Source organism: Lampris incognitus, chromosome 16, assembly GCF_029633865.1.
Source record: "Lampris incognitus isolate fLamInc1 chromosome 16, fLamInc1.hap2, whole genome shotgun sequence".
NCBI classification, from domain to species: Eukaryota; Metazoa; Chordata; class Actinopteri; order Lampriformes; family Lampridae; genus Lampris; species Lampris incognitus.
This window is the reverse complement of record NC_079226.1, coordinates 6,214,792-6,358,449: the sequence shown is the minus strand read 5'-3', so window position 1 is coordinate 6,358,449 and position 143,658 is coordinate 6,214,792. Positions and strand designations below refer to the sequence as shown.

At 46.3% G+C, this 143,658-nt stretch overlaps 5 protein-coding genes and 1 non-coding gene across 9 annotated transcripts; 3 read left to right on the top strand and 3 right to left on the bottom strand.

Annotated features, from left to right (window-relative positions):
- Window positions 1-10,368: 10,368 nt before the first annotated feature.
- Window positions 10,369-40,853, bottom strand: LOC130126249 (mitogen-activated protein kinase kinase kinase 7-like). Of its 2 annotated transcripts, XM_056295674.1 has the most exons (14): window positions 40,370-40,852; window positions 40,079-40,189; window positions 37,920-37,985; window positions 37,513-37,558; window positions 36,961-37,099; window positions 36,119-36,243; window positions 34,237-34,365; window positions 25,523-25,653; window positions 23,852-23,936; window positions 23,161-23,291; window positions 20,421-20,547; window positions 19,184-19,245; window positions 16,666-16,781; window positions 10,369-13,556 (listed from the first exon to the last, which is right to left on the bottom strand). In XM_056295674.1, exons 1-14 carry the CDS (start codon window positions 40,433-40,435, stop codon window positions 13,385-13,387), a joined length of 1,506 nt encoding a protein of 501 aa, XP_056151649.1. In that variant the 5' UTR covers window positions 40,436-40,852; the 3' UTR covers window positions 10,369-13,384. The 2 variants fall into 2 exon arrangements, with proteins under 2 accessions (XP_056151649.1, XP_056151650.1); XM_056295675.1 differs by lacking the exons at window positions 23,161-23,291; window positions 23,852-23,936 and having other exon boundaries at window positions 40,370-40,853.
- A 9,032-nt stretch (window positions 40,854-49,885) lies between these two features.
- On the top strand, window positions 49,886-52,091 carry LOC130126668 (immunoglobulin kappa light chain-like). 2 transcript variants are annotated; one of them, XM_056296278.1, is made up of 4 exons: window positions 49,886-49,988; window positions 50,073-50,374; window positions 50,646-50,682; window positions 51,552-52,091. In XM_056296278.1, the coding sequence occupies exons 1-4, from the start codon at window positions 49,940-49,942 to the stop codon at window positions 51,878-51,880; spliced, it is 717 nt and encodes a 238-aa protein (XP_056152253.1). In that variant the 5' UTR covers window positions 49,886-49,939; the 3' UTR covers window positions 51,881-52,091. The 2 variants fall into 2 exon arrangements, with proteins under 2 accessions (XP_056152253.1, XP_056152254.1); XM_056296279.1 differs by having other exon boundaries at window positions 50,073-50,377; window positions 50,649-50,682.
- A 7,716-nt stretch (window positions 52,092-59,807) lies between these two features.
- On the bottom strand, window positions 59,808-59,890 carry trnal-cag (transfer RNA leucine (anticodon CAG)). Its single transcript has one exon. It is a non-coding gene; the product is annotated as a tRNA-Leu (tRNA).
- A 437-nt stretch (window positions 59,891-60,327) lies between these two features.
- Window positions 60,328-68,268, top strand: LOC130126680 (dual specificity protein phosphatase 23-like). 2 transcript variants are annotated; one of them, XM_056296294.1, is made up of 3 exons: window positions 60,328-60,367; window positions 64,875-65,160; window positions 67,625-68,268. In XM_056296294.1, exons 2-3 carry the CDS (start codon window positions 64,891-64,893, stop codon window positions 67,808-67,810), a joined length of 456 nt encoding a protein of 151 aa, XP_056152269.1. In that variant the 5' UTR covers window positions 60,328-60,367; window positions 64,875-64,890; the 3' UTR covers window positions 67,811-68,268. The 2 variants fall into 2 exon arrangements, with proteins under 2 accessions (XP_056152269.1, XP_056152270.1); XM_056296295.1 differs by lacking the exon at window positions 60,328-60,367 and adding an exon at window positions 60,926-60,991.
- A 2,394-nt stretch (window positions 68,269-70,662) lies between these two features.
- Window positions 70,663-93,162, bottom strand: LOC130126696 (afadin-like). The gene is made up of 21 exons (XM_056296310.1): window positions 93,067-93,162; window positions 90,995-91,187; window positions 88,270-88,376; window positions 87,935-88,065; window positions 87,711-87,826; window positions 86,782-86,862; window positions 86,453-86,658; window positions 81,906-82,051; window positions 81,520-81,614; window positions 81,050-81,321; window positions 80,118-80,261; window positions 78,352-78,544; window positions 77,936-77,997; window positions 75,606-75,692; window positions 74,663-74,728; window positions 74,494-74,567; window positions 73,721-73,867; window positions 72,796-72,851; window positions 72,515-72,679; window positions 72,285-72,376; window positions 70,663-71,655 (listed from the first exon to the last, which is right to left on the bottom strand). The coding sequence occupies exons 1-21, from the start codon at window positions 93,160-93,162 to the stop codon at window positions 70,663-70,665; spliced, it is 3,522 nt and encodes a 1,173-aa protein (XP_056152285.1).
- A 12,581-nt stretch (window positions 93,163-105,743) lies between these two features.
- LOC130126818 (oocyte zinc finger protein XlCOF7.1-like) lies at window positions 105,744-111,517 on the top strand. The gene is made up of 2 exons (XM_056296459.1): window positions 105,744-105,855; window positions 109,880-111,517. The coding sequence occupies exons 1-2, from the start codon at window positions 105,789-105,791 to the stop codon at window positions 110,830-110,832; spliced, it is 1,020 nt and encodes a 339-aa protein (XP_056152434.1). The 5' UTR covers window positions 105,744-105,788; the 3' UTR covers window positions 110,833-111,517.
- The last annotated feature ends 32,141 nt before the right edge of the window (window positions 111,518-143,658 follow it).

The following is a 143,658-nucleotide window of genomic DNA, read 5'->3' as shown; positions in this document are numbered from 1 at the left end:
CAGTCACCGTCTGGCAAAGAAGCCCTTTGTTGGACCAAGTACGGCACGATGACAAGGCCAGTATTGGTTTTACCCGTGTGTGTCCATCCTTTAGGCCACTGCAGGGCATCAGTTCCCTGAGCTGGTGTCGAGGTGGTCCTCGTCTCCCCTCAACATGCATGTCTGCACCATGCTGGGAATAACATCACCGAACACACGGAGAGGACACGCCGTTGCCGGCTCTCTGGCTGCACGACGACACCCTGACCGCTGGGACTTCCACACCGGAAGATGGCGGCGCGAATTCACCTTTGTGGCGGCCTCCTCACCCAGTACCGTCCATGCAGGGTCTTTGTCCACGTCTGCGTCTGAGTTTGTCTTCGTCTGATGGCTGGGAGAGCTGGTGCTGGATCAGCTGGGGGAGCTTGGTCTGCTTTGTCCGGTGGGCCCGGAGACCACGGCCCTGCCTGGAGCTCCCACCACAGAGGAAACGTCGAGGGCGATCTGACAGGACACGGAAGCGGGGCAGGCTAAGCTAACTGCTAGCCCATGCAGACCGGTGGTTCCGACAGTCATCCTGGCTGGTGTTTGTTCCCTTGGACAGTGATATTTCGTTTAGTTTGGGTATGTGTGGTAGTTTGGGGGTGTGTGGTAGTTTGGGTGTGTGTGGTAGTTTGGATGTGTGTGGTAGTTTGGGTATGTGTGGTAGTTTGGATGTGTGTGGTAGTTTGGGTATGTGTGGTAGTTTGAATATGTGTGGTAGTTTGGATATGTGTGGTAGTTTGGGTGTGTGTGGTAGTTTGGATATGCGTGGTAGTTTGGGTGTGAGTGGTAGTTTGGATATGTGTGGTAGTTTGGGTGTGTGTGGTAGTTTGGATATGTGTGGTAGTTTGGGTATGTGTGGTAGTTTGGGTGTGTGTGGTAGTTTGGGTATGTGTGGTAGTTTGAATATGTGTGGTAGTTTGGATATGTGTGGTAGTTTGGGGGTGTGTGGTAGTTTGGGTATGTATGGTAGTTTGGGTGTGTGTGGTAGTGTGGGTGTGTGTGGTAGTTTGGGTGTGCGTTGTATTTTGGATATGTGTGGTAGTTTGGGGGTGAGTGGTAGTTTGGGTATGTGTGGTAGTTTGGGGGTGTGTGGTAGTTTGGGTATGTGTGGTAGTTTGGGTGTGTGTGGTAGTTTGGATATGCGTGGTAGTTTGGGTATGTGTGGTAGTTTGGGTGTGTGTGGTAGTTTGGGTGTGTGTGGTAGTTTGGGTATGTGTGGTAGTTTGAATATGTGTGGTAGTTTGGGTATGTGTGGTAGTTTGGGTGTGTGTGGTAGTTTGGGTGTGTGTGGTAGTTTGGGTATGTGTGGTAGTTTGGGTATGCGTGTGGTAGTTTGGGGGTGTGTGGTAGTTTGGGTATGTGTGGTGGTTTGGATGTGCATGGTAGTTTGGGTGTGTGTGGTAGTTTGGGTGTGTGTGGTAGTTTGGGTATGTGTGGTAGTTTGGATGTGTGTGGTAGTTTGGGTATGTGTGGTAGTTTGGATGTGTGTGGCAGTTTGGGTATGTGTGGTAGTTTGGATGTGTGTGGCAGTTTGGGTGTGCGTTGTAGTTTGGATATGTGTGGTAGTTTGGGTATGTGTGGTAGTTTGGGTATGTGTGGTAGTTTGGGTATGTGTGGTAGTTTGGGTATGTGTGGTAGTTTGGGTATGTGTGGTAGTTTGGATGTGTGTGGCAGTTTGGGTGTGCGTTGTAGTTTGGGTATGTGTGGTGGTTTGGATGTGCGTGGTAGTTTGGGTGTGTGTGGTAGTTTGGGTGTGTGTGGTAGTTTGGGTATGTGTGGTAGTTTGGATGTGTGTGGTAGTTTGGGTGTGCATTGTAGTTTGGATATGTGTGGTAGTTTGGGTGTGTGTGGTAGTTTGGGGGGTGTGTGTGGTAGTTTGGATATGTGTGGTAGTTTGGGTATGTGTGTGGTAGTTTGGGGGTGTGTGGTAGTTTGGGTGTGTGTGGTAGTTTGGGTATGTGTGGTAGTTTGAATATGTGTGGTAGTTTGGATATGTGTGGTAGTTTGCGTGTGTGTGGCAGTTTGGGTATGTGTGGTAGTTTGGGTGTGTGTGGTAGTTTGGGTATGTGTGGTAGTTTGGGTATGTGTGTGGTAGTTTGGGGGTGTGTGGTAGTTTGGGTATGTGCGTGGTAGTTTGGGTATGTGTGGTAGTTTGGATGTGCGTGGTAGTTTGGGTGTGTGTGGTAGTTTGGGTATGTGTGTGTACTTGTAGTTGTTGGGTGTGTTGTTGTCTTTGTGTTGCGCTGCTGTGGGCTGGGGGAAACGGCATTTTGTGTGGTAGTTTGGGTGTGTGTGGTAGTTTGGGTGTGTGTGTGTGGTAGTTTGGGTGTGTGTGGTAGTTTGGGTATGTGCGTGGTAGTTTGGGTATGTGTGGTAGTTTGGATGTGCGTGGTAGTTTGGGTGTGTGTGGTAGTTTGGGTATGTGTGTGGTAGTTTGGGTATGTGTGGTAGTTTGGATGTGCGTTGTAGTTTGGGTGTGTGTGGTAGTTTGGGTGTGTGTGGTAGTTTGGGTATGTGTGGTAGTTTGGATGTGTGTGGTAGTTTGGGTATGTGTGGTAGTTTGGATGTGTGTGGCAGTTTGGGTATGTGTGGTGGTTTGGATGTGTGTGGCAGTTTGGGTGTGTGTGGTAGTTTGGGTGTGTGTGGTAGTTTGGGTATGTGTGGTAGTTTGGGTATGTGTGGTAGTTTGGATGTGTGTGGCAGTTTGGGTGTGCGTTGTAGTTTGGGTATGTGTGGTGGTTTGGATGTGCGTGGTAGTTTGGGTGTGTGTGGTAGTTTGGGTGTGTGTGGTAGTTTGGGTATGTGTGGTAGTTTGGATGTGTGTGGTAGTTTGGGTGTGCGTTGTAGTTTGGATATGTGTGGTAGTTTGGGTGTGTGTGGTAGTTTGGGGGGTGTGTGTGGTAGTTTGGATATGTGTGGTAGTTTGGGTATGTGTGTGGTAGTTTGGGGGTGTGTGGTAGTTTGGGTGTGTGTGGTAGTTTGGGTATGTGTGGTAGTTTGAATATGTGTGGTAGTTTGGATATGTGTGGTAGTTTGCGTGTGTGTGGCAGTTTGGGTATGTGTGGTAGTTTGGGTGTGTGTGGTAGTTTGGGTATGTGTGGTAGTTTGGGTATGTGTGTGGTAGTTTGGGGGTGTGTGGTAGTTTGGGTATGTGCGTGGTAGTTTGGGTATGTGTGGTAGTTTGGATGTGCGTGGTAGTTTGGGTGTGTGTGGTAGTTTGGGTATGTGTGTGTACTTGTAGTTGTTGGGTGTGTTGTTGTCTTTGTGTTGCGCTGCTGTGGGCTGGGGGAAACGGCATTTTGTGTGGTAGTTTGGGTGTGTGTGGTAGTTTGGGTGTGTGTGTGTGGTAGTTTGGGTGTGTGTGGTAGTTTGGGTATGTGCGTGGTAGTTTGGGTATGTGTGGTAGTTTGGATGTGCGTGGTAGTTTGGGTGTGTGTGGTAGTTTGGGTATGTGTGTGGTAGTTTGGGTATGTGTGGTAGTTTGGATGTGCGTTGTAGTTTGGGTGTGTGTGGTAGTTTGGGTGTGTGTGGTAGTTTGGGTATGTGTGGTAGTTTGGATGTGTGTGGTAGTTTGGGTATGTGTGGTAGTTTGGATGTGTGTGGCAGTTTGGGTATGTGTGGTGGTTTGGATGTGTGTGGCAGTTTGGGTGTGTGTGGTAGTTTGGGTGTGTGTGGTAGTTTGGGTATGTGTGGTGGTTTGGATGTGCGTGGTAGTTTGGGTATGTGTGGTGGTTTGGATGTGCGTGGTAGTTTGGGTGTGTGTGGTAGTTTGGGTGTGTGTGGTAGTTTGGGTGTGTGTGGTAGTTTGGGTATGTGTGGTAGTTTGGATGTGTGTGGCAGTTTGGGTGTGTGTGGTAGTTTGGGTGTGTGTGGTAGTTTGGGTATGTGTGGTAGTTTGGATGTGTGTGGCAGTTTGGGTGTGCGTTGTAGTTTGGATATGTGTGGTAGTTTGGGTATGTGTGGTGGTTTGGATGTGCGTGGTAGTTTGGGTGTGTGTGGTAGTTTGGGTGTGTGTGGTAGTTTGGGTATGTGTGGTGGTTTGGATGTGCGTGGTAGTTTGGGTGTGTGTGGTAGTTTGGGTGTGTGTGGTAGTTTGGGTGTGCGTGGTAGTTTGGATGTGCGTGGTAGTTTGGATGTGCGTGGTAGTTTGGATGTGCGTGGTAGTTTGGATGTGCGTGGTAGTTTGGATGTGCGTGGTAGTTTGGGTGTGTGTGGTAGTTTGGGTGTGTGTGGTAGTTTGGGTGTGCGTGGTAGTTTGGATGTGCGTGGTAGTTTGGATGTGCGTGGTAGTTTGGGTGTGCGTGGTAGTTTGGATGTGCGTGGTAGTTTGGATGTGCGTGGTAGTTTGGGTGTGTGTGGTAGTTTGGGTGTGCGTGGTAGTTTGGGTATGTGTGGTGGTTTGGATGTGCGTGGTAGTTTGGGTGTGTGTGGTAGTTTGGGTGTGTGTGGTAGTTTGGGTATGTGTGGTAGTTTGGATGTGTGTGGCAGTTTGGGTGTGCGTTGTAGTTTGGATATGTGTGGTAGTTTGGGTATGTGTGTGTGTGTGGTAGTTTGGGTGTGTGTGTGTGGTAGTTTGGGTGTGTGTGTGTGTGGTAGTTTGGGTGTGTGTGTGTGTGGTAGTTTGGGTGTGTGTGTGTGGTAGTTTGGGTGTGTGTGTGTGGTAGTTTGGGTGTGTGTGTGTGTGGTAGTTTGGGTGTGTGTGTGTGGTAGTTTGGGCATGTGTGTGTGTGGTAGTTTGGGTGTGTGTGGTAGTTTGGGCGTGTGTGTGTGGTAGTTTGGGTGTGTGTGTGGTAGTTTGGGTGTGTGTGGTAGTTTGGGTATGTGTGGTAGTTTGGATGTGTGTGGTAGTTTGGGTATGTGTGGTAGTTTGGATGTGTGTGGCAGTTTGGGTATGTGTGGTGGTTTGGATGTGTGTGGCAGTTTGGGTGTGTGTGGTAGTTTGGGTGTGTGTGGTAGTTTGGGTATGTGTGGTGGTTTGTATGTGCGTGGTAGTTTGGGTATGTGTGGTGGTTTGGATGTGCGTGGTAGTTTGGGTGTGTGTGGTAGTTTGGGTGTGTGTGGTAGTTTGGGTGTGTGTGGTAGTTTGGGTGTGTGTGGTAGTTTGGGTATGTGTGGTAGTTTGGATGTGTGTGGCAGTTTGGGTGTGTGTGGTAGTTTGGGTGTGTGTGGTAGTTTGGGTATGTGTGGTAGTTTGGATGTGTGTGGCAGTTTGGGTGTGCGTTGTAGTTTGGATATGTGTGGTAGTTTGGGTATGTGTGGTGGTTTGGATGTGCGTGGTAGTTTGGGTGTGTGTGGTAGTTTGGGTGTGTGTGGTAGTTTGGGTATGTGTGGTAGTTTGGATGTGTGTGGCAGTTTGGGTGTGCGTTGTAGTTTGGATATGTGTGGTAGTTTGGGTATGTGTGTGTGTGTGGTAGTTTGGGTGTGTGTGTGTGGTAGTTTGGGTGTGTGTGTGTGTGGTAGTTTGGGTGTGTGTGTGTGTGGTAGTTTGGGTGTGTGTGTGTGGTAGTTTGGGTGTGTGTGTGTGGTAGTTTGGGTGTGTGTGTGTGTGGTAGTTTGGGTGTGTGTGTGTGGTAGTTTGGGCGTGTGTGTGTGTGGTAGTTTGGGTGTGTGTGGTAGTTTGGGCGTGTGTGTGGTAGTTTGGGTGTGTGTGGTAGTTTGGGTGTGTGTGTGGTAGTTTGGGTGTGTGTGTGTGTGTGTTGTTGTAGTGGTTGGGTGTGTTGTTGTCGTCTTTGTGTTGCGCTGCTGTGGGCCGGGGGAAACGGCGTTTAGTCTCATTTCGTGGAGGCAGGAGGAGGATGAAGTGAGGTGGCGAAGTGCTCCTGGTCGCCGGTCGGAGAGCAGACGTCACACAACAAAGAAAGCTAGTTCGTCTCTTCGACACCGATAGCGCCAAGACGGGAGATACACAACTCGGGGGTGCAACAAACAAACAAACAAACAAACAAACAAAGAAAGAAAGAAACCCCCCCAGCAGAAACAACCTGCAGACCGACGTGTTGACAAAGGAGGAGGCGTCTGTTGACTCAGAAAAGGCAGGCAAGGTGTCCGGCTCGGCGAGATGGGAGGGTGGGACGGGATCTGCCAAACAACACAACCCCTGCCATCGACCCCTTTCACTTCCACTCCTGCCCCCCCCCTCCTCCTCCTCCTCCTTCTTCTTCTTCTTCTTCTTCTTCTTCTTCTTCTTCTCTTCCTTCTTTACAATGGGCGCTTAAGGCAGACGTGGCGCTGAGTGACAGATGTGTGGTGATGTGTCTCATGTTGTGTGGAGTCCTGCATGGGCGGATGTGGGTTCAAATCCAGTCCAACTGCATCACCTCAGAGCTCTCTGGGTGTGTGTGTGTGTGTGTGTGTGTGTGTGTGTGTGTGTGTGTGTGTGTGTGTGTGTGTGTGTGTGTGTGTGTGTTTGCGTAAAATCAGTTACCACAGAGCGCAGCAGACTGTGGTGAATAAAGGCAGTCACATTGTTTGGATTGCATAAAAAATAACAGCGTCGCTATGGAAACCACCGTGACATTCAAGTGAGTCAAGTCCCCGGGACAAATGTTGGCACAAGATATGAAGAGCCGGATAACTGACGGAGGGTAATACCACCTCCGTCAGGACACTTTCAGCTTATGCAACAAAAACAAAACAAGAACAGTTTCGATCACAGGTCCCGAGCTGCCAATAAGGCAGAATAACTGCCCCCATTCTCGTCTTGACTGGGGGTGGGGGGGGGGTTAACCCACAATTAACTTGTTTCCATACATGAGACTGAGCATGAAATTAGAAAAATACCTTTCTGTTAAAGTTCTCATTTGGCCTAATTTGCAATTAAGTGTGGCATATAAACACCACCATGCTCTGTGTTGGCCTTTTTTTGGGGGGGGGGGGGCTACACCTACATTTTCTTTCTTTCTCTGTTTTTACATAATCATCTTTAGTTGGATACTTTTACAAAGTGATCCATCTGTTTTCTGCATTTTACAGAACACAAGAATAGAAGATGTTACATGTCTTTTCCCATTTGAGGCAAAAGGAATAAAAGGAAAGAAAAAGTACAAAAACCGTACTTGCATAAACACAGTCAAACAAAAGAAGGACGCTGTGGGGAAATGCACAATTTCCACTTCTCAAAATTTACTCAAATTTGGTTTCCTCGAGCCTCGTGGAGAAGGTGATTCTTTCCATCACAAACATGCCATAAGGGACATCATACCAGTCCTCTATAGATGACATCATACCGGTTCTCTGTAGATGACATCATACCAGTCCTCTGTAGATGACATCATACCGGTCCTCTATAGATGATATCATACCAGTCCTCTGTAGATGACATCATACCAGTCCTCTATAGATGACATCATACCAGTCCTCTATAGATGATATCATACCGGTCCTCTGTAGATGACATCATACCAGTCCTCTGTAGATGACATCATACCAGTCCTCTGTAGATGACATCATACCAGTCCTCTGTAGATGACATCATACCGGTCCTCTGTAGATGACATCACAACAAACCTCTATAGATGACATCATACCAGTCCTCTATAGATGACATCATACCAGTCCTCTGTAGATGACATCACAACAAACCTCTGTAGATGACATCATACCAGTCCTCTGTAGATGACATCATACCAGTCCTCTGTAGATGACATCATACCAGTCCTCTATAGATGACATCATACCGGTCCTCTGTAGATGACATCATACCAGTCCTCTGTAGATGACATCATACCAGTCCTCTGTAGATGACATCATACCGGTCCTCTGTAGATGACATCAAAACAAACCTCTATAGATGACATCATACCGGTCCTCTGTAGATGACATCGTATCGGTCCTCTATAGATGACATCATACCGGTCCTCTATAGATGATATCATACCAGTCCTCTATAGATGATATCATACCAGTCCTCTATAGATGATATCATACCGGTCCTCTGTAGATGATATCATACCGGTCCTCTATAGATGATATCATACCAGTCCTCTATAGATGATATCATACCAGTCCTCTATAGATGATATCATACCGGTCCTCTATAGATGATATCATACCGGTCCTCTGTAGATGATATCATACCGGTCCTCTGTAGATGATATCATACCGGTCCTCTATAGATGATATCATACCGGTCCTCTGTAGATGATATCATACCGGTCCTCTATAGATGATATCATACCAGTCCTCTATAGATGATATCATACCGGTCCTCTGTAGATGATATCATACCGGTCCTCTATAGATGATATCATACCAGTCCTCTATAGATGACATCATACCAGTCCTCTATAGATGATATCATACCGGTCCTCTGTAGATGATATCATACCGGTCCTCTGTAGATGATATCATACCGGTCCTCTATAGATGATATCATACCGGTCCTCTGTAGATGATATCATACCGGTCCTCTATAGATGATATCATACCGGTCCTCTGTAGATGATATCATACCGGTCCTCTATAGATGATATCATACCAGTCCTCTATAGATGATATCATACCGGTCCTCTGTAGATGATATCATACCGGTCCTCTATAGATGATATCATACTAGTCCTCTATAGATGATATCATACCAGTCCTCTATAGATGACATCATACCGGTCCTCTATAGATGACATCGTACCAGTCCTCTGTAGATGATATCATACCGGTCCTCTATAGATGACATCATACCGGTCCTCTATAGATGACATCATACCTGTCCTCTATAGATGACATCATACCGGTCCTCTATAGATGACATCATACTGGTCCTCTATAGATGATATCATACCGGTCCTCTATAGATGACATCGTACCAGTCCTCTGTAGATGATATCATACCGGTCCTCTATAGATGACATCATACCGGTCCTCTATAGATGACATCATACCTGTCCTCTATAGATGACATCATACCGGTCCTCTATAGATGACATCATACTGGTCCTCTGTAGATGATATCATACCGGTCCTCTGTAGATGATAGCATACCGGTCCTCCGTAGACGACATCATACCGGTCCTCTATAGATGATAGCATACCGGTCCGCCGTAGACGACATCATACCAGTCCTCTATAGATGATATCATACCGGTCCTCTGTAGATGATAGCATACCGGTCCTCCGTAGACGACATCATACCAGTCCTCTGTAGATGATATCATACCGGTTCTCATTTGGCCTAATTTGCAATTAAGTGTGGCATATAAACACCACCATGCTCTGTGTTGGCTTTTTTTGGGGGGGGGGGGGGGCTCGCTACACCTACATTTTCTTGACATCATACCAGTCCTCTGCAGACGGGCTGTCTGGCTTAAGCCATGTCTTTGTAACTGATTTTCTGGCAGCTACACTCAGTATTCCACATAACTAACTTGTATTAATGTTTATGGGTGTCGCATGTAAGAGACCAAAGAGGAGTTCATCCCAATTATAAGTAATTTTTGTCCCAAATACAGTCACTAATTCTGTATAACTCTTATGCCAAGAGCTATTTCGTGCTTGTGATGTTTAGGTCTGTGAAGTAATTCTTGTTTTTAATGCACCTTTTGCTTTTAATATTTATTGTGCGTGTCATTTGTTTTTATGTGGCACTGAGGTCTTTGTGAAACGTAATTTCGTTCCCTTGTATATATGAGACATGCGTATAAGGCAATGGCAAATAAAAGCAGTCTAAGTCAAGGCTGCTCTGGTGGCGGAGCGGATTAAACCGCCGTTCTTGCAGTCCGCTCGTCATGTGGCCGGGAGGTTCGTATCCCAGACTCGCCGTAACCGGTCCCAGCCAGAGCGTCCACGGGGTCAGGCCTTCATTAGGCCACCCTTACCCGAGGGAGAGTGGGTGTAGATCGGTGTAGTGTTCGGGGACTCGTCGTTCTCCAGCGACCCCTCTGGCCCATCCGGGCGCCTGCAGCCAAGCAACTGAAAGCATTCTCCCTACGCCTCCTTCGCGGCCTGAAGGTGATGCAATCCATGCGAGGAGGCTTCAGCGTGTAAAATAGCGAGAGCAGCCAACATGAGTTTGAAGGAAGCTGGTGTTACGACTATCTCCTTCCTTTGGAGACGTGAGCCAGGGGAGTTATTCCACAAGAGTTCCGGCCATATGCCATCGGGTTAATCGGGTGGGATAAGGGGAGAAACTAGAAATACATTTATATAAAAAGCAGTCTAAGTCTAAGTCTACTTTCGGGCAGGCCCAAACTAAGTGGTAGAGATTGGCTTCCTGGGAGCTGCAATTTCTCCGGCAGCTGGAGGAGCCTGAGTGGTGAGATGCTTGAACAGCAGGGGATGCAAGAAAACATCGATACACTCGAGTATGGCGATATTACCTTTTGTGATACTGCATCGACTCTCAAAACCACTACATCGATTTTTAATTGTTTACACGTAAAGGTTCGTGACAAACATTATGTGTTGTGTGTGTAACCCCACGACCGCTAGATGACAGTGTTGTACTCTATCTTCAGCCATGTGACTCTTCCACTCCAACCCAACAACGTAAACCGAGACAGGAAGTAGCATAAGCACAAAGAACACAGGCGTACGAAACCGCAATATATCGCCTTTCTTACAGTATCGCGATATACTGAGCCATAACCCTGTATCGTGATACGTATCGTACCGCCAGATTCTCACCAACACACAGCCCTGCTGAACAGGTGTGATAAAATATCTACCAAGACTCACACCTACACTTTCTCCAGCAAAACCCATGCACTTAATCCTGAGATCTGGTCGAGCAAGACCCCTTCAGCTGCTTAAAATGCCAGGAATGACGGCGAGCTCAGCAGATGCGGCCCGCACAAGCTGCTCATACGAGTCGGCGGGGGTGATTTAGCTGTCATCTGCGGTGCCGCGCAAACCAAGCTCTTCCTCTCGGCGGGGGGAGGGGGGGGGGGTTGAGAGGTCATGATGACTTCCAGAGTTGTGTCATCGCCGGTTTGGGGCGCCGTTCAAACAGGCCAAACCGGCAACTGTACACGCAACAACAAGTGACGCCTGCCATCCAAAGAAAAGGCTGAGTAAACCTGCCCCGAGACGTTACTTCAGCTGTGCACACAACGTGCTGTTGTGTGGGAGGAAGTGCAGTGATGAAATCGCCCTCTTTTCTGCCAGGTTGTGTTTGGGTTATTCATTTTAAACATTCTTCTCATTGTTTAGCCTTATCTTATTTGCCCCCCCCCCCCACAAAAAAATAAAACCAACAAAACAGCCTATCTTGTTCGGACATGACCTTATAGGTCTCCGTAACCACGCGGCGTAATAAAAGCACATGTGAACACACACAGTCCATTGTCTGCTACATGCTGGTTTAAAAAGCTTTGATTGCTTTATTCAGTGGATCCGATGCTTAACATGTGTGTAGACTCAGTAGTTTGACAGTAGTGGCAAACACCAAAAACAGACCAAGTGCCCGCGGTCTCTGACAGCCGCACCAACCCAAGACGCTCTGTTGAGAAATATGAATCATGGCTGGAGCGACCCAATACCGAGGCTTCGGGACAGAACGCACTTTTTTTCCTCCTCAATTGTGCTTGGCCAATCACCTCACTCTTCCGAGCCGTCCCGGTCACTGCTCCACCCCCTCTGCCACTCCGGGGAGGGCTGCAGACTACCACATGCCTCCTCTGATACATGTGGAGTCGCCAGCCGCTTCTTTTCACCTGACAGTGAGGAGTTTCGCCAGGGGGACGTGGCACATAGGAGGATCACGCTACCCCCCCCCTTCTCCCTCCCCCCTGAACAAACGCCCCGATCGACCGGAGGAGGCGCTAGTGCAGCGAACAGGACACATACCCACATCAGCTTTCCCACCTGCAGACACAGCCAATTGTGTCTGTAGGGATGCCTGACCAAGCCAGAGGTAACACAGGGATTCGAACCGGCGATCCCCGTGTTGGTAAGCAACGGAATAGACCGCCGTGCCATCCGCACGCCCCCCCCTCACCCCAGAACGCAAAATCGTTTGTTAAACAAGATCAACAGAAATGACTGAGGCGGCAACACTGACTTTTCGCAAAGATGAGACAGCAGTGCCACTTTTTAATCCTAATTCCAACACAACCGGTCGTCTTCACAATGTGCTCAGTTTGAAGGTGCACCTAAGAACTGCAAAACCATGTCGGGTTCTGAAAAGCAACTTAAACTTATACAGTGCCTTTCAAGGGACCCAAGGACGCTTTACACAGAGTGGAGCAGACTACACAAATAATACAAGAAGAGAAAAATAAGCGTAGCAAAGATTGCCGGGGATGACAGACGTGACGAGAGACCACAGGCCCTGGCGAACAGGCGAGTAAGCAGAACTGAACTCGTTTTAATGCACATTTTAATGCATAGTTCGAGTCCTAAGGCAACCTGTGAACAAATCCAGAGAACCGCCGATGCTTAAAACCAAACAGCACCCCCTGGTGGAAAGTCCAGCTGCATCCGCCAAGCTGAACTAAAACCATCGTCTTCCTCACTGGAGAGCATTTAAAAAAAATGAAACAACGATATACCCCCGGATGTGACCTCAACCCGAGGTACCGACACCAAAGGGCCGTGTGTGTGGTCTCAACACATGATGTCATCACACCGTTAAGGCCAAGCTGTTAGAAACACATTTGCTAAATCAAACAGAGATTAAAAAAAGTCCATCAGTTATTGAACCATTTTCAATAAATGCTTTTCTTTTGTACCGAGGAAGTTGTGTCCCCAGAGGACGACGCCCTTCAGAAAACCTCATCGTCACAGTAATTTACATGATTTGTTGTTAAAACCAAGAGCACCTGCACATACTGTCAGCATCCTCCCTCTTGGCTGAACGGTGATAAAGAAAATACTGTGCACACATAGAAAAAGGGAGAGCATAAAAATAAAGAAACTGCAGCGGCCTTTTCCGCCATTTTGAGCAACAAAAAAAAAAGTTCCACCCCAACTGAAGGCCGGGGGAAAAAAAAAAAAGAAAAAAAGGAAAGTATGTCATGTGAAAGAGATTACAGGCTAGGTGACTCCTCATCCTCGAAACCCTGCAGGCGGCTGGTGATGACATCCACAACGCCCATGGCGAGCCGCGACCGCTGACTCAGACCCAGCGGTCCGAGAGGTTGCGGCGTTATTTGTTTTGTGAAATGCGTTGTCGCTTTGCACTGCTGCAGGGAACCAGTCCAACGGAGACACTTTCCCACTTCCGTCTGACGTGCCGTCAGTCCAGCAGATGAGCCAGACCTGTTGTTGAACCGGGGCTGATCTAGTTGAAAAGAGGTCAGGTTGGCCCGTCTGCCTCTTCGGCTTCACTCCCCAAGAAAGCTGAAATCTCTCAAAAAACCCGAACCCAGGACCGAGTTCTCCTCGCAGCAGGTTGGTCCGTCCGCGGTCGAGACCGGTTCAGGCCTTCCTAGCTGTGCTCCTTCTGCTGACTCAGGATCAGGGCCAGCTTGCTCTTGAGGTCCTGGAAGTAGGCGGACAGGCTTCTGTTCTCCTCCAGCAGCTTGCTGTGCTCCTGCACCAGGCGCGATGTGTTCTGTTGCTCCTTTTTGTCCTGCTCCTTTTCAGAGACCAGCTCCTTCCTGAAGAACAACAAAAAAGAAGAGGAGAAGCTGTTGATTACTTTCAGAAAAACTCCAAATCCCAACTTTCAGTGGCAGTGACAGAAATGTGTCAAAAGTCATCATGTCTTTGAGACGGAATTAAGATTTAAAATCTTAAAGGACTGAGTTTTGTTTTAGGTTTTTTTTTACTTTGTTTTACCAGTAAATTGTCATATTCACTAATTCGAAGTAATATTAGGGGGAAAACAACCTGTAGAATGGGACAGTAAAATCATTTCACTGCTAGCCATCACGTTTGGTTCAATGTGGTAACGTTAAACTAAAGGGTGTGTTACGGTGTTCTGCAATAACGCAAAATGAACAAAAAGTAAAAACACACACAGAGAAAATGAACCAACATGCTTGCTGGTTGTTAAAGAAATTGTGTGATTTACACCCAAATTATTTGGGGTTAAATAAATTTGGGCAGCACCATGGCGCAGTGGTTAGCGCGGTCGCCTCACAGCAAGAAGGTTCTGGGTTCGAGCCCCGGGGTAGTCCAACCTGGGGGTCGTCCTCTGTGTGGAGTTTGCATGTTCTCCCCGTGGCTGCGTGGGTTTCCTCTGGGTGCTCCGGTTTCCTCCCACAGTTCCAAAGACATGTAGGTCAGGTGAATCGGCTGTACTAAACTGTCCCTAGGTGTGTGTGTGTGTGTGTGTATACATGTTTAGCTATCCTAATGTGGACCAAATGTCCTCATTAAGATAGAAAAACCAGAAACCACCTACCTTGTGTAGACATTTTAGAGGTCCTCCCAAGTAAAAGGGTCTATTTTAGGGTTAGGACTTGGTTTTAGGGTTAAGGTTAAGGTTAGGGTTAGGGTTAGGCATGTAGTTTGCGTGGTTAAGGGCTAGGAAATCAATGTAGTCAATGAGGGGTCCTCATAAGGATAGTGAAACAAGTGTGTGTGTGTGGGTGGGCCCTGTGATGGCCTGGCGGCCTGTCCAGGGTGTCTCCCCACCTGCCGCCCAATGGCTGCTGGGATAGGCTCCAGCATCCCCACGACCCTGAGAGCAGGGTAAGTGGTTTGGATAACGGATGGAAACCCAGATAAACAATTCAACTGAAACAGTGTTGGCTGGTATGAAGGTGTATACCACGGGAAGGTAGAAATTTGTCCCCCAGTAGAGAGTTGCCCATACTGTTTCCACGGCGGTAGCCTTTTCCTTTGGTATGCCTTGTCCTATATGTTGTACATCAGTGGGTAGGGCTACGTTACAGTAATACTGGCTTTATGGGATATGAGCAGAACTGCTTGATGTGATCACTATGTGAGAGCAACACGGAGCGGAGCCAAGCTGTGAATGCAGAACAGGACGCATCCAGAACAACACAATATGATGGAGAAGAACTTTTTACTAAACTTGCGTCGTGTGTGGACATGATTCAGATTTTAAAATCCAACAATGGGGCGTCCAAGTGGCCTATTACATTGCCAGCCAGTGGCGCCCCCAAGGGGTGGCCACGGCCACCCTGATACTATCCCTGCCCCCCCCCCACCCCCGCTGGCCCCCCCAGCCACGAGTCGCATATGCAGAATATGCTTCTGATTATGCATAATAAGCTTCTATCTGATATTTTACATTAGGTGCTGTTCATTTAAATCAATAATGTATATTTTTCTTAACTCTCATATTGACAGTTTTCCACTAGCCTATACAGTATACTACTACAGCAGCATAGAATTCCCGAAATTTAGTCATGGCTTTTGGTTTTGGTGTGCCACCCCAAGGTTTTCAGTGGCCCCATTTGGCCCCCCTATGAAAAATTTCTGGGGGCGCCACTGTTGCCAGCCAAATGGGGGTTGCTGGTTCAAATCCCCGTGTAGCCTCCGGCGTCTACAGACACCGTGTCTGTGGGTGGCAAGCCGGATGTCAGGTCAAGTCAAGTCAGTTTTATTTGTATAGCCCAATATCAAAAATTACAAATTAGCCTCAAGGGGCCTTACGGTAACACAACATCCTGCCCTTAGACCCTCACATCGGATCAGGAACAACTTCCTAAAAAAAACCTTTAACAGGGAGAAAAATAGGATGTGGATATGTGTCCTCGCCGCTGCACTAGCGCCTCCTCTGGTCAGTCAGTGTGCCTGTTCGGGGGGAGGGGGAACTGGGGGGAATAGCGTGATCCTCCCATGCGCTACATCCCCCTGGTGAAACTCCTCACTGTCAGGTGAAAAGAAGCAGCTGGTGACTCCACATGTATGGGAGGAGGCATGTGGTAGTCTGCAGCCCTCCTCGGATCGGCAGAGGGGGTGGAGCAGCGACCGGCCCAGTTCGGAAGAGTGGGGTAATTGGCCAAGTACAATTGGAGGATAAAAAGGGGGAACCCCCCCCCCAAGAAAAAAAACCCCAACAAGGAACAGAAAAATATACACTGCAAACAGTGACGCACCAGGGCTGTTGGTGGTGGATAGATGAGCAACCTCTTTCAACACCCAAAGATGGATCAGTAAACCATTTCCAAACTGAATTTTTAGAAAGAATATGTATTGTGCTACATGCCCCTACACTGATACAAAATTACTCATACTGTGATCAATTTTGGCCATATTGCCCAAGCCTAAATTAAAATAACACCTTACACCGCTTCCGGTGTGGGAAGATGGCGGCGCTACTTCACATTTGCGGCAGCCTCACCCAGTACCGTCCATACAATGTCTTTGTCCATGTCTGCGTCTAAGTTTTGTCTTTATTTGATGGCTGGGAGAGCTGGTGCTGGATCGGCTGGGAGAGCGGGGCAGGCTAAGCTAACTGCTAGCCCATGCGGACCAGCAGTTCCTACATTCACCCTGGCTGGCTTTCGTTCCCTTGGACAGTGATTTTTTTTGTTGTTTCGTTTTGATATGTGTGTTAGTTTGGATATGTGTGTTCTTGTGGTTTTTGGATGTGTTGTTGTCTTTTGTGTTGTGCTGCTCTGGGCTGGGCTGGGGGAACGGAATTTCGTTTCATTTCATGTACGCAAGTGCATGAAGTGACATGACAAATAAAGTGTTCCTGATTCCCGACTCCTAAACCAGCTACTCTCAATGGTCCCGGTGCAGGTGTGTACATGTACCTCACTGGGCAGGGGAGTGGAGTTGACTTACTTCCTCTGAACAAGAAGCGCGATCTCTGTCTGGACTTTCAGGTATTCCTGAGCCATTCTGCAATGCTGCTCAAACACGGCCATGGATTCTTTGGAGTTCGGACACGGGACCAGCGGCTACAGACATGTGCAAAGACAGTGGACATGGATTAAATGTTCCCTGAAAAGGTCAAAACATGATGTAGTTTGCATTCACATTCTGGATCTGACAAACAAACAAGTTTCATTATGATTTGCAGCATAAAAGCAAAGACAACTGTAGGAAATGTATTTGTTATTAGTTGTAATTTCAAGTCTTCTACATACGATACGGCAATAATTAAAAAAAGGCCAAGTTCCATTTTGAAATACCAAACAACTAATATTCATAACTGTTGCTTTTCTCAATGTTGTGTGTAACATTTTGTGGTTTGTGAAATTTTTTATGTGCAATTGAATCTATTAAGTGCTTTGAATTGACTGATTAGAACTTACTAATTAGCTCTAAGCTTATATATGATTTTATAGATTCAATTTTTTCCATGCATGGGTTTTTACCCCCCCCCCCCACCAAAATACCAAATAATGCTGAGACGTTTACTGATAATGGACACAAACACAGTGTACTACTGCTACTACTACTACTACTACTAGTACTACTATTACTACTACTACTACTTTTGGCTGCTCCCGTTAGGGGTCGCCACAGCGGATCATCCGTTTCCATCTCTTCCTGTCCTCTGCATCTTCCTCTGTCACACCAGCCACCTGCATGTCCTCCCTCACCACATCCATAAACCTCCTCTTTGGCCTTCCTCTTCTCCTCTTCCCTGGCAGCTCCATATTCAGCATCCTTCTCCCAATATACCCAGCATCTCTCCTCCACACATGTCCAAACCATCTCAATCTTGCCTCTCCTGCTTTGTCTCCAAACCGTCCAACCTGAGCTGTCCGTCTAATATACTCGTTCCTAATCCTGTCCTTCTTCATCACTCCCAATGAAAATCTTATCATCTTCACCTCTGCCACCTCCAGCTGCACCTCCTGTCTTTTCCTCAGTGCCACTGTCTCCAAACCATATAACATAGCTGGTCTCACAACCATCTTGTAAACTACCATCTTTTAAATTGTTTGAAAAATAGTATTAAAAGTTGTTAAAATTTTAATTTTGGTGTTGGTTAGTTTCTTAGCAGACATACTAACATATGTAATGCATTAATATCTCAATTGGGTATTTATCTTGACGGATAGAGTTTAAAAACCATGGCGCTCAAAATGACAAGAAACATGTTAAGAAACGGGTTATGTATTTTAACACAACATCAAACTATATCTATATAAACAGTATTGTTTATCTTCAGACTTCATCTGGGATTTATGTGATTTATGATGTTTGTTTTTCTTTTCCTTTTCTATCTGTCCAAGTCGGAGAGTACTGCTGACGTCTTGTGTGGCTGCCGCTTCTCCCTCTCGTAGCCCCCCTTCCCATCCACCCCTGTATGTCTGTGTCGGGTTTATCTGTTGTCTTGTTTCACCCCGTTTACTGCAAAGCCACTCTGAGTATTAGAAAAGCACTATATAAGTTTAATTTATTATTATTATTAAACCTTCCCTTTAACTCCTGCTTTTACCCTTCTGTCAATCACTCCTGACACTCTTCTCCACCCACTCCACCCTGCCTGCACTCTCTTCTTCACCTCTCTCCTGCACTCCCCGTTACTTTGGACGGTTGACCCCAAGTATTTAAACTCATATGCCTTCGTCTCCTCTACTCCTTGCATCCTCACCATTCCACTGTCCTCCCTCTCATTCACACATAGGTATTCCATCTTGCTCCTACTGACTTTCATTCCTCTTCTCTCCAGTGCATACCTCCACCTCTCCAGGCTCTCCTCCACCTGCACCCTACTCTCACTACAGATCACAATGTCATCCGCGAACATCGTCGTCCACGGAGACTCCTGCCTGATCTCGTCCATCAACCTGTCCACCACCACTGCAAACAAGAAAGGGCTCAGAGCCGATCCTTGGTGTAATCCCACCTCCACCTTGAACCCATCTGTCATTCCTACCACACACCTCACCACTGTCACACTGCCCTCATACATATCCTGCACCACTCCTACATACTGCTCTGCCACTCCCGACTTCCTCATACAATACCACACCTCCTCTCTCGGCACCCTGTCGTATGCTTTCTCTAAATCCACAAAGACACAATGTAACTCCTTCTGGCCTTCTCTACACTTCTCAATCAACATTCTCAAAGCAAACATCACATCTGTGGTGCTCTTTCATAGCATGAAACCATACTGCTGCTCGCTGATCATCACCTCTCCTCTTAACCTAGCTTCTATTACTCTTTCCCATATCTTCATGCTGTGGCTGATCAACTTTATACCTCTGTAGTTGCTACAGTTCTGCACATCGCCCTTGTTTCTGACAAAAACACAGTAAGACATGTAAAAAATGTGAAGACTGTAATTCATTAATTCAGAATTAATGATTACACCCAACCAAAGGATCTAGTTTCTACTTACCTGCAGTTGATGATCCAGTGTCAGATAGGCCATGGGAATGGAGCTGTCCAAACCATTGACCGCTACACACACACACACACACACACACACATACACACACAACCTTAAAATTTGCTTTCCAGAAGTGACAACAGAATAGGTCACAAATATACAATAATAAATATATACTAAATATACAAAAATGCTACATCATGTATTTGGAGTTGTGTCACCAGGACATTTGAAACCACGACCTCACAGTGTATGAAGAAATGGGTTTGTACGAATAAAAGTATTTACTCATGTAATCCATCTGCATCACATTCTTTTGTTGAAGCACAGCCCAGTAAAAAACAAACCATCCGCCCGCATAGGGGTAAACAACAGTTTAATGTGATGCAGCGCCTCTTAGTGGTGAACTACACACTGTGCAAAAGGAAAACAGCTCTTTTTTTTTTAAACCACGCCGGTTCTTTCCGAAAGTGGTTTGAACCACGTATGAGGAGCTAGGAAGGTAAACTAAATAAAGACAGGTGCAACTTGTCCTTGGTGCTATTTAAATGAACTGCTGGGTAAAGGTTCGCCAGGTGAGACCTGCCACTCACATTACAAGTCATGAGTTACCCCCTTTTTCTCCCCAATTGTACTTGGCCAATTGCCCCACTCTTCCGAGCCGTCCCGGTCGCTGCTCCACCCCCTCCGCCGATCCGGGGGGGGCTGCAGACTACCACATGCCTCCTCCCATACATGTGGAGTCGCCAGCCTCTTCTTTTCACCTGACAGTGAGGAGTTTCACCAGGGGGATGTAGCGTTTGGGAGGATCACGCTATTCCCCCCAGTTCCTCCTCCGCCCCGAACAGGCGCCCTGACCGACCAGAGGAGGCGCTAGTTCAGCAACCAGGACACATACCCATATCCGGCTTCCCACCCCGCAGACACGGCCAACTCTGTCTGTAGGGACGCCCGACCGAGCCAGAGGTAACACGGGGATTTGAACTGGCGATCCACGTGCTGGTAGGCAATGAAATAGACTGGCACACTAGCCGGATGCTCAGCAGCTCACTTTTGTATGTTGTGTACTTTTCCTTAACAATGCAACTGTTCACCAACGTTAAAAAAAAACACAAAAAAAACCTTTTCTGGCTGCAAGACCCATGTGGCCCAGATGTCAGAAGCTCATAAGCATCTGCTGCAAGGCATGGTGTGTAAAAACATGACTTATCATCATCATCATCATCATCTTGAGAAGAGGACGTACCTGTGGGACTCAGCGGTGTCCTCTGCTCTGATTGGCTGGTGTTGGGAGCAGGACTGTGCGGGCGTGCCGATTGGTTCTCAACAGTTGCTACTCTGGGCAAAGGCAGACCGGCTCGTAGCGTGGACGTCTGTTGAAATACAGACAATGGCAGTGGAAATGACTCTGAATTTTTACCAGGTTACCCAGTCTTTTAGGAAATTATTTTCCGGGACTTTTAAAAGGCCATTTTTCATGACATTTTACTGTTTGCCTGGGTATACGTGACAGCCGATGCTCATAGAAGGTCATATAATACAGTATGAACTATCAGTGGAAGCCACAACAAACCTCTAAAGTGGACTGTGTAACTTTTAGCTGGGTGACTATCGGTGCTTTCATAAAATATTTACACGCCAGAAAATGTTGATAAATTATACATAGATTATTTTATTAGCCATACAACCAAGGCCGGTGGAATTTGTTTTTGGTACGCTTTACACTCTGCAGCACAATACATACATAGACAACAAGAGACATTCAAATATTATCACGAACAATACAGTTACACCATAACAGAAATAAACATATCAGGCATAACAGGTGAATGGTGGTGTTTATGCCAATGTCGTGTGAGGAGGGGACTACAGGGAGGAATTCAGAATCCTGATGGCTAGGGGAAAAAACTGTTTGCAAAGCATTTAGTTTTAGTTGACAGTGACCTGTAGCGCCTCCAGAGGGAAGGAGCTGGAAGCTGGTAATGTGGATATGATGACCAAAAAGGCAGACATGTTCATTTCACTGCTAAAACTTATTGTTTAGCCTCGGCTGCAAGTGGGTGGCGGGGCGGTCACAGGAAAGCAGACGTGATAACGAGGTTTTTTTGATGATCAGCCTCAAGTGTGTCAAACAACCAACCTGTCCTTTATATTCTGCAGTGAGGTTGGGTCCTGGACTGACACTGACTGACACATGGGAACACAGGCACACACGGAAACAGGAGCGAGAGGAGCCGACATCGCTCTCAGGTACAGGGAGAGAGCGACACAGGGGGGTTCCAGCACCAGGGCGTACCGGCTGTACGGAGCGTGCAAGAGAATATGTATCAAATAAGACCTGTGTTCTGCTTAAACTGTGTCCGTCCTCCATTCTGAACCCCATTCAGTGGCAGTAACCTTGCCACAGTGGTGGTCCGTATGGTTGCACAGACACTCCGCTGGGGCGACTCCTCCACCGAATTGCCAGCCTCCAGGAGAGCCAGGCATATATGCAGCAACAACAAACCCAAGCCCTGCGGGAGCTGGCTGCTCAGCAGGAAGAAGACCGGGCTCTCCTGAGGGAGCTGTGCGCTACCCTTCGGCTGCCCGTGGAGGTGATCTGGCCACTTCCCCGAGTCATCGGCTCCAGATCACTGTCCTCAGGATGACACCCACTGACGACCTAGAAGCTTTCCTTGACATCTTCGGAGGCATGGTGTTGGCGTGCAGGTGGCCGGATGAGGAGTGGGCTGTGCACGTACTCCCCCTGCTCACTGGTGAAGCCCAAGCTGCTGCGCATAGCCTACCGACGTCCTCCCAGGGGGACTACCGTGCCATCCCGTGAGCTGTTCTGGACCAGATGGAGCTCACACCAGAAGGACATCAGCATCGGTTCAGGACGCTCTGCCTGGAGGACGCTGGCTGCCCCTTCATCTTGGCGAGACAGTGGTTACGACAAGGTCTGTAGGACACCCACAACATCACCCACCAAGTAGCACTGGAGCAGTTCTTCACTTGCCTGCCCGGTGCGATGGCAGATTGGATCCAGCGCCACCGTCCTAAGGACTTGGACAAGGCTGTAGCACGGGCGGAGGACCACCTTACTCTTCCTTCCCGGGACCGACGTAGCGAGTCAGCAGTTCGTCACATCCTGTTTCCGAGGAAGCGACTACACACACATGCACCCACACTAGGGTTGGCCGATCATTTCTACTTTCATATTATCCAGTTGTGGCAACTTAAGATCGCTGATAAGCGATTCAATCACCAGGGGGTGGCAGGAGTAGGAGGAGGTGGGGGGGGTTACGTCACAGCACGCCAGTGAAATGTCAGCATGGATGACAGACACAATAACAGACACAATTGGCTGTGTCTGCAGGTGGGTGGGAAACCGGATGTGGGTATGTGTCCTGCTCGCTGCACTAGCGCCTCCTCTGGTTGGTCGGGGCGCCTGTTTGGGGGGGGGGGGGGACGACGACGACAGTGTGATCCTACCACGTGCTAGGTCCCCCTGGTAAAACTCCTCACTGTCAGGTGAAAAGAAGCAGCTGGCGACTCCACATGTATTGGAGGAGGCATGTGGTAGTCTGCAGCCCTCCCCGGAGCAGTGACCAGGACGGCTTGGAAGAGTGGGGTGATTGGTTGGATACAATTGGGGAGAAAAAGGAGAAAACTGAAAAAAACAAAACGGTGTCCGTCCTCCATTCTGAGCCCGACCAGTGGCAGTAACCTTGCCACACACCATATTACCAGAACCACAATCATGGACAATATCTGGTCTGATATCATCATATATATCGAGATATTGCCCAGCTTTACTATAGAGTGCATATTTTGTCCAGCAAATGGACTTTCTTGTTTCAAAATACCTCATCAAATTAATGAAGTTGCATAAACACAATAATGTTATCATTCTACTGCTACCTAGTATTTCTTTACCCTCCATCATGGCCCGTTGGTACTCTGGACATCCCCGGTATTGGGAGAACCTTTTATAATACTATTACCTTGGAGGGTTTGAACTGCAGTGGAAATTTGGCCTCGATGCTTTTCAGGGTTTCCTCTCTGTCCTGCGAGTTCCTGTTTTCGGCGCTGCTCTCGCTCCTGTTACTGCTGATGGTGTAGTCAGCGTACGACCCTGTGAGAGGCGAACAAGCAGCCACTTTATCTACAAAAAGGCTGAAAACAATTCTGCCGCTTCCATGTGCGTACACAATATGCTACCATACAAGTGAAACAGTAATTAGTCGTCTCTTTCCATCTACAGACGGCAAGAGAAAGGATCTTGAAACGTTTGCTCTTGGAGAACAATATGTAATGTCACACCAGAATCTCAGAAAGACATGAACTCTGTACTCTCTGTTGCCTGATAAGCAAAAGTGTTCTGCTTTTTTTAAATCATCACTTACTATACAGAACACTTTTATGTTAAGAATCTGTTGATTTACTAAGCAATTTATTTTCATTCCATCTTAATTTATTTCTGCTTCATTTTCACTACTATCTACTGTGTACTTTGGGCAAGATGTGCACATGTACTTCATGCCGACTTCAAGCCAATAAATCCTATCGAGTTGACAGACGGACAGAAATCTTTACACTGGTCAGATACACTTGTCATGCTTTGTAAAGTTTTGTAAACTTAACAGTTTACAAACTGTAAAGTTCGTAGCTATAGATTACATGAAATATGGTCACCTGTACTCGTGGCAGACGAGGAGCCGCTTCTGTCAGCTGAACTCTGGTGAGGGAGTTGGAGCGGCTCATCTGAACCTGGGAAATACTGTGGAAAAGTCCAACGTGACGGTGACCGGACTGCAGTGCAAACCACAACAAGCCCCAACGATAAGCAGCTTCAGCCGAGCGTAGCACGACTTTATTCGTGAAGGCTTGCTTATAGGACATGTTCAACATCTTTTTTTTTTTTTACAACTGTTCAAGTGGTTAGCCGTAATTTGTTTTCCTGGTAGAAATGCCATAATTGATACCTTTTCCCACTGGCGCTTTTGGAGCAACAACCATTCGATGTAGTGGCATTCTATAACTGCTTAATTACATGTTTTCTATAAGGCATTTTTCATTGGTTATGGCAGCAATAACCAAAGTATTCAAATGTAATGGCGGGCACACAAGAAACGTGTCACGTCTGCCACAAAAGGAAGAGATGAAGAAGGAACTTGCATTCTGACTGCAGAGGCGCAAGCAATAGGCACTAAAATGCAAAGCCACATGTTTTCTGAGGTCAAATTAGATGAAATTAAAGGTCTGATATGGTTCGCCATATTGCTCGATATGACAGCGCTGATCAGTCTTCTGGCTCAAAAATACACACGCTACCACAGATTTATCGTTTTTTTTGGGGGGGGGGGTTTCCCCCCCTTTTTCTCCCCAATTGTACTTGGCCAATCACCCCAATCTTCTGAGCCGTCCCGGTTGTTGCTCCACCCCCCCTCTGCTGATCTGGGGAGGGCTGCAGACTACCACATGCCTCCTCCCATACATGTGGAGTCGCCAGTCGCTTCTTTTCACCTGACAGTGAGGAATTTCGCCAGGGGGACGTAGCTCATGGGAGGATCACGCTATTCCCCCCAGTTCACCCTCCTCCCTGAACAGGCACCCTGACCGACCAGAGGAGATGCTAGTGCAGCGACCAGGACACTCACCCACATCCAGCTTCCCACCCGCAGACACGGCCAATTGTGTCTGTAGGGACGCCCGACCAAGCCGGTGATAACATGTGGATTCGAACCGGCGATCCCCATGTTGGTAGGCAATGGAATAGACCGCTACGCTACCCGGACGCCCCCACCACAGGTTTCTCTTGCCAGTGTTACACCAAAATGTGCGACCGTCAAACACAAACGCTTTCTGCATGTTCAGGATCACGTTCACTTCAAATGCAACTCTATTATTTGTGGTGTGGAAACGAACTCTTGTGCGCACCGGATGAAGGCAAATCCACCAAAACTGAAGAATTGATGGATAACCACTTTTAAGTTATAATCCTGAAGATTTATGTGCAAACAACAGTTTTTTTTGTTTTTTTTTTACTCTTTCTTTAGCTGATTTGTTTCAGACAACAGCTAATCTGTGAATTTCCAAATCATGACTGCTTTAAGACTTGTTTGTTAAATGGTTAATGTCAGGTAAGAATTTCCAGGGAGAATAATACGCCGCGTAGCATCTGGCAGTGGCGGAAGGTGCTGATGTAATAGCACTAAAAGTTGCTTGCGATATTTCAATCAATATTCAGCAACCACTACTGATATTTACTCTTCATGTCATACTTCAGAAAAGTCCAAGTAATGCATGTAGGACCTTTAATTCTTGGATATTCTGGTTGGATATATGACATATAGGATGGTTTACCTTCATCAGATGGCTCATGATGTTCTGCACCTCCTCCATGGACGGCCTCTGGCTCGGATCTTTGTCCCAGCATCGGGTCATCAGACTCTCGATGGGTTCTGGGAGGTCTTTGATTAACGGGGGCCGAGTGCCTGTAACATGCAACCCCGTCAGCAGTGTGCACATGTACTATAAATGTCCCATCATGGAAAAAGGCTTCACAGGTGACAAGTATATCACATTCAAAGCTCAATCCTGAAGATCAGCATGGAAACAAATGTCCTTTTAGATACCCTCCTGTCTGTCACTGCCATGTTTAACATAATAGCTAATACACAAATACCTAAATCAAAAACACTTTTGTAGTTGCTCATTTTAATGGTACTGTAGAGTTATGGTGTGGTCACTTTAAATTACAGGCATGTACTTATGACGTACACAAGTGGCGACCTCAGTTGTAGCAGCACAGAAGGGTGATTAAAGCATTTCGAGTGTGTAAGACTTAACCGGTCTACTGTGGAGTTTATAGGCACGTTACAGGCTGTCAGAAGTCGGATAATGGCTCAAGGCCTTCATCGCATCGACCCCTTAATTTCTGATGACAATATTGCTGATAACTGGCGGAAATTTGACAAGGAATGGAGAATTCATTGCAACGCAGGGCTGTCGGATAAATCAAAGAAAGTGCAAACCTACACGCTCCTAAACCTCACCGGTCTTGAGGCTGTTGAAAAATCGGAATCATTCGTTTACGAAGACGGAGAAAGTCACGAAGACCCAGAGGTTCTACTGGAAAGGTTTGCTGAATTGTGCTTGCCTGCAAAAAACATCATTATGGACAGGCATGCTTTCAACACCGCTAGTCAAATGCCTGGTGAGTCAGTTCGAGCTTACATCTTCACTTTGCAAACACTGGCTAAGAAATAGGATTTTGGCGCGCTGCGCGACGAATTGATAAGGGATTGCATTGTGTGTGGTATAAACTGCAGGACAAAAAAGCCCGGCAGCAGTTCTTAGGCATGACAAACTATCTGTCAAAGTTTATCCCTCAATACAGTGAGGTTACTGGTCCCCTGAGACAACTGATACACCAAGATGTGGAGTGGACTTGGCATGAAGCCCATGATGTGGCATTCAACAAGCTGAAACAAACAGTGACAAACCCACCAGTTCTACAGTTCTTTTGACACATCGAAGCCAGTGGTCATATCGGCTGATGCATCACAGCATGGTCTGGGTGCGGTGTGTCTCCAGCTAGGGAGGCCTGTAGCATTCACATCACGTGCCCTCATACCCACTGAGTCAAGCTACGCACAGATTGAAAAAGAAATGTTGGCTCTTGCCTTTGCAACCAAGAAGTTCCATGATTTCATTTATGGACGTCCTGTCACAGTTGAAACTGACCACCAGCCTTTAATAACAAGTCTGAGGAAACCGCTTCACACAGCGTCACCTTGCCTGCAGGGCATGATGTTGAAATTACATCGCTACAACCTGGATGTGATTTATAAATGCGGTAACGAACTTTTTGTTGCTGATGCTTTATCATGTGCACACCTACCGATGACTGAGCCTGCACTTACTGATGACCTGCTGGACGTCATGACAGTCCAAGTGCTTTCCTCACGTCATACAGATGAACTGAGAAATGTCGTGGAAAGGGATGTAATGTGTCAACAGCTCTCTGACATTATCCTGCATGGCTGGCCTAACACCTCAAGAGAATTACCCCACGCTCTGCGTCCCTTCTTTTCAATGAAGGAAGAGTTGACTGTCGAAGATAGAGTTCTGCTCCGTGGACAAAGACTAATAATACCCCCTGCACTGCAAAAGTTCTATGTTGGCGAGCTGCACCAAGGCCCTCCCGGTATCAACCCCACCAAACGCAGAGCTCGGGGGACCATGTACTGGCTCTCAATATACACAGACATTGAGAGGGAGGTGTCTCGCTGTGCGGCCTGCAATGCTCTCACACCTCACCACACAAAGGAACCACTGCACCTTCATGAAATCCGAGACCTACCATGGTCATTCACTGCAGCAGATATATTTGAATGGCATGCCATAATGCATTTCGTGGTTGTGGACTCTTACTCGGGGTGGTTGGAGCTGGACTACCTCCCTGATATGAAAAGCACCATAGCCTTCATAAAGCTGAAGCGACACTTCGCAACACATGGTATTCCTCATAATCTCATGACTGAGGAATCCAATTCACTGGTAAGGACTTCTCAGACTTTTCACACACGTGGGACTTCAGACACATGCGGAGCAGTCCTCATTTCCCGCAATCAAATGGCCTTGCTGAGCGTGCTGTATGATCCGCTAAGCACCCCCTGGAAAAGTGTTACCGTGATCATAAGTCCATTATAATTCTGTTATCCTCTTTCAATGTTGTATAGTGTAAATTGCGTAAACACAACATCTATTGCACGCTGTCCATCTTGGGAGAGAGGTCCCTCCTCTGTTGCTCTCCCTGAGGTTTCTTCCTATTTTTTCTCCCTGTTAAAGTTGTTCCTTATCCGATGAGAGGGTCTAAGGACAGGATGTTGTGTTGCTGTTAAGCCCACTGAGGCAAATTTGTAATCTGTGATATTGGGCTATACAAATTAAGAACAATAAAAAAAAAAGAATGGCACAGACATCCAAGCTGCTCTCCTCCACGCTTGCAACATTCCCTGTGATGGACTCCCCTCTCCCGCTCAGCGCCTTCTGTCCAGGTGGACCAGAACATTCATACCAGTGATCAAGCTATGCTCCAGCCAGCCGTCCACACTAATGTGAAAGCCACTATCACAAAAAAGAGGATGAGGGGGAAAGCATATCATGACCGCAATGCCCGGTGCCTCCCTGCATTAAGTCCAGGTCAAACCGTCAGGGTGCAGACTGCACGTGGTTTTGACAGGTTAGCAAGAGTAGAGGGCACAGCCCCTCAGCCTAACAGCTACATGATAACATCCCAAGGAACCAACTACATCAGGAATCAGCGACACCTTCTCCGAGTTGATGAACCTCCACCGGCCATCTCTGAGGACGACCTGCCACAAATTCCCGCTTCAGCAGCACCTGATACAGAAGCTTTGCACGCTGACACCACACCACTCACACCGCCCATTGCCACACCAGAAATCACCTCAAGTGATTGAGGTGGTAGACAACCTGTGGTGACTTGCTCAGGAAGAGTCAGCCACCTCAACCAGTGTTATCGGAATGACATCACCACTTAGCCCCACGACTGATAAAACTAATGTGTGCACGTTGAGAAATATTGTTCTTCCAGAGATTGATTATGGACTTTCCTTGTTGGTTATTATGTACCTTATTAGTTACACATGCCATCTCATCTTTTTCTGGTGTGTGAGTTTGTCAGGTTCCTGTTATGTGCTGTACCCCACTCATGTTGTTGTGTTCAGGGGTCTGTGCCAATTAAGCTATGCAACATAGCTGTTGTTTGCGTTGCTGTAATGTATTTTGCGTTACATTTAGTAGAGGGGGAATGTAGAGTTATGGTGTGGTCACTTTAAATTACAGGCGAGTACTTATGACGTACACAAGTGGCAACCTCAGTTATAACTTAGCACGGAAGGGTGATTAAAGCAGTTCGAATGTGTAAAACTTAACCGGTCTACAGTTACTGTGAGCGTGTCAGCAAAAATGCTAAGATACATAGTGCTTTACTTCTTCACCACAGCAGTGAAATGAGGGAGTAGAAAGTAGGTGGTCTTGAGTTTGAAGAAGTGAAGTTGTTGTGTCTAAGATAAAGATAAATTACAGAATAAGCTGGTAGAGAGAAGATAGCACAACATCAATAACTAAAACTCAACCACATTCTATTGTTCAGAGACGGGAAAGATTTTGACAGCAGCTCTGGCGAATGTTTCATGTAAAATGGCTCTCTGGAATTTCGTCAAACACAACTGCAATAAACACTGATCACTTTAGTGTCAAGTGAGTTCAAGGAAAGCTTAACATCTCCGGGATTGTAACTTAAAATCACCCAAGTCTGCAAACACTAAAACAGGTGATTGCACATTACAGACTGCAGTGTGGGTTGGGTTAGACCACAACTACCAGAATATTAAAAAAAAGGTTCCTGAAAGGTTCCTCTTATCACTGAGGAGCAAAGAATTTAAAGTCGAGATTTGAAAGTGCATTTTCTAGAAAAACCCGATTTGCACCATTTGTAACCACATCTCTGATTACAGTATGTTTGTGTATGTAATACACAAACAAAATATCAAGGCTGTTAAAACTGATCTAACTCAAGAGTTATCTCATCCCTCTTCACTTTCTGCACTTTCATTAGTGGGGATGTGTTGGAGTTCTAACCCTCATCTTCTTCATTTGCTATTGAAAAGCCCTTTGTATAACCAGTCCAAAAAAAAAATTATATACACTATATGTACAAAAGTATCGGGACACACCTTTTAATCATTGAATTCAGGTGTTTCATTCAGACCCATTGCCACAGGTGTATAAAATCCAGCAACTAGCCATGCAGTCTGCATTTACAAACATTTGTGAAACAATGGGTCGTTCTGAAGAGCTCAGTGAATTCAAGTTTGGTACTGTCATAGGATGCCACCTTTGCAATAAGTCAGTTGGTGAAATTTCTTCCCTGCTGGATGTTCCACGGTCAACTGTAAGTGGTATTATTGAAAAGTGGAAGCATTTAGGAACAACAGCAACTCAGCCACGAAGTGGCAGACCACATAAAGTCACACAGCGGGGTCAACAAGTGCTGAGGCGCATAGTGCGTAAAAGTCGCCAACGCTCTGTTGACTCAATAACTGCTGAGTTCCAAACTTCCTCTGGCATTAACATCGGCACAAAAACTGTGCGCTGGGAGCTTCATGGAATGGGTTTCCATGGCCGAGCAGCTGCATGCAAGCCTTACATCAACAAGCACAATGCCAAGTGATGGATGGAGTGGTGTAAAGCACGCTGCCACTGGACTCTGGAGCAGTGGAAATGTGTTCTGTGAAGTGACGAATCACGCTTCTCTGTCTGGCAGTCTGATGGACGAGTCTGGGTTTGGCGGATGCCAGGAGAACGTTACCTGCCTGACTGCATTGTGCCAACTGTAAAGTTTGGTGGAGGAGGGGTAATGGTATGGGGTTGTTTTTCAGGGGTTGGGCTAGGCCCCTTAGTTCCAGTGAAGGGAAATCTTAATGCTTCAGCATACCAAGACATTTTGGACAAATCTATGCTTCCAACTTTGTGGGAACAGTTTGGGGAGGGCCCTTTTCTGTCCCAGCATGACTGTGCCCCAGTGCACCAAAGCAAGGTCCATTAAGACATGGTTGGGTAAGTTTGGTGTGGAAGAACTTGACTGGCCCACACAGAGTCCTGACCTCACCCCCATCGAACACCTTTGGGATGTACTACAACGGGGACTGCAAGCCAGGTTTTCTCGTCCAACATCAGTGCCAGACCTCACAAATTCTCTTCTGGATGAATGGGCAAAAATTCCCACAGACACACTCCAAAATCTTGTGGAAAGCCTTCCCAGAAGAGTGGAAGGAAGTGATGAAAGACAGGTCCAGCCTGAAAAAGAAGTATGGTCCATAAGTGAGGCCCTGGAGAATGAAAAACAAAGACTTATAGAGCTCTGCGTGCTAGGCTAAAGAGATATACCACATAAGCAGAGGCCAAGAGAATAAATGGCCTGTTTTCCAAAGAACCATCTCCAGCTGCAGAGGAACAACAGCAAACCCACCCAGAGCTGAGACTGAAAAGGATATATGGGAGAAGGATGCGTCACACAACACCATGCCCAGTGGCTGGTGGACCTAAGAGCAGACCACAGTAACCTCCCAGAGCAAGACACAGTCATCGTCACAACATAACAGCAGACATCCAACAGCAAGTCTCAAGCATGAAGAGCTGGACAGCATCGGGACTGGACATGATCCACGCCTACTGGCTGAAGAACCTAACAGCATTCCATGAACGCCTGTCAGCACAAATGAACCGGCTGCTAACATCAGTCTCATCCAGACTGGCTAACACAGGGCAGGACAATACTGATCATGGAAGATCCTCACTAGGGTACAACAGCTTCAGACTACTGGCCAATAACCTGCCTCTCCACAACATAGAAGCTCCTCTCAGGGATCATAGTGGCGAAGTTGAATAGGCACATGAGTCAGTACATGAGCAAAACTCAGAAGGGCATTGGAAACAACACTAGACGGTCAAAGCGCCAGCTACTGTTTGAGCAGTCACCCAAGACTCTAACACCAGACAGACCAACCTGAGCACTGCCTGGACTGACTATAAGAAGGCCTACGATGCAATGCCCCATACGTAAATACTGGAGTGCTTAGCACTATACAAGGCCAACAGGAAACTGATAACCTTCCTCCAGAACTCAATGTGACTGTGGAAAACAAACCTAGAGGCCAACTCCAAGGCCACTGCACAAGTGACAATTAAGTATGGCATATACCAAGGTGATACGCTGTCCCCAGTGCTGTTCTACATAGGCCTGAATCCCCTCAGTCAGATCATCGCAAAGAGTGGCTATGGATACAAGTTCAGAAGCAGGGTGACCATCAGTCACCTCCTCTACATGGATGACATCAACCCGAGACATCGATTCACAGACCCACCTCACCAGAATATACAGCGACGATATCGGGATGTTATTCGGACTGAAGAAGTGTGGCCGAATGGTCACAAAGAGAGGGGAGGTGATCAGGACTGAAGGGATGGAGCTACCAGAAGCCAGAATTGCAGACATACATGACAGTTACAAGTACCTGGGTATTCCACAGGCCAATGGGAGCCATGAGAAAGCAAGGAGGTCAGCCACAGCCAAATACCTCCAGATAGTAAGGCAGGTGCTAAGAAGCCAGCTCAATGGTAGGAATAAGATCCAAGCCATCAACATGTACACCCTACCAGTCATCAGATACCCAGCTGGGATAACAAGCTGGCCACAGGAGGAAATAGAGGCCACCGATGTCAAGACACAAAAACTCCCCACTTGAAGTCCAGCACCGAGACTGTACAAGCATGTGAAAAGAGGGGGTGTGAGGATTAGAGGATGTCAGAGCCACAATGGAGCAGCGTCCGAGTGATGTCACAGCATCGCTGCTGCTATGGACATGTCACAGGAAGAAGTCAAGACGTGCGGAGCATGTTGAGACAGCACAGCATGGCTGTGTTTACAACACCAAGTCATGTATATGCTGCCATAAATCCGATAACATTAACCTCAAATATTAACCCCGAAAATTACAACAAACCGCTTACTTCTAATGTAGTCTAGTGCATCCGATGTCTGACTTCCGTTTGCTGCGACGCTTCCGCTCGGGAAGGGCTAAAAATAGCTCATGGACGCTGCCCCATTCAGGATGAAACAAGGAGCATCCAAGTGTACATTAGGAAGATGGCACCCCAGGACAAACTGCTCAGTGAGCACCTCAGGCAGCAGAGGACAGAGGGTGATGAGAAAGAAGAAGAGGAGACATCGTGGAAGACGAAGCCCTTCCATGGGATGTACCATTGGAGTATCAATTACCATTGATAGAGGGAGTGCCAGACATCATGAAATCCTACCAGTGGCTAGAAAAGGCTGGTCTGAAGGACAGCACAGAGGCTCTGATCATGGCAGCACAAGAGCAGGCACTCAACACCAGATCCATAGCGGTAGGGGTCTACCACAGCTGACAGGATCGAGGGTGCAGGCTGTGCAAAGATGCCCCTGAGACAGTCCAGTACATAGTAGCAGAGTGCAAGATGCAGGCTGGGACAGCATACATGGAGGCATAACCAAGTGGCCAGGATAGTGTACAGGAACATATGTGCCCAATACAGACTGGAGTTCCCCAAGTCCAGATGGGAAACATCACCAAATGTGGTTGAGAACAGCAGAGCTAAGGTCCTGTGGGACTTCAATTTCCAGATGGACAAGCAGGTGCTGGCCAACCAATCAGATGTAACAGTGAGTGACAAGGAGCAGAAGAGAAGAGTAGTGATAGAAGTGGCAATCCCGGCTGACAGCAACATCAGAAAGAAGGAGCATGAAAAGATTTAGAAGTACCTTAAGGACGAATTGGAACAGACGTGGAAGTTCATGTCTAAAGTGGTCCCCCGTGGTAATAGGAGCACTAAAGGCTGTGACCCCCAAACTGAGAGAGTGGCTCCAGCAGGTTCCAGAAGCAACATCTGAAGTCTCTGTCCAGAAGAGTACAGTCCTAGGAACAGCTAAAATACTGCACAGAACCCTCAAACTCCCAGGGTTTAGGGTTTACCTTTACACCTGAGATTTGCCCGCCTCTTGAATTAAGATCACCTGGTTACAACTCACCTGGCATTAATATGCAGCTCCTGTGTCCACATTGAGATCTGAATGCACTTTCCCCAAATTACTGATAACAGTGTACATTACTTCCTTGCACAGTGTTTAACATTTTAAAAGAAATACTGCCTCCTCCAAGTATGCTATGCTCACTATGGTAAACATACTATTTTTTTAACATTTTCAAAATGGAAGTTGTCTTTGACAACTGGGGTTCTGTAGAAAGAAAAGGCATGGTTATGGAGCATCTATTATCTCTGTTCTTAATGCTGCCACATTGTAAAGGGGTTTTTTGTGTTTGGCATATTTTTCTTCCCTGGTCTTTCCTGGTTTCTGTTGAAAGGGATATTTTTGAACTGTATGGGACAGGTAGTCATACTAAGCAAGAGAAATTTCAGTAAGGATGGTGACATGATGAAGAGCAGACCTCTGTGGACAGCCCACATGATGCAGAAAGCCGAGCCGCCGATCTCATCGAAGGGCTTCCTTCGAGTGATTACCTCCCACAGAATAATGCCCCAGCTGAACACGTCACACTTCTCGCTGTAGTTACTTCCTGTACAGGACACACAGAAAGACTGTATTACTAAACACACACACACATACACACACACACACACACACACATCTAACAAAAAATTAACATTTTGACTTGTCAAAATATTAAGTGGATCAGCTGCAGACAAACCAGTGGAAATGAGAGTGTTACGTCCACCGCTTTGTGAAGGTTAAATCTCAAAATCCAGATGCTTCTCTCACCACTTTCTTAGCACTGTCCTAGTGCTTAGACTATAAAATTCACTACAAATAAAATGTTTTTTCCCTATGCATCAATTATCAACAATGACATGTTTAATAGTTGTTGCCATGAGGCAGCAATAAGGTGGAAGTGCACTGGAAATAGTGATCTGTATAAACACTTGAGTGAGTACAAAACTTTTTTTTCTAACACACATTGATTACTAGCTGCAATACAGTTTCATGCCTTCTACACCAGTTTGACGAGGTCATTTCCTGGTTGTATGCAGAAGGCACAGCTTGAATACAGGTGGGAGAAAGTGGCCATTATTTATTTAGTTATTTTTATTTTGAGATACTTTATTGATCCCCATGGGGAAATTCCTCTCTGCATTTAACCCATCCTAGCTGTGTAGCTAGGAGCAGTGGGTAGCCGCTGTGCAGCACCTGGGGACCAACTCCAGTTGGTCTTGCCATGCCTCGGTCAGGAGCACAGACAGGAGTATAAACCCTAACATGCATGTCTTTTTGATTGGTGGGGGAAACCAGAGCACCCGGAGAAAACCCACCACAGACACAGGGAGAACATGCAAACTCCACACAGGGGATGACCTGGGATGACCCCCAAGGCTGGACAACCCCAGGGTTCGAACCCAGGACCTTCTTGCTGTGAGGCAACAGTGCTAACCACTGCGCCACTGTGCCGCCTTGGTTTAAAAGTCACAAGATCAAAAACTGATCAACAACTTTTTTCCCCACTTCTCTTCTAGGCTTTTCAGACCTGTACAGTAACCCTGGTGTGAGTGACTGAGGGAAAGTTAAAAATCAAACAACATAATAATGCATCGATTTTATATATCAACAGGGCCTCAAGAATAACATCATATGGAGCTTAAACATGAAAACTGGTTACTATTTTATCTTTTAGGATCAACTTTAACACAATGTCAGAATAAATGAATTGGGGGAAAAAAATGTTGTTTTTTTTCCCAACCATACCTTTTTTCAGTTCAAGGAACATTCTGTGCCTACCGTTATCTTGTCCCTGGGCTGCATGTTGTACAGACGACATCCGCTGTGATATAATTCCCACATACCATGGCCTGTTGTGATGAAATACCAAGCTTTTTGGCCTTGGGACAGTGCTCAAACTCTGCCTTTCCTCTTGTGTTGACAAAACTGCTCTTTCTCATTTCTGGTCGAGCATTTAAGAAACACTGAACAATAAACCTACGATGCGTTTTTGTTTTCCAGAGATAAAGTACAGCGTTTTGGAAAATAACACTTCAATTTAGTCTTGGGAGGTCTGTGTCGTGGTAGCCCAGCTCACCAAAAACACTTTTATACTCCTGCTAAGAGAAAAGCCATTCGCTGACAATGTATAAGTGATCCTGAATTGCCGTTTCAGCCATCATCCGTCTTCAACTGATGACGGTAATCAAATATGTACGTAGTATGTAGTATGTAAGCAAACACCAACCCGCACATCGATATCGAGGTGGTGCACACACTCATAAATGTGCAGGCACCTTAAGCCTAAACCAGACAAAAGCATGGTGGGGGAAGCTCACCTTCAAACACCTCTGGTGCCATCCATGCCGCGCTGCCTTTGTTGTTGGTCATGTGAGTCTGGATGTCACAAGCTGTTCCAAAGTCACAGATTTTCAGCACCGTACCGCCCGCCACAAGCAACAGGCTGAAAGGTTACATGTGATGATGTTCAGAGGTCAACAATCAATGTTGATCTGACAAATGCAAGCGATAACTTTCAAGAGCAACCCCCCCCCCCTTTTCTAAATGTCATTGGTTTCAGGAGGTTTTGCACCGCCTTGTTATTTCAGACTACATGGATTTAGTAGCTTACTGAATAGAGTTCTTATTGGATGTCTCCATGGATGACTTCACTACAATGCTGCAACCCCATAGTAGACAACTACCAACAAAAGAGGGGTTTTATATCTCCATCCATTTTCTGAACCGCTTATCCTGCTGAGAGCATATATATATATATATATATATATATACACACACACACACACACACACACACACACACATATATATATACATATATATACATATATACTGTAAATAACTTCCACTTATTAATACCCAATTTACACTTGGTATTAACATGCAATCTGTTGCTGGTTCAAGCCCCGGCTCCTCCATAAAGCGTGTTTAAGTGTCCTTGAGCAAGACACTGAACCCCTAACTGCTCCTGATGAGCAGGTTGGCCCCTTAAATGGTAGCCTCTGCTGTCAGTGTATGAATGTGTGTGTGAATGGGTGAACGAGGCATACATTGTAAAGCGCTTTGAGTGGTCGGTAGACTAGAAAAGCGCTGTATAAATGCAGTCCATTTACCATTTAAATGGAGTCCAAATATCAGCTTTGACAAAAAAAGGACCTTACTTGGGTGGTTTGAGGTCACGGTGTATAAGAGCCTTGGGTTTCATAGCATGCAGATAGGCAACACCCTGGGCACACTGCAGACACCAGCTCATAGCATGAGATGCTGTGTAGTGGGGAAGGGGCTCCGCACCATGTAGAACTGAGAGAGAGAGAGAGAGAGAGAGAGAGAGAGAGAGAGAGAGAGAGAGAGAGAGAAGAGAGAGAGAGAGAGAGAGAGAGAGAGAGAGAGAGGAGAGAGAGAGAAGAGAGGAGAGGAGAGAGAGAGAGAGAGAGAGAGAGAGAGAGAGAGAGAGAGAGAGAGAGAGAGAGAGAGAGAGAGAGAGAGAGATCATTGTAAGAGCACAGAAGCCAGCACTCGGCACATTAACAGCCACAGACATGATATTGATACGGTGATATAACACAGAGATATAAAATCCCTATTAAAAAGATACCAGACATAACCGTATTCTAAATGTTTCCAACAAAAGAGCAAGACATGATTATGCTCGAGTTTCTCCACAGAGTCAATAGAGGGTTGTTACATGCATATAACAGAATATCCTGTCTCACCGTTATATAGAGAGCCACCTTCTGCAAACTCCATGACGAGATAAACCTGAAAATACAAACCATGTTCCCATGAAACCACCCATTGACAAATTCACTTTGCCTAACTCAGTAGTTCTCTACAAGGTCCTCAGATACCACCAGTACTGCTACTTTTTGATTCAGCCAGGGAGTTCATGCGTTCACCTGCCGTTCCAGTTATTCCAGCCTCCATCAAGGACTTTCTGTACGTGGAAAAACTGGTGAACGTCATCAACTACCTGGCAGAATTAGAAAAACCAATAGTACTGGTGGTATCCGAGGACCTGACTGAGAACCACTGGCAACTGATTAAAGTGTGGTGCTGTTTTTGGAGACCGTGTGACGTAACTTCTGGCAAAAAAAATGACTCAGTTCTTTGATGCCCTTACTGGGTTGTCACAGGAGCCGTAGAGCTTCACAATGTTGGGATGGTGGACCCGGGACAGCTGACGAAGCTGTAGGAGAGACAAAAAAAAACAAGGTGGATGAGGAAGAGTTTGCTCACGTACAAACAAACCGCGGTAGATACGTTTAAAGGGTCTACCTTTTGAGGCTGTTAAATCTGCATCTTAAGACCAGGAGAGGTCTGCACCCATGTAGAACCTGATAATGTAATAAATCCCCAATAATGTAATAACCCCGATAATGTAATAAAAATCTGCTCTTGAGTCCATTGAAAATGCAATAAAACCTGATAATGTAATAACTTCCTGATAATGTAATAAATGCATGTCCCAATAATGCAGGGGTCCCCAATTACTTTTCATAGCGGGCCACTTTTAGGGCCACTTTTAAAACCACGGGCCACTCAACCTCCAGCAGCATGTTGTTCATTAGTTTGTTTTGGTGTCGATATGTTGCAGGTATTATAATTTAAACAGAGATTTTTCATCTATTTTTCGATATATTACTAGTCTTACTTTTACTAAGAAATTAAAAAAAAAATTTTGGTAGGGAAATAAAAAAAATTCTTCCTTCTGGCATTTCTCCAAAAATTCTCGCAGACCATAAATCAACCCGTCACGGGCCGGACGTGGCCCGCGGGCCGCCTATTGGGGACCCCTGCAATAGTGAAATAAACGTTTTACCAACACTGTAATAACGTGTTACGTTAACGGGACGTTATTAGGGTTAGGGTTAGCTATGATATATAGTTTATTACAGTGGTTCTCAACCTTTTTGGGGTCCTGGACCCCCTGCGTATTTTTGATCTACCCTGAGGACCCCTCCACCTGATCTTGGGGGAGGGGGATTGCAATTTGATAGAAACAGTAGAAACTGCATTTTAAATTGCATTATAGCATTTATTCACTCTTTGGGGCAAAAATAAGAGCTTTCAGTTGTAACTTAGATATAGTTAACAAAACAGAATTCTTATGCAGTAACTTTCAGATATATGTAAGAAAACAGAATATGTATTCAGTAACTTCCAGATATATGTAACAAAACAGAATATGTATTCAGTAAATTCCAGATATATGTAACAAAACAGAATATGTATTCAGTAACTTTCAGATATATGTAACAAAACAGAATATGTATTCAGTAACTTTCAGATATATGTAACAAAACAGAATATGTATTCAGTAACTTTCAGATATATGTAACAAAACAGAATATGTATTCAGTAACTTCCAGATATATGTAACAAAACAGAATATGTATGCAGTAACTTCCAGATATATGTAACAAAACAGAATATGTATGCAGTAACTTTCAGATATATGTAACAAAACAGAATATGTATTCAGTAACTTCCAGATATATGTAACAAAACAGAATATGTATGCAGTAACTTTCAGATATATGTAACAACAGAATTGTTATGCAGTAACTTTTAACAATGCAAACGGGAGCGAGATCTCTTATTGAAATACAATAAATTACACCTGTGAAACAGACGTAATTAGAGAAAAAAGTTCTGTTACCCTTTATAGTTTAGGTAGATAAAGGTCTCAGTCACATTTGAGTAAAATAATCCTATTTCTATAAATGTCATAGGATCTCTTCTTTAAAGATAATTTTATTTTCACGGACCCCTTGCAATTACATCACGGACCACTAGGGGTCCGCGGACCCCCGGTTGAGAAACACTGGTTTATTACATTATCGGGAAATGCACTTTATTACATTATCAGGAAGTTATTTACATTATCGGGTGTTATTGCATTTTCAATGAGCTCAAGAGCAAATTTTTATTACATTATCAGGGGGGTTATTACATTATCAGGGGTTATTACATTATCAGGGTTATTACGTTATCGGGGGATTTATTACATTATCAGGTTCTACAACCCAGACTGCTCCTATAGGCGGTTAGCCCGGACGGGCCAAACGCAGAGGACGCATTTGCTCGCGGAGATTAATGAAGCGTGACTCAACGCGCTATAATGTAACCGGTTGTGTTCTCTTGCCCGGTGCGGGATTCGATACGGGGCGCACCGCACCACAAGGCGACGTCGCTGACCGCTCGGCCAAAGGGTCAGACCCCATTAGTAGTGTACAGTGCCGTCCCCCCCCCCTCTACGAAAAGAAAAAGGTGACGCACCTCAACCAGAAACGCTTTCCTCTCGTTCTCGCTCTCGATAGTCTTGATGGCCACATCTTTTCCTTTCCACCTCGCCTTGAAGACGACGCCGAACGTCCCTCTGCCAACAACCTGGAGGGGGGGGGGGGGGAGACACGACCTCAAAACAGTTAGCCGGGTCCGCCCAACAACGAAAAGGTGGTGGTGAGGTGGTGGTGGGGGTGTGTGTGTGTGTGGGGGGGGGGGGTTCGATTCTTTCAGCCCGGGCTCGGCACCGAGGCGAACGGACTTTGGGGGTTTGGGAAACGTCACCTCCTCAACTTCGATGTCCTCATCTCGGATGTCTTCGAAAGGGTAGCCAGGTGGCGTCTCCAGCATCGCGGCGCCAAGCGGACGACCCCCCCACCTCCTAAACAATAAAACCACTCCGGGGGGGGCGGCGGCGGCGGGGGCGGGGGGCGAACTAGTCCGCGTTTCCTTCGGAGGTGAACACGGCCGGGGCGCTTGCTCCGTCTAGTCCTTCCAGAACCTCCGGCCGGCCGTTCGCAATCGTTTCCATTCGCCAGCGGATGCAGGAAGTAGCGCGCGCTCGGCTCCCCTTCTTCGCAAACCGCGCGACCACACGCGCAACCGTGACGCACGACACGGTTGCGCGTTCCCGTCGGGATCGGAGCGCGTTGTTGGAAGGAGACGCCGCCAGGGACGCCGCCGACGCGAGCTTTTGAGCTCGGCGGCGTGAAACCCTCGCCGACTTGGTGGAAGCGCGTTTTCGGGGGCCCCCTCCCCTCCCCTCCTCCTCCCCCCCGGCTGCCCTTTGTCCGCGGCGGAACTGCGAGGTTCTTGAACACGACTTTGGTGTTGCGACCGAATCCGCGACCTTCGAAAATTGGGACCGCGCTAAGACAACGCATACTCTGGGGGGGCGCAGTCCGAAAGAGTTCGGCGGCGGTCCCAACTCCTCCTACCTCCTGGTTAAGTTTAGGTTCGGGTTTGGTGTAGGTGAGGCGAGGGTAACGATATTGGGGTGGGGGGTGGGGGTCGTCCACGTAGTGACGAAGAGGAGCCGCTGCTTTCTGTGTGTTCAGGCCAACGGTGCGGTCACAATTTTCGACGAGCACATATTTTGGTCAAACAGCGTCGTTGTTTTTCTGCATTTGGCCGCTAGATGGAGACAAACACACCCCCGCTAGACCCCGCTGTAGTTAAGTGACACACACACACACACCTCGGATGTTAGCAGGTCACATTTTGACCCACGTTTGAAGGCCTCACAAGCACTCAAAAGTCTATTAACATTCAGTACAATGTTTAATTAAATAACCATCCATAACTATAACATCTCATTTTGCTTTTGTGCTACACCGTCAAAATGAGAGCCACATTCACATCTACTCCTGTATTTTCACAATTTGTGTGTGGTGTGTGTCTGTGTGAGAGTCTATAAACGGCCAAACTAAAGCACGTGGGGCCTTGATTCTTTTTGGAGGTTATTGGGGATGATCAGGGGCACCTATACAAAAATAGCAGAAAATTAAAATTATGCATAATTATGCAAAATATGCATTTTTCTAAAAATGGCTAAAAAACACTTTTCTCAGCATTTCAGATGATTCTGAGCATCTTTGATTTTTTCACCTATATAAATTTGTTTTCTGGGACTTAGAAATGTTTTGGCATTATGCAAAATAAATGCATTTTTGCAAAAATGCACTTATGATCCTCATTTTTTTTGGAGGTGGTAGGTATTGTTCCAGAGAGGACCAGAAAAATAGCAGAAAATTAAAATAATTATGCATAATTATGCAAAATATGCATTTTCTAAAAATGGCTAAAAACCACTTTTCTCGGCATTTCAGATGATTCTGAGCATTTGGGGGAGGGAGTTGAAGTGGGGGGGGGTTTAGGGGCAGGGGGAAGACGGTTAGCTGGCAGGATGAAGAGGGGGGAGATTTAGACGGGTGGAGAACCGAACCGCTACATTGTAGCGGGGTTCTTCTAGTGGCTGTTCATATTTTCAAGATTCAGCCATGAATCGCAGTGGTTTGTGTCTTTTGTAAAACAGACATTGAGAACTTTTCTTTTCTCGTGCTCACTCTCAGTTGTGGAAATAAATTGTTCAAAGGAAATAAATAACTGTCATATCTGAGTTTTATGCAGACGTCACGGATGGCATGCTGCTGAGAAGGAAAAAGGAACATTTAACGCAAAACACAATTCTTATTATAGGAAAGCTAAAGACTTGTGTGTGTATATACAGCATTTCCTTATGTTTATATACTGTCATGTGAAGACCTCATGTTACAATTACATTTTGGTTATCTGACATTTTGCTTATTTCACTTTATATATTGCTTATGGTGTACCTACTCAGCAACCGGAGGCAAGTGCCTCGTATAAACTGTAATTGCATGGAAGATAAATTGTCATGTTAAAAACAACCAAAATTAAATACATGCAAATGCACAAAGTTGACCTGGCTTGGTTACTGCCATGTAAATTTATAGCCAAGTTGGCAATATGCATGCATTCACCAAAAAACAAGTACAAAAAGTACGCACATGCTATTCGTAGACACAACAAGAGGAAGTGTCCCTGAAAAATACACTGCCCTCCACTAACACTTACACCTTTCAGTAATATTAGCAAAAATGGCTGTTCTTCCTCTTGATCTTTCACTCAGAATATTAATTAAAATCTAACCTGTAATTTACGTAAAATGATTGAGAAAAAATGTTTTTACTATAAACCAAATATTTTTCTCAAACACGTGTGCCACAATTATTGGCACCCCGAGAAATTCTTATGAGTAAAACCTGATTGAAATATATTCCCTTTCATATTTTACTTTAAGTTCACCTGAGTGATTGGGAGCACTTAAGCGGTCATCCATGACTTCCTGTTTCACCGGGGTATAAATATGAGGCGACACACAGGTCAGATTCCCACAGACATCCATCACTGTGCACGCACAGTGAGGAGGACGGTCTGAGTGGCCAAAGAATCTCCAAGGGTCACAGTTGGAGAACTGAAGACGTTAGTTGTATCTTTTGGTCAAAAAGTTTCCAAAACTACGATCAGAACCACAAAATGTTTGGGAGGGTTGCCAGATAAATAATAATAATAATAAATAATCATTATTATTATTATCCGCATATTTGAGGGAAGGAAGCTATGTGTGGGGGAAGCTATGAAGAGGATGAAGAGTGGAAAGGCAGTTGGTCCTGATGACATACCTGTGGAGGCATGGAGGTGTTTAGGAGAGATGGCAGTGGGGTTTTTAACTAGATTATTTAACACAATCTTGGAAAGTGAGAGGATGCCTGAGGAGTGGAAGCATACTGGTACCGATTTTCTTTTTTTTTAATAAATTTATTTCTGATTTTTCCCTTTTTTCTCCCAATTTAGTGGCCAATTGATCCCTATTTTAATTCAAACACCCACCCTCGTATTGCATGCGTTCGCCAACTGCATCTCTCCGGCCGGCAGTCTCGAAGGAAAGCGCCTCCCCACTTTCGTGACAAGGCGAATCCAAGCCGAACCACTGTTTTTCCGACACACACAGAGACGCATTCACATGACGAACACAAGCCGACTCCGCCCCCCTCCCGAAGACAGCGTTGCCAATGATTGCTGCTTCACCGAGTCCGGCCATAGTCGGACCGATTTTCAAGAACAAGGGTGATGTGCAGAACTGTAACAACTACAGAGGTATAAAGTTGATCAGCCACAGCATGAAGATATGGGAAAGAGTAATAGAAGCTAGGTTAAGAGGAGAGTTGATGATCAGCAGCAGCAGTATGGTTTCATGCCATGAAAGAGCACCCCAGATGTGATGTTTGCTTTGAGAGTGTTGATGGAGAAGTATAGAGGAGGCCAGAAGGAGTTACATTGTGTCTTTGTGGATTTAGAGAAAGCATACGACAGGGTGCCGAGAGAGGAGGTGTGGTATTGTATGAGGAAGTCAGGAGTTTCAGAGAAGTATGTAGGAGTGGTGCAGGATATGTATGAGGGAAGTGTGACAGTGGTGAGGTGTGTGGTAGGAATGACAGATGGGTTCAAGGTGGAGGTGGGATTACACCAAGGATCAGCTCTGAGCCCTTTCTCGTTTGCAATGGTGATGGACAGGTTGACGGACGAGATCAGGCAGGAGTCTCCGTGGGCGATGATGTTTGCAGATGACATTGTGATCTGTAGTGAGAGTAGAGTGCAGGTGGAGGAGAGCCTGGAGAGGTGGAGGTATGCACTGGAGAGAAGAGGAATGAAAGTCAGTAGGAGCAAGACGGAATACATATGCATGAATAAGAGGGAGGACAGTGGAATGGTGAGGATGCAAGGAGTAGAGATGACAAAGGTACATGACTTTAAATTCTTGGCGTCAACTGTCCAAAGTAACGGGGAGTGCAGAAGAGAGGTGAAGAAGAGAGTGCAGGCAGGGTGGAGTGGGTGGAGAAGAGTGTCAGGAGTGATGTGTGACAGAAGGGTACCAGCAAGAGTAAAAGGGAAGGTTTACAAGATGGTTGTGAGACCAGCTATGTTGTATGGTTTGGAGACAGTGGTACTGACGAAAAGACAGAAGGAGGAGCTGGAGGTGGCAGAGATGAAGATGATAAGATTTTCCTTGGGAGTGATGAAGAAGGACAGGATTAGGAACGAGTATATTAGAGGGACAGCTCAGGTTGGACGGTTTGGAGACAAAGCAAGAGAGACAAGATTGAGATGGCTTGGACATGTGTGGAGGAGAGATGCTGGGTATACTGGGAGAAGGATGCTGAATATGGAGCTGCCAGGGAAGAGGAGAAGAGGAAGGCCAAAGAGGAGGTTTATGGATGTGGTGAGGGAGGACATGCAGGTGGCTGGTGTGACAGAGATGCAGAGGACAGGAAGAGATGGAAACGGATGATCTGCTGTGGCGCTCCCGTTAGCCAAAAGTAGTAGTAGTAGTAGATTATTTGGGGAATGAAGACCGAAACAACACCAGTGGTCATCGGAGCTGTAGGACTCATGAAGAAGGGAGTGGAAAAGTTAACCAACTGTATCCCAGGCAACATCAACATCTGTGCAGTCCAGACGATCGCCCTACTCGGAACAGCCCACATATTACGACGAGGACTGTCAATCAAGTGACATCTACCCTATAGTGCCTCAGGTCCATAGTTTGGACCCGGCTCTACGGGATGTAAAACAGGAAACATGAAAGAAATAATAAAATAATAGTAAAATAATAATAATAATAATAATAATAATAATAATAATAAGGCGGCACTGTGGCGCAGTGGTTAGTGCGGTCGCCTCACAGCGAGAAGGTCCTGGTTTCGAGTCCCGGGGTAGTCCAACCTTGGGGGGGGTCATCCCAGGTCGTCCTCTATGTGGAGTTTGCATGTTCTCCCCGTGTCTGCGTGGGTTTCCCCCCACAGTCCAAAGACATCTAAGTTAGGTGAATTGGCCGTACTAAATTGTCCCTAGGTATGAATGTGTGTGTGTGTGCGTGTGTGTGTGTGTGTGTGTGTGTGTGTGTGTGTGCCCGCCCTGGCGGTCTGTCCAGGGTGTCTCCCCGCCTGCCGCCCACTGACTGCTGGAATAGGCTCCAGCATCCCTGAGAGCAGGATAAGTGGTTCAGATAATGGATGGATGGATGGATGGATAATAAAAATAATAACAATAATAATAATTTTATTTATATAGCACTTTTCTAAAACAATGTTACAAAGTGCTTCACAAAAAAAAAGATAAAACCAGACAAGGCAAAAATAAGAGTAAGATCAAATAAGAGTAAAAATAAAAACAGCATAAATAAAAACAAATATCAAACATTTGTAAAAGCTTTCATAAAAAGAAAAGTTTTGAGACGAAATTTAAAAGAATCTAAGGACTTTGTTCGTCTTAGCTCAACAGGAAGAGCATTCCATGGTGTGGGGGCTCTAACAGCAAAAGCCCGATCACCCTTTGTAACTAACCGAGACCTGGGAATAACCAGCAGGGCTCCATGTGCAGACCTTAATGGTCAAGGGGGACATACCAAGTCAATAAATCACCAATGTATGAAGGAGCAAGACCATTTAAAGCCTTAAAAGTGAGCAGTAACATTTTAAAATCAATTCAAAATATAACAGGGAGCAAGTGCAGGGAGGCAAACACAGGAGTGATATGGTCATGCCTGCTTGTCTCGGTAATGAGCCTAGCAGCGGCATTTTTTACCAGCTGCAGACGGTGGAGGGAGCCCTTGCTGATACCAGAATAAACTGCATTACAGTAGTCGAGCCGAGAAAATGGCATAACCTTGGAGATTAGCCTGAGCTGTAAAAAGCATGAGTGAACAACATGTTTAATTTGATTTTCAAAACTGAGTTTAGCATCAAATATTACCCCAAGATTCCTGGCAGCCTGCTTAAGACTACCTGACAGACCACCAAGATTAGTAGCAAACGGGCTAATGGAATTTTTGGGCCGAACAGAATGACCTCAGACTTATCATCATTAAATTTAAGAAAAAAATTTGGACATCCAGGATTTACAGTCAGTAAGGCAAGCTGTGAGATTTAATAGGGCGCTGGGATCTGTGGGTTTTAGGTGCATGTATAACTGAGTGTCGTCAGCACAAAATGGTAGAGCACATCGTGATTTTGAATGACCTGGTCAAGGGGCAGCATGTATATAGAAAAGAGAAGGGGTTCAAGAACTGAGCCTTGAGGGACACCACAACTCAACTGAGCCACCGAGGAGGTAGAGTTACCCAGAACAACAGAAAAAGTTCTGTTGGTGAGGTAAGAGCGTAATAAGTTAAGAGCCGAGCCCTTGATGCCAACCCAAGTCTCTAAGCGATGTAAGAGGATGTTGTCATCAACTGTGTCAAAGGCAGCACTTAAGTCTAAAAGAACTAAAATCGAGCAGTCACCTCTGTCTGCATTCAGCAGTAGATCATTAGTGACCTTAACTAGAGCTGCCTCAGTACTATAAAGTGCTCTAAAACCAGCCTGGAAACTATTAAAACAGTATTAGTGTTCATAAAAGAAATCAACTGAGAGGAAATTACTCTCTCCAGAACCATAGATAAAAAAGACAATTTGGAGATTGGCCTGTAGTTATTTAGGGACAGGGGGTCTACATTAGGTTTCTTCAGCAATGGGTGAACGATGTCATGCTTAAAACTGTCTGAAAAAGAACCAGAGGCCAGAGAATTATTAAGAATTTTCAGAATAACGGGGCTGACAGTAGAAAATACCTCATTGAGTAGCTTACTGGGAATGATGTCTAGGATGCAGGAGGAGGAGCTCATATTTGACACTGTAGTCTCCAACACTGAAATTGTAATTGGTTGAAATTGGGTGAAAGAGGCAGAGTTAACACGGGGAATGGAACAAAAAGAGCCTGGCTGGATTTGGGACCTAATATTATCCACCCTGCTTACAAAATGAGTGAGAAATGTTTCGGACAACTCAACATCATGTTCAAAAAGAAGAGGAGGGACCATTAATAACAGAATCAAATACCCTAAAGAGAACTTTAGGATTGTGGTTATTTCTCAATATTAGTTCAGAGAAGTACGCTGATCTCGTATCCTTAACTGCCTTCTGGTAAATTAACATCTGGTTTTTAAGGGTGTTAAGTGCAAATTCAGACTTGTTGAACTTCCATTGTCGTTCTGTTTTTCTACAAAGTCTTCTAAGGGCACGGGTGTGATCATTCAGCCAGGGGAGGTATTTAATTTTTGTTTCCTAGTTTTAAATGGTGCAATTTGTTCGAGGATGCAAAGGCACTGATCATTGAATGAATTTAATAGTGCATCTGGATTGAGAGGGGATAAAGAGGGATTAAAGGATGATGAATTAAAAGCATCAAAGAATTTAAATGCAGAGCCAGCACTGAGAATGCGAGAGTGTGTTTTAGGATAATGACTAGGAGTAGCGAGCTGTAGTGTGACAGCTTTATGGTCAAATACAAGGCATAGCCACCAAATTGAGACATTCGAGAGAGAAACCAGATGAGAGTACAGGGTCTAAAATGTGGCCTTTGGAGTGTGTGGCCCCTTTAACAGATTGAATGAGGTTAAAAGAATCTACAAGATCCAAAAAATGTGAGGTGAGGGAATTGAAAGGACAGCACACATGAATATTAAAATTGCCAAGAATAAGCACCCCGTCATATTTTGGCATGACAATAGATAAAAGGTCAGAAAACTCGGAGATAAAACTAACTGAATTAGGGGGCCAACAAATTAAAATGCAGAGAAAAGGGGAAGGGCCAGTAATTAAAAAACATAAAACCTCAAATGAGATGAAATTACCAAAAGTAACAGGATGGCACTTAAGACCAAAACATTTCTAAGTCCCAGAATTTTTTTTTTATATAGGTGAAAAAATCAAAGATGCTCAGAATCATCTGAAATGCTGAGAAAAATGGTTTTTAGCCATTTTTAGGAAATGCACATTTTGCATAATTATGCACAATTTTAATTTTCTGGGATTTTTCCCTTACTCTCTGAGACAATACCTACCGCCTCCAAAAAGAAGTAGGATCATAAGTGCTTTAGTTTTCGTTCCCGCTATCCACACTAACTAACACACACACACACACACTAACACCACACACACACACATTATGAAAATATATGAGTAGATACGGACACAGCTCTCACTTTGGTTATACGGGGACTGGATGGCTTGTAGCAACTGCCCCAGTACCCCATAGTCCTGCAGTACACCGCACAGAGTCCCCTGGGGTACACGGTTGTAAGCCTTCTCCAAGTCCACAAAATACACGTAGACTGGCTGGTCAAACTCCCACGCCTCCCTCAGCACTTCCACAAGGGTAAAGAGTTGGTCCGTTGGTCCACGGCCAGGACGGAATCCGCATTGTTCCTCCTGGATCTGAGGTTCGACAATTGGTCGGAGTCTCCTTTCCACCACCCTAGAGTGGACTTTCCCAGGGAGGCTGAGCAGTGTGATGCCCCGATAATTGGAGCACACCCTCCGGTCCCCCTTTTTTAAATATGGGAACCACCACCACAGTCTTTCACTCCATAGGTACTTTCTCCGACCTCAACCTGACACTGAGGAGGCGTGTCAGCCAAGCCAGCCCAACAATGTCCAGAGCCTTCAGGACATGGGGACATGAAGTCTGAGTGGGCCATGTTCAGAGCATTTATTGCATATGTGGCAGGTAAGAGCTGTGGTCATAAGGTCATTGGTGCCTGTTGATGTGGCAACCTATGGACCCGCTGGTGGACACTGGCAGCGAGGGAAGCCATCAGGCTGAAGAAGGAGGCCTTTTGGTCTTGGTTGGCCCAGGGATCTCCTGAAGCAGCAGACAGGTACCGCGAGGCCAGAAGGGCTGCGGCAAATTGCAAGTTTTTGAGAGTCACGCGGGAGCAGGTGTAAAGATGGATGTGTGGGCTCTGAGCTGCCCCACACATCGAAACCGAGACAACATCTGTACTCACATAAAGTCACGAAAGAGGAACCGAAATAGGCTCTGTGTACATGCAAACACACATACAGGTTTTCATGCAGAGGAGACAGGCTTCCACTATGGTTTAATAACAAAATCATATTGAAGAAAATAAACCAAAGATGGTTATCCACATTTCGTACCCGTACAACCACTAGTTTGTTCAAACCAAAGCTCATTTTGTGTGATTCTACAAACGTGTGGAAGATTTAAATTTAGTGCATGCTCTTCATGCAAATTGCAGAGGAAGAGTGCGTTTACGGTCGGATGGTTGAAGAGTATGGGTGACTGGTCACAGTCATACAGAGAAAAGGTGGGGCTGTTTCGGTCCGTAAGGCTCCTCTTTAAAGGACGCTCTAATCTGTGGATGACACAGGCCGAGTGTTGGGAAGACGACGTAACTTTCTTTCTTCGGCTGCTGAAATATCAGAAGGGGAAATGACCTTTTCTGCTGCCTGTCTCACTGCCCTGCTGCTGACCTTGCCTGGTAGGAAACAACCACCAAGTGAAACCCTTTTATTTGTATTATTTTCTAATAGAGTAAATGATGGTAATTTTTTTTTTTTGACAGGTTTGGAGGCAGCTCTTGTTCTCACCCAGGAAAAATCCTTTTCTGTGAATGTGGGAGGCAATGTGAGAATCCCCTGCACTGAAAGTGGCTCCAGCAGCACCTATACATTGTCCTGGTACCAACAAAAACCCGGTGGTGTCCCAACGTTTTTACTTGTGACGGGCAGCACCAGAGCAAATGGACTACCGAGCAGGTTCACTTCCTCCGGTACATCATCAGACAAAACTGAGTATCTTCTCATCAATGGAGTCCAAGCTGAAGATGAAGCGACATACTACTGTTCATGTGGTGGCTGTGGCGCAGACCACAGTGGTGCAGCTCAACGGGGAGCCCATACAAAAACCCAGCAGACTAATATGGATGGACTACAGACAATGCAAGTCTAACCACAGTCATTGAGTTTGATCAGGTTAACTGTCTATTGGACAGATATTAGCCAACAGTTTGGATTTGGACCATTATTGACCTTTTCGGTGGGTTTCCACCTCTCCGTCCTGTAAGTGAAGGACGAGGAGAGGAGTCCAGCAGCAGCCAACAGCACGGAGGTTTTTGTACGAAGACAAATCACGGTGAAACAGCGGCTTTGGTGGGGGGACTGAAGTCATTATCGGTAAGTTTGACCCTTCCACAAATCTTTTAGCGGAGTATTTACAGTATGAGTGGTACGAGTTTGCTCCAATATAGTTTGTTTTCCAGTCTCACAATGTTTTTTTTTTTCTTTTATGGAAAGCTGAAATCATTGAATGTGAGCTGGAAACTGCTACCACAAAAACAGACATTTGAGATTTCAGTGAATTTCTTCTGTAATTTCATTTACCACTTCAAAACAGATGTCATTGATTTTACTGATTTTTTTTTTTTTTACGTGGACGTCTCAGTGGAGTATTCATGGTGATGATGAACAGTGTCGAGCTGAGAAAAACAGATTTTACATCCTCCTCGGCTCTTCAGACTTATACTTCGGTGTTGACCTTACATGTCAGATTTGACTGAGTTGTTGTTTAAAACTTGTTTTTTGGGGAAAACAGCAAGAATCGTAATGTGGCCATCTCAAAGAGCGATGTCCTCAACATGAACACTAAAATAGCCTGAATGCTGTATAGCACTCACAAATGCAAATTTGAGATCTTCCATCACAGTTGTTCTTCATCTTGTTCTTTCTTGTTCATCGTCAAAAAAAGGCAAATCAATGCACTAAATGTTTTTCACAGTAAAGGACCCAGCTTTTCAAAATTCATACAACGCCAGTCCTTAATACACATGTAGAGTGCCTTTTACTTTGCAATGTTTTACTCACATCACTTTATCATTCTGGTTTATTCTCTAAGATGTTGTGTTAGTTTAAAAGTTACGTTGAACGACACACCAAGTCAAATTCCTCATTTGTCATTAAATTTGACTCTGATTCTGAACATTTTTAGTTTTTCTTGTAGGTATTTTGCGTTGGTTTTTTTTGTTTAACCTTTCCTTTGCTTGCAGCTCAACCTCCATCTCCCCCCAGTCTGGTCCTAATGGGTCCGACCCAGTCTTCTCTCCCGGGGGCCAGTGTTTCCCTGGTGTGTCTGGCCAGCGGCTATCGGCCAAGTGATGCCACACTGACCTGGTATGAGGATGGAGGTTCTGTGACGGGCAGTGAGGTCCAGACGAGTCCGTCCCAGCGCCAGCCTGATGGCACCTACACCATCAGCAGCTTCCTGACCTTGGCCTCCACACGCTGGAACTCGGGGCACAGCTTCACCTGTCAAGTGAGCCACTCGGCTCTCAGCAGCCCACTGATGAAGAGCATCAGCAACCAGTGTTCCCCCTGAGAGAACAAGACCACATGAGGAAGATCAGTCCATAAACATGGAAGAGATGATACATGAGAAAAACAAAGAGAAAAAAAACAAGTAGAATAGTATGTTATACCTGTCTAACATTTTTAAGGGAATGGGTCCTCTGGTCATGAGAATGTCTTGTTTATGGCCTGTCTGTGTTAAATAAAATATTATGATCATGATCTCCCTCCATCATGTTTCTCTGCTTCGCAATGGAGTTTTTCTTATTTAGATTCTGCTTTTCACCACCTGTTGAGGATCTAAGGTGCAGTTACACTAAATACACCTGATATGACGTGCACTCTTGGCTATATGATTACTACTCAGAAAGGGTACCAGAAATACCTTCTATTGCTTTCACATTAAACGTTATAATTAAGATTACTGCTGTCACCATTTCATGCATGAGGGCTCAAGGGACCGTTGAGATTTAAAAAAGAAATTGTAAAACTCCCCTAGACACAGGAACTGAGACAACATCTGCAGTCAGCCACTGTAATGTACGAGGAACTGAAATGAGCTCAGAATACTTGCTGGATATGTGTGAGTGTGTACATACACACCTGTAGGGATAAGACACGTGTTCAATGTGCTAATTAATGCATGCATAGAAACTGGGTCAGTAAAGGTCAGTTTGGGGGGTCTTTTTTCAGCTTTTCTTCTTCTTTTTTTTTTTACAACTTTCTCCCTCCACCTTTCCTGCGTACTCTCATCCATTCACCTCCAATCACGGGAAGAGACGGGATTTTCAAAGTTCTTCTGCATTAAAACTTATCTTGCACTCAGCTTCTACTTACACTTGTTAGGGCTCGGTCTGTTGACCAACCTGGCAACCAGCAATGAGAGCGGGGGAAGGGCGCGTCTGAAACACCTGCAGCCTACCTACTCGTTAACCACTCTAGTATAAGTTTGTTTGCTTTCCAGAGCTCGTCGCGAGTTCGTCCTGAACAGTCCCGTGAGTAAATTCTTCGTCTCGGGTTTTGTGACATTTCTGTGTCTCCCGGTGGAGTACAGATTGTAGTATTCTCCGTGTTTTTGCTTGTTTGATTATTCCCTTGTGTCAGTTCTCCTTGAGAGCTTGTTCGGAGAAGAACTCTCTTTGTGTTTTCCCCATTGGATTTTCCCATCGTGATTTTCTAGTTGAGATCAAGTTTTTGATATTCTAATTTCTCCTCTCTCACTGTGGATCTTATTACTCGGTTGGACTTCTACCTTAAAGGAGCAGTTTGTGTTTTTTTCCCCTTTCGGACTTTAAAGGAGCAGTTTGTGTTTTTTTCCCTTTCGGACTTTAAAGGAGCAGTTTGTGTTTTTTTCCCTTTCGGACTTTAAAGGAGCAGTTTACGTTTTTTCCCTTTCGGACTTTAAAGGAGCAGTTTACGTTTTTTCCCTTTCGGACTTTAAGGGAGCAGTTTACGTTTTTTCCTTTTCGGATTAAGGGGGCAGTTTACGTTTTCCCATTTTTAAGAAGCTATTCTCAAGTTCCGCCTGAAGCGCCTCCCCCTTCTGTCCAGGCCCGGCCGGCTCTCCTCTACGAGTCCTGCCAGGTTGGTGCTTTACTTTGTCTTGTGTTGTCGCTATTGGGTTCGTTCTACAAACCTTAACAGTACGAACTCGCCCTCACTATGAACCCAGACAACCTAGACGCCAATCCTGTCCAGGCTGCTCTCTATAAGCAGATTCAGCTTACAGCCTCCCACGGCCAGCAACTACAAGAGGCCGCTGTTGCCATGCAGGGCCTCTGGGCTCAGGTGCAACCCCTCCAGGCTTCGGTGGATTCTCTTTCGGCCCAGCAAGCGGCGCTCGCGAGCCAACAAGAGGAGGTTCTTAAGCAGTTGCAAACTCTCACAGCGGCTATCACCATCCAGCCAGCTGTCCCACCAGTTCCGGCCGCCCCTCCTCCAGCAGTGCCCGCAGCCGTTGCCTTAGACAATCCTACCGTTTATGTTTCGGATTTCCGGGAGCCCAGTATCTCCAATCCCAAGCCTTTTGATGGCAACTTTGAGACCTGTGCCACGTTCATCATGCAGTGTGAGCTTGTCTTCGCCCACCATTCCAGGGGGTTCACCACAGATGCTGCAAGAGTTGCTTACGTGACTAACCTGCTGACTGGCCGCGCTGCTCAGTGGGCCACTGCTTCCTGGTCCATGGGGGCCAGTTTCTGCTCTTCCTACGATGACTTTGTGGCTGAGCTTCGGAAGGTATTCCATCATCCAGTGTACGGTCAGGATCCGGGTGTCCGATTGAGCAGGATCCAGCAGGGCAGTGGCAGTGTCACTGACTACTCAGTCGAGTTCAGGCTGGCTGCGGCTGAGAGTGGCTGGAACGACCAGTCACTTCGGGTAACCTTCCGTAGGGGCCTCAGCGATGCCGTCAAGGATCAGCTAGCCACCCGGGAGGATCCTACCTCTCTCGACGACCTTATCAGCCTTGCCATCCGCATCGATGGACGTCTCCGCGAGAGAAGGCGCGAGCGAGGTCTACGGGGAACCGTTTCTACCTCTCAGCCATCCAGAGCTTCCGAAGGGGGCTCTTCTTCGTCGCACTCCACTTCCCCTGTGGCAAGCCTCTCCTCCTCCCAGACAGTGACAGAGGAGGAACCTATGCAGCTTGGGCGTACACGACTGACTCCCGCTGAACGTGAGGCCCGGTTCAAGGCAGGTCTCTGTCTTTACTGCGGTCTTAAGGGACACCGGATCAGCGAGTGTCCTACGCGGCCAAAAGATTAGGCTCACTGGGACCCCGGGAGATCCTAGTGAGCCGTCTTTCCTGTTCCCGCCATCCTGCTCCGGCTAACCATCTTGTGAGCGTTACCCTGGCTTGGGCAGACCAGCGGCTCACTGTAGGCGCACTCATCGATTCGGGAGCTGATGGGTGTTTCTTGGACTCTACGTTTGCTGCTCAAGCTAACATTCCATGTGAGGAATTGGAGAGGCCAATAGAGGCCTTTGCTCTGGATGAGCGCCGCCTGGCCAGTGTTACCCGACAGTCCTGTCCCGTGTCTCTCACTATTGCTGGAAACCATGTGGAGAGCCTTCAGTTCTTCGTCATCCAGTCTCCCTTAGTTCCTGTGATCTTGGGGCGTCCCTGGTTGGCTCAGCATGAGCCACACATTGCTTGGTCGTCTGGTAACATTTTGGAGTGGAGCTCCTCCTGTCACGCCCGGTGTCTTCAGGCCGCACCTGGTCCAGCAGTCCAGACTGTTCCGATTGCCCCTCCTCCCGATCTTTCCTCTGTTCCTCCCGAGTATCATGATCTCGGGGAGGTCTTCAGCAAGACGCGGGCTCAGTCTCTCCCTCCGCATCGGCCATATGATTGTGCTATCAACCTCCGTCCTGGGGCCTCTCTCCCTAGCAGTCGTCTTTACAGCCTTTCCATTCCCGAGAAGGCTGCTATGGACGATTACATTTCAGAATCGTTGGCGGCAGGGCTCATCCGACCCTCATCCTCCCAGGTGGCAGCTGGTTTCTTTTTCGTTAAGAAGAAGGATGGTGGTCTCCGACCCTGCATTGATTATCGCCAACTCAACGACATCACCATCAAGAATAAATACCCCCTGCCTCTGATGAGCTCCACCCTCGAACCCCTGACCCAGGCGACTGTCTTCACTAAGCTGGATCTCCGGAACGCCTACCATCTCGTTCGGATCCGGAAAGGGGACGAGTGGAAGACAGCCTTTAAGACTCCCCGTGGTCATTATGAGTACCTGGTAATGCCGTTCGGCCTCACCAACGCCCCGGCGGTGTTCCAGGCACTCATGAATGACATCCTTCGCGACATGCTCGACCAATTCGTTGTCGTCTACCTTGATGACATCCTCATCTTCTCCAGGTCCCTCGAGGAGCATGTCCAGCACGTGCGGCAGGTTCTCGAACGCCTCCTTCGTAACCGGCTGTTCGTCAAGGCTGAGAAATGCCTGTTCCATTCTGAGTCAGTGGACTACTTAGGTTTTATCGTGGAGGGAGGCAAGACTCGAGCGGATCCTCGCAAGATCAAAGCGGTGGTGGAATGGCCGGATCCTAAGTCACGTAAGGAACTGCAGAGCTTCCTCGGGTTCGCGAACTTTTACAGGAGGTTCGTCCGAAACTACAGCTCTGTAGCAGAACCCCTCACCCGTCTAACCTCCCCCTCTCAGCCATTCGTCTGGTCCCCAGCTGCTCGCTCTGCATTTCTGTCGCTCAAGGAGAGGTTCACCAGTGCCCCCGTCCTACTCCATCCCGATCCCAAGAGGCAGTTCATAGTTGAGGTGGACGCTTCGGACACCGGATTGGGGGCTGTGCTCTCCCAACGATCAGAGGCCGACCAGAAGGTTCATCCTTGCGCGTTCTTCTCCCGCCGGTTCCTTCCCGCCGAGGAGAACTACGATGTTGGTAATCGGGAGCTTCTCGCTGTAGTGGCTGCACTTGAGGAATGGCGCCATTGGCTGGAGGGGGCAGAGCATCCATTTACCATCTGGACTGATCATAAGAACCTGACGTTCATCCGGGCAACCAAACGTCTCAATGGTCGGCAGGCACGGTGGGCCAGTTTCCTCAGTCGGTTCGACTTCACACTGACTTATCGTCCTGGCTCCCGCAACACCAAGGCAGATGCTCTGTCTCGTCAACACCTTAAGGAACCTGTAACGGTGGAGCCAAGTCCCGTCCTCCCTGAGACCAAGGTCGTTGGCGTGGTGACCTGGGGCCTTGAAACGGTGGTCAAGCGCGCCTTGCGCTCCAGTCCAGCCCCGAGCAACGTGCCGCCTCGCCGACTGTTTGTTCCGGACTCAGTGAGGTCTCGGGTCCTCAAATGGGGCCACACCAGTCAGCTCGCTTGCCACCCTGGAGTCCACCGCACTTTCACTTTCATAGCTCGACGGTTCTGGTGGCCCACTATGAGGAGGGACGTCAAGGAGTTCGTCATGGCCTGCACCATCTGTGCCCGCAGCAAGGCCTCTCACCAGGCACCGGCTGGTCTGCTGCAGCCCCTTCCTATTCCCAGTCGGCCCTGGTCCCATGTGGCGTTGGATTTTGTCTCTGGACTTCCTCCGTCTCAAAGCAACACAGTGATCCTGACGGTGGTGGATCGCTTCAGCAAGGGTGTTCACCTGGTGGCTTTGCCTAAGCTTCCTTCTGCTTCAGAAACCGCTGACCTCCTGATGAGCCACGTCTTCCGTTTGCATGGACTTCCCAAGGACATTGTGTCAGACAGAGGGCCCCAGTTTGTTTCCCGTGTGTGGCGTGCTTTCTGCAAGGGGTTGGGCGCCTCGGTCAGCCTTTCGTCGGGATATCATCCGCAGACTAACGGACAGACTGAGAGGATGAACCAGAGTGTGGAATCTGCTCTCCGTTGCGTCGCTGCCAAGAAGCCAACCTCCTGGAGTCAGTTTCTCCCCTGGGTCGAGTATGCGGTCAACTCCCTGGTCAGCTCCGCCACCGGCCTCTCGCCCTTTGAGGCATCCCTGGGTTACCAGCCGCCCGTCTTCTCTGCACAGGAGTCCGAAGTGGAGGTTCCCTCCGTGCAGACTCATCTGGACCGCTGTCGTCGTGTCTGGGAGATCACCAGGGCTGCGCTGCTCCGTGCTACGGAACGTGCCAGACGAGGAGCTAACCGTCGCCGATCCACAGCACCAGCTTACCAACCCGGACAGAGAGTCTGGCTGTCCACCAAGGATCTCCCCCTTCAGTCCTCTGCCAAGAAGCTGAATCCCCAGTTCGTTGGACCCTTCGAGATCCAGGAAGTACCCAGTCCTGCAGTTGTGCGTCTTAAGCTCCCGGCCCCCATGAAGATCCATCCGGTTTTTCATGTGTCCCGAGTAAAGCCTGTCTCCGAGAGCCCCCTTATGCCTCCGACCCCAGCTCCGCCTCCCCCTGAGATTGTGGATGGGCATCCACAGTGGAAGGTCCGTCGGCTGATGGACGTCCGACGCAGGGGACGGGGGTTCCAGTATTTGGTTGACTGGGAGGGCTATGGGGTGGAGGAACGAAGCTGGGTATCCCGCCAGCTCATCATGGACCCTGGTCTGCTCGCTGAGTTCTATCGCCGTCACCCTGACAAGCCTGGCAGGTCGCCTGGTGGCTCCCGTAGAGGGGGGGGTACTGTTAGGGCTCGGTCTGTTGACCAACCTGGCAACCAGCAATGAGAGCGGGGGAAGGGCGCGTCTGAAACACCTGCAGCCTACCTACTCGTTAACCACTCTAGTATAAGTTTGTTTGCTTTCCAGAGCTCGTCGCGAGTTCGTCCTGAACAGTCCCGTGAGTAAATTCTTCGTCTCGGGTTTTGTGACATTTCTGTGTCTCCCGGTGGAGTACAGATTGTAGTATTCTCCGTGTTTTTGCTTGTTTGATTATTCCCTTGTGTCAGTTCTCCTTGAGAGCTTGTTCGGAGAAGAACTCTCTTTGTGTTTTCCCCATTGGATTTTCCCATCGTGATTTTCTAGTTGAGATCAAGTTTTTGATATTCTAATTTCTCCTCTCTCACTGTGGATCTTATTACTCGGTTGGACTTCTACCTTAAAGGAGCAGTTTGTGTTTTTTTCCCCTTTCGGACTTTAAAGGAGCAGTTTGTGTTTTTTTCCCTTTCGGACTTTAAAGGAGCAGTTTGTGTTTTTTTCCCTTTCGGACTTTAAAGGAGCAGTTTACGTTTTTTCCCTTTCGGACTTTAAAGGAGCAGTTTACGTTTTTTCCCTTTCGGACTTTAAGGGAGCAGTTTACGTTTTTTCCTTTTCGGATTAAGGGGGCAGTTTACGTTTTCCCATTTTTAAGAAGCTATTCTCAAGTTCCGCCTGAAGCGCCTCCCCCTTCTGTCCAGGCCCGGCCGGCTCTCCTCTACGAGTCCTGCCAGGTTGGTGCTTTACTTTGTCTTGTGTTGTCGCTATTGGGTTCGTTCTACAAACCTTAACAACACTGCTGCCTGCTGTGTATATGAACAACAAAAATGCAAATATTTCACACAATACATGGTTCACAGTTGAATGTGTGTCTATTTCTACCACAAATGTGTAAACGTGTATATGAACATGTCGTCCTGTGCATGTTTATAAAATTTTTGCAAGAGCTCAGAGTTCCTCACATACATATTGAAAGTACTTGTTCTGATTGCATGCTTGAGTTGTGCAAACACACACCTCAGTCAGGTCAGTGTTTTAGCATGCAGTTATACAGCCCATTCGAAGAATCTTAACTTGGAAACAATTTATTCAGAATGATGAATTAGTGTGCACGTTGATCTGTCTTCTGTCATGTAAATGAATAAAAATTGATTAGCTCATCGGCTTCGATCATTTTCACGAGTACATTGCTGTGAAGGTTCCGGGGTGAAATGAGATCATTAAAGAGATCAGTTAGGATGAGTGAGCTCTTGACGTTTTGGGCGTTACGTCACACTGGACTCACAATGTCAGTGATGTACAGCATCCATTCAAATCCATAGTGTGAACACATTTATCTTAAAGTTATTCAGTAATATTTTATGGACCCCTTCACCCATACAGACCATCCTACTTCCCGTCATGAACTCACTGACTCCCATTCTACTAACCAGTCAGTTGAAAAGCTATGGACTCTCTCTTTATACTTTGTTACTGCACTAATCCCCTGTACATATCTGGGTGATTCTTCAATTTGGGGCACTTTCAGCTTTTGAAATTTTGAAAAAATAAAAAACAAATTTCTTTAAAATCTGTGTTTTTCTTCTTTTTCAAAAGCTCTATTAAGTGGTCTGGAACAAATATCTTAGCAAAGCCTTGATCCATCCAACCATCCATTATCCAGACCACTTATCCTGCTGTCAGGGACGCTGGACGCCTATCCCAGCAGTCACTGACCGAAATTTGCACGAAACTGACAGTGCGAGGTGCCGGGTTTTATTGAACACGTACGTGTAGTTTGATCAAGAACAATAAAGTTTAACACAAATATTAACCTTGAAAACAAAAGGTTGTTGTCAGAAGTGGGATTCGAACCCACGCCTCCAGGGGAGACTGCGACCTGAACGCAGCGCCTTAGACCGCTCGGCCATCCTGACAGTTACAGCTGATAGGCAAAAGTACATATTTGTTCCTTCAAGTCCAATGTTCTTCCAGCCCTGTTTTGTCGAATTTATTTAAACGTAACCTAACTTCACCTGACTATGTATGTATGTATTTATGTGTTTCTTATTTAATACCGATAAAAATAGCATTCCACAAACCTCAACCTAACGTGAACCGATAGCTAAACTATTTGATGGCTAACCCACAGGGCTGAGGGACCATAGGGCTGACCCCGAACCAGCGAGGACATTAGAGGCAGCACTATTCCACACGCTACGTTATTGCTCCACCTAGCTTACAGCATTTTTTTTGGGGGGGGGGGGTATAGCGTAAATAATAGACGTTGTTATTCACACTCCATACCAGCTGGTGGCGGTAATGCGCCAATTCGTTGTTTGCCAACCGCCAATAAAGGCCAAGGAGAAGAACAGCCGCACTGCACGGCCGACTTCAGAGAGACGACTCGGGGGGTAGGCTCCAGCACTTCACCTACTGAAGCGGTTTACCCGCTGGTTAGCGTCAACTACGTTAGCGACGTTTAGCTGCCTGCTACCGTAACGTTCATTCCACAATGGGGGCAAGTCTAAGCGTAAAGATTTCCTGCTTGGGACATATTTTGCCGTCGTATGTGATCAAGTTGGCATTGCGGTGAATGGTTCCAGTCCACAGCTGAGCCGCTGTGCTGCGTCACTGGTGACGTAGCGGGTCGTCACAGAACGTCCAATCAGCGCGTCTGGTTGGCTGCGTCCAGACGCGCTGGTTCAATGTTAGGCGATTTCCTTACCCGGGTTATTATTGAACGTGCATAAAGACGATTGGCGGGTTAACATGCTAACGCCGCTTCCTACGTCCGGTATGGAAGTGGAACCTATTTTTCTGGACTTACCCTGTTAGTGATTTTAAGTTCCTGTTATCTGCTGTTGCCGCAGTATGTGCCCTGAGCTCTTATTTTGAAGGCTGAAGGGGGAGAGCGGAAGTGCTGTACGCAGTGTTGTTGCTGTGGAGTTCTGTTGGGGGGGGGGAAGAATCCAAATAAAGTGGTCCTCGTGTGAAAGTGGAACCTCCGGTAACGGGTCTGACCCTTTAGCCGAGCGGTTAGTGACGTCGCCTCGTGGTGCAGTACACACCGTATCGAATCCCGCACCGGGCAAGAAAATAACCGGTTACAATAATAAGAACATTAGGCTTAAAAATATAAGTACACAACTTAAAAATGTAGCAATGTTTTCGTCCAAATATATCTCAAAATATCAGCGAACTAGTAAAATGTCGCCGAAGGGGAAAATGTTGAATTACTACGAGTTTCTTTCAACTGGTGTTTTCAAAAACACAAACTTATTTACAATGGAGTTATTTTATTGTTATTCTGCTTAATGGGTTTATTTCTGGTAATGTTTTATTCAGCTTGATTGGTTTATTTTATGCCTTTGCTTGGCATGGTTTGTGTACGTGTTTTACAGCTCTTGGTGTGTGGTCATTGTTTTCCAGAGGATGGAAAGTTTCCAATTGTAAAAAAAAAAAGAGAAAAAGAAACCGCAACCAGCCACGTCAACTAGTCTGATGACGCGACCATTGTCTATGTCAGTGTTTCTCAACCGGGGGTCCGCGGACCCCTAGTGGTCCGTGGTGTAATTGCAAGGGGTCCGTGAAAATAAAATATCTTTAAAAAAAGATCCTGACATTTATAGAAATAGGATTATTTTGCTCAAATATGACTGAGACCTTTATCTACCTAAACTATAAAGGGTAACAGGACTTTTTTCTCTAATTACATCTGTTTCACAGGTGTAATTTGTTGTATTTTAATAAGAGATCTCGCTCCCGTTTGCATTGTTAAAAGTTACTGCATAAAAATTCTGTTGTTACATATATCTGAAAGTTACTGAATACATATTCTGTTTTGTTACATATATCTGAAAGTTACTGAATACATATTCTGTTTTGTTACATATATCTGAAAGTTACTGCATAAGAATTCTGTTTTGTTAACTATATCTAAGTTACAACTGAAAGCTCTTATTTTTGCCCCAAAGAGTGAATAAATGCTATAATGCAATTTAAAATGCAGTTTCTACTGTTTCTATCAAATTGCAACCCCCCTCCCCCAAGATCAGGTGGAGGGGTCCTCAGGGTAGATCAAAAATACGCAGGGGGTCCAGGACCCCAAAAAGGTTGAGAACCACTGGTCTACGTCATCATTCTCTTGAAAAATCATCAGACTTTTATCACACGTCCTCTTTTCCAGAGCCTCAAATATTTTCTGCGACATTTATTAGGTCAGACACGTTAGCCCCCTAGCTAACGGGTCTGACCCTTTAGCCGAGCGGTTAGTGACGTCGCCTTGTGGTGCAGTACACCTCGTATCGAATCCCGCACCGTGCAAGAAAATAACCGGTTACAGTAATGAATTGTTTACTTACCGAAAATGCAGAGCTTTGGATATGCCTGTGTTACCGGCTCCAGACCTAGGGGATATCCAGAGCGTCAGCAAATGACACACAGGCTAAATAGCACTGCTGTGGCTCTGTGAATCAAAAACAGAGGCACGAGGAAAATACTTTGTCACTCAAGTTCGCGCCAGTTTATTTCCGGTCTCAACCGTTAAATAAATTCTCCACATTGTACCATATTCATCAAAAGTAAAATAAGTGGTTAAATCAATTTGGTTTTTCTCATCACTCAAACATCAACGTAGGCTACTGTCAAAATAGCAATTTCACAAAGACAGAAATAACCAGCCTATTACTGCATCCGAACCATTTATCTATATCCACCTGCACACCTCTTTTAGCCCATACACAGGCTTTAACACGCGATGCGTGGTCTCACGCATGCGCACACTTCCTAAGACGCAGTACCAGCAACAGGTATGACATGGCGACAACTGAACAATTATCTGAACAAGTTACCACAGAATAGCTCCTCGTACAATAGCAACATTAACACTTTTCTTACAACATAAATCCACATCTCCGTGTATCACCAAAACATTACTATGAGATGTTTACAACCTACTATGACAGGATACCACTTTATCGGGCTAACCTAGCTAGCATGGCGTTTGTTACCCTCAGCAAGTCGAGACAAGTATCAACCCAAAACATAACATTCTTATCACGTTTGCACTAAAACACTACGGAATACTGTCTTGACTGTATCTGTGTCTAAGACTAAATTGGGGGAGTTTATATCTTTTTTGCCGTACCTGTGAATCAAAAAACAGAGGCACGATGAAAATACGTTGACGCTCAACTTCGCGCCATTTTATTTCCGGTCTGGCTTAACGAAGCTTCGCTCTCTTTCCTACTGGTCCCCAGAAGTGCTGCAGCGCCACCTACTGACTTTGCGGTGTAAACCCACATTGTATTTAATCTAAAAAATGGAGAGGGGGTTATTCTAAACTTTTAATGAAGGCAATTTCTCAGTCCCTTACACCTGCAACATTCAAGCAGCCGCCAACCGAAACCGTCAAGCGAAAAACGGGAAGAAACCGCCTTCAGAACAAAGTGGCGGCACGTGTCTGCACATGCGCAGACAGGACAGTATGTGGAACTTAAACGGCATGTTTTTCTGATTACTTTTGAGTGAAATTAACTTGTTTTAAGCGAGGGCAGTGCATTTTGAAATTGATTATAAAAAATAAGTAGGAATAACTAACACATTAAAATCTATAAAATGATCAGTTTTTTCAGTGTGGCGATGAAACAACTGTAACCGGTTATTTTCTTGCCCGGTGCGGGATTCGATACGAGGTGTACTGCACCACAAGGCGACATCACTAACCGCTCGGCTAAAGGGTCAAATTCGTTAACTAGGGGCTAACGGGTGTTATTAGTAGTTTACACAACAATGCTGGTGCTCATACTGACATTTCTTACCAAATTTGTAAAAATCGACATTTCATGGGTTGAGAATGGCTCAACACGCCACCTACTGGTTGAAACTAGCGCGGAACCTTGCAAAGCCAACGCTAACGTAGGGTCGACCGGTTGGATAGGCTCCAGCATCCCCGCCACCCTGACAGCAGGATAGGTGGTTTGGATAAAGGATGGATGGATTTATCTACGTCATGAAATAAATTAAAATAAAGAATGTTAATTCATTAGAACGACCAAGAACGACCATTTTGACCGTTTTTGGGATTTCCAAAGTGTAATAACTTTGTGTGTGTGTGTGTGTGGGGGGGGGGGGGTACAGACCTGCCGCTCCGTGAATGCCCGTAAAATTGCCTATAGTTGCATTAAAATGAGTGTGAGACAGTTTGCATAAAAAATATAAGATCGACCTAAAATGACGATGAGCGGTCAAAATGACCGCGCGTAATTTGCGCGCGATCGTACGCGTCATGTCAGTATTTATGACGTGAGTTGGTGGCGTCATTTCCTCCGTGAAGTTCGTTAGAAGCACACGAGCGCCCTCCAGTGGAGATAAATAGTCTAAACTTTTTGTGACGATGTCCAACATGTCTGGTTACAGACGCACCATGACCACCACCGAGGCGCTGCAGAATTAACAGGCGTTGGACAGCGGCCATTTTAAATTGTTTGAAAAATAGTATCAAAGTTGTTAAAATGTTAATTTTGGTGTCAGCTAGTTTCCTAACAGACACACTAACACATGTAATGCATTATTATCTCAGTTGGGTATTTATCTTGACACAATATAGTTTAAAAACCGCGGCGGTCATTTTGACCGCCCATGGTCGTTCTAGTAGTTTTTAAGTTCGAATCCGGTTTCGAATCCGGCCCGGGCCCTTTGCTGCATGTCATCCCCTCTCTCTCTCTCCCTTGCCTTTCCCGTCTCTTTCTACTATCACCTATCTAATAAAGGCAGAAAAATAAATAACGGATACAATTGGGGAGAAAAGGGGAGGGGGGGGGGGGTCCAAACAAACTAACCTTAAAAAATATTTTTTTTTAAAAAGGAAAGAAAGATAAGTCTCTGCTGAGCATAATCTCTCTCTCGCTCCCCTCTTAGGTCGACCAAGTACCAAATGGCCTCAGCTCCACCACATAACTTCTCCTGGGTTGACCCAGGCAAGCTGGCCGGACTGGCGCTTCCCAGAATGGCTGCTCACTACAAGTATCTGCTGGACAACAACATCAAACATCTGGTCTGCCTGTGTGAGAGGAAACCCCCGTATCATGACACGTGCCCCGACTTAACACTACATCACATCAAGATAGCTGATTTCACTCCTCCGTCACCACATCAAATCGAGAGATTCCTTGGCATCGTGGAAGAGGCAAACTCCAAAGACGAGGTAAGAAAGTTTAAGCAGGACACGCGTTAAACTACCCCTCATACAGTCTTCAGCTGGGAACGCACCGGATGATTTAAAGGTCAGTTGTGACCTCGAACTGGCCATCACGACTGGTTTTCAAGATTGTCGAGCGTCTGGCACTGGTCTGGGCAGGGGTATGGGAAGATCCACCGTGGGGAATCAGCACACGTTGTCTTCAGGGTTGCCCACTTCCAGGGGGCCGCGGCGTGAGCGTTATCACTGGGCCGAGGCGGGGGGTGGAAGGGGTGAACATATTCTCTCTCCCCTCCAAATACTTGGAATAGAGTTTGCACAACCCGCTGTCACTTTGTGTGGTTGAATGTTTAATTGAGAATATAACTTATAACAGTTATCGGTGTAACCGGTTATTTTCTTGCCCGGTGCGGGATTCGATACGGGGTGTACTGCACCACAAGGCGACATCACTAACCATAAGTTATGTAAACTACTAATAAGACACGTTAGCCCCTAACGTGTCTTATTAGTAGTTTACATAACTTATGGTTACACAAATAAAGGTGACCGCTTTCTACCAGAGATAAATACCAGCCAGTTTAAATGAGTGGAGACTGAGTTCACTCTTATCTTGACAGGGTCGGTGAAATGAGGTGGAGGGATTTACAGAGAACTCTTTACACTGCACTGGAAAACTGTTAATTCGCTCATTTTTTGGCTGCTTGAAACAGAAAATGAGGCTTATTCCAGTACAGTCCCTTCGGGTGGCGCAGTGGTTAGCGCGGTCGCCTCACAGCAAGACGGTCCTGGGTTCGAGCCCCGGGGTTGTCCAACCTTGGTGGGTCGTCCCGGGTCGTCCTCTGTGTGGAGTTTGCATGTTCTCCCCGTGTCTGTGTGGGTTTCCTCCCACAGTCCAAAGACATGAAGGTCAGGTGGATCGGCCTTACTAAATTGTCCCTAGTTGTGTGTGTGTGTGTCGGCCCTGTGATGGCCTGGCGGCCTGTCCAGGGTGTCTCCCCGCCTGCCGCCCAATGGCTGCTGGGATAGGCTCCAGCGACCCTGCATGGGAGCAGGATAAGCGGTTCAGATAACGGATGGACGAGAAGATCTACCTAAAATGACCATGGACGGTCAACATGGCCGTCTCGTAATTTGCGCGCGATGGTGTGCGTCATGTCAGTGTTGGTGACGTCATTTCCTTGGTGAAGTTCATTGCTCTGTCCTAGAAACACACGAGCGCCCTCCAGTGGAGAGAAATAGTCTAAACCTGATGTTTGATTATGTCCAACATGTCTAGGTACAGACGCCGTTACAGACGCACCATGACTCCCCCCCCCCACCACTTTATTGTACAAAACACGTGTACATTATATTATGAACGACACAATCTGTTTATGCCAGGGGTGCATACACAAAAGGAGAACAATTAAAAAAAACAAAACAAAAAAACAACTGACTACCACCGAGGTGTTGCAGTATTTACAGGTGTTGGACGGCGGCCATTTTAAATTGTTTGAAAAATAGCATTAAAGTTGTTAAAATGTCAATTTTGGTGCCAGTTAGTTTCTTAACAAACGTCAGAATCAGAATCAGAATACTTTATTCATCCCCGGCGGGAAAGTGGGTTCTATTACAGACACTCGCGCTCTAATAACTAAAAACTAACAAGATACAAGATAGGAAAATAGAAACAAATAGAAATAAAACATAAATAAGAAATAGAAATAAGAACAATATATATATACTAACATATGTAATGCATCATCTCAGTTGGGTATTTATCTTGACAGAATTTAGAGTTTAAAAACCGGCCGTCATTTTGACCACCCATGGTGGTTATAGGTAGGAGTGAAATCCCGGTCATTCTGGTGTTAAATCGTTTTGATTATTGTGGTCATTTCAGGTTGCTGTGGGTGGATGTGATCATTTCAGGTTGCTGTGTTTGGATGTGATCATTTCAGGTTGCTGTGGGTGGATGTGATCATTTCAGGTTGCTGTGTTTGGATGTGATCATTTCAGGTTGCTGTGGGTAGATGTGGTCATTTCAGGTTGCTGTGGGTGGTTGTGATCATTTCAGGTTGCTGTGAGTGGATGTGGTCATTTCAGGTTGTTGTGGGTGGATGTGATCATTCAGGTTGCTGTGAGTGGATGTGGTCATTTCAGGTTGCTGTGGGTGGATGTGATCATTTCAGGTTGCTGTGGGTGGATATGATCATTTCAGGTTGCTGTGGGTGGATGTGATCATTTCAGGTTGCTGTGGGTGGATGTGATCATTTCAGGTTGTTGTGGGTGGATGTGGTCGTTTCAAGTGGCTGTGGGTGGATGTGGTCATTTCAGGTTGCTGTGGGTGGACATGGTCATTTCAAGTTGCTGTGGGTGGATGTGGTCATTTCAGGTTGCCGTGGGTGGATGCATCAGCTGCGTTGCCATCATGTAAATGTATTACACCAGGCTTAAGAGGTGACACTGTTTCACTGTTCCTGTGCAGGGCGTAGCGGTTCACTGCATGCACGGCCATGGGAGGACAGGGACCATGCTGGCCTGTTACTTGGTGAAGACCAGAAAGATCTCCGGGGTGGAGGCCATCAACGAGATCCGGAGGCTACGTCACGGTTCAATCGAGACTGACGAACAAGAGAAAGCTGTTGTGCAGTTTTATCAGCGTAGCAAATAAGGACATGTTCACGAGAAAGGGGTGGCGCTGAGGCGGCGCTGTTCGCCGTGTAGCTCCTACTCTGTTAGGTAACATCCATCTTTCGAAAATGTGTGGTAAGTGACAAAATATTAGCTCCAAGTGCCTCACTGAGACGATATATGTAACGGTGAGATCTCTCTTTTATTGGTGTCCACTTGCCAAAAATTGACAAAAAAAAAAACAGGAAGTAGGACAATAAAACATTAAAAGTGTCTCACAAAAGAATGAAAACATTTGACTATTTGTGTCCTTGGGCAGTTTGACAAAAGAAACAACGGTACAGCTCTAAAGTTAATACTCCTAATACAGCTACCATAGAACATGCTACGTGGGGTTGATGCGGCTCAATAATCCAGGTCAGGAAATCACAGGAAGTTGAATCAGTTCATCTGGACAATTTTTGTTTTCTCCTGTTTTCTCCCCAATTGTACTTGGCCAGTTACCCCACTCTTCCGAGCCGTCCCGGTCGCTGCTCCACCCCCTCTGCCGATCCGGGGAGGGCTGCAGACTACCACATGCCTCCTCCCATACATGTGGAGTCACCAGCCGCTTCTTTTCACCTGACAGTGAGGAGTTTCGCCAGGGTAGGACGTAGCGCGTAGGAGGATCACACTATTCCCCCCGAGCAGTTGCCCCGACCGACCAGGGGAGGCGCTACTGCAGTGACCAGGACAAATACGCATGTCCGGCTTCCCACCTGCAGACACGGCCAATTGTGTCTGTAGGGACGCCCGACTAAGCCGGAGGTAACACAGGGATTCAAACCGGCGAGCCCCATGTTGGTAAGCAATGGAATAGACTGCTACGCCACCCGGACACCCCATCTGGACACATTAAGAGAAACGTTTCATTAGGGCGTCCGGGTAGCGTGCTGGTCTGTTCCGTTGCCTACCAACACGGGGATCGCCAATTCGAATCCCCTGGTGGGTCGGGGCGCCTGTTCCAAGGGGAAGGGGGAACTGGGGGGAATAGGGTGATCCTCCCACGCGCTACGTCCCCCCTGGTGAAACTCCTCACTGTCAGGTGAAAAGAAGCCGCTGGCGACTCCACATGTATTGGAGGAGGCATGTGGTAGTCTGCAGCCCTCCCCGCATCAGCAGAGGGGGCGGAGCAGCGACCAGGATGGCTCTGAAAATAAGGTAATTGGCCAAGTACAATGGGGGAGAAAAGGGGGAGAAACGTTTCATCACTCATCTGTCTCCTCACTCGTCTCACCTTCCATCACTCATCCTCCGCCTCAACTGAGTGCAGGTATCCCCACCTTTATAAACAAGACGGCTGAAACCAACGATTGGTTTCATATGCAAATTACCATGACCATTAAGTAGAGCTACAGTGGCCGTGTGCACTATTCAGAGGACTGGGGAATAGTTGCAGTCACAGCGTTGTATGATGTAACATGCTACACTGTGACTCTGCTGCCACGGTGTACTGTTTTCACTGTACTTTTTTTCTTTACATGGAGCCTCTAACCCCCACCCCCCCACCCCACCCACCCATTCATCTTCATCTTGTTGAAGATGCTGTTTACCAGTCGAGTCAAACTTCACAAGGCTTTAACTTTCACCGAGACACTTGAGCCCAGACAGAAGAGGCGCTGACGCTCCTTAAATGGGAGGTTTTCCGGAGATTTTGTCCTCCTGATATCCTCTTCCTGGTGTCTGTAGAGTGATGAAAGTAATGATGCTTATTAATAATGATAATGATAATAATGATGATTGTAAAAACACTTGAATCATTTATCAAGAAGTTTGTTTGCATAAATGCGAGGAAGTACCACCTCAGAAAAAAACGTGTTTTTACACAGTAGTTCATAGACTTATATTCTGTATTGTAAACAAAATATAGTTATCGACATAGTCTACAGACTTTTTGTAACTCAGGGATTCTAACACTTGCACAGTTTTCCACGACAGGAATCAGTCAATGCACCAGGGTGTCATGTTTTTAGGGATTATTATGGGGGTAAAGTATGATGCCTGGTTCCAGTAACACGCCACAACTGTCAAGTCCAGTGATCACAAGAGGAAATATTGTATGAATACTACTATTTTACTTGAATATTTAAAACTAACATCAGGTTGGAAAAGAGGCAAAGTTTAAACTCACTCTTTTGACGCCGTCTTGTGTAAATCTGGATCAAAATCACTTGTTCCTTGATCTGCTGAACGTAAAGAAATGTAATTACATGTGAAAATGAAAGGGTATTTAATAAACGGATGAAACTATCTGGGGAAAAAGTTGTTTTTTTTCTGATGGCTTGTGCACATGGGCCGAGTGATACCTGTGTTTGCCCTCGTCTTCTCCTCCTTTTGAGGAAGACTTCTTGGAGTTTTTGCCTGTTCTTCCGACTCCTTCAAGTCACCTTTTTGTTGTCCCCCAACATGCTTTTTGTTCTGCAGATGAAAGGAAGTGATTATCCATCCATCCATCCATCCATCCATCCATCCATTATCCAAACCGCTCATCCTGCTGTCAGGGTCGCGGGGATGCTGGAGCCTATCCCAGCAGTCATTGGGCAGCAGGCAGCGAGACACCCTGGACAGGCCGCCACACACACATTCATACCTAGGGACAATTTAGTACGGCCCGTTCACCTGACCTACATGTCTTTGGACTGTGGGAGGAACCCCACACAGACACGGGGAGAACATGCATACTCCACACAGAGGACGACCCGGGACGACCCCCAAGGTTGAACTACCCTGGGGCTCGAACCCAGGACCTTCTCGCTGTGAGGCGATCGCGCTAACCACCGCGCCGCGAAGTGATTATCATTTAATAAAAATGGACAAGAACATGAAGCATTCTGGTTTTTCTAACCATGTGCTTTACTGCATGTTCACAGGACAAATGTCAATGTCTGAGACGGCGTTCACCTGTGCTCTCTGATCCAATTGCTGTATTGTGATCATCATGTCCATATCATCGTCGTCATCATCATCTTCATCATCACCTCCTTTCTGTTGGATCTCCTGCAGTCTCTTCTGAAACTGCCACTCCAGGCGGAGCTTGCGTAGTCTGTCGTTCTCCTCCGCCGTGCGACTGACTTTAGCCTGAAGCTCCTGTACTTCCTGTTCCAGAAGTTCCACTTCCTGTAGCCTCTGCTGCTTCTCCAACTTCTCCCGGGCATCTCTCCGCCACGGATCCATCAACAGGCCACTGGCGTCAGACAAATCCTTGCTCATGGTGAAATACCGAGAGTCTTTCGGTTGTGTGGCACCAGCAGCTGGCTGCCCCTGAGTCGGTAGTTTTTGGAAGGACACTTGTTTGGCCGGAGTGATGCTCACCTGCGGCTTTGCTGCCTCTCGTCTTATGATTGGTCTTTGCTGCTGAGGCAAAACTGAGGTCTGAGGTAGCTGACCTGTCTTAGTTGTTGAGGCGGGACACGTGTAAGTACGACCAGTATGGAGTGGAGAACTCTGTTTTTGTCTGCCTTCGGGTGTTTGTCCATTTCCTTTAAGGTTCTGGCTCAATTTCACTGCCAGCAAAGAGGAATTTGGCTGGAAGGTGGCGAGCGGAGGATTCAACTGGGTCAAGCCTGGCCTCGCTATGGGAATGTCAATGCGTATTGGCTGGGTCGAGGGTGTCGGCGTTTTAGTCTGTGAGAGAGGGTTTCTCCACAAACCAGCGCCACTTTTGCAGCCAGCCTGCCAGTGTACCGTTGGGGAACTGGAATCGGAAAGGACGTCGTGACTCGAGGCACTTGGCCGCATAGGGAAAGAAGAATAACGGCTCATTGCCTGCTTCACACTCTGATCCCGCTGCTCCCATACATGATGTTGTTTGTCCACGCACAGGTTTTCCTGTGAAAGGGCTTGACGCTAAGGAAAAGAAACAGAGACACCGTTGTATTAAACTTTAACCTCATGTGGTAGGGCTAAAATGCTATTCACCAAGTGCGGGGGGAAAACCCCTCAGCTCAGCAGTTTCAGAAATGGGCATGATTCAGGATAACGTCCCGATGATGTGCGTGCTCTGTTAGCAGAGATCGCCACTAGCATTCTGAGTCATTATACGAGGCCATTTCATTCTTGCTAGTAACCATTTTGAAAGTAAAGTTGTAGGTTTTTCTACAAGTCTAACTCTAATCTCAGAACACGACTCTTTAATCATCAAAGTTTTGTCGGTTTGGCTTCTTGATACCAAAGCTGCTCCTAAGATTTACCATTAGGGGCCGCTTGTCGGAACTCTGACCATTTAAAGGACTCGAAGACCCTTTGGACATTGGATGTATTGGATTCAGGCTGGATTCAGACGGTTTCTTCCTGTCCAGGGGTCGAGGGTTTGGCAGCGTCAGGTATTCTCTCCGATATGTCTTAACGGAAAGAAGAACAGCATTGTCGATACCTTTTGACAAATGTCATGTTATTGCAGTAAAAGTCTTCCGACTAATTTTCGATCCGCAGGCCTCCAGAAGAAATTGGGATGGAAAGCCGACGAGACCACTCACATCAGTGCAGAGGTTGATGGTGGAGACAGCGGAGGTTCGGCTTCCTCTGAAAACCAGGTCAACGGGTTGTCCCTGGTCATCACCGACGGAGTCTGTTGAAGCAAAGGGATCAAAGATGAACACTGAGATGCTCTTGTACGACTTACCTTCAGCACTCATCTTATTTTCACAGCAGGACATTTATGAGCCCCACGGCAGGAAGTGGTCAAATTGGAGTACAGTAAACGCACCAGTCATGTTTGGGTTGGACCGGTAAAGCTGTCTGTTTCGTTGCATCAGCTGTCTCCGGTCGGCCCTGTGGTTGTCGTCCCACTGTTCAGCCGTGATGTGACCCACATCCTGGTGAATCAGGAGCGCTTCATCATTAGGTTTAGTACGTCGGGGGCCATCACCACCTTAAAAACCAGAGGGTATTTAAATCTGGGTCCCTTTTTTTTGTAGAATTGTGCAAGGCCATGCAGATACCACTGGACACAGAGGACCATGACAGACAGACGGGGTAAAAACACACGCTCTCCATTTAGTTTCCTCCAGTAGGATCGTGTGGGTGGATGTTGCTGAGAACTCCTGGCAGGAGAACAGAAACAGCAGACATCTGCACGTTCACTGTTTTTTTTTTGTTTTGTTTTTTTCTTTCACTCCGGAGTTTCAGTCAGGCAAGAAAGCTGGTAACTTTGTGCCGTCTTTTATATCTTCTCCCATTCCCAGTTTTTGTCACGTTTTGGACACGTAGGAAGGTGGCAGGAATTAGTGGGGATGGGTGGGTGGAAGGTAGAGGTAGGGATGTAAGGGGGATACTGAATTTTGTACTATTTACTATCCTTCTTATGTCAATCTGTGTGATAGCCTCCCCTCCATCCACAAACACGCACGTGTGTATAAAAAGACACACACACAAACACTTTCATACACAGCACTGCTTATAGACACTCTTGCTGTAAAAGTGAATATCGTTAAAACATCCATCCAGCCATTATCCCAACCACTTCTCCTGCTCTCAGGGTTGCAGGGATGCTGGAGCCTATCCCAGCAGTCATTGGGCAGCAGGCAGGGAGACACCCTGGGCAGGCCATCACTCACACTCACACACACATTCATACACACACACACACACACACACACACACACACACACACACACACACACACACACACACACACACACACACACACACACCTAGGGACAATTTAGTACGGTCGATCCACCTGACCTACATGTCTTTGGACTGTGGGAGGAAGCTGGTGCCCCCAGAGGAAACCCACACAGACACGAGGAGAACATGCAAACTCCACACAGAGGATGACCCCCAAGGTTGGACTACCCCGGGGCTCGAACCCAGATCCTTCTTGCCGTCACTGCACCACCGTGCCGCCCTCATTAAAACATGCCAGAGAAAAGCAAAAGACGAGACACTGGGGAGAAGAACACAAATTGACAGGGATTGATTTGTCCCTCTGTTTATACCTGGATCCATGACAGAATTTGGCTCACTTAGCAAGGCCTCAAGGCCATAGTAGGATGCGCCGAGCATCGCCACCTGTAGGGTCACAACTGGTCCAGTTCGCATTATGATGCCTGCCGCCCTAATTGGAGACAGGATCGAGAAGGATCAATAATGGAGGAATCATATCGCAGATTGAATTACACTTCTCAACCCCTCCACCGTAAAATCTAAGTCTGTGGCAGTTGAAGTCTGGGGTAAATGCATGGACAGTGATGCACAGGTCACCGTTTTCAGTAAGCTATCAGAACTTGTGACCTGACTGTAACTTCAGTAACCACTGGCAACCTCGAATCACACTTTTATCCATCACTGTGCACAAAGGCGGGAGGGTGGCAAGGCACCTGAAGAGGCGTGATTAGTGTTTGAGGCTAGTTACTGGTGTTATGGTCAGGTCATGTGTGCTGATGGAAATACATTTCCCAGTTAGGTCAGGTTTCAATGACATGAATAAGCCTTTGTAGACTTTATTTTATTTTCTTTAGATTTTTACCCATTTTTCTCCCCAATTGTACTTGGCCAATTACCCCATTCTACCGAGCCGTCCCGGTCGCTGCTCCACCCCCTCCGCCAATTTGGGGAGGGCTGATACATGTGGCGTCATCAGCCGCTTCTTTTCACCTGACACGGCCAATTGTGTCCAGAGTAGACCGCCACGTAACCCAGATGCCCTAAACTCATTTTAATGCTGAAAAAGTAGCTAGCTACCTTTCTTGATTGAGACCCACGAGGCTCTGACCATCCACACTCAGCAACTGGTCCCCAGCATTCAACCTCCCATCCTGCAGATGCAGACAAGGGCACGTAAGGTTTGTGATCTCGGCTGTGTTTTTCCTCAGTAATTTCAGCGGACATAACGATCTGAATGTGAGCTCACAATTGCAGCTGGTCCTCCCTTGACAACAGATTTGACATAAATCCCAAGTTCATCTTGTCCCGCTCCCTGTGGAAAAGCAGTGGGGTCGAGAGATGTTAAACCTTATTTCCATGCATTAAGCACGGGGATGACATCTCTATAAAGTACACAATACTCATCAATATTGTTTGTATCGCTGTAGCACCGCTACTTTAAACTGGCTTACTTTCATCATCGTTTCATTTCGACGGTCAGTGGATGACGGAGGAACCGCAAGGCTGATTGGCTGAGATGTTCATTTTCTAATCTCTAATTTCTAATCTCAGGGAGCAAAGACCTGGAGCCGCTGACAGTAACTGGTGGTGTTTGTGTCCAAATTGTAGAGCAGTGCCGACATAATTAGAGTCTCTGTGCTGCGATGTGTTTCATGGTGGACAGTTTTTGTTGGATTTCCCCCCCTTTTTTTGGGGGGGGGATCCCCCCTTTTTCTCCCCAATTGTATCTGGCCAATTACCCCACTCTTCCGAGCCGTCCTGGTCGCTGCTCCACCCCCTCCGCTGATCCGGGGAGGGCTGCAGACTACCACATGCCTCCTCCGATAAATGTGGAGTCGCCAGCCGCTTCTTTTCACCTGACAATGAGGAGTTTCACCAGGGGGATGTAGCATGTGGGAGGATCACAGTATTCCCTCCAGTCCTCGCCCCCGAACACGCAATGCATTCTGGTACATGTAGGCAATGTAGAACAGCTCTCTTGGCAGGAGAAAATCGATTTCTATGTCAAAATGAATTGTGCCGATGCGGTTATGGTTTTTCAAGACTGAACAGACCACCGGCATTTATCGGACATGCAGATTATTAGCTCTGAAAGTTCCCTTTTGCCGGATAGTTTTTTTGTTTGAGTGAGTTCAGGGTAGAATAAAGTTGGGGGAAATATCAAACAATGAAACGATAATCCACTTTACCTTGGCAGCCACGATGCTGATTCCCATCCCACTGTTCAAGGGTTTCTTCAGTGTGATAGTCACGAGGTCTGGCTCTCTGCATGCTCCCTGATGAAGAAAGAATATTTCACCCCTCGGTAAATTGCAGTTTTTATGTTGTGTGGATGTCATGCAGAGCTCTTTGGCACACAGTCTGGAAATTTCTTTTATTTATCTCCCCAATTGTACTCAGCCAATTACCCCGCTCTCCGAGCCATCCCGGTCACTGCTCCACCCCCTCTGCTGATGCGGGGAGGGCTGCAGACTACCACATGCCTCCTCCCATACATGTGGAGTTGCCAGCCGCTTCTTTTCACCTGACAGTGAGGAGTTTCGTCAGGGGGACGTAGCAAGTGGGAGGATCACGCTATTCCCCCAAGTCCCCCCCCCCCCCCGAACAGGTGCCCTGACTGACCAGAGGAGGCGCTAGTGCAGCGACCAGGACACATACCCACATCCGGCTTCCCAATCGCAGACACGGCCAATTGTGTCTGCAGGGATGCTCAACCAAGCCGGATGTAACACGGGGATTCGAACCAGGATCCCCATGTTGGTAGTCAACGGAATAGACCACTATGCTACCCAGACACCCTAGTCTGGAAAATATTTGCATCAAGCATACATAGTTGCAAGCCAGTTGAAACTCACCATATGGATAATATAGAGTATAATCATGGCTCCTCAGTATGTAAAAGATAATGATACGTGCAATAAGTAATGGATATGTAATGGATAATAATAATAAACTTTATATAGCAGGCGTCAAACCTTGACTTGTTGCCAAGTTCTCTACCAAACACAAATGAAATACATTGCTAATAATAACATATAAAACAGTAAAATGAGTAAAAACACATGAAAAAATTAGATCAAAGACATTAAAATTAATCACAGGTTTCCAAACAGACCAGTCTATAAAATCTAGTTTTTAAAGATCCAGTCCCATGAAAATCATCTTTTCCGATCTTACTGTATTTTTTAACGGAAAGTTTGTTAATGTAAAGTTTCCCAAAATATTGGAACTGTTGTGAAAATATGACCAAAGTACCCGACACACTATTCCCCTGGTTGTCAACATAATTGAACCCTTTCAGAAAACCAATCAGCTTCTGGTAATACTTTACATCTTCTAACACCCTGATTTGATTGGACAATCAAGGAATTGTCATTAGTCTGTCAGTTGGTCTATTTTCAAATAGTTGCCTAGCAACATCACGCAAGTTAGCAAGCTAGCCAGCTACTGCCAAAGAGTCTTGTGAACTCTACCTCCTGAGAATTAACTGCCTAGCAACATCATGCAAGTTAGCAAGCTAGCTAGCTACCACCACAAAGTCTTGTGAACTCAACCTCCTGAGAATTAACTGCCTAGCAACATCATGCAAGTTAGCAAGCTAGCTAGCTACCACCACAGAGTCTTGTGAACTCAACCTCCTGAGAATTAACTGCCTAGCAACATCATGCAAGTTAGCAAGCTAGCTAGCTACCACCACAGAGTCTTTTGAACTCAACCTCCTGAGAATTAACTGCCTAGCAATGCAAGTTAGCAAGCTAACTAGCTAGCTACCACCAAAGAGTCTTGTGAACTCAACCTCCTGAGAATTAGCTGTGAGAGGGGGTGCATCAACAGTTATAAAAAAAAAATCAAAATTATACTTATGAAGCTGAAAAAAATGACACATCTAACACATTGATATTTCACCTGTCTAATAATCATTGAACTGAATCTTTAAAAGTGTTTCACAAGATGATACAGATTTTGCTTGTCTCAGCTCCTTGAGGAAGAAAATCTCAACATTGTCAGAGCCTCGGTCACCGACTACACAGCGTCATGTATTGATGCTTTTGCCAAAGTGTCTCTTCAGACGCGAAAAGCACCCCTCGATGTCCGTATGAGGCACGGCAGGTGATCCACAGACTCCAACTTCCGTCTTGATTTATGAATGCTAATGATGTAAAGGTTAGGTAGTGGTGGAATTTTAGGGTTAAAGTTAGTGGTGGTTTATGTGTTAAGGGTTGTAGTAAACCCACCACATCTCATACAGATGCAGAGGGATGCATTGCAAGTAATTTATCAACACTTTAAAGTGTCGCTATATGACACCGTAGGATGTGAATAGGCTTAGCTGCCACAGGTAATAACTGTAGGCCTTGGGACAGACAGTCTGTGGTTGGGCTCATATAGTATGCTTAACAGGTCTTTAACTGAGTGTAATCTGGAGCCATGGCAAGTTCTAAAATGCTGAATAAGATTTTTAAAATCGAATGGATGAGGGTTTGTTCACCGGGTGTGCGCTCCCTGCAGAGGATGTTACTTCACCGAAGAACGCCGTCCAGTTTGCTCTCAAGTTGGGCCAGGTTTTTAAGGTGCAGAGCCCTGGAAGAACATGGCATCACACAATACCACACAATACAAGCAGTTCAAACAGCTAATTTTACACATGTATACAAAGCAATATGTGACCATACACATATAGAGATTTAAAAGGTGTGTATATTAATTACTCTGGGAAGTGATCAACTACATAACAATACAAATAAAGAAATTAATTCAGATTTATTATATTATTTGTATCAAGATGCAATGAAATTTGATCAGCATATAAAAGGTGGACGGGCTACAAATGATAATCAGACAATCGATCTCCCTGAATCAGGATTTCCAAAATTTGGAGACATTCCATTGATTGTGTTTTAAAATCCATTAAGGGAATATTAGTCTTGCCTTTACAACAAATTGGCTCCAAGAATTCACAAAATCCCGGCGGGATTCCCTTCACAGCATCACAGGAGTATCCTCCCTCTGGGAGCAGGAAGGGCAGACGGAGTTCCAGGCTCTCCTCCGCTTGGACATCACGTCCATCGCTGCGGACCAGGTTGTCTGCCGTGGTCTCTGCTGTTGCCAATACGCTGTCGATCAAACCCTGGAGGGCAAGGTTAAAAACAGCAAGGAGCATAGGGATTTTTTTTATTTTAAGAGGCATTAATGTATTCATGTTCATGCCACATAACGTTTCTCATTCTGTCGCAAGGCTTTGGAAGAGTGAACGTTGTATTTAGTCAATGGTCATACCATCCTTATTGGTTTTTCTATTTATTCAAGCTGCAGCCCTCCAGATAAGTGATTTCTGTTGAACACTTTGCAAACTAAGTAACTACAAATGTAATCGCAGTTTCCAGAAACATCCTTATCCCTTGTGTGTGTGTTTTGTTTTTTTTTTGATGTAAGCATCACCCCAAATTCCTTGTATGTGCAAACACACCTGGCAATCAATGAAATTTGAATGTGAAGACAATAATCTTTTTTTTATAATTTTTTTGTAAATTTAATAATCTTGAACTATGTATCTGATAAACTGATCTATAGGAGAAAGACATGCAGCAGAGAGAGAGACCTGTAGCAGAGAGAGCGAGAGGTGTAGCAGAGCGAGAGACCTGTAGCAGAGAGCGAGAGACCTGTAGCAGAGAGAGAGAGACCTGTAGCAGAGAGAGAGAGGTGTAGCAGAGAGAGCGAGAGACCTGTAGCAGAGAGAGAGAGGTGTAGCAGAGAGAGCGAGAGACCTGTAGCAGAGAGAGCGAGAGGTGTAGCAGAGAGCGAGAGACCTGTAGCAGAGAGAGAGAGGTGTAGCAGAGAGAGCGAGAGACCTGTAGCAGAGAGAGCGAGAGGTGTAGCAGAGAGCGAGAGACCTGTAGCAGAGAGAGAGAGAGGTGTAGCAGAGAGCGAGAGACCTGTAGCAGAGAGAGAGAGAGGTGTAGCAGAGTGAGAGACATGTAGCAGAGAGAGACATAGCAGAAAGCAAGAGCAACAGACTTGTAGCAGAGAGAGCGAGAGAGATGCAGCAGAGGAATACATGCAGCAGAGGAAGATGTGCAGCAGAGAGGAAGACGTGCAGCAGAGTGGAAGACGTGTAGCAGAGAGAGACGTAGCAGAGAGGAAGACGTGTAGCAGAGAGGAGGACGTGTAGCAGAGAGGAAGACGTAGCAGAGAGGAAGACATGTAGCAGAGAGAACGATGTGTAGCAGAGAGGAAGACATAGCAGAGAAGATGTGTAGCAGAGAGAAAGACGTAGCAGAGAGGAAGACATGTAGCAGAGAGGAAGACACGTAGCAGAGAGGAAGACGTGCAAGAGAGAGGAAGCTGTGTAGCAGAGAGAAAGACGTAGTAGAGAGGAAGACATGTAGCAGAGAGGAAGACACGTAGCAGAGAGGAAGACATAGCAGAGAGAAAGACGTGTAGCAGAGAGGAAGACGTAGCAGAGAGGAAGATGTGTAGCAGAGAGGAAGACGTAGCAGAGAGGAAGATGTGTAGCAGAGAGGAAGATGTGTAGCAGAGAGGAAGACGTAGCAGAGAGGAAGATGTGTAGCAGAGAGGAAGACGTAGCAGAGAGGAAGATGTGTAGCAGAGAGGAAGCTGTGCAGCAGAGAGGAAGACGTAGCAGAGAGGAAGACGTGGCAGAGAGGAAGACGTGTAGCAGAGAGAGAGAGACAGGTTCTCACAGCAGGTATGGTGGGCTCATCGGCTGCACGGACGTATCCGGTCAGTAATGTGTTGAGCTGCTGGGAGTTGAGTCTGAAGCAGGTACTCTGAACGTCTTTGGTGTCGTGAATGGAGTACTTGCTCATGGTCAGCAGTGCAGTCGCCTGGAAAGAAGAAGACATCTCAGTATATATATGACAATATATCTGCTAATATATCTGACAATAGATCTAATATTATATCTGCTATGTCTGGTAATTTATCTGATAATGTGTCTGGTAAACAGCATATTTGATAATAAATCTGATAAAGCTGTAGGTTGCTCAAAATGTATCCAACCCTGTAGGGAAATTTCACATACTGTATTTGAGATGAGAAAAAGTTAATAGAGTTTATCTTGTTGTAATTAGAAGAGTAACAAAGAGTTCAATCTAAACCAAACAGAGAGACCTAGACAGACAGACAGGTAAATAGATAGATGGATAGATAAACAGATAGGATGACAGCCAGACAGACAGACCCCAGATAGACACTTCATCCGGCCCACATACTGTGGAATGATGGCACTTGGGCGGTCTGCTCCGGTTTCCCAGATCTGGGCCAGAACCAAGCCATAGCAATGCCGCATGTGCCACATATTTGCCAAAGGTGGCCCATATTTGTTTTGTGATATTTGGGCCATATTCACCATTTACCACACGGGCCACTTCAGGGTCACATCCAGACTACATGTTGCTGAGAGCACCGCGTCTTTGCCAAAAAGGCCCACATTTGATTTGGCATATTTGGGCCATATTTGCTATTATACATGTGGGCCACTTCAGGCTCACGTCCATTTTGTCAGGGCCAGAAGAAGAACATCAGTGCCACATCATTGCCTGAAGTGGCCCACATCCAGATGCTATCTGGGACAGACAGACAGATAAATAGATACAAAGACAGACAGACAGACCTGGAGTATGTGTCCCAGGTGACAGTCGGCAGCCAGTTCCAGTCCCTGTCTCTCTGCCCAGGCCTCTATCCCGCTCAGCCTCTGTCTCAGGGCGGCCCCCCAGTAGTGGGAGCGCAGGCCCAGGGCCCCAGCCTCCGACCCCATCAGCTGGTTGAAGAGCCAGGCGCTGAGGAAGTGGAAGAGCTGGGAGAACAGCTGGATGGTGAGGGCGGGATTGACCCGACAGCGCCGCAGCAGAGACATGGCGTTCATCAAGGTGTTCAGCACCATCTCTGTTAGCGGGCACAAGACAAAACAAGAGACCGCTGAAGGGCTCCCCGCCGGCCTTGGTGAAGCTAAAGCAATATACGACACCGCTCTCTGGAACCCAGGACCTTCTTGCTGTGAGGCGACCGAGCTAACCACTGCGCCACCATGCCGCATTTATCATATCAAATGGAAAAAAGAGGTCATTATAAAGGTGGGTGTACCTATACCAGTAGGCAGTGGACCGTGTTTCTCTGGATCAATCAGAAATGTTGGCAGATGTTTTGTAAGTTCATTCTGCAGACACTGAGTCAGGCACCTTGAGGAATAAAAGGACAAATATCTCAGATTTATCAGGATTTTATCGTTTCTGGCATCATAAACGCTTAGCTTCATGAAACCTTCAGGTAAGGTGAGTTGGTGGGAAGATAAGTTAGTTTTTGATTCTTTTAACCTGTACTTGGATTGTGAATCAAAACCCCGTCATCTAACGGCGCTGCTGTCACTCACACAAACACGCCTTCTTGCAAACTTTTAATCATGACATTTAATAAAACTCTTAATTCTTAAAATTGACTTTTGTACAACAAAGCATGGCGTTTTTCCTCACCTGTAAGACTTGTGGACAAGGTGAGAGAGGTCCACCTGAGCTTGCTGTGTGAGAGGGCCCAGGTCCTTGTCATTCTTGATGAAGTTTAGGAGCTCGGAGGAGTTGGCCATCCAGAAGGCGAGACCACCAGCGCTGGTCTGCTGCTTCTGACACAGGAACACAACAATGTGCAGTGTAATGCAACCTGGCGGTGGACGCAGCTGAAACAGCTTATTTCCTCCAAGAAAGGACGGGGGGGGGGGACACTCCCCCGTCCTCCTAATCCTTAAATGGTCTCTACTGGCACTTTGCAGGTAATATGAATCATCTGTTGGTGTCAGCTTTTACCACTGTCCTTAGACACCATTATTATTGGTGTCTACTATTATGCCCTCCTCCTACCTGCACCTGATGTTTTATGCCCTCCTGTGTCTGTTTTGGGTATGAACAGAGTGAAGGAAGCTATTGGTTACCATGATACTTTACTGACAATGGTAATACAAAAAAAAAAGGAAATTAAACTGGTTTGGACACGTTTGCCGAATGGAAAGCACACTTGCAAAGGACACCCTGCAAGGCCTGGTAGAAGGGATCGGCAAGGCCTGGTAGACGGGACCTGCAAGGGCTGGTAGAAGGGACCTGCAAGGCCTGGTAGAAGGGACCGGCAAGGGCTGGTAGAAGGGACCTGCAAGGCCTGGTAGAAGGGACCTGCAAGGGCTGGAAGAAGGGACCTGCAAGGGCTGGAAGAAGGGACCTGCAAGGCCTGGTAGAAGGGACCTGCAAGGGCTGGTAGAAGGGACCTGCAAGGCCTGGTAGAAGGGACCTGCAAGGGCTGGTAGAAGGGACCTGCAAGGCCTGGTATAAGGGACCGGCAAGGCCTGGTAGAAGGGACCTGCAAGGGCTGGTAGAAGGGACCGGCAAGGGCTGGTAGAAGGGACCTGCAAAGGCTGGTAGAAGGGACCTGCAAGGCCTGGTAGAAGGGACCTGCAAGGGCTGGTAGAAGGGACCTGCAAGGGCTTGTAGAAGGGACCTGCAAGGGCTGGTAGAAGGGACCTGCAAGGCCTGGTAGAAGGGACCTGCAAGGCCTGGTAGAAGGGACCGGCAAGGGCTGGTAGAAGGGACCTGCAAGGGCTGGTAGAAGGGACCGGCAAGGGCTGGTAGAAGGGACCGGCAAGGGCTGGTAGAAGGGACCTGCAAGGCCTGGTAGAAGGGACCTGCAAGGCCTGGTAGAAGGGACCGGCAAGGGCTGGTAGAAGGGACCTGCAAGGGCTGGTAGAAGGGACCTGCAAGGGCTGGTAGAAGGGACCTGCAAGGGCTGGTAGAAGGGACCGGCAAGGGCTGGTAGAAGGGACCTGCAAGGCCTGGTAGAAGGGACCTGCAAGGCCTGGTAGAAGGGACCGGCAAGGGCTGGTAGAAGGGACCGGCAAGGGCTGGTAGAAGGGACCTGCAAGGCCTGGTAGAAGGGACCTGCAAGGCCTGGTAGAAGGGACCTGCAAGGCCTGGTAGAAGGGACCGGCAAGGGCTGGTAGAAGGGACCGGCAAGGGCTGGTAGAAGGGACCGGCAAGGGCTGGTAGAAGGGACCTGCAAGGCCTGGTAGAAGGGACCGGGAAGGGCTGGTAGAAGGGACCTGCAAGGCCTGGTAGAAGGGACCTGCAAGGCCTGGTAGAAGGGACCTGCAAGGGCTGGTAGAAGGGACCTGCAAGGCCTGGTAGAAGGGACCTGCAAGGCCTGGTAGAAGGGACCTGCCAGGGCTGGTAGAAGGGACCTGCAAGGCCTGGTAGAAGGGACCGGGAAGGGCTGGTAGAAGGGACCGGCAAGGGCTGGTAGAAGGGACCTGCAAGGGCTGGTAGAAGGGACCGGCAAGGGCTGGTAGAAGGGACCTGCAAGGCCTGGTAGAAGGGACCTGCAAGGCCTGGTAGAAGGGACCGGCAAGGGCTGGTAGAAGGGACCGGCAAGGGCTGGTAGAAGGGACCTGCAAGGCCTGGTAGAAGGGACCTGCAAGGCCTGGTAGAAGGGACCTGCAAGGCCTGGTAGAAGGGACCTGCAAGGGCTGGTAGAAGGGACCTGCAAGGGCTGGTAGAAGGGACCTGCAAGGCCTGGAAGAAGGGACTAGGAAGAGAGGGAGGCCGAGAAAACCAGAGTAAACAACATGAGAGGGTGGCTACGTAGCGAAGTGGAGGCGGGGAGAGCTGCGATGGATAGGGAACGGTGGAAGAGACTTGTTGAGGCATCAGCTGTGCTCCTACGACCTCCATAGGTTACGGAACTGATGATGACCATGATGATGATGATGATGATGTGTCTGTTATGTGTCAGTGCAGATCTACTTTGTATTTCAATTCTACTCGCCGCCTCTTGATGATCGAAGCCGCACTTACACTTGATGCACTCAACATGTACTCTTGCCTGTGATATGATTACTATGAAGCAAATGTACTACTACTACTACTACTACTACTACTACTTTATAGGGTTCTGCTATGCTATGGTTACTGTTTAGCAAATGTACTACTACTACCTCATACAGAACTATTGTGATATGCTCACTATGTAGCAAATTTACTACCACTACTACTACTACTACTACTATTACTATTGCTAAATTGAGTTTCCTTTATTAATCCATCCATCCATCCATTATCCAAACCGCTTATCTCAATCGGGGTCATGGGGAAGCTGGAGCCTATCCCAGCAGTCATTGGGTGGCAGGCAGGGAGACACCCTGGTCAGGCCACCACACAGCCATTACATTTCAGTCACAATAAAAATGTCTTTTTTGTCTTTCCAAAGAGAAGGAAACATGCAGGTGATGCTCTCCCTTTTTGCTAGCACCTCCATCTGTGAACAGACTTTCAGTCTCACGAACCTGGACAAGACTAGGCTCCGAAGTTCACTCACTGACACTCATTTGCAGAGTATCCTCACCCTGTCAGTGAGTCAGCTGCAGCCTAACACTGACCGACTTGTAAAGGGCGAGGACCAGCTTCACGTATCTCCCTAGCGGTGCTGTCTGATATTGCGGTTGGTCATGCACCGGATGACTGAAGTGAAGCACCAAATTATGTCACGTTTACTTCTGGTTCTGACGGTTTGAAACTGAGTTCCCAGCACTTGAATTAAATTGAAATATAATTACAAAATTAAATGTGACGTAGTGAAAGCACCTTTATTAATCCCCTTGGGGAAATTAGTTTACTACAAATCAACCCATCCTAGTTGTGATGCGTGTAGCTAGGAGCAGTGGGCTGCCGCCTTCACGCCGCGCTCAGGGACCAACTCCAGTTCTTTTCCCATTGCCTTGCTCAGGGGCACAGACAGGAGTACTAACCCTAACACGCATGTGTCTTTTCGATGGTGGGGGAAACCGGAGCACCCGGAGGAAACCCACCTCAGACACGGGGAGGACATGTAAACTCCACACAGAGGATGACCTGAGTTGACCCCCAAGGTTGGACAACCCCGGGGTTCGAACCCAGGACCTTCTTGCTGTGAGGTGACGGCGCTAACCACTGGGCCACCATACCACCCACTACTACTACTACAACAACTACTACTACTACTGCTACTACTACTATTTCATATAGTACCACCATGTCATGATTAATATGTAGTAATTTAACTACTACTGCTTCATATAGAACTACGATGATATGTTTACTGTGTAGCAGATTTACTACTATGTTAGGATTACAATTTAGCAAATACACTACTACCTCTACTTCATACAGTATTTTGATATGATTGCTATTTAGCAAATGTACTCGTTACTTCCTGCAGTATTACCATGATATGATTACGTTTTAGGAAATGTACAACTACTACTAGTACTAGTTAACTACTACTACTATGTATTGAACTATGATGAAATGTTTACTATGTAGTAACCTTGTCTCTCTTGCTTTGCCTCCAAACCGTCCAACCTGAGCTGTCCCTCTAATATACTCGTTCCTAATCCTGTCCTCCTTCATCACTCCCAGTGAAAATCTTATCATCTTCATCTCTGCCACCTCCAGCTCCTCCTCCTGTCTTTTCATCAGTGCCACTGTCTCCAAACCATACAACATAGCTGGTCTCACTACCATCTTGTAAACCTTCCCTTTAACTCTTGCCGGTACCCTTCTGTCACACATCACTCCTGACACTCTTCTCCACCCACTCCGCCCTGCCTGCACTCTCTTCTTCACCTCTCTTCTGCACTCCCCATTACTTTGGACAGTTGACACCAAGTATTTAAACTCATCCACCTTCATCACCTCTACTCCTTGTATCCTCACCATTCCACTGTCCTCCCTCTCATTCACACATATGTATTCCGTCTTGCTCCTATTGACTTTCATTCCTCTTCTCTCCAGTGTATACCTCCACCTCTCCAGGCTCTCCTCCACCTGCTCCATACTCTCACTACAGATCACAATGTCATCCACAAACATCATAGTCCACGGAGACCATGTTTTCAAAGTGTTGTGACTTCTTAATTAACACACCTGAAATGAGTAGTTGTATCTACTGAGATTCACCTCCTCTTTCGTGTTAAGGTTGGGGAAACTGAAAAGTGACTTTGACTTGCCTCGACCACCTTTTGGGTCATTGCCACCATTTTGTTGCTCATAGATGTCACTCTATGTGTCCGCCCCGAGATGCCGGGACTTTGGCCTTGATCGCGTTGGAAAGCGAAGCGTCCTGCTGCATAGAGGACGTAGGCAGGGGACAGCTTGAAATGAACCGTGGAGCTGTTGGTGTAGTTTATGACGGCGGACAAGAAGGAATCCTCTGCTGAAATATAACACAGAAGGAAGGAAAGGGTTACGAAAAGGAGGAGTGAGCTCTGACTAGCAAGCACTTTTGTGGTTGTGGTGGTGGTGGTGGGGGTGTGGAGGGGTGTCTTATTTTACTCACAGTTTTCGCAGAATTTAATCTCAACTGGGAGTCCAGGTTGATTCAAGGAAATAGGCTGAAGGCTGCGCATGTGCAGAACTCCTGAATACGAGCACAGAAAACCAGCTCGATAAACACGGTGTTAGCCTTGCTACAAAACAGACCCCTTTCACACCAGACTGAAATCCCGGGTTTTTACTGGGATTCTTTCTGTGTGAAAGGGTCCATGGGCAGTTTGATGGGTGATCCCTTGGATCTGAAGAAACCCAGAAAAATACCAGCTGTCATGCGTTGGGGATGGCTGGTAGTGTGATATAAAACATAGTGCCCGCTGACCCTGAATAGATCAGCCCTCCCCAGAGAGTCAGGGTTAAATAGACTCGTATAGAATAGATTAAGATACAATACAACAGAACCTTATTGTATATAAAAGACAGAATATAACACATCCATCCATCCATCCATTATCCGAATCACTTATCCTGCTCCCAGGGTTGCAGGGATGCTGGAGCCTATCCCAGCAGTCACTGGGCGGCAGGTGGGGAGACACCCTGGACAGGCTGCCAATCCACCACAGGCCCACACACACACATTCACACCTAGGGACAATTTAGTACAGCTGATTCACCTGACCTACATGTCTTTGAACTGCGGGAGGAAACCCACGCAGACACGGGGAGAACATGCAAACTCCACACAGAGGACGACCCGGGACGACCCCCAAGGTTGGACTACCCCGGGGCTCGAACCCAGGACCTTCTTGCTGTGAGGCGACTGCGCTAACCACAACGTATACAAACTAACACAAAGTCAAGGGTCATCTAGTTTTGTTCAGCTGACTGGCTGCCATTGGGACGTATGCACATCAGGTCATCGTGGGTTTGCCCCCCATTCTGCCGTTCATTGTGTTACCAACATTTTGATGCCACACTTTGCACTTGGCTGCTCACCCGGATCAGACTGCCTTCGTTCTTGCTCTTTGTTTTCTGCACGCCCGTGGTCACTCTTCTTCATCGGGCGGGAACAGACATGAGCCGTGTTGTTGTTCGGCGGTTTGTCAGTTGACCTGGATATTTAGCAGGGAAATCAGAATGTCGTTATATCACTTGGTCATTGTTCGAGGCCAAAAGGCCATAGGGACATTTTAGGTTGAACTGGGCAAAAAAAATCTTACTGGTTCCCATCCTCCGCGGTCTGGCCAGTAGCCTTAGTTTTATTCTTCTCCTTCTTCTTTTCCTTTCTCGACAGGGTCCGCTTGAAGTTTTGCATCATACTTCCCTTTTCCTTCTTCTCATGACAGCTTTCCTGTGTTGTCCAACAACACGTGAACACATACCATCAAGACAACCGCATGATTAACAGGTGACCTGAGGCACCAAGTACCGGCCACACGAGCTCTTATTCAGTTGCAAAATACTACCTAAATCATCACTTAAAACCTTATTTGACAACTCTGTTAAGGCTCAATTAATTGATAAACATATGCAAATGAGTACGGTTAATCGGCACCTCCAAACTCTCCTCGTCTTTCTTTAGGACGAATCGCCCCTCCCTGTTGTCTGCACTCCAGTTTAACTGTACAACCAGAGGTTTGTCATCCAGTTCCAGTCGGCGCTCTTCTCCCATAGTTAAGAGAGACAGGTACACAGGGGTTAGATAGCGGAAACTCTCAAATGCACCATGCAGCACTGAATAAATATCCACGTTGCTACAGTCTGCTGCTGAAATGAAATGCAAAGCCTACAGGATCAGGCCAGGATCAGTCCAGGATCTGTCCAGGATCTGTCCAGGATCTGAAATGTTAGAGCTTGGTAAGCAGGGCCAGATTAAACGTCATCAAGTTTATGTAATCGGATTCAGGTTAAGAAATCAGAATCAGAATCAACTTTATCGGCCAGGTGTGCCTACGCACACGAGGAATTTGACTCTGGTACACAGCAGGCCCTCACTGGCTACAAGCCTCCTCCTCAGACCTTTGGCGGTTCCCCCCACCCTCCCAGATGCACTGAATGACTTCTATGCATGATATGAGAGACTGAACAACGTGCTGGTGGTGAAGACTACATCCCTGATGGATGACCAGGTTCTGCAGGTGACTGCAGATGATGTAAGAAAGACCCTGCCCAGAGTCAACCCACACAAAGCTGCGGGTCCAGAGAGAACCCCGAGCTGAGCCATCAGGGACTGTGCTGAGCAGCTGGCGGATGTCCTTGCTGACATCTTCAACATCTCGCTGTCCCAGGCAGTCATCCCCATGTTTCAAGTCTACCACTATCTTGCCAGTGCCAAAGAATTCCCCTGTGTTCTGCCACAATGACTAACGCCCCATTGCACTGACTCCCATCATCATGAAGTGCTTTGAGAGGCTTGTCATGAAGCACATCAAGTCCAGCCTTCCCTTCACTCTGTACCCTCTCCAGTTTGCATACCGCACTAACCGCTCCACAGAAGATGCCATAACCTATGCTCTTCATCCAGCCCTGTCCCACCTGGAGAGAAAGAACAGCTATGTGAGGATGTTGTTCATTAATTTGTTGTTCATTAGTGTCTGCGGTGGGTTTTCCTGGGTGCTCCAGTTTCCCCCACCATCAGAAACACATACATGTTAGGGTTAATACTCCTGTCTGTGCCCCTGACTGAGGCATGGCAAGACGAACTGGAGTTGGCCCCCGGGCGCTGCATGGTGGCTGCCCACTGCTCCTAGCTGCACAGCTAGGATGGGTTAAATGCAGAGTGTAATTTCCCTACGGGGATATTAAAGTATATCAAAATAACTTTTTTTTTAATTAAAAAAAAACTTCAGCTCAACTTTTAACACAATCATACCACAACACCTGATTGGAAAGCTGAGCCAGCTGGGCCTTAACACTTCCCTCTACAGCTGGGTGCTGGACTTCCTCACAGGGAGGCCACAGTCAGTGCAAATTGGCAAGATCACCTCCAGGACCATCACACTGAGCAACGATGCTCCACTGGGCTGTTTGCTCAATCCGCTGTTGTTCACCCTGCTGACTCATGACTGCACAGCATCATCCACCTCCAACCTCATTATAAAGTTTGCTGATGATACCACAGTGGTAGGTCTCATCAGCAACAACGATGAATCATCATACAGAGCGGAGGTGGATCAACTGGCAATGAGGTGCAAAAACAACAACCTCTCCCTAAATATAGAAAAAACTAAGGAGGTTATTATTGACTTTAGAAAGACCAGCACCCACCATACCCCTCTGACCATCAATGGCATGGACATGGAAAGAGTCAGCAGTGTTAAGTTCCTGGGAGTTCACATCACAGAGGACCTCTCCTGGTCCTCACATGTCACTGCACTCTCCGAGAAGGCCCAGCATTATCTTCACTTCCTGCGGCGTCTGAAGAAGGCGGGGCTCCCCCCACCCATCCTCATCACATTCTACAGAGGCACCATAGATAGCAATCTGACCGGCTGTGTCACTGTCTGGTATGGGAACTGCAAGGCCTCCGACTGCAAGTCCCTACAGCGGCTATTGAAGACAGCTAGAAAGATCATAGGATCTGCTCTCCCATCCATCCAGGCCATCTATGACGCATGGTGCACCCGGAAGGCTCTCAGCATCTTGAAGGACCCCACCCACCCTTCCCACATCCACTTCACGCTCCTGCCCTCTGGCAGGAGGTACCGGAGCATCCGTGCTGCCTCCACCAGACTATGCAACATTTTAATTCTCCAGGCTGTAAGGTTCCTCAACAACCTGAACCCTTAGACCTTCCATAAAATTACTTTTTGACCTTCTCACTCACTGTCTGTGTCAGGTGTGCTTGTGATATCTAGGTCTGTGAAGTAATTTTTGTTTTTAATGCACGTTTTGCTTTTAATATTTATTGCGTGTTATTTGTTTTTATGTGGCGCTGTGGTCCATGTGAAACATCGTTTCGTTGCCTTGTATGTATGACACATGCATATAAGGCAATGACAATAAAAGCAGTCTTAAATCTAAGTAAACGAGTCTGCATGAGAACGTAATTATTCGTGCTCGTTTGTTTTTGGCTCTTCAATGTTTGTTTCTACTATCAGAATACTGGAGCTAAGCTGTAATTAAAGGGCAGGAGGATTGTATGGTTAAAACCTGACCTGACAAATTCCTGTTTATAGTTTTATGACCGCTGTGGTCCCCTGGTACAGGCCTCCATCACAGAGGCCCCTGGAATAAATGCCAGAGTGTTTTGTTTAGCCCACAGTGTCTACAGAGCTTACCCTCCCTACTGTGGATTTCATAGAGGGAATAGCAAGTGGTCAACATCTTCATGTCGGGCCTGAATTTCTCTGACAGCGTCTCGATGACTTCACGGGTGGAGCAGCTGCTGGAGACACGCAGACACTTGGTGGCAACATTGCCCACGATGTGGTCCTCCAGGTAGAAACGCACAACGCCGTGAAACTCCAGGTTCTGTCATGAAAAACAGAATAAAGAAGACTGTTTTTGTCTGTTCCTGTGTTGGCTCTTACTTTCATGTTTTCCTTATTCGTTTAAGCAAAATTATTCCGTCATAAACCTGGTAAATGTGTTAATTGCACCCTAAATTAAAAAAGGAACCCTGGACAAAGTAGGCATTATGTATGAGGTACCACAAGGTTCGATTCTTGGACCATTACTATTTAATCTCTATATGCTCCCACTCGCACATGTTATAAAGAAACACAAAATAAATTATTATAATTATGCAGATGATTCACAACTGTACAGATCCCTATCTCCTGATGACCTAGATCCCATACATTCCCTAACTCGGTGTATTGATGATATTAATCTATGGATTTGAGAGAGAGATCCTCCGCAACCCTGAGAGCAGGATAAGCAGTTTGGGTAATGGATGGATGGATGGATATCAGAGAACTTTGAACAACTGAACAAAGACAAGACAGAAATACTAATTTTTAGTGCAAAAACTCAGACAGAGAATTGCAGCTCAGCTCAGCTGTCTGTCTCTGGAGAGCAAAAGTGAAGCTCTGAATCTGGGTGTAATCATAGACAGCAATCTAAATTTCAGGAGCCTTAGTAGTCGTAAGTAGTATATTTGCTAAACAGTAATCACATAGTAGTACCATGTGAAGTAGTATATTAATGGTATATTTACTACATAGTAATCAAATCAAAGTAGTATGTATATGAAGCAATATAAAGATAATAAAAAAAAATAATGATGATGATTCTTATAATAATAAACTTAATTTAAGGCGGTATTTATCCATTTATCGTAGTAGTAGTACATTTGCTCCATCCTAATCATATCATAGAGGTACTTTAAGAAGCAGTAGCAGCAGTACATCTACTATATAATGGTCCAGAGTTCATGTCAAGTGTATTTAGTGTGCTGGAGCCTATCCCAGCAGTGATTGGGCGGCAGGCGGGGAGACACCCTGGACAGACCGCCGAGGCCATCACACAGGGCCGACACACACACACACACACACACACACTTTTTAAGTATACCTCTTCCCTCCCCCCTTTTTCTCCCCAATTGTACTTGGCCAATTAGCCCACTCTTCCGAGCCATCCCGGTCTCTGCTCCAGCCCCTCTGCTGATCCGGGGAGGGCTGCAGACTACCACATGCCTCCTCCCATACATGTGGAGTCGCCAGCCGCTTCTTTTCACCTGACAGTGAGGAGTTTCACCAGGGGGACGTAGCGCGTGGGAGGATCACGCTATTCCCCCCAGTTCCCCCTCCCCCCGAATAAGCGCCCCGACTGACCAGAGGAGGCGCAAGTGCAAAAACCAGGACGCATACCCACATCCGGCTTCCCACCCGCAGACACGGCCAACTGCGTCTGTAGGGGCGCCCGACCAAGCCGGAGGCAACACGGGGCACCTCTTAGACGACACGTAAGCAACCGTCGTTTTCTTTTGCTCTTGTTGTGCTTGCTAAAGATATGCTGGAGAACAGGATCCTTCAACTGTACTTGTACTTTTAGGCATTTTAATACTTACACTATTCAGAGTTTGTTCAAGTCAACTCATAGTATACAGTTCACAGTATATAGGCATACTTCAAGTACACTTACAAGTACACTTACACTCCTATAAACTGAACAGTGGGCAATGAAGTCCTCGAGAGTAACATCATAGTATACTGATAAGTGGGTTTTTAGTTTACCAAAGTTAGCATGCTTTTTATATTTGAGTATACTTCAAAAGAAAAAAACCTAGAGTATAGTATTTTTTGTAAAGGTGTCATTAATAAACTCGTTTCCTTCAAAAGACTTTACCACCGGAGCTACTCAGAACGACGTTCCCCCCACAAGGTGTTGAATGTCGTGCTCCGCTGACCTCGTCAGGTTGACTTATTTCAAACAAATCCAGCCGCTTGTTGTTCCACTGCTGGATGACAAGTGCCAAGCGCTCCCGTGCTTCTTCCGAGGGCATTTTCCCACCAGGTTACCCCAAACGATCTGTTCCTACCCCGTTCTCGCCCTGGTCTCCGAGAGAATATCCAGTTCGGGACTACTGACCAATTTATCTCTGCTGGGATTACTGGTAGCCCACCCCTCCTTCAGCCCAACCCACATTTAGTTATGTGGTCTTTCTGCATAATATTCACCCCAGCAGCCCCTGATCCACTCCACCCCCACCCCACCCCACCCCCACCCCATTCCCTCCTTTAATAACGGGCCAGTGAACCTTTGTTATGCGGGCCAAAAACAGCCTATCATGGCTCATCCATGGTGAAGAAAATGATCCATTCCCTGCTAGAAAAAACAAAAATAATGCATGTAAAGCACCAAGTGACATCCCTTTTATGTGCAGAGTGACTTGGGTGCAGAGAAAAATAGATTCTGAGTTTTAACTTTCACTTTTATTAAAATTTAGCAGACTTGCTATTAGCGACAGTGTATTTCGATAATCGGTCTGAGGTCACTGGCACGCGTCAGTATTTGGACTGAAATACATTAAATGAAACACAACAACACGGTAAATGCCACGATGAGACATGCCGTGTGGGTTTCTCACACCGTGGGAGCGTCCCTACCCTCCACTTTTCATGCATACCAGTGATTTTCAGCATAATTCACGGTTACGGGTCTTCCCAGTCTTGTCAGCACCGTCCTATGTGGGGCAGCTTTTGTTCATTCATGTCAAGGGCGCTGAAGCTTTCTGGGCAAACCGATGAGGAACAAAGGCCTCAACATACATCGAGCATCACTTGGACATGCAGTAAACAAAATCAAGAACAATCCAGACTATTGTCGTCTGGAGGCCGGATGGGAAATTTGCAGTACATTAAAAAAAATACACTCGTCTCCCCGTGTCTCTCTCTAGCGGGATGCACTCCTTTCTAAAAGTCTGACTGACGCTGTGGTCACGTGGAAACGTTGCAAAGCCTACTGCTATTTTTATGAATGCGGTAGGCCTGCATGGTGGGTAAGTTGATACGTTTTCATCATCTTAAGACCCTTTAATTCCATTCAACAGGTTTTATAACATTTAAAACACTGGCCCACAATCTGACAATAGTTGATTTTGTTTTTGTTTTTCTTTGTTATTTCTTAAATAATGGCTTTTTTGTTCCAAGGATGTGAGGTTTTCTGTTGACAACAGTCACACTCAGCCATTCACATTGACCACATACGTACCTTTAGAGCAAGAATACCAGCTACATTACCGAAACACACATTTACAGGACTGAAATGGTCAGCAGGCTTTTGCCGTCAGGTTGCCTGGGCTGAGGAACTCAGTTCTTGGCTTTTATTTTATCGCCATTTTCTGCTATCGGTCATTCATTCCATCCCTCTCCCCCTACTGCCAGGGCCCTTTAGCTTAATGATCCTGTCGGGCTCAGATCGGACTCGCAGGCGGAACACACCAGACAGAGGCAGAGGATAAAGTAACAGCACTTTTACTGGGCAAGACGGGCAGAGTACGAGACAGGCAGCGGATTGGTGCACAGTGGCACTCAGATCCAGGCAACAGTACGAAGTCGGCTGGTTTACGGACGGTGCTTAATTTGTGACTCAGCAGGTCCCGGAACAGACAGAGGGTTTATATGTAAGACAAGTTGGGAGAATATTCTCGAAACTTTGCCACGGTGGAATCCGGTGGATTCCAACATGGTTTCTAACCCCGTCATATTACTGAACCATTTCCCTTTTCAGCCACTGGTTTGCAGTTCAAATTAATTGCAAAGTTTATTAAGGACATAAGCTCAGTGGTACCTGAGGACCTTATTGAGAACCACTGGGCTACAACATAACGTTACGTAGCTTATTGCCCTCTTCTTATGTCTGGCATACTAATGGCAAATTGACATTTTTAAGGGACTTCCTCACACCCGTTTCATATTTTAAATTCCAGTAGTACGTCAAAATTACTGTAAACTTTTTTTTTTAATGTTTTCTGAGCCGAAAACACGTTGCTTTGGGTACAGAATGGTGGAATTAATTGTCCCCATGATAAAGAAATAAAAAAAAAAAAGACATTACATGGCTGCTTTGAGGGGGGGAAAAACCCAAATCTTGTGTCCGGGGGAAGACGTAGTAGATTACAGTCAGCTTCCTCCAAATCGTGACTTGGTGACAAACGCATTAGACCTATAGACTATGAGGCGAATAGAAAGACGACACGCCGGCGTTAGACAACTAAACTCTCTGGGTAGACTTGAGAGGAGGAGGAATGAGATGTTCTACTACAACACTGACACCTTCAGTCTAACCCACACCACCATCACAGTCCTCTACATCTACACCCCTTTATATCCTTTATACATGGACTCCACCATCACTGTCCTCGACATAGTGGCCATTGCCACTGCCCTGCACTTTGCTCTGACCCACCTTGAACTTATCAACACGTACATCCGCATGCTGTTCATAGATTATGGCTCTGCTTTCAACACTATCATCCCCGCCAAACTAACCACCAAACTCCTCTCCCTTGGCCTCAACCCCTTCCTCTGTAACTGGACCCTGGACTTCCTGACCAACTGACCTCAGTCTGTTAGGTTAGGTGACCACACCTCCTCCACCCTGACCCTCAGCACAGGTGGCCCTCAAGGCTGTGTTCTGAGCCCCCTCCTTTTCTCCCTCTTTACCCACGACTGCCTGCCAACTCACCCCTCAAATGTAATGGTTAAGTTTGCAGATGACACCACAGTCATTGGCCGTATCACCAACAATGATGAGACGGCTTCCAGGGACGAGATTCAGCTTCTCACATCATGGTACACCACCAACAATCTTGCACTCAATGTGCAGAAAATGAGGAGCTGATTGTGGACTTCAGGAGGTCTAGAAGCTGCAGCCACTCCCTCATACACATCATTTGGGTGGAAGTGGAGCGTGTCTCCAGCTTTACATTCCTTGGAGTCCACATCAGCGAGGGTCTTTCCTGGACATCAAACACCCAGGCCCTTGTGTAAAAAGGCCCAACAATGCCTGCATTTCCTGAGGAGGCTGAGGAGCGCCCGTCTATCCTCCAAAATTCTCACCAACTTCTACCACTGCACCATAGAGAGCATCCTGACCAGCTGCATCTCAGTGTGGTACGGCAACTGCACCTCAGTAGACCAGAAAGCTCTGCAGCGGGTCATCAAGGCGGCCCAGTATATCACCGGTACCCAGCTCCCAGCCATAAAAGACATTTATCACAAACGCTGCCTTCGATGGGGTCTCAGCATCAGCAGAGATCCCACCCACCCCAACCATGGACTGTTCTCCCCCCTGCGCTCTGGGAGGCGCTACAGGAGCCTCAGAGCCCGCACTACCAGGCTCAAAAACAGCTTCTTTCCCCAAGCTGTTGCCCACCTGAACCTGGCCACCCACTGAATGTCTGTAAATATGTTTATACTCATGCTTTTTTTTTTTAACTGATCTTTGGCTTTTAGTCTTCATCTGTATATATCTTACACTATGTTTGCTGTGTTTGTCTATGTTTTTCTTGCACTGTTTGGCAAAGCCGCAGCCCTTATTTCGTTTTTAACATGTGCCTGCACATTGCTTATAATAACAATAAATTGAATTGAATTGAATCTACACCCCTTTATAGATGGACACCACCTTCACTGTCCTCTACATCTACTAAAAATGTATTATACTTTTTAGTACTGGAACTCACATTGGAACTGAGCAACAATCAATTTGTCCTCCATCTTGAACAGATCTAGCGGAGTGGGAGTAACTTTTTTTATGGTTATGCTTGAGCTGACTGGAACAAACATCCATACTGCCAAATTTGCATAGCCCATGGCCAAGTGCTGATTTGTGGCTCCACACCGCCTCTTTCCATTGACCTTTCATTGATTCACATTGTCTCAAAATTTGGGGTGGTGTTTGCAGTGGAATTAGAGTCATTCTTCAGGGGGCCTGAGCCATGTAAAAGAAAAAAAAGTTTCTTACCGACTCAAATTCTCAACTTCCTCAACTGTCTCAGGCAGGGCCTCGCCTCACATTTCAGGTAACAGTGTTACCAGTCCACTGCAGAGTACACACATCACACCTGAAATACAAAAATAAAATCATTATCTGAAATACATAAGAAATATTCTCTTTGGGCAAAAGCAAGCAACACCTTAAGTATAACACTAAGATAAAAATTTTATTCAGGTGGCATGCTCACATCGAACCTACCTCTTCCCTGGACCCCATGCCCGCCGTCCTGGGTCAAGGCATATTTACCTACATTGTGCCTCATAATTGTGGACATTATCAACTCCTCTTTGGAATCTGGCACGGTACCCCTCCAGCTTCAAAACGGCTGCAGTCATCCCCATCCACATGAAGCCAGGTCTGGACCCAGACCTAAATACAGGCCGATCTCCAGCCTTCCATTTATCAGTAAAATCCTGGAAAGAGCAGTTGCTTCCCAACTCCATCCCCACATGTCCAACTATGAGCTCTGTGAACCCCTCCAATCTGGCTTCAAAGCACACCACAGCATGGAGACTGTCTTCATCAAAATTACCAATGACCTCATTGCTGCTGATTCCGGCCACATCAGTATTCTCATCCTCCTGGACCTCTCTGCAGCCTTCAACACCGTTTCCCCACACCATCCTCCTCAACCGCTTATCTGAATGCCGAGGCCTCACTGGTGTAGCTCTCTCATGGTTCCAGTCATATCTCGCCAACAGGAAACAGTTTGTCACCATCAGAGACTCCAGTTCCACCCTAGCTCCCGTCAACCAAGGCGTGCCACAAGGCTCCGTGCTTGGACCCCTCCCCTTTACCATCTACATGCTCCCCCTTGGTCAGCTCATCCGCCACCACAGTTTAAGTTTCCATTGCTATGCTGATGACATGCAGCTTTATCTCAGCACTAGACCATCCAACTCAGCTCCCCCCACAATCTCTTGTCATCTGCCTCCACCAAATAAAAATCTGAATGTCATCAAATCTACTCAAGCTAAATAGAAATAAGACTGAGCTCATGGTCGTGGCTCCCAAGGCTCTGCTCAGGAAAGCTGGAGAGCTCCTCGACCTGGATGGCTGCTCCATCTGCCCATCCCAGAAGTCCGCCACCTTGGTGTCATTCTGGACTCCACCCTCTCATTCCAGTCACACATCAAATCCATCACCAAATCTACTTTCTTTCACCTCAAAACATCTCCAGACTCTGGCCATTCCTCTCAGACTTGTCTGAGAGGAATGGCCATGGCAGAGTAATGGCCATGGCAGAGACCCTTAGCCATAACTTCATCACCCCCCATCTGGATTATGGCAATGGAGTCTGGTCTGGGGTACCTAGCAAAGCCCTAGACAGACTTCAATATGTGCAGATTTCAGCTGCCAGGGTGCTCACTCCCAACCCTTGTCCACCTTCACTGGCTCCTGGTCAAATCCTACATTTCCTATATAATCCTCCTCCTCACCTATTAATCCCTCCATGCCCTTACCCCCCAGTACCTATAAGACCTCCTCAACTCCTATATTCCATTGCAGAATCTGCGGTCCGCAGACACGGGCTTGCTTTCCTGCTTTCCAACACCCCCCCACCCTTTAACCTATGGCCTTTTGGGGATAGAGCCTTTAGTGTGGCAGCCCCCACCATTTTGAACTACTATATTCCATCAGAGATCTGAAATGTTGCTTCATTGGCAAATTTTAAAAGACTACTGAAAATCTACTTTTTTACTAAGGCCTATGGTCTGTAGTCTTGTTTTGTTTTTTTGTTCTTATCTAGTGTTATGCATCCTTGAAAGGTGCTGTACAAAATGTTACTGTTGTTGGTGGTGGTGGTGATGAATCTAGAAAACCTCTCATGTTTCAGTGAAAACTTGCCCTTCACCTGTTCTTCATTAAAGGGGGGGGGGGTCCACTCAGCGTAAGTTTTGCTTTTTGGGTTTTTTTTGGGGGGGTGGTGGGGGGTGACGGTTATGATCCCTTCCAGAGACTACCTCTACCAAGCCTTCAGTGTTTTTTCGCACTAGTTTTCTTTTTCATTTAGTCCTCAAAACTTTGATTTTTGTTACGGAGTATAGTTACAAGTTTAGGAGGCTTAATTAATGCTGGCCATCTCCACCAAAAACAAACTTACCAGGATCACACATGCTGTCTCCAAGATCATCCACTCCCCTACACTTAACCTCCCAGACATGAACGGCAGAGTAATGACACGCCTGGCTGTACTGTACGTGTTTCAACAACAGTTCCACGTTACTGTAGGTTTTTTTCACGTGTACTCAACAAGTCCTCCAACCCAGTGGTTCTCCACCTTTTTGGGGTCCTGGACCCCCTGCGTATTTTTGATCTACCCTGAGGACCACTCCACCTGATCTTGGGGGAGGGGGGTTTGCAATTTGATAGAAACAGTAGAAACTGCATTTTAAATTGCATTATAGCATTTATTCACTCTTTGGGGCAAAAATAAGAGTAACTTTCAGATATATGTAACAAAACAGAATATGTATTCAGTAACTTTCAGATATATGTAACAAAACAGAATATGTATTCAGTAACTTTCAGATATATGTAACAAAACAGAATATGTATTCAGTAACTTTCAGATATATGTAACAAAACAGAATATGTATTCAGTAACTTTCAGATATATGTAACAAAACAGAATTCTTATGCAGTAACTTTTAACAATGCAAACGGGAGCGAGATCTCTTATTAAAATACAATAAATTACACTTGTGAAACAGATGTAATTAGAGAAAAAAGTCCTGTTACCCTTTATAGTTCAGGTAGATAAAGGTCTCAGTCACATTTGAGTAAAATAATCCTATTTCTATAAATGTCATAGGATCTTTTTTTTAAAGACATTTTATTTTCACGGACCCCTTGCAATGACACCACGGACCACTAGGGGTCCGCGGACCCCCGGTTGAGAAACGCTGCTCTAATACGACCCACAGGAGCGTTTCCTAAATTAGCGCCCCTACCGGCGGCAGGCGGCATGACACGTACTTTTCGCCTCTGTGCATTGTGGGTTTTGATCTGCTTTGTTGACGTCCTTGTACGACGCCTCATAGAGAGCCGAACAAAGGTAAGTAGTCAGTGAATAGTGATAAAAAACACAATTTAAGAACGACAGACTATGTAGTCGGTGCGTTTGTGTGTCGTTTCGCCGTCTAGCACAGTAACTAAGACTGCTATGGACGTCGTGTCTACCTATGCATAACGTTACAAGAGCTAACTTGACGCTAGAAAGTCGGCTAGCCTGGACGTTTTAACCAACACGTGGCATTAAACGTCGCTGTTATTGACGTGCGTCCGCACGACGGCTTACGGAAGGAGACGGCTTGTTGTGACGGGGAGCGAAACGTATTGTAACGACGGAGGACGGCGAGGAGGCGGCTTAGCATAACGTTAGCTTAACTGCTAACCCAACGAATTAACACGGACGCGTTGCCTAGAGCAGTTTTTCCCAACCAGGGGTCCGCGCACCCCCCTAGTGGTCCGTGGTGTCATTGCAAGGGGTCCGTGAAAATAAAATGTCTTTAAAAAAAAGATCCTATGACATTTATAGAAATAGGATTATTTTACTCCAATGTGACTGAGACCTTTATCTACCTAAACTATAAAGGGTAACAGGACTTTTTTCTCTAATTACGTCTGTTTCACAAGTGTAATTTATTGTATTTTAATAAGAGATCTCGCTCCCGTTTGCATTGTTAAAAGTTACTGCATAAGAATTCTGTTGTTACATATATCTGAAAGTTACTGAATACATATTCTGTTTTGTTACATATATCTGAAAGTTACTGAATACATATTCTGTTTTGTTACATATATCTGAAAGTTACTGAATACATATTCTGTTTTGTTAACTATATCTAAGTTACAACTGAAAGCTCTTATTTTTGCCCCAAAGAGTGAATAAATGCTATAATGCAATTTAAAATGCAGTTTCTACTGTTTCTATCAAATTGCAACCCCCCTCCCCCAAGATCAGGTGGAGGGGTCCTCAGGGTAGATCAAAAATACGCAGGGGGTCCAGGACCCCAAAAAGGTTGAGAACCACTGTGTTAGAATACCACCTCACACGTCATTCTCAATAGGTTTGTTAATTCTGTAACAAGCATTTATTCTTATGTTTGATCTCAGACCTCTTCGGACATTGTGAGCTGTAGCGAGAGTAGGGTGCAGGTTGAGGAGAGCCTGGAGAGGTGGAGGTATGCGCTGGAGAGAAGAGGAATGGAAGTCAGTAGGAGCAAGACACAATACATATGCGTGAATGAGAGGGAGGACGGCGGAACGGTGAGGATGCAAGGAGTAGAGGTGACGAAGGTGTATGAGTTTAAATACTTGGGGTCAACTGTCCAAAGTAACGGGGAGTGCAGAGGAGAGGCGAAGAAGAGAGTGCAGGCAGGGTGGAGTGGGTGGAGAAGAGTGTCAGGAGTGATTTGTGACAGAAGGGTACCAGCAAGAGTTAAAGGGAAGGTTTACAAGATGGTTGTGAGACCAGCTATGTTATATGGTTTGGAGACAGTGGCACTGACGAAAAGACAGGAGGTGGAGCTGGAGGTGGCAGAGTTGAAGATGATAAGATTTTCACTGGGAGTGATGAAGAAGGACAGGATTAGGAACGAGTATATTAGAGGGACCGCTCAGGTTGGACAGTTTGGAGACAAAGCAAGAGAGGCGAGATTGAGATGGCTTGGACATGTGTGGAGGAGAGATGCTGGGTATATGGGGAGAAGGATGCTGAATATGGAGCTGCCAGGGAAGAGGAGAAGAGGAAGGCCAAAGAGGAGGTTTATGGATGTGGTGAGGGAGGACATGCAGGTGGCTGGTGTGACAGAGGAAGATGCAGAGGACAGGAAGAGATGGAAATGGATGATCTGCTGTGGTGACCCCTAACGGGAACAGCCGAAAGTAGTAGGAGTAGTAGTAGATCTCAGACCTCTTCTAGAGCTCTCTTCCTCTAGAAGACTACCACAAATACAGTTTTTATGTGTTGACTTGATCAAACGAATTTGGGGAACCAGGTTCTGAGTAGTAGTATACTGTAGCAGTTTTCTTTGAAAACCAACACCTTAGGTCACTGTGTTGACAAGATTTTCTAAGGTAAAAGACCGTGAGTCCTGTCAACATAGTATGGGTGAGAAAATTGATTCCTTACCCCCTGATAACACGACATGCAGTGTTCTAATCACTCTTTATGTTTCTTTCTCCAGATGCCTACTCAGAAAAAATGCCACATCTGTAAGGAAAAAATTGGGGTAGCCAGCAAGACGTGTCAGCACTGTGGTGCCAAGCAGCCCTACAAGCAAAAACTTGAAAAACACAAGACAAAAGTTGCCCAGGCCTGGAGAGACAGGCAGAAAAAAAACTGCAGTCTGAACAAAGTATACGATGCAACAAATCTACTGGTAGGTTTTTTTTCTTTCAGACAGTTGTCGTAAAATACTAAGTAAATAATCCCTGATCTTTACATTTACATACACGTTGCTATACCGCTGTTACGTCACGGACCTCTTCAGCATTCCAACGTTCATCCTTGTTTCATTGTGCAAGACAATCCTGAATTCTTAATCTAGTTGATGGGTGAAGTACAGGTCACTGCCTGATTACTACATTTTATGCAATGTGTTGAGGTATATTTCTGTAACCACCATATTTGAATTAAGTGAAATCAGAGCATCTAACTTGTGGGTATTGTATATTAGTTTACTCAAAACATGATTTTAAGTATTAGTATAACATTAATTTCTAACTAAATGAACATAGCACAAAAAAGGTTTGCACACCCAGTTTTAGTAAAACATCAATTTTTAACTAAATGAACATAGTTTCGGTTATACCTCCCTCAGTGTGCACACTGAAGAAGGAGTAGCCGAAACGTCTGTGCATGTTTTCCCCTGTGCTCAGGTCTGAGCAAGAAAACTAAATAAAAGCAGTAATAATGGATTTGGGTGTGTGAATATTTTTTTGTGAAGTGAAGGAGTTCAAGTATCTCGGGCTCTTGTTCACGAGTGAGGGTAGGATGGAGCGGGAGATTGACAGGCGGATTGGTGCAGCATCAGCAGTAATGCGGACGTTGTACCGGACCGTTGTGGTGAAGAGGGAGCTGAGCCGGAAGGCAAAGCTCTCAGTTTACCAGTCAGTCTTCGTTCCAACCCTCACCTATGGTCATGAGCTTTGGGTAGTGACCGAAAAGGGTGAGTTCGCGGATACAAGCGGCTGAAATGAGTTTCCTCCGTAGGGTGTTTGGGCTCAGCCTTAGAGATAGGGTGAGGAGCTCGGACATCCGGAGGGAGCTCGGAGTAGAGCCGCTGCTCCTTAGCATCAAAAGGAGCCAGTTGAGATGGTTCAGGCGTCGGCATCTGGTCAGGATGCCTCTTTGGCGCCTTTGTTTGGAGGTTTACCGGGCACGGCCAACTGGGAGGAGACCCCGGGGTAGACCCAGAACTTGCTGGAGGGACTACATGTCCAATCTGGCCTGGGAACACCTTGGGATCCCCCAGGAGGAGCTGGAGGGCGTTGCGGGGGAGAGGGACATCTGGAGTGCCCTACTTAGTTTGCTGCCACCGTGACCCGACCCCGGAGAAGCGGCTGATGATGAATGAATGAATGAACATTTTTTTGTGCTTTGAACTTTGACTTTGGTTTCATGCACCCCAGTCCCTTGTTTTGTTTTTGGTTTAATGCAGTGTTTTTTACTTTCAACTAAATCAACATAAAAAGTAGGCTAAATAAGTTAGGAAGGGACCTCACCACACACTGTCTTGATTATTCCATGTGGAATGGTGAGCAGCATCAAACTGAGACACCCCTAACTCCAGTTGGGTGGAGAGATCACTTTTCAGTCTGGAAAGTACTATGACAGGAACGTCAGGCCTTGCTTTTCAAAAGTACTGAAAACACTGAGAGGGAGCAGAGAGGGGACAGAGCGAACTGGTGGCTGAAAAATAACCACAGACACCTCATGATGTCAGATGCATCCTTATCGGATCATTTTCAGACAAAAAGGTTCAGTTTTTTGTGTGCAAGTCACACATATACAATGTACTGTATAACGAAATGCTTTGCAGCATGGTCCACCAGTGACTATGCAAACACAACAAAACATTAGAAAGTATAATAGAAAAGACTTAGGATAGAATAAAAAGTACTGTAGTACCCACAATAACTGGAAACCAGTGTAGCCGACCAGAAACATAGATGAGCTGTTGCGTCGCATTGATCCGAAGTTGTTTAAGAGTTAAGCTGTTAGTCATAGAAAGTATGTAAAAGTATGCAAGATTAATTCAAGCAACTTTCACATGCATGTTCTAGAACAGTGTTCTCAAACTTTGTCACATCAAGGACCCCTAAACTGACACAAATTAGACCACGGACTCCCATCTGATGAGATGTTTGCTTTTCGTTTTATTATTATTATTATCATAATTAGGGATGGGTATGTTAGGACTTTATCGATACTACTCCTTATTGGTCCGTTTCTTTATCGGTACTCTTATCGGTTCTTTTCCATGATTAAAGAACAGCTTTTTTTAAAATGTTATTTTAAGTGGGGATTCCAGCCAATTTATTCCAGGGTAGTCCACCACCCTCCGTTGCATTGTACAGCACCTGAAATATATCTTTGGCTCTAGTTTTTCCCTGCATTGGATATAAAGTGGCAGCACGGTGGTGCAGTGGTTAGCGCAGTCGCCTCACAGCAAGAAGGTCCTGCGTTCGAGCCCCGGGGTAGTCCAGCCTTGGGGGTCGTCCCAGGTCGTCCTCTGTGTGGAGTTTGCATGTTCTCCCCGTGTCTGTGTGGGTTTCCTCCGGGGGCTCCGGTTTCCTCCCACAGTCTAAAGACATGTAGGTCAGGTGAATCAGCCATACTAAGTTGTCCCTAGGTGTGAATGTGTGTGGGTATGTGTGTGTGTGGCCCTGTGTGACGGCTTGGCGGCCTGTCCAGAGTGTCTCCCCGCCTGCCACCCAATAACTGCTGGGATAGGCTCCAGCATCCCCGCGACCCTGAGGGCAGGATAAGCGGTTCGGATAGTGGATGGATGTTTTATTACAGAAAGTGTATGAAACCCATGACCAAAAATAGTCATACATTCTGTCATGCTGAAAATAAATGATTCCCCTTTTTGCTGGGGACCCCCTTCAAGGATCCCTGGAGGTCCCCAGACCCCACTTTGAGAACCACTGGCCTAGAAGCAAAAACTTGAAAAGGAAGATTTTCAATTTATAATGTGATTTCTGAGGTTGTTCCGTGTCCGAACCTGATTGTCTAGTCTGTAGCAGCAGCGGTACTTTCACGTGTACGGATACAGAGAAGTGTGTTATTTGTCTCTTGCCTCGCAGAACAGCGTTCAAGTGTGTGGTTTTTTTTGTTTTGAACATTTTTTTGTGACATTGCTAACTGCGAAACTGTTGATAGTTACTTCACTCTGACTCTCAGTGCGTAGCTTATCTGTCTGGGTATCAGCGCATGAAACATTGTTTTTCACAGTACTCTGAACTTGTAGTTATGTATGCAATGTTCAGTCTTATGATTTGGTGTCAATTTTGTTGCAGCTCCACAAGTGGGAAGTTTTAGAGCGACATCCAGTCCTGCTCCTGGCCAGGAGGACTCCGAATGGTTTTCTCGCTGAGTGCTTGTGTCCATGGCAGATGGACTCAGAAGATGCTCAGGACGCCCTCGTCACATTAAAGAGGATTTATGAGCGTCTTCTTAACGGTAATGTACACTAATGTGCATGCTGTATTTTCCCCCCAGAGTCCTCTGAATGACTGCTTACTAGTGAATCCTGGACTGACTTGAGAATGAATTCCAAAAGAAGAAAAGACGGTAATAAAAAGACATTAAGCAAAGTTATTTTTTTCTCACTTTCAGTTTAAAACATTAGTAATATTTGTTAACGTGTGAACAACATGGCTGAGGATGAAACTGTAGTGTAAATGTGGCCATACTGGTCCCCGAGCACTTGTGCCGATAAATGTGAAAGCAGTAATGGGGGTCATGCCTCTTCTGTGTGTCTGTAATCTTAAATCTGCAGTAACAGGGAACCTGAACCTGATTTTGTTAACCGACTGCAATCTCGCCAGTATGGCACCTGCGCTGTTTTTAATCATTCTTCAACATCCTGTATTTTCGTTTCTTCCCCTTTTAACTGGACGTGATGGCTTCACAGAATTTAAGTTGAATTTGAGTCATGTCGACGGTTGTAAACCTACTGTGACCCGATGACATTCAGATTAGGTCACAAGTTAAGACAACTATCAGAAGTTGTGAGTCTACCTGAATTGTAAGGAGGCAGCATTTCTTGGTAACACTTATCAGAATACAGTTTGGGATACGGTAGGATAATGCCGTTTCCTGTGGCGGTATGACAGAAGTTCCTGTTCAGGTCAGAGAATCTGATTTGTCACAGAGTTTAACGTTAGTTTTAAGGTCATATCATGTCTCGGTCTCGTTACTTTTTGCCATTCGTTTTATCCGTGTACTTCTGCTACCAGCGGGGACAGTAAAGACAGTCGTCTTTTCTAAGATAAAGGAATTTTGTTTGGCACAAGCCCCACCTCAACTCACATATAAGGTTACACTTGTTTCACATGTAGGCATGTTGCGTTAGGGCGGCACGGTGACGCAGTGATTAGCGCGGTCGCCTCACAGCAAGAAGGTCCTGGGTTTGGGCCCCGGGGTAGCCCAACCTTGCGGGCTCATGCCGGGTCGTCCTCTGTGTGTCTGGGTGGATATTTGTAGATATATTTTGAATTTCACAAAACCAGTGAGTTGCAGCTGCGAACTCACAGTTATGTTTTAAAGTACAAAGGGCAGCTGAAGACTTCAAACCCAAGATTTACAGGTCCAGGAATGTCTTCCAGGTTGTACTGAGCTACGACCTGTCTGAAAAATTATTCCATAAACTCCACTGACGATTAATCATAAATCTGGATTACATATCAGAGTACTGCAACGCTATTCACAGTTCATATACATCTGTAGCGTAGGCACACATCACAGTGTGGGTGGGCACAGAGAAAATCAGGTGGGCCTGGCCCGTCCAACATCAGTCATACTCAATAGGTTCTGGAACGCATATGTTGTTTTTTTGGGGGGTCCCCCCCCCATTTTTCTCCCCAATTGTACCCAGCCAATTACCTCACTCTTCTGAGCCGTCCTGATTGCCACTCTAACCCCTCTGCTGATCTGCTCCACTCCCTCTGCCGATCCGGGGAAGGCTGCAGACTACCACATGCCTCCTCCAATACATGTGGAGTCACCAGCCCCTTCTTTTCACCCGACAGTGAGGAATTTCGCCAGGGGGACATAGCGTGTGGGAGGATCACGCTACCCCAGCTCCCCCTCCCTCTGAACAGGCGCCCCGACTGACCAGAGGAGGCGCTAGTGCAGCGACCAGGACACATACCCACATCCAGCTTCCCACCTGCAGACATGGCCAACTGTGTCTGTAGGGATGTCCGATCAAGCCAGAGGTAACACGGGGATTCGAACAGGCGATCTCCGTGTTGGCAGGCAACGGAATAGACCACTATGCTACCCGGACGCCCTGCATACTTTTTTTTTTTAAACAAGGTTTATTTTCGATGTTCAGACACAAACCAATCAAACTATGGACCCACAACTACAACACCCCCCCACTGCCCACCCACCCTCCCAATAGACCCATACAAAATCCCCCACCACACTCCCACCCCGCCTGGCATACCACCCAAAACAACATGAATTAAATGAAACCATAACAAAAACTAACAAAGTAAACAAGTGAAAACCATAAATTAAATGAACAAAAGGGGAAAAATTAAGTTAAAAAAAAAAGTAAATAAGAATAGAAGAGAGAAGGCTGAGATTTAGATTGTAAGCCTATCAACTCCGGCCACCAACCGAGCATCTAACTCCTCCACAAAGTCTAAAACAAGCTTTCATGTCAAGTGGAATCTGGATATAGTTCCTCTCATGGTATACCCAAACTAACACTATATCAAAACTAAACAAAAAATCACTGTCCAAGGGAACGAATGCCTGCCAGCATGACTGTCAGAACCGCCAGTCTGCATGGGCTAGCAGTTAGCTTAGCCCGCCCCGCTTCCGCATCCTGTCAAACCGCCCTCGGTATTTCCTCCTCGGGCACAGTTCCAGGCAGGGCCGTGGTCCCTGGGCCCACCGGACGAAGCAGACCAAGCTCTCCCAGCCGATCCGGTGCCAGCTCTCCCAGCCAGACACCCTCGACACACCTCCCCGCACTCCTCACGACGACATCAAAGACACCACAGTCAACGCCAGGTGAGGCCGTCGCCAGACCACCCTCCCGTTTATCGGAACTGACGGTCTGCATGGGCTAGCAGTTAGCTTACCCTTCCCCGCTCTCCCAGCCGATCCAGCGCCAGCTGTCCCAGCCATCAAACGAAAACAAAACTTAAGACGTGGACAAAGACACTGCATGGACGGTACTGGGTGAGGCCACTGCAAATGTGAATTCGCGCCGCCATCTTCTGAGACCGGCACTGGGTGAGGCGGCTGCAAACAGACTGACCTTCTTCCGCACGCTGCCATTCTTTTTCCATCCTTGCTGTATTATTAGTAAACTTGTATGTAGTATGCAGAACAATAAAAACATATTGCCAAGATGTACACAGTAATACTACAAGACATGCAACCGCTTGCATAAAGCTCAGAATACTCCTTTTTCTCCTACACAGTCAAGCCTCGTTCGATTTTTGGTCTATTGTTAATCAACAATAACATGTATAGGTTATAAAACAAGGGCTATGTATTGGAAAGAACTTGGTGGTATGAGTTGTATCATGATACAGATGTCACAATCCCATGTACTGCGATACATTATTTTGTCAGCTTTTCAGAATAATGTCAGTAAGCAGAGCCATAGCTTCTGGCATGGTCAGCACCTGCTGCTGCTGCTGTTGTTGGAGCACATTGGGGCTCCAATTATCTCCAGTCATGTTATCTTTCATGAGTTCGTCTTTATGTTTCTCAATTGTTTGATAGAGGACAGGCAGGACAACATCTGATACATATTTACAACCTGGTATTGCAAAGTCAGGCCCCAATAATCAAGCCTCAGTTGGGGTTAAGGGGTTAAGTATAGGAGTTAAGTTAAGGTTAACCTCAGTTGGGGTTAAGAGGTTAGGAGTTAAGGTTAACCTCAGTTGGGGTTAAGGGGTTAAGTATAGGAGTTAAGGTTAACCTCAGTTGGGGTTAAGGGGTTAAGTATAGGAGTAGTGCTTTTCCTAGACGGTCTTTTGTGGCATCCTAGACTGGTCTTCATACACCCCAGCATCATGTGAAGCGCAAAATATAGCCTCTCCATGATGAATGACCGTCTGTGCGTGGTGAAGAGCCACACCCTCCTCACAGTAATCCTGTTAATGTTGTCACGAGACAACAGAGCAGAACACGGGGGATCCAGAGGAGTAAACCTCGATAATAAATCCTGCTATTCCTATGGGTAGCAGTAGTCCTAGGTGCATTCATCGACAGATTGATGTTATGGACCGGGGGACATCGTGGCTTTGCAGGTCATCAATGCATCTTGACAATGGAAAGGCACAAAATCTCCAGTTAGCGGAGAATCATAGAACTGCATGTGGAGTAGCGCCCCATGCTTTAAACAAACATACACAACCGAAACCCTAAGAGGCGTCCTGATGGATGACCTAGGTGAGGTGACCCCATTAATCAACTAACATGAATTTGTCTTTGTTGTTTTCTCCCTGTTTAGAGCCTTCACAGCCATTTGATTGTAAAGAGGAGGTTCCCAGTGAGCAACAGGAGTGGAGCCCCAGTCTGGTCCAGGGAGAACCAAAGCCCCCACACATTAAAGAGGAAGAGAATGAACTCTGGAGCAGTCGGGAGGAAGAGCAGCTTCAAGGACCCGAGGTGTTGCCAGTCACTCCTGTCCCAGTGAGGAGTAAAAATGGTGACGTGAAAGCTCAGTCCTCACATCTTCATCAAAGTCAAACTGGGAACAACAGAGAGACCAGCCCCTCAACTGACCAGATGAAAACAGAACCTGACGGAGAAGACTGTGGACTATCAGAACCAGCCAGCAACTTGGATCCAGCTGCTAATTTACAACCAAACAGTGATGGAGAGCCCCTCTCTTCAGATGGTTGTGAAAGTAGTGAGACTGAAGACAGTGATGATGGTTGGAACCAGGCTGAAGATGCTCAGTCAGGATTGGACGGAATCAAGAATGAAATAAGTCCTCAGAGATGTACTGAGATGAAACCCTTCAGCTGTTTTGTCTGCGGTAAAGGTTTTTCGAGAAGAGACTATGCACAGAAACACATGAGAATCCACGACAGAAAAAAGCCATTTACTTGTTCGGTCTGCGGCAAAGGGTTTTCTCAAAGAGGGTGGATGCGGAGACACATGAAAATCCACCCGGGAGAAAAACCGTTCGATTGCTCGGTGTGCGGTAAATGTTTTACGAGAAGAGACGCTGCAGAGACACACGCGAGAGTTCACACAGGGGAAAAGCCATTCGGCTGTCCGTTCTGCTGTAAAAGGTTTTCTAACCGCTGGGGTATGACGAAACACGCCAGAGTTCATACAGGACAAAAACCCTTCAGCTGCTCAGTCTGTGAGAAGGGTTTTTCAAGTGGGAAACAAATGGAGAGACACATGAGGACGCACACAGCAGAGAAACCCTTCAGTTGCTCAGTCTGGTAAACGATTTTCACACAAGTTCAGTCACACAAAACACAAGAGGTTTCACATGCCCCTTGTCCACTACATGGTACCGGCTCGACTCGCCCCGCCCCGCCCTTTTCTCGTTTTCCATTACTGGAATGTGCCGGCATTTTGGTAACTTACCACTTTTCTGGTACCACCTTTGTCGAGGTTCCAAAAAAACTGGAGCGGGTACCAAAAGCAATGCAGACCTCCGATTGGTCAGAGAAACGCGTCACCGCGTCATTTTGCATCATCAGTGCACGCATGGGATATCACCCGGCAGTTTTAAATACCGAAGCGGAACCATCTTAAAAGTAGTTCTAATGAATCTTACAATGATTTATAGCCACACTTATAGGGCGTTATAGATGCTTATAGGGCGTTATGGATGCAAGCTTCATAGAAAGTGTTACCAAAGAACATTTTAAAATTGAAAACCAGGTGTCACTATGACGACCAGCTACACTGAGGGGGTACTGTTACGGTAATGGAACACGACACAGAAGCGAGTCGAGTTGAGCCGGTACCACGTCATGGAAAAGGGGCAATAGATGACAAAACGAGTAAACTTTGGGGCGCCCCGGTGGCTCACCTGGTAGGGCACGTACAAGGCTGAGTCCTTACCGCAGCGGCTTGGGTTCGAATCCGGCCCGGGCCCTTTGCTGCATGTTATCCCGTCTCTCTCTCTACTGTCTCTGTCAAATAAAGGCAGAAAATGCCAAAAAAAAAAATCTTAAAAAACAAGTAAATGTGGCTCATCTTGTGGGAAAAAAAAAACCGTGCTTTGTTCACATGGCATGATTAGATCTGTAAGTTTGTGTACAGTGGACTTACCCAATGATAAAGTAGGTCTCTGAAGTGGATGTTGAATCCCACATTGGAGAAATTTTTTTTTTGTTTTTTTGTTAACAGAAGCCTGCAAGGAATTTATTTGTTCAGTTTTTTATTTTTTGTGGATTCCCCCCCCCCCTCCTTTTCTCCCCAACTGTACCCAGCCAATTACCCCGGTCTTGAGCCGTCCCGGTCGCTGCTCCACCCCCTCTGCTGATCCGGGAGGGCTGCAGACTACCACGTGTCCTCTGATACATGTGGAGTCACCAGCCGCTTCTTTTCACCTGACAGTGAGGAGTTTCACCAGGGGGATGCAGCAAGTGGGAGGATCACACTATTCCCCCCCCAAACAGGTGCCTTGACTGACCAGAGGAGGCGCTAGTGCAGCGACCAGGACACATACCCACATCCGGCTTCCCACCCGCAGACATGGCCAATTGTGTCTGTAGGGACGCCCGACCGAGCCGGAGGTAACACGGGGATTCGAACCGGCGATCCCCACGTTGGTAGGCAACGGCATAGACCGCCACGCCGGCCGGACGCAAATTTGTTCAGTTTAACAGAGATTCTGTACGTGACAACAGATTTTTATGAGACGCCAATTAAATTGTGATGAAGGCGGAAGCGAACCTGTTCCGACTCGCACGCAGCACACAGGTAGTGTACACAAGTACACAGGTAGTGTACACAAACACACAGCTGACTGTGAGAGTTCTGATATAGAGAAAAAACACGGAACTGCTGTTTTGTAAACAAAAACTGTGTGTGCGTCAAGAAAGTGTTTCCTCAATTCAAAAAGATGCTGTGGGACATAAAAGAGGTCCATTTTTAAGCTTTGATTTTTGTCCAAGTATTTTCAAATAAAGAGTAGAGCTTGGTGTAAAGTCACTGGGTACTCCCGGGTCAAGGTTGATGGGTTTTTTTTGTGTGTTTTTTTTAAGGGTGGTGTATTAAAGTAGTAGGAACAATGCTCATAACAAGTAATGATTTAATAAAACATAACGTTGGGACTCGAAGGTGTTAAGTGGAGGGAACATGTGGGTACCTGGCTGGTTCAGCAACCGTCTCACCACCCGTCACAGTGTTTCAGTGTCTCCAAGTGAGACAGAGGTAAATTGTGAGAATTCAGAATCGGCTTGGGAAAAAAAAGTAATATCAGTGTGAAGAACAAGGTCTGAAGCACAGTTGCTCAGCCATGTTAGAAATGAGTGAGACCTCGGGTGTGATACAGCACAACGTGATAAAATGAGTGTATGTGTAATTATTTACAGTAGTGGTGTGTGAAAGGAGCACGTCGAGAGACTCGGATGGTCAATTATGGGACCAAGGTTGAAAACTGACTCGCACATGAAGGCAAGTAAATATGGCACGGCAACGTAAAAACACAAAAACATGTTTTCAGGTTCCATTATTTAAGCTCAATATCAGAGGCCGTCTCACATTGAAGTCAAAACTAATAACATTTCTCACATTTATTTATGAGGCGGCACGGTGGCGCGGTGGTTAGCGTGGTCGCCTCGCAGTAATAAGGTCCCGGGTTCGAGCCCCGGGGTAGTCCAACCTTGGGGGCTGTCCCGGGTCATCCTCTGTGTGGAGTTTGCATGTTCTCCCTGTGTCTGTGTGGGTTTCCTCCCACAGTCCAAAGACATGTAGGTCAGGTGAATCGGCCATACTAAATTGTCCCTAGGTGTGTCTCTACCAGGTGAGCCCCATATCTTAACACATAGTTAATAAGCATTTTATAAGGGCCTTATTACCTATTAACTAACACTTACTAAAGCACTTAGAAAAGATAAATGACTATAGCATCAATGAAGGGAAGACCAAGGCATTTTATTCATTATTATTTTTCATTACAGACACAAATCACATTTTTCCGTCTTTGAAGCGGGCGGTCCTTTGAGTCGATCCATTCACCACAATGTTCTGGAGCTATACACGTGGGTCACATTTCACTGTGTTTCATTTTACTCCGGTGAAGGACGACCATCTTCATCTTCTTCATCTCTACATGTTAGTACTAACCAATGACTGAAAGCACAAATTATATATACACCTGCTGGTTGGGAGAGCACGAGAGTATTACTGCTCAGTCACTTCTGGCTCTCTGGTGGAAACCGGGATGATGGGGCTGCAGAGAGGTTGCAGGGGAAAACCGTACCAATTACGCCTCCGATGGCCTTCTTGGAGAATTCAGCACTGAAGCTGAAGTCGAGTAAAGTAACTCAGTCCCAGTCCAAGACGAACCAAGACTGAACCTGTTCTTGTTTGACCAAAACCTTGGTGCAGTAATTTCCAAGTCTTTTTAAACCAACACCAGTGGGATAATTATCACGATAATGCAAACGCTCAGCAGAAAATGTCCAGAAAGAACGATGCAAAAAAAAAAGCATCTCAAGTGCAATGCAAAACTGCAATGCAATTTCACCATCGTTGTGTTTGATTATTTAGTCTTGGCCAAAAACCAGATTCCCCTCGTGTTTGGTTGAGATGAACAGAACACGTCCTCTACCCTCTGCAGTACTGTCCACACACACATCAAGTTAAATAAAGAAAATAAACACTTTCTGGCATGACTAAGCACATAAGCAGCTCTTTTCAAACTTGGCTCAAGTGGCAATCTTCTCATGCACAAACAGACACACATAGGCTGCCTTGTGTGTCTGTCTTGACAAAAAAAAAAACCCTCCTCTTTTTCTGACCTTCCTGACATTCTTTGTTTCTGTTTACTTTCCATCTTTCTCCTCTGTGTCACACTAAATAGATATGGAGAGGAAAAAAGAGCCAGCCTGATCAAAGAACCTCCTGCCTGCTAGCTTTCAAACCGGAAACAGGAAGTAGTCTTTGAGTTGCTCACCATTACCCTGACAACATGAGGACGGAAAGTACCTCTCAGAAAGTGGTCTTGAGGGTTGTGGTGCTGAGACAGAGAGCAGCAGAGAATGAGAGGGAAGGTCAAAAGAATTAAGTGTGGCAGAGAGAAAGAAGAGACAAATCAAGATGATGGTGGGGGGGACTAAAAGAGGATGAGACAAGTGAGAGAGATGTATGGTAGAGTAGCACACCAATACTGAGAGCAGAGTGATGAATTAGAGTGAGTGAACCTGAACTACTGAGGTGTTTCCTCAGATCACAGAATGATTTAATATGCATGAAGGCGGATGGTTTCTCACAACTACAATCGACATTACCCCATCCCAAGGTTCACCATCACATTACGGAAATTGGAAGGAGGAAATCCAACAACGAACCCACTAGCAACCCACCTGGCAAAATGAAAATCATCTTGATGCTGACGTGACTCAGAGAAAGTCTTGAAGGGGCAGGTTCAGATGGCATCGTGGGGCGAGGGCGTTTGCTCATCAGGTGACTGGCTGTGTGGGGGTGAAGGCTGGGTCTGGCGAGGGGCAGGAGGGACCATGGAAGGGGGCGGGACACCTGCCAACTGTGGAGGGCGCATGCCTGGGGTGTAAGCGGGCATGTGAGGGAGAGGGGGAAGAAGAGGAGGTCCACCAGGAGGGAAACGAGGGGGAAATATATTCCCTGGATGAGCTGAAGGAAGAGGTCCCCAAGCTGCAGCGAAAGACAGAATGAGAGAGCGAGGGAGGGAGAAATTTAAAGACAGATTTAGTTTTAACTCATTGACATTTGGAGGTGAGACAATCTGATTCATGATTGACAGATTTCTCTCAAATTGTGTCTGACATCCCAGGGGCCTCTGTGCCTCACGATGTAGAGTGGCTGCATTAGCTAAGAACAGCTAGCTTTACTCACTAGGCATCATGGGAGGCCCTCCTGGTCCCCTGGGGGGGAAGAAATCTGGGGGCGGAGGTCTGTAGGGGGGTCTACGAAGAAAGGGCCCATCCATGGGGCCCAGGGGTGGGGCCTCTCCCATCCTCTGATCAACTTCAGGGGGAGTCCTCAGATCACCAGGACCAGGCTGGGGATAGAAGGGGACACAGGGTGTTCAGGGTGCTCAAAGCTGTCATGTTGGGTCTTATTTCACGGTAGTTCGGCAATCCAGACACTAGCTGACTTACAGCTTGTACATCTAAACAGGGACCTGCTTCTTTCTGCTCCCAAATTTAACTGAAATGAAATTAGAAGTACATCCCGGATTTCAATTATAACAATACTTACAAACCACAAATCTCACCAATAAAAACCTACTGTGCTGTGTGTGACATTGCTCGGCTAGGGAGCTGAAATGGTCGGTAAGTGGCTGAGATGCTGAGGGACCATGTAAAAGAGATTCAGTGTGGACAGAGGAAGCGCAGAGAGTCCACACTGAACCGCTCAGGCACTTGTTGATGAGGTCTGAGGCACACGTGGAAGTCCTTACTGAGCGTCAACCTTTGTGTTCTGTACACTCAAAATGACCCATTCTGAATAACAAGTATAAGCTACATATGTTAACAAGATGATTGAGAATAAATTTTACAGTTGTATCGCTATTAGAATTGGGATTGATCCGATCCAGTATTGGTAGTGGGTGCCGATACTGAGGTAATTCACTCATTGGATACCAGGCTCACGTTACCGATCCACGACCGACCCATTCCATAGTCTGATGTTCTTTTGAATTATAAATGTATAATAATGCAATTTTAAGCTTATAGGCAAAATAGTATATGTAAGCGTCCGGGTGGTGTGGCGGTCTATTCTGTTGCCTACCAACATGGGGATTACTGGTGCGAATCCCCGTGTTACCTCCGGCTTGGTCAGGCATCCCTGCAGACACAATTGGACGTGTCTGCTGGTGGGAAGCTGGATGTGGGTGGGTATGTGTCCTGTTCACTGCACTAACACCTCCTCTGGTCGGTCGGGGCACCTGTTCAGTGGGGAGGGGGAACTGGGGGAAATAGCATGATCCTCCCACGTGCTGCATCCCCCTGGCGAAACTCCCTCCAAATGTGTCGGAGGAGGCATGTGGTAGTCTGCAGCCCTCCCTGGATCAGCAGAGGGGGTGGATCAGCAACCGGGACGGCTCGGAAGAGTGGGGTAATTGGCCGGATACAATTGGGGAGAAAAAAAACGGGGGGGTGGGCGGGTAATATATGTAAGTTCAAGTAGTATGAAGTGTTTTGAGAACGGGGATGTGGGATACAAGCACTTCGCTTGCCCACATAGAGAGCAGAAAGCAGAGGATGCGGAAGGCCACTGACCAGGCGGCTGAAGTGGGGGGGGAGTAGCAAGGAGGCGGGGAGAAGTAACGAGGCCCCTGGGAAACAAGTGAAACACCACAAAATGGAAACCTGGAGTCTCCTAAACTCCACAGTAATTTGGAGAAAGACAAAATGGTCGCAGATGATGTAGTAATTATATTAGAGGGATCCAGTGTGCGTGGAATTAGTGACGCTGCTGCGTGCGTAACCTTCCCGGCAGCTGCTGCAGCCGAGCCCGGGCAGGAGGCGCAAGACTGACAGGGAGGAGGCGGCGGCTTTATCCAGGTTATTGTCACAATTTGATGTAATTGATCCTTGGAGAATAAAAATCAGAACAGCAGACAGGACTCATGGGTAAAGGCTTCAACGGGGTCAGTGCTGCCAGGCTAGCGAGGGTGGACACCTGAACTCCGGGTGAGTCAGGAGCAGCATATTTTCCCCTGCTTTTACAGATCACCACTTAGTCAATGTTGCTTTACATCTTTCACCAACAAAAAATATAAATCTTTTCTGGCATTTTAATATGAAATGACCACAGGACTGGTGTGATGGTCTGGTGGCCTGTCCAGGGTGTCTCCCCGCCTGCCACCCAATGACTGCTGGGATAGGCTCCAGCATCGCCGCGACCCTGAGAGCAGGATAAGCGGTTTGGATAATGGATGGATGGATGAACCACAGGATTGGTCTTTTTGATGCTTTTAAGTCAATTACCGCATTAGAGGAGTTGCCATAGTGATGTGCACTCCTACACCTGTTTGCACGTGAAGCCTCCTTAAACTACAGTTCCAATAAATTGGTTTGGAATAATTTTACAGTTTCCATCGGTACCCTGTGAGGGCACAGCACCAATGGCGGCCAATGTCAACCAGGGCCTCGACTGATCCGGCATGAAGCCTCCACCGATCCGGTATGGTCTTGTCAATCCGCATATTGATTTGGCAAAAGGTTACGTCGGATGCCCTTCCTGACACAACCACTAACCTGGTGGACGGGGGTTCAGGTAAAGCGCTGGATGCCATCCCAGTATTCATGGACTTGCGCTCACGCCTGTCACCACACACTTAAATTTAATGCATTTTTGTATATTTTTTTGCTCTTTTAATAAGAAGCGCTGTGTGGTTTTTACTACAGCCTCATGTAACCTTACACATAATACCACCACCACCACGACAATAATAATATTCAAGAAAAACAGCTGTGGTATCAGTTGGTACAGGTAGATATCCAAATTCAGGTATCGGAATCAGAACTGGAAAAAGTGGATCGGTCCGTCTTTAATTGCTGTAAAACCCAAAGACAGCCTCGGTCATTAGCTATGTTTTCATCAAACTGTCGTGTGAATTTTAAGCAAACTTTTCTCAAACAGGAAAACACAAACACACACATCTCACCTCTCTTTGTTCAGGTTCGCCGGGCCCCCGGCTGCTCCCTCGATACAGCGAGTCTGCAGAGGGGTGAACAGACACAGCGTAGTGTTACTTTTGTCAGACAACCGAAATAAATCAAGGACATGAACGATTACGACGCGGTTGTTGTGCATGTTTTAGTTTTTGTTGCCGTCGTTGGGAACCAGTGAATCATACACACAAGAACCATACGGTGAGACTCACTCTGCAGCTACAGTAATAAATGAGATTTCTATAGCACTTTTCTCAAACTGACAAAAAGACAGGAGGTGGAGCTGGAGGTGGCAGAGGTGAAGATGCTAAGATTTTCATTGGGAGTGATAAAGAAGGACAGGATTAGGAACGATTATATTAGAGGGACCGCTCAGGTTGGACGGTTTGGAGACAAAGCAAGAGAAGGGCAAATTGTTACTGCTCACTTTTAAGGCTTTAAATGGTCTTGCTCCTTTATACATTTGTGATTTATTGACTTGGTATGTCCCCCTCGACCATTAAGGTCTGCAGATGGAGCCCTGCTCGTTATTGCCAGGTCTCGGTTGGTTACTAAGGGTGATCGGGCTTTTGATGTTAGAGCCCCCACACTATGGAACGCTCTTCCTGCAGAGCTAAGACGAACTAAGCCTTTAGCTTCTTTTAAATCTCGTCTTAAAACTTTTCTTTTTAATGAAATCTTTTACAAATGTTTGATATTTGTTTTTATTTTTACTGTTTATATTTTTACTCTTATTTGATCTTACTCTTATTCCTGCCTTGTCTGGTTGTATCTGTTTTTTTTGTGAAGCACTTTGTAACATTGTTTTAGATAGCTGCTATATAAATAAAATTATTATTATTATTATTATTGGGAGCAGGATGCTGAATATGGAGCTGCCAGGGAAGAGGAGAAGAGGAAGGCCAAAGAGGAGGTTTATGGATGTGGTGAGGGAGGACATGCAGGTGGCTGGTGTGACAGAGGAAGACGCAGAGGACAGGAAGAGATGGAAACAGATGATCCGCTGTGGCGCCCCCTAACGGGAGCAGCCAAAAGTAGTCGCAGTAGTAGTAGTAGTAGTAGTAGTAGTAGCAGTAGTCGTTTCTTAATCATCACCCAAGTTTGGAGGCATATATGTTGTTATTATGTCAACATGTGTGAATGTTAGTGTGTGTCTGTGTGTGTGTGATTGAGTGAGAGACAGAGAAAGAGGGAGAGCAAGAGAGAAAGAGAGAGAAAGAGAATTTGAGTGTGTGTGTGTGAGCGTGTGAAAGATCGTGAGTGAGACAAAGACGGAGCAACAGAGACGGACCTCGGCTAGTCTGAAATGCAGAAAGAGCAAGCAGGAAAACAAATTAGACAGACAACTCATGTCCTATCTACACTGTCTTACCAGCCATGTCTGAAGGTTGGGGGGGACCTGGGGGCCCAGGGGGCGGGGCACCTCTTGGAAGTGGAGGACCGAGAGGGAGGGGGCCGGGATGAGGCAGGGCATGAGGGGGTATAAGGCCCAGGGCTCCTGGAGGAGGCGGGGGTCTCCAGTATATGGGACATCCTGGTTCTGAGAACATATAACCTGGAAGAGAGGGAGGGAGACAGGGAAGAGAGAGCAAAAGAGATGAAGTGATTGCCGAGAGAAAGGGTGAAACAAAAGGAGATGGAGGCATCCATCCAAATAGAGTAGTAGTCTACTGTCTTCTATTTTACCACTCAAATCAATAAAGACACATGTACATCATCAACCCCTTCCCAGCTGATCTGCAGGGGAAATAACTGCAGACTGACTCTGTGGTCAATGTGACAGTATACAGGGCGTCCGGGTAGCGTGGCGGTCCATTCCATTGCCTACCAACACAGGGATCGTCGGATCGAATCCCTGTGTTACCTCCGGCTTGGTTGGGCGTCCCTACAGACACAACTGGCCGTATCTGTGGGTGGGAAGCTGGATGTGGGTATTCCCTCCACTTCCCCCTTCCCCCCAAACAGGCGCCCCGACCGACCAGAGGAGGCGCTAGTGCAGTGACCAGGACACATACCCACATCCGGCTTCCCACCTGCAGACGCACGCCAATTTAGTCTGTAGGGACGCCCTGACCAAGCCAGAGGTAACACGGGGATTTGAACCGCTGGATTTTACTTCATTGTTAATTTTTGTTTGCTGATCATTTTTTTAACAATGTAGGCATTATGGAAATTTGGAGTTTTATTAAATCCGAACTAATTCCCCGAAATCGGTTGTTTGCCTGTTTCCTTCTCTCCCCTCAGAGCAGCTCCACGGTGTCAACTGACAACATCATGGAGGAGCTGTGCGTCTTTCATGATGTGGGTTTCAGTCTGGGACTGTTTTGTCCTTTAACCTCTCCTGGATGTAATCTGCACTACATATTCTTACATATCTACATTTACATCAGGCAGCTCTGCTTCACAATAAGCCATCTGTAGTTAACTGTTCCTATATTTACGTATGCAACCATGGGTGAAGCTCGGTTGGTTTAAACAAGCCGTCCACGCATTGAAGCCACCTCCACCTGAGTAAACACAACGCACATGCTTTCTCACCATGCGTTTCATCTGCACATGCATACAAAGCAGCATGTACATAACACACGTAAGTGCACAGTGTGCAGTACACACCTTCCCACAGTGTGCTCAGTGCATGCATGCGTACGGTTGGTTCATGGGGCTTGGGCGTCTGCAGATTCACCGTCAGGAGCAAACACAGTCACTCAAGCACCATGGAAACAATCAGTCGTCAATGACACGGCAGAAATGCAGCACTGCCACCTGCAAATTATTCCACTGAGCGCAATGACCCATGAAGAAGAGTGTGCCTAGCTCCATGCAGATGTGAAGGCCAGTTTCTCTCTCACGGCGCATGCAGGAGTGGGAAACAGGCAGAACTTCACCATATGAGTTTGTTCTCTGTGGCCACAAGCCATTATTCCCAGTACCGGCCACATTTTTTTCAAATGTAATATCTTTAATCAACATCTGAACGCAGGTAAGAGCAGAATACTTCTTTGTGACAATTATTAGGACAAAATGTTGCTTCCACCAAGGAGGAAGTTGCCGTAGTCCAGCCGGGAGATGACCAGAGCCTGGATGAGCACCTGTGCCATCTCGTCGGTGAGGAATGGGTGAATCCTCCTGATGTTATAGAGGAGAAATCTGCAGAAGCGAGCAACCGATGCAACGTTTTCAGCACTTCTTTTCACCAAAGAAGCGGCTGGCGACTCCACATGTATGGGAGGGGGCATGTGGTAGTCTGCAGCCCTCCCCAGATCAGCAGAGGGGGTGGAGCAGTGACCGGGACAGCTCGGAAGAGTGGGGTAACTGGCCAAGTAAAATTGGGAAGAAAAAGGGGGAAAATCAAAAAACTATCACAGCAGAAGAAGAGCTATGTTCACAGACAAGGCAATGTAAACCTGCTGCCCTTTGATATTTATTATTCATTTAAATCAGAAAATACCTGCTGTAAAGACGTCCTAATGTTTCCCAGAAGGTTTGGTGACCTGGCGGCAGACAAAATGCATAGCCAAAACAAGACTTCTAAAGGGAAATGGTCTGAATGGTGATTGGGTCATTCTCTAATAGTCATCATACTATGCAACCAAAATGAATATAATGAGGACATGTTAAAAAAGTGACCTGATGACCTGCTCTAATGTTGCCAAAATTTAATTTCCCTGCTTGCAATTCTCCGTTAGATATATTGTAAACTAATCCATGTCAAAAAAATCTACCATCATCCCGGTCCCTAAGACAGGCAAAACAACACGCGTCCAGTGGCTATGAAAGTGTTTGAGTGCTTAGTCCTTTCCTAGCTGAAGTCCTGTATAACCCTACAGACGGATCCATATCAGTCTGCTTATCGGGCTGATAAAGCCGTTGAGGATGCAATAAACCTGAATCTTCACTTCACTCACCAACACCTGGAATCAACCAACACCTACGCACCTCTTACTCAACACCTCAGAAACAATGGGAACAGCTGTAGACCTGTGGAATAGGACAAACATCAGCGCCCCGGTTATATCTCCCATCAGCCCATAACCCTGACAGACTCCTTCAAATTCCGCGCCACCTACGTCAGCAACACTCTGAAATGGAATATCAACACCAACCACATCAGCAAAAAGGCTCAGCAATGACTACTTCCTCTGGCAACTGAAGAAGTATCATGTCAAAAAACCCCTGTTGGTCCACTTCTATAAAGCCATCATAGAGCATCCTGAGATCTTCTCTCACCGTGTGGTGTGGGCGCTCAGACAGTTTCACCAAGAGGAAACTGGAGCGGATATTTAATAAAGCCTCTAACATTACTGGCTGTGACCTTCCTCCAGCCAACTCGCTATATATAAAAGTCCATCTTCAACTGGGCAGCTAAAATAACCAGTGACCCCCTCGTACCCAGCCCACCACCTCTTCCAGCTTCTCCCCTCTGGAAGACACTACAGGTCCAAATTAACCAACTCGATTCAAAAAGGCTTCTTTCCTACAGCAGTCACAACACTTAACATGCCTTGCTGTAGCCCCCTTGCCACAAGATCCCATATACTGATCTGAATGCACTGTATGTACTGGACCAGACTCAGACTGGACTTGTTTGCACTGGTACATCAATCATTGTACTCTCTGCCTGTTGGGCTACTTGCTATGCTGGGGGACTGAACTGTACATATCATATATAGAATACTTAACAGAATACTCTTTATTAGTCATTTTGTACATACATACCAATGGAATTTGTTCTCTGCATTCAACCCATCCTAGCTGTGTAGCTAGAAGCAGTGGGCAGCCATCGTGCAGCACCCAGGGACCACCCCCAGTTATTTCTTCCTATTGCCTTGGTCAGGGGCACAGACGCGAGTATTAACCCTAACATGCATTTCTTTTTTGATGGTGGGAGGAAACCGGAGCACCCGGAGGAAACCCACGCAGACAAGGGGAGACCATGGAAACTCCACACAGAAAGGACCTGGGACGGCCTGGGGTTCGAACCCAGGACCTTGTTGCTGTGAGGCAACAGTGCTAACCACTGGGCCACCATGCCGCCCTATATTCACTGTACATATTTTCACATTCATGTTTCCCTTTTGTGTGTGATGTTGTAATGGTTTATAGTGCTGCTTGCTTTTCTTTCTTTTGGCAACTGGAACTGAGCTAACATGCTGTACCAAAACAATGACCACCAACACTGTTGCGTGGCAGTGTTGTAGTACTTGAGTCCATGACTCGGACTCGAGCCCTGATTTTCAGGACTCGTGACTCGACTTGAGCACTGATGACTCGGACTTGGACTTGAGCTTTGACTGCATTCGGACTCGGAAGTTGGAGATGAGGACTCGGACTTGTTAATTGATAAAGACTGTTTTTTTGTTTTTGTTAGTTTTTTTTGTAATAGGCCCTAGTAATTTGGCATAAGATACTGACAGCTATATTAATTTTTAATTATAATAATTATTTGTACGTCAGCTTTTTTACGGTGTCAGAGTGGAGCATTGGAGCCCATCTTGGAACTTGACTCAGATTCAACCTTGATGACTCGGACTCAGGTAATGGGGACTTGACTCGGGCTCGACTCGGATTCTTCATTGGGGACTCGAACACTGGGGACTCGACTTTGACTCGAGGTTTAGTGACTTGACTACAACACTGGCATGGCAACAATAAAGTATCTATCTATCCATCTAAACTAATTGTAAACTAATCCAACTAATCCAATTGCTCTATGTTCTGTAATTATAATGGGATGGAGATTGGGCTTTCCTGACTTTTGGGCCAATCTTCTAGACTAGAGCCTTCTTTAGACTATAGGGCTGCTGACACTGCTTTTATCCCTCTCTAGCACACACACACACACACACACACCTGGAGGACCGTGAGGTCCTAGGGGCCCTGGTGGTGGTCCCCTGCGGTCTCTCTCCCAGGTTGGAGAGATTGAGCCACTGTCAGAATGTGGACCTCCACTCCGCTCCATCTCCCCCAGGCCACCAGGGGGCTCCACAGGGCCACGAGACACTGGGAAAGGATCAGGGAGGGACAGAGAGGGAGGGAGGGGCAGGTAAAACAGGAGATCATGCACGGGCAAGACAGAGGGATGAAGGGAGAGGGGAAGAAGGGCAAGAGACAGAAACAGACACACAAAGAGAAAGAGAGACACAGAGACACAGAGACCAGAGACGAAGTTCCCAGACAGCCAGAGAGAGTTTGGGCAGTAAAAGGGGCGAGTGGGGTATATGGACAGATGGAGGCAAACAATGAGCCAGCAGCACATCAGTCAGACGGATCAGAAGTAGACCAGAGCCATCATTTCAGGATGCAGCCGGTGATATGCCAGCATATTCACCAGGGAACCACAAATATGTACAGACTAGTGTTCTGGCTGGATCAAACACTCACTTGCTTTAGAACTCCATGAGCTACATTTGCTGTGTTCCTACTGTGCGACATGCATCTTTATTTCATCGTAGCACACTTTCACAGGCAACAGCAACCTTGTCATATCAAACATGCCAAGCATATTTCCAATCTTGATTTAAGTGTGAACGGTTCGGGAAATGTGTTATAAAGGTGTGTGCTGTATGTTGTATTGTGTGCTGAGACAGCTCCTTCCATCAGTGTGCTATTTAGTTGTGCATGTGTGTGTGTGTGTGTGTGTGTGTACCTCTAGGTGACAGTCTTGGGGGTGGTCCTTCCATCAGCGTAGGTGGAGACAGGAATGCTCGGGTTTCAGAGGCAGGTCGTCCTAATGGGGAGGGGCCATATGGTGACCTTTCACCTGGGGGCACAACAGCAGTGTGAAGGGGTCAGAGGTCGAGGCCAGATTGCTTACATTAACATAAGGGTCAACTAACTAATCAATGGGCTGCCACAGGAGACAAGTGCAATCAATTTTGTTTGGGGACATTTAGCTGTTCGTCACTGTGAGGGTCCCCTTATGTGCATGTGCACACCATCCCTTTCTCACCTGATCAGGGTCAAGAGGCCTAGGATATTACAAAAGGTATTCATCAATGCGTATGTGTAGGGTCCAAAATAAACTTTTTGGCTTACCTGCCAAGGTGGCTGGTACATGAAAAAATTTACTGGCCAGACAGGGTTTTTTTTACCAGCCAAATAAAATATATTGCTTTTTATTACTGCATTTTTCTATTATTACCATTTAGCATGTCATCTTGGTCTGTATGTGATTCTCAATCAATATTATAGTAGTGCGCAGTGATGATAGTAGTAACGATTACGAACATGGCAGCGAGCTGAGCACACACACCGACATTTGGTGCCTCTAAGCTAAGCGGCTAATCATCTACTTCTATCCTAAATACTTGAGAAAACAGTCTCAAAGTACTCAATCTGTATCTCCAAGATCACTGTGAGCGAAATGTCATCCCGTGCAATGGGAAAGAAGCAAGGACAGCCCGATATCCCCAACGGCGGCAGCAACCCAGAACCTGTTGAACCCTCCACCATGCCAGCTGAGAACAACACCGCTAAATTAGTTCATGAGGGAAACGAGATCATGAGAGCTGTCACCTGCATGAAAGATGATGAGTTCTCCGCAAAATTCACAGGTGTCCTACCAGCCATACAAGGAATTAAACAGGACTTCCAACGAGTTTTCTGGTCCCCGTCATTGAGCGTGACGAAGAAGGACAGGATTAGGAATGATTACGTATATTAGAGGGACTGCTCAAGTTGGACGGTTTGAAAACAAAGCAAGCGAGGCAAGACTGAGATGGCTTGGACATGTGTGGAGGAGTGATGCTGGGTATATTGGGAGAAGGATGCTGGATGTGGTGCTGCCAGGGAAGAGGAAGGCCAAAGAGGAGGTTTATGGATGTGGTGACGGAGGACATGCAGGTGGCTGGCGTGACAGAGGAAGTTGCAGAAGATGATCTGCTGTGGCGACCCCTAACGGGAGCTGCTGAAAGTAGTAGTAGTAGTGGTAGTTCAATGAGTTTTCTGGAAGAAACTCGGAAGCTGAACAACATATCAGTGATACGGAAGGCAACATCTCTACTTTACAAAGTACAGCGGTCACTCTCCAGAAGCAAGTAGAGACAGTCACCGCAAAAATAGAAGACCAGGAGAAGCATAGCAGATGAAACAATCTTCGCGTCGTCAACTTTCCAGAGGGTGCAGAGGGGCTCGACACTTCCAACTTTCTTGGAGCGGTAGGTCCCTGAGGCACTGGGCCCCGAGAACTTCCCTAACCCGTTCATCGTTGAGCGAGCTCACCATTTGCAGGGATGTCAGGATCTCAACGTCCCCCAGGATGCTCATAATACGCCCCCTGAACTTCAGAGACAAGGAACGAGCGATGAGGGCAAACCAACAGCTTTATCCAGCGTGTAGGAAATTCTTTTTTTTCCCCCCTACCAGCCAGAGTAGTGGGGGTTCGCCATAATTTACCCACCAAAGACTCATTTTACCCGAATTTGGTGACTGGCGAGTGTTAATTTTGGACCCTGCGTATGTGTTTATGTGTTACGTGTGTGTGTGTGTGTGCGTTTACCTCTAAAAGGCAGTGGTCTTGCCAGGCTGTCCAAGGTATAGGGGTCTTTCTCAATGGTATTCAGCTTAGACTGTGTGTCCGTCAGCCTACAGTCAAACACACACCAGTTTAGAAGTTTTGATCACTCCAAAGTATTTTAACTCATAGAAGAGCAGGCGTTATGATTATATCAGCACACAAGACTCATGTAAACTTCTTATTAAATCTTCAGTCACACAGTCCTCACTCAAAAGTAGCCACAGAAAAAGTTTTGTTTGGGGCATCTGGGTAGCGTAGTGGTCTATTCCGTTGCCTACCAACACGGGGATCGCCGGTTCAAATCCCCGTTTTACCTTTGGCTTGGTTGGGCCCTACAGACACAACTGGCCGTGTCTGCGGGTGGGAAGCTGGATGTGGGTATGTGTCCTGGTCGCTGTGCTGGCGCCTCCTCTGGTTGGTCGGGGCGCCTGTTCGGGGGGGGGGGGACTGGGGGGAACAGCGTGATCCTCCCACATGCTACGTCCCCCTGGTGAAACTCTTCACCGTCAGGTGAAAAGAAGTGGCTGGTAACTCCACATGTATCTGAGGAGACATGTAGTAGTAATCTGCAGCCCTCCCTGGATTGGCAGAGGGGGTGGAGCAGCGACCAGGACGGCTCAGAAGAATGGGGTAATTGGCCAGATACAATTGGGGAGAAAAAAAAAATAGGGGGGCCCCCCAAAAATTTAGAAAAAAAAAAAAGAAAAAAGAAAATATTTGGTTTGGAAGTAAATTGAGTAAAATATACTTTTTTTGTAGAAAATAAAAATGGCTGAGAGCTTCTATGAGGGATACTGTTAAGTAAATATAGTTTCCTCACTATTGAAATTATTTTAAGTACTTGAAGGTTTAAAAAAGGCTTTATATCAAAACACATTACATCAAGATATTTCATGGACTGAAAACCATAGCCACGACTGACAGATAAAGGCATCCATGCTGTCATACATACTTCTGCCTGAGGAGGGCATTCTCTCTCCTGATGTCCGCCAGCTCTCTGTCTGCAGATCGTGCTGCCAGCTGAGGAATACACAGTCAGGACCCCACGATAAACAGAGTGGAGTTATCAAAATTACACACTAATATAATACACAGGAACACCAGCCAAAGAAATCGCTGCTCTGCCTGCTTTCTACTGTTTGGAGCTCGCAGGTAGCATGTCAGGTGCCAGGACAGAACCACGAGATGGACTTATCACTAATTCTGTAACAGCAATTCACTTCCAAGCAGGGTATTGCCGCACTTTTGAAATACAAATTTAATGACTTAATACCTGTAAATGAATGAAAATATAATGCAATTTCCATAGCAACCTCACCCCTCCTGATGAATTAGACAGTATACACTGTTATTGAGTTTTAGTGAACAAAAGAAATTTTCTGTGCAAATCAGCCAATGACAGCCTTCTAGTTATTCATGAAAATAACACGATGGAGGTAGGCCCAGTCAAATGGAGGGCAGTAGTATGAAACTCATACGAGGGCACTATAGAGATGGGTCATAAGTTGACAATCTAGCGTCCGGGTAGTGTAGCGGTCTATTCCGTTGCCTACCAACATGGGGATTGCTGGTTCGAATCCCGGTGTTACCTCCGGCTTGGTTGGGTGTCCTTACAGACACAACTGGCCATGTCTGCGGGTGGGAAGCCGGATGATGTGGGTATGTATTCTGGTCGCTGCACTAGCACCTTCTCTGGTCGGTTGGGGCGCCTGTTTGGGAGGGAGGGGGAACTGGGGGAAATGGCGTGATCCTCCCACGCGCTACGTCCCCCTGGTGAAACTCCTCACTGTCAAGTGAAAAGAAGTGGCTGGTGACTCCACATGTATGGGAGGAGGCATGTGGTAGTCTGCAGCCCTCCCCGGATCGGCAGAGGGGGTGGAGCAGCGATCGGGACGGCTCAGAAGAGTGGGGTAATCGGCCAAGTACAATTCAGTGAAGAAGAAAAAGACAAAAGACAAAAAAAAAAAAGGGGGGGGGGGCGGGGGGATAAAAAAAAAAACTCATTTGTTTCTGCCCCAGAATAAATTTAATGCCTTCCTTCCTAAAATACCAGACATTTTAAAACATTTTAGACCTCAAATTAAAAAAAGAAGAAAAAAAAAAGAAAGAAATTCAAGACGTTTTCAGGAGCCGCTGGGACCCAGCTTCCAAAGGACTTGTAGTGTTGACTACAGCTCTGAAATATACTTGTGGTGGTGGTCTGCACCGGAGGCTGTAACCCATCAACCCAAACACCTGCCACCCCCCCACCTCAAAAAAGTCATTAAGTGATATCAAATAGTGCTTTACTGTATGAAAAACAAATAAATGATCAAGTCAATATTCAACATTGTATCTATTAAAACAAAAATATATATAATCAGAAATACACTACTTGAATTTCACATTGTACAAAGACAACGCTGACTGTCAAAACACATCATCCCTCTTGACTTCCGGAAGAAAAGCTTTGTGAATACAGGAAGGCCTCTGGTTCTGGTCTGTTCATTGACATTCTCAGGTATCAAGAAGAGATATTGTGCTACCTGTGGTGCTGTTCGTCCCTCCTCATCCTCATGCTACCTCATCTTGAGAAAACATTTCTCAATACTCAGATCCACTAAAAGTAAACTGATGTAAAAATTTGTGGTCTAATCTTGATTTAGTCCTTCACTTGGATCTGACGACCCACAGAAATAAGACAGAAAGCCTGAACCTTTCTGCAGCGCTACAATAAAAAGGTCTTTGCGGACAACTTTTGCTCAAAAAGTGCCCATTAACTGCATATTTTTTAACATGGTCTGACATTTCCCTAGTGGCAGAAAAATGATGAAAGTCCACATGATAACAATCAAGAACCTCTGTGAGTGTGAGTGTGTGTGTATGTGCTACTAACCCAGTTATTATGAGCTTTCTTCTCATGTGCCGATATCTGGGTCTGGTAAGACTGTTTGGTTTTCTCAAGCTCTTCCTCCATCTCCTCTGCACGCTGTCTGAGGAAACAGTGACAAACTGATCAGACTGAAATTAGAATGAACACCTGTATGTGCGTGTGTGTGTGTGTGTGTGTGTAACCAAGCGGCATTGCACGAGAACTTATAAGCCTTAATATTTGACATGGCTGGCAGAATGGGGGGTGGGGTGGGGGACAATGGACAACACAAATACACCTTGGGTAAAATTCCACAGCCAGTGTTTGATAGTATCCTGAAATAAAGTTACACACATCCTTGTTTAGAAAAGAATCATTTCACAGCTCCAGCTACCTGTAGTTGTTGAGTTCCTCCATGGCCAATGTGATGTTCCTGTCTGCCTTGGTCAACTTCTCCTCTTTCTGCAAACGCTCTTTTTCCTCCACTGTTAACAACCTGCAAACACACACACACCCCTAGAAAAGTGACCTCTCAGATGACCATCAACGACATGTGTTTGCAACCTTGTATGTGTCCCTCTGTGCATGTGAGTGTTATTTGTGTATGTCTGTGTGTATTTGTGTGTATGCATGTGCATTTCCCTGTATGAATGTGTGTGTGTGTGCATGTGTGTATATGTGTGTGGGTACCTGTGCAACTTTAGTTCGTTCTCCTGGTACATTTCCGTCATGATCTGGAGTTTCTGTTGCAGCCGCTGGACCTGAATCAACAAATTGAACTAATTCATCAAAAGGCAAACACATGAACAGACTTGTGTTGTGAATGTGGGAAACTCTCTTGCCAGCACCACGGCACTTTGTGTGAGTCCGCATTGCTAGATGCCCAGCTGCCATGGCTGCTGACTAATTTTCAGTCTTAAAAGTCTCTTCACCACTCTGCAGTATGTATGACTTTTGTACGGACACATTCAAAGCGTCTTCTTTACATTGTTCATTAAAGCCAGAATAACTCGGTAGAATTCAGTATGAACTGTTACGGTGTGCCACTATAGACACACGTGAAACCTACTTGTTCGCTGTAGGACCCTGCCTCTGACTGCAGCGACAATTTTTCATCCTCCAGCTCTTTAATACCCTCTGGAGACGCAGGCAGACACAAAGACAAACACGGGCATAGTTAAATGTGAACACATACAGACACTGGCATAGTAAGAGAGGTTAAAAATGCTCAGTTCTCTGTCTAAGCAATGTTTATTATTCCAGGGAAACTGGATTAAATTTGGTCAACTTTTATCACTGCAGCGAAACTGAATTATAAGGCAAGAAACAATGTTCATATAAACACAACTTACTACTTCCAAGGTGCGGGGAAAGAGCAGTAACCTGTATAACCTGATAAAACTCACACCTGTCAATCACTTTCCACTTGCTCCTGGCTTCTTGCAGTAATCCCATTGGGCACAAGCGTTCCAGTATTAAATAAACCCTTTTCAAAAAACCCCAAAAATGCAAAACAGGTGCATACACAGGGTTTCTCCTGCATAGAGAATTACGAGGCGGCCGCCTCCGTCAAATCCCGTCCCGCCTCCAGCTCTCAACGGCTGTCTTAATGGAAACCGCCCCCCCCCCCCCCACTATTTTCTAATGAGCGCTGCACGCGGTGGGTTTGTTATTTATAACTGCAGTTGCGGCATTACGCCGTCGCCGATGTGGTGGCGCTGTATCGTAATCAGCACAGTGCAGCTGGAAAGGAGCTGCCAAAACTGCCAAAGAGGAAAAAGAGCTGCCATTTTCCAGAAGTTCCCAGTTGCGAAAAATGTCAATTAAAGCAAAGGCTTTTATCTTATACTCATGTTCAACTACACTGCAAGAGGGCCCATGTGAACTTTAAATGAAAACAACAGCTTGTTATATTTGATTTAATTTTAAACAACTTTGCTGTTAAGTGTGTAAATTAACACATTAGCATCTATGTTGCATTTAATTTAATGTTGAACAGGGCACCTTTATTTTTTCAAAATGAAAATATGCTTTAATGTGATAACTGTCATTTTCTTCAATCATAAAATTATTAGAACTCCTAAAATATGTTGCTTGTAAAAGAGAAAGTGTTTGCTTGAGCCAGCTGAAGGCACAGTACACATCCACGTGTGTGCACATGATCAGGATGGATCAGGGTCATGACCGGGATGGATCAGGATCATGATGGATCAAGATCATGATCAGGGTGGCAGCACCTCCGCCTTGATTTGAGCCAGGAAAAACCCCGATAAACCAACCTGTTGATCAGCGGTTAACAACTTCCAAACCTGTATTTTAAAAACAGGTTTTTAGGTTGAACCCCTTTAATGCAAATACATGTAGCTGTTTTGTGATCTCTGAGAAGAGGTGGTTGCTGTGTCTTCACAGTAAAATTATCATGGCAAATATTTTTTGATGTTGTAGTCTTTTCTTGCAGGCAGTGAGAATGAAGATAATATTGTGGAATTCCAAGGAGGCTAACATGTATGGGCTCTATCAATGGTTTTGCCAGGTATGGTAAGCACTGTTGAAGCAGACATTACTGTGTGACTCGCTCACCTTGTAAGTCCTCTTTAGCTTTGATTTCATCATTCAGTTTGGCAAAGACTCGATCCTTGTCTTCATCCGTCGATTTGAGGTCTGCATTCAGCTACAAAAACAAAATCACCATTAAACACTCCTTTAAACAATACTTAATAAGGTGCTATGTGGAATATTTTGGCTTTCCTGAAGAATTAAAGGAGTAGTCGATATCAAGTTCACACTCGCAGACTTTAGCAAATTATGCAGCTACAGCAGTAAACGATATCTCCTTAGGGCATTAAAAATGACAGATATCAGCAAACGTGTTGTGTATCTGCGACCTTTTTGTTTGAATTTGTCTTGCTTGCTTGGTTTGTTGTCGCTGAACAATAGAGCGCTGGATTAAAGTAGAATTACACACCGCAAAACTACTGCGTGTGTCATATTCAAATAATATATTCAAGTGAACGAGAAACGTGAGGTGTAATGGCATTTGTACTATGCGTCTGTGTTTGTATCCAGTTTAGCCCAATACCTTAGCAGCATAGATGAGTTTCTGGACTTTCTGGATGTGTTGCTGTGCGTCTGTTTTGTTTTCGCCTTCCTTTTCTTCCACTCCGTCTCTCCCACTGCGTCTCGCTGCTGCTGTGCCGCTGGAATTCTCCCCCTCCCTCTCTTCCTCCTCCAGGTCCGAGTCCCATGCCTTCATCCGCAGCAGCCTCTCTGATAGGGACTGGAGGACACAAGCACTTGGCTTCAACTTGGGCCAATCTTGACCTCACAGCACCAGCATGGCATGTAACACCACTGAATGTATATGCCTCAATTATCCGTCCTGTACCTGCACTATCTGGCATCCCTAAATGAAGTGAATCAAATGCTAAATAGGAAAGATATACAAACCCCAATTCCAATGAGGTTGGGACGTTGTGTAAAACGTAAATAAAAACACAGAATACAATGATTTGCAAATCCTTTTCGACCTATATTCAGTTGAATACACTACAAAGACGAGATATTTAATGTTCAAACTGATAAACTTTATTGTTTTTTGCAAATATTCACTCATTTTGAATTTGATGCCTGCAACACGTTCCAAAGAAACTGGGACAGGGGCATGTTTACCACGGTGTTGCATCACCTTTCCTTTTAACAACACTCAGTAAGCGTTTGGGAACTGAGGACACTCATCGTTGAATCTTGTAGGTGGAATTCTTTCCCATTCCTGCTTGATGTACGACTTCAGTTGCTCAACAGTCCGGGGTCTCTGTTGTCGTATTTTGTGCTTCATAATGCGCCACACATTTTCAATGGGAGACAGGTCTGGACTGCAGGCAGGCCAGTCCAGTACCCGCACTCTTTTACTACGAAGCCCCGCTGTTGGAACACCTGCAGAATGTGGCTTGGCATTGTCTTGCTGAAATAAGCAGGGACGTCCCTGAAAAAGACGTCGCTTGGATGGCAGCACATGTTGCTCCAAAACCTGTATGCACCTTTCAGCATTAATGGTGCCTTCACAGATGTGCAAGTTACCCATGATGCCATGGGCACTAACACCCCCCCATACCATCACACATGCTGGCTTTTGGACTCTGGGCTGAGAACAATCTGGATGGTCCTTTTCCTCTTTAGCCCGGAGGACACGACATTCATGATTTCCAAAAACAATTTGAAATGTGGACTCATTAGACCACAGCACACTTTTCCACTTTGCGTCAGTCAATCTCAGATGAGCTCGGGCCCAGAGAAGCCGGCGGCGTTTCTGGGTGGTGTTGATATACAGCTTTCGCTTTGCATGGTAGAGTTTTAACTTGCACTTGTAGATGTAGCGACGAACTGTGTTAACTGACGATGGTTTTCCCAAGTGCTCCTGAGCCCACGTGGTAATATCCTTTACACAATGATGTCGGTTTTTAATGCAGTGCCGCCTGAGGGGTCGGAGGTCACGGGCATTCAATGTTGGTTTTCGGCCTTGCTGCTTACGTGCAGAGATTTCTCCGGATTCTCTAAATCTTTTGATAATATTATGGACTGTAATGATGAAATCCCTAAATTCCTTGCAATTGAACATTAAGAAATGTTGTTCTTAAACTGTTGGACTATTTGCTCACGCAGTTGTTCACAAAGTGGTGAACCTCACCCCATCCTTGCTTGTGAATGACTGAGGAGCCTTTCGGGGAGGCTCCTTTTATACCCAATCAGGATACTCACCTGTTTCCAGTTAACCTGTTCACCTGTGGAATGTTCCAAACAGGTGTTTTTTGAGCATTCCTCAACTTTCCCAGTCTTTTGTTGCCCCTGTCCCAGCTTCTTTGGAACGTGTTGCAGGCACCAAATTCAAAATGAGTGAATATTTGCAAAAAACAATAAAGTTGATCAGTTTGAACATTAAATATCTTGTTTTTGTAGTGTATTCAATTGAATATAGGTCGAAAAGGATTTGCAAATCATTGTATTCTGTTTTTATTCACGTTTACACAACGTCCCAACTTCATTGGAATTGGGGTTTGTATATAATGGCTGTAAGTATATGGAGGATACAGCTAATTCAATGTATGATAATTAGCAATCATCAAACTGAAAGTGAGGCGTCCGGGTAGCGTAGCGGTCTATTCCGTTGCCTACCAACATGGGGATCGCTGGTTCGAATCCCTGTGTTACCTCCGGCTTGGTCGGGCGTCCCTACAGACACAATTGGCCGTGTCTGTGAGTGGGAAGCCAGATGTGGGTATGTGTCCTGGTCACTGCACTAGCACCTCTTCTGGTCAGTCGGGGCGCCTGTGCGCGGGGGAGGGGGTACTGGGGGGAATAGCGTGATCCTCCCACGCGCTATGTCCTCCTGGTGAAAATCCGCACTGTCAGGTGAAAAGAAGCGGCTGGCGACCCCACATGTAACGGAGGAGGCATGTGGTAGTAATCTCTCTGTTACTCCCCTCCAGCTCTCTGACCACTATTTCATGTCTTACTCTCTCTCCCTCTCTTCACCCCCCTCAGCCCCTCCCCCTACCCACATGGTTTCCACATGTAGACACCTCCGCTCTCTCTCCGCCACTGATCTTTCTTCCTCTGTTACCTCTATCCTCCCTACACCTGAATCTTTCTCTCTCCTACCCCCTGACACTGCTACTGATCTTCTTCTCTCTACCCTCTCCTCTTCTCTGGACAATCTCTGTCCCCTCACCTCCAGGCCTGCATGCCCAACTCCACCTGCCCCTTGGCTGTCCGACTCAGTACGTACTGACAGACGGAGCCTAAGAGTGGCAGAGCGCAAATGGAGAAAAGGCAAACTCCCAGAGGACCCTCTCAACTTCCAATCTCTTCTTTCCACTTTCTCCTCCTCCCTTTCTGCTGCTAAGGCTGCCTTCTATCGCTCTAAAATCCTATCCTCTGCCTCTAATCCTAAGAAACTCTTTGAAACCTTCTCTACACTTCTTCAACCCCCACCTCCTCCTCCTACTTCCTCCCTTTTCCCTGATGACTTCGCTAACTTCTTCTTTTTTTAAATTTATTTCTGATTTTTCCCTTTTCTCCTAATTTAGTGGCCAATCGATCCCTATTTTAATTAAAACACCCACCCTTGTACTGCATGCATTCACCAACTGCATCTCTCCGGCCGGCAGTCTCGAAGGGGACGCCTCCCCACTTTTGTGACAAGGCGAATCCAGGCCGAACCACTGCTTTTTCCGACACACCCAGAGACGCATTCATGTGACGAACACAAGCCGACTCCACCCCCCTCCCGAAGACAATGTTGCCAATTATCGCTGCTTCATCGAGTCCGGCCATAGTTGGATCTGACGAGACCGAGGTGCAAACCCCGGTCCCCAGTGGGCAACTGCATCGACACAAAGCCGATGCTTACACCACCGCGGACTCCTTCGCTAACTTCTTTGACAAGAAGGTAAACGACATCAGATCCTCCTTTTCTCACTACCCAGTTAGTGCTCCTTGCGCTAGCCCACCCTATCCCACCTCGCTCCCCTCTCCCCCAATGAGGTCCTCAACCTCATCACATCAAGTCGCCCCACCACATGCTCCCTTGACCCGGTCCCCTCCCCTCTTCTTTAGTCTATAGCACCTGAACTCCTTCCCTTTCTAACCCACCTCATCAACACCTCCCTCCAGGCAGGATGCTTTCCATCTGCCTTCAAGATTACTAGAGTCACCCCCCTTCTCAAGAAACCATCACTTAACCCGTCTGACATCAAAAACTACAGACCGGTTTCCCTTCTACTCTTTCTATCCAAAACTTTCGAATGTGCTGTCTTTAACCAACTTTCTTTGTACCTCCCCCAGAATGACCTCCTGGACCCCAACCAGTCTGGGTTCAAGGTGTGTCACTCGACAGAGACGGCCCTCCTTGCAGTGACAGAATCGCTGCACTCTGCGGGAGCAAACTCTCTCTCCTTTGTCCTGATACTCCTGGACCTGTCAGCTGTGTTCTACACAGTGAACCACCAGATCCTCCTCTCTACCCTCGAGGGGCTGGGTGTCACAGGCTCTGCACTCTCAATGTTTGCATCCTACCTGACAGGTCACTCCTACCAGGTGACATGGAGGGGATCTGTGTCGGAGCCTCACAGACTGACTACAGGCATTCCACAAGGTTCGGTTCTGGGTCCTCTCCTTTTCTCCCTGTACACGACATCCCTGGGTTCTGTTATTCGCTCACATGACTTCTCTTACCATTGTTATGCCAATGACACCCAGCTGATCTTGTCCTTTCCTCCCTCTGACACACAAGTAGAGACACGCATTGCTGCGTGCTTGACTGACATCTTGGTGTGGATGGCGACATACCACCTAAAGCTCAATCTGGACAAGACAGAGCTGATGTTCCTCTCGGGGAAAGATTGCCTGCACCGAGACCTAGCTATCACCATTGACAACACCGTGGTGACGCCAACTCGGACTGTGAGGAATCTGGGTGTGATCCTGGATGACCAACTGTCGTTTGCTGCAAACGCTGCATCGGTTGCTCGCTCCTGCAGATTTCTCCTATAACATCTGGAGGATTCGCCCATTCCTCACCGATGAGATGGCACAGGTGCTCATCCAGGCTCTGGTCATCTCCCGGCTGGACTACGGCAACTCCCTCCTTGCTGGTGCCCTGGCGTCGGCCATCAGACCTCTGGAGCTTGTTCAGAAAGTTGCAGTTCGTCTGGTGTTCAACCGCCCTAAGTTCTCCCACACAACTCCCCTTCTCGTGTCCCTACACTGGCTCCCAGTAGTTGCTCGCATCCAGTTTAAGACTCTGGTGCTAGCCTACAGGGCAGTGAAAGGAACAGCTCCTTCCTATCTCCAGGCCATGGTCAAGCCCTACACCCCCGCCCGACCACTTCACTCTGCTGCCTCGGGACGCCTGGTTGCCCCGTCGCTCAGAGGCCCCTGCTGCCGATCAACCTGGTCCCAGCTCTTTTCTGTCCTGGCCACACAGTGGTGGAATGAACTCCCTACTGATGTCAGGACAGCGGAGTCGCTGCCCATATTTCAGCGCAGGTTGAAAACTCACCTCTTCAAGAACTACTACCCTGTTACTTGCTCTTGGCACTTATTGTATTCACTCATTTAAAAAAAAATCTCTTTCTTGCGCTTTTACTTTAGTACTGGTTTTGTTCTTAGATGCTTGTTTAGATGCACTTATGACCTCTGATGACTCGTAGTTCTTCTGATTTCCTACGTTAAATGCACTTATTGTAAGTTCTTTTGGATAAAAGCGTTGGCTAAATTACTGTAATGTATGTAATGTAACAGATATAATCATGCCTTCTTGACATGAAATAAGATATACTGGACAATTATACACACTGTCATCACATGCCCAAGTAAAGGGGTGAAGTGTTCTAGTATCTGTGTTGAATCAAACATACCTTAATGCTCTCGTCCTTGTTAGCCACGTCCTGCAACATCGCACTATGGGAGACTTCACACCTCCTCATCTCTTCCTCCAGCTCGCTCACTCGCTCCACCCATCCCTCCGTCTGCTGATGCAGCTAGAGAGGGAAACATACATACAGACGGACAGAAAGAGAGACAGAAGCAGGATGAAAAGACAGAAAGTGGAGAAAAAGGGAGAAAGACAGAAAAAAGTGTAATAAAAATCTGAGATGAAAGTGTTTACTGAATTGATTAAGTGGCTAGAATTGACAGTTCAAATTATGCTACCAAATCCAAAATTAGCATAAATTAAAAATACAAGCTTTTCATGCAATAACTTCTTATTATGGTGTTACTTACAGTAGTCTTGACTGAAAAACTGTACAGAGATCACAGAACTGTAAACTCAGCTATGCACAACACTAATCTGCAGGCTAAGTAGTAGCTACACTAATATTGGCAGTACAGTTATGTTTCAGTGTAGAAACCCGTTTCTGATCAGTGTGTCAAAAACTTGGCACCTGCAGCCTCCAACTTAATCGTTAGTACCAAAACATGGGTATTGCGGTTTGATAAATAAGACAAAAGTCATGCAGTAAATGGCCAAGTGTAGTCACACTTTGGATAATTTCTTGCTTACACTTGCCATGCTCATTTTGGTGTTCTGTGCTCCAAAGCAACACAACCAAACAACACCCAAATAAAAATGCTTTTCTCCTTTTTTTTTCTTTTTATCTGACTACACTCGCTAACACAACTAATTAGGGAGGAAAAGAGAATGAGACTGCTTCATAATGAAAGAAACGCTGCATATTCTTTTCTGTTAAAAAAGAAATATGTCGAGAAATATTCAAGCATAAAAAAACGGTAACAATAAGGCAAATGTGTTTTGATATGTCAAGCGCTTGAAACAGTGGTTGAAGGCATTGGTTCCCACAAGCATAGGCCGCGGAACGCATTTCGAATGGGTAGGGCCACGAATGACGTGACGTCCCCCCCCCAAGCCACACTCGTAACGCATAACTTTATTTATTATTATTTATTTTTGCCGTTTTTATTTGTCCTGATTATAGCCTACACTTGAGTCACAATCAAATAGTATAATCAATACGATTAGAAAGCATAAATCATTTGACACATCAAGTCCAGTTGCATAGGATTAAAAAATGTCAACGCTCACCACCCCGTCTTAAACGTTCCCAAAGAAGTTCCTCCGTCTCTCGTTGTGCTGGATGAAGTCACTGGCAATGGCGAGACCATCCACATTGGCCAAAGCATCCCTGTGTGTGTGGCTGCACATCAAGTCATTGAGTCTCCTTTGAGTCATTGTTGACCTTAGATAAGTCTTCATACGACGAAGGGTTGAGAAAGTCCTCTCGGGGCTGGCAGTTGACACGGGAATTGTATAGAACAATTTCAACAGCCTGTGTACATCTGGCAATAGGGTTTTCGCTACCGGAGCAGCATTCATTGCCGATGTTACTGATGCTACCGTTGTGACGGTAATTCCAGACGTTCGGATCGCATCTGGCAGCATATTCAACTGTGCGCGTAAACTGTCAAAGTCAAGTTCTGGGGCTAATTAGCAATTCTACTGCTGGTTCCTCAAGCTCAGAGGGCTCATTGACAGCTGGGGTGAGGCTCATAACGTTGAGGGTAGCGGCAGAGGGGCTAGTTGGAGCAGCGACAGTTAGACATTCTACTTCTGGTTCCTCAGAGGGCTCATTGTGGGCTGGAGTGACGGTGGTTGCCTCAGCAACCTTGGTTAACTTTGACCCGAAGAAATCAGTTATTTTTCGACGCTTCATCATTCATTTGAACGTTACTATTGCTTAAATTTAGCGAACACACTAGCAGTTAGTCTACTTACATAGAGCGCTGGTATTTTGTTCTGTGAATTCACGTCGATGTGACACTAAGCTCACGTGACACAAATAACCAATCAATCATTAGGAAACAGAGTTTGTTGCTTGTGATAGGCTACGTACTGTACGTAGGTTTACAGCTAGTGGAAATTAGCCCGGGAAGCGCGCAAAAGTGCAATACATTAAGAATGTAACGTATTTGCGATTTGGATTTTTACACATGTTTATGTTTGATGCACGCCAAAGTAGGTATGGCCACGGCCCTACTGGCCATACCGGTTCCGCAGCCTATGCCCACAAGTAAGTAAGTAAGTGAGTAAGTGAGTGAATAAGTGTGTGTGTGTGTGTGTGTGTGTGTGTGTGTGTGTGTGTGTGTGTGTGTGTATTTAAGATTCAAGAGTTCTATTTGTCATGTACACACAAGTCCTGAGTGCAATGAAATGAAAAAAGGTACGAGCTCCGAAATGTGCAAACAACAAAGTACAACAGGTACACACGCATTCCAATTTGAAATGCATAATTTACAATCAAAAAAGTGTGTGTGTGTGTGTTCGTTCTACCTGTGCGTTGCTCTCCTGAAGCAGTGCGTTCTCCTCGCTGGCTGAGTCCAGATTCCTCTGCAGTCTCTCACTGTTCATATTATACACCTTCACAGTGGTCTGTGCCTAGACAAACACAGAAATACACTATTACTGGGGGAGAAGAGGGGAGAAGAGAAGAGAAGAGAAGAGAAGAGAAGAGAAGAGAAGAGAAGAGAAGAGAAGAGAAGAGAAGATTAGAGAAGAGAGGAGAGGAGAAGAGAACTACACCTGTTCTTCCTGTGACTGGAGTTGTTTGGTTTCCTCTTCAAACGACTCCATGCTCTCTTCCAGCTCAGCTATCTGGAAAGATAACAGCAAAACACTGCCATTTCATCTACCTCACACAAAAAACTGCCACTTCATCTACATCACACAAAACACTGCCACTTCATCTACATCACACAACTGCAATGAGCGAGGTAGGCATTTCTTTAAAAACACTCAAGAATGGTATGGTAGCAGTAACATGACTGTGAAGCATTCTGGGATAATGTTAATGAGAAGACATGTGTGTACACTAACCCTCCTCTCTTGCTGTGTCCTCTGATCTCTCTGTCTGTCCAGTTGGTCTTTCAGATACTCCAGATCCTTCTCCAGTTCCCTGTTAGAATGATTAAACTGTGTGGCTTTGGCCTAAAGGAGAACGGAGAAGAGCCACCTGTCAATATCCTCTATGCGTAGGAATGACAGAAGGAAATGGGCATCAAAACAAAAGAGGGGCAGCTCCATCATTCTTCCACTCTTTCTCTCACACACTCAAACACCTTTGGACTGGGCCCCGCTACTCTGGACACTGATACTATGCCAGAACAGCTGTATTGAAAACATTTGCGATTTTGAATGTATACTTTTGTATACATTCAATATATACATAATATATATTACACACACAGAAAAATGTATATGTGAATGTACGCTTATATTCACTCAGCTGTCATCTTCCTACTGTGTCAATTCTGTGTGACGTCTTGTATTCATAACACCCTCATTGTTGAAAAAATGGGAGCAATTCAGACAAAAGCTTGCAAATACAAATTGGATATCCACACCCTGATATAGACAATTTATTTTTGGTCAAAAATCTGTTCTTTTTAGTTGACAGAAAAGTGACCAATGAAAATACACTAATATATAAGTACGTATAAACTGCTTGAATCATTCAAAACAGTCAACCAATTACAAATGGGCTGCCGCCTCATTACAACCAACACTTTACTTTCATCACACCATCCTGCTAAATTTGCCTCCTCCACTAAGCTAGGCTTAGCACACACGTACATGGGGCCATTTTCCTGCTTTCTCACTGAACCAAAATTTTAAAAGCAGTCCATTTAAAGACAGGGAAAAAAGTATCTCTTTGAATATCTTACAGACAGCTTAAAGCATTTGTTGATTTCTACATCTTACCTCCAGTTGCTCCGTTTTTTCAGTTTGGGCCAAGACACCGCTGTCCCTAAGCAAATTTTCCAGGTCATCATACTAAACAACAACAAAACAAACAATCTGGTTAACTGCAAGCGAGTACCTCAATTATGATAACTTAAAAGACTCATGTGCTTTCTGGTTAAAAGTGCTCTTCCCCTTTAAGGGCATGCACGCCCTTCTCAACTAACTGGGAGTGAATGTTTATATGGCTGTCAAAACTGACACTCAGTAATTCATTTGTCTGGCTCCGTTATTCACTATTGCTGCTCAGTGAATAAAGCCCCGTGCATCCATGAAGAAATGTGAGTAGGCCTATCGTTTCCAAGACTTGCAAACAAGATTAGATTTTTTTTTTATCTTGACTGCATGTGATGCTGCAGGTAGATTTAATACAAAGAGATTCCTGAATTACACTGATAGTTAGGACAGCCTATTTCCTCACTGTCACCAACAGCAGTAAAGTTGTACAAAATCATGAGTCTGCATTAAGTAGCCATGTGCTCTTGTTTATGTTTGACAACTGACCACTGGTTCACAGTGGTTCATATGGACATTAAATATATAAATTATAGGATACATTTGTTGAAACTGTAACAACCATTACATTAACGACGTTTGTGACTTGAAAGGTAGGACTAATGCCATGTATATTGTTTTCTTTATATCTTTTTGCTTTGCTATGAATTCACTATTTCTGTATGTTTATTTAAAGCACACAAGAATTATTGTCAATAAATGGCCTAACCAGTGACCTTAAAGTGGACTCCCTCTCAAGCCCCTTTTCCACCAAAGTAGCTCTGGTTCAGGCATTGGTTCCATTCAGGATTCTGAGAACCTTGGTGTTGTGTGGCGAACGGGCCCGCGTTTTGACCAGTTTTTAGCGGAACCGTTGTATGTCATCAACGGGGGACTTTGTGCGTTGCACACCAGATGTAAACATTAGCTACATCCCACTGAAACCCACTAGCTAGCAATAATATAGCATCATACTATTACGTCGTCCAGCTCCACTTTTGGACAACTCTTTTCTTTCGTCTCGGTAGTCCTTCTTAAGTTTTTTTTTTAACTTGTTGATAATTTGTCTTGCGTTGGGAGAGAACCCATTCTTGGCCATCTCTTCTACTAATTTGCCATACAGCTTACTCTTTCTTGTGCTACTCGCTAGTTTTTCCTGAAACTCGGGAAATGCCCAGATAACAACCAAACACTGAGTTTCCTCAGCTGACCACTGCGCACCCTTGTTATCTGCCGATTTCGCCATTTTCTCCTCTCTTCTTCTGGAATGTCACGCCCCCATTGATGTCGTCACGGTTCGCGCTGAAGAACCTGCTATTTTTTGGTGCCAGTTTGGAACTAACTTTTCAGGTTCGGTACCAATTTATTTTTGGTGGAAATGCTCTGAACCATTCAAAAAAGGGTTTGCGAACCGGCACCAAACCCGTTCCCTGTTGGTGGAAAAGGGGCGACATTGCTATCCATTGCATCCGACTGTGGCTTTAACCTGTTGACCATCACCAGAGCCTAGCACTGGTGGTCATTTCAGACAACCATTTCTAAAGATTTTTCAAGCAGTGTGCAAACAGGTTTTGTTCAAATCAAGCTTAATTTGAAAAGATTGACATTTGAACATGTGTTGCTCCAAGTCAAGTCAATTTTATTTGTATAGCCCAATATCACAAATTACAAATTTGCCTCAGTGGGCTTTACAGCAACACAACATCCTGTCCTTAGACCTTCTCATCGGATAAGGAACAACTCCCTAAAAAAACCC

Coding starts and splice junctions, on each gene's coding strand:
- LOC130126680 (XM_056296294.1), top strand. CDS start 64,891: ATGGCCTCAGCTCCACCACATAACTTCTCCTGGGTTGACCCAGGCAAG. Junction 65,161..67,624: donor AGGCAAACTCCAAAGACGAG/GTAAGAAAGTTT, acceptor GTTCCTGTGCAG/GGCGTAGCGGTTCACTGCAT.
- LOC130126818 (XM_056296459.1), top strand. CDS start 105,789: ATGGACTCAGAAGATGCTCAGGACGCCCTCGTCACATTAAAGAGGATT. Junction 105,856..109,879: donor TTATGAGCGTCTTCTTAACG/GTAATGTACACT, acceptor CTCCCTGTTTAG/AGCCTTCACAGCCATTTGAT.
- LOC130126668 (XM_056296278.1), top strand. CDS start 49,940: ATGACCTTTTCTGCTGCCTGTCTCACTGCCCTGCTGCTGACCTTGCCT. Junction 49,989..50,072: donor CCTGCTGCTGACCTTGCCTG/GTAGGAAACAAC, acceptor TTTTTTTGACAG/GTTTGGAGGCAGCTCTTGTT. Junction 50,375..50,645: donor CATGTGGTGGCTGTGGCGCA/GACCACAGTGGT, acceptor AAATCACGGTGA/AACAGCGGCTTTGGTGGGGG.
- LOC130126696 (XM_056296310.1), bottom strand. CDS start 93,162: ATGCCCTCGGAAGAAGCACGGGAGCGCTTGGCACTTGTCATCCAGCAG. Junction 81,615..81,905: donor CTTGTCCACAAGTCTTACAG/GTGAGGAAAAAC, acceptor TTATTCCTCAAG/GTGCCTGACTCAGTGTCTGC. Junction 72,852..73,720: donor AGAGGGACAAATCAATCCCT/GTCAATTTGTGT, acceptor TTCTCCTGCCAG/GAGTTCTCAGCAACATCCAC.
- LOC130126249 (XM_056295674.1), bottom strand. CDS start 40,435: ATGCTGGAGACGCCACCTGGCTACCCTTTCGAAGACATCCGAGATGAG. Junction 40,190..40,369: donor AGGACATCGAAGTTGAGGAG/GTGACGTTTCCC, acceptor CCCCCCCTCCAG/GTTGTTGGCAGAGGGACGTT. Junction 13,557..16,665: donor GCGCTTCTTGTTCAGAGGAA/GTAAGTCAACTC, acceptor GTTGTTCTTCAG/GAAGGAGCTGGTCTCTGAAA.